Genomic DNA, 144,179 nt, shown 5'->3' with positions numbered 1-144,179 from the left:
TAAAGTAGTGGTAGGAAATGTGATTTCATAGCCATGTATTCATTGCATACTAAAAACGAATTTAATAAATGCAAGTATGATTTTTTTCCCTCCCATTCTGAGAGTATTTAGTAACATTTATATGCAAATATCTGGACATAAAAGGACTGTGGGCATTAAAAATGTGACTCAAAATTCATTTTCATATTTTTTGGGCTAAGGTCTACATAAACATTTGTTATGATAAGGTTGTAATAACTTCTAATGTACAGCAAAGTGATTCAGTTTTACATGTACACACATCCACTCTCTTTCAAATTCTTTTCCCACATAGATTATCACTGAATTTGGGCTAGAGTTCCCTGTGCTCTACAGCAGGTCCACACTGGCCAATCATTCATGTACCACCGGGTGCACCTGCCAACCCTAGACCCCCAGCCCATCCTCCCCACACACCTGTCTCCTTTGGTAACCATAAGTTCTTCAAGTCTGTGAGTCTGTTTCTGTTCTGCAAATAAGTTCATTGGTATCCCTTTTTAAAGATTCCACATATAAATGATAACATATGTTTGACTTTCACTGACTTAGTATAATAACTACAATCTTGCAAATCAACTATACCTCAATAAAACTTAAAAAAAAATTGTTATGAACTGAATGTTTCTGTCTGCCCCAAATTCATATGCTGAAGCCCTAACCTCCAATTTGATGGTATTAGGAGGAGGTGGTCTTTTGGGGGATAATTAGGGTTAGGTTAGGTCATGACTGTGAGGCCCCCAGGAGGGGGTTAGTAGCCTCATAAGGAGGGAGAGAGAGCTCTCCGTGCCATGGGGAGACATAGCAGGGAGGTGGCCGTCCACAAGCCGGGAAGAGAGCGCCCACCAGAACCTCACCATGCTGGTACTGTCATCTCAGATTTCAGCCTCCCGAACTGTGAGGAATCCGTTTCTGTAGTTTGAGCCACCCAGTCAATGGGATTTTGTTATGGCCTAAGCTGACTAGGACACATGTTACTAGAGGCTTTAATGAAAACACTACTTAATGGACTGGTTCGTGATTAGAGATGAGAGATTAACATGGGATTTAGAATTTTCTGTGGGCAGTGGATGGAGTTAATTGAAAAATTTACCTTGATTTAAAAACTGTGAGTTCCCTTTGTGGCTCAGTAGAAATGAACCCAGCTAGTATCCATGAGGACATGGGTTCGATCCCTGGCTTTATTCAGTGGGTTAAGGATCTGGTATTGCCTTGAGCTGTGGTATAGGTGGCAGACAAGGCTCAGATCCCACATTGCTGTGGCTGTGGCATAGGCTCTTATTTGCCCCCTAGCCTGAGAACATCCATATGCAGCAGGTATGGCCCTAAAAAACAAAACAAAACAAACCAAAAAACCCACCAAAAAAACCAATAAGTGGCAAGCAAGGATTCAGTTCATTAGCCCTTTGTAGACCCAGTCATGTCATTAGATGCTGCTGAGTTTCCCAACTCTGTGATTCCTAAGTCTACTGCCAGTGAGCCTCTGACATGCTTGGCAGATAGTTATTCTGCTTCAGGACCTGTGGGGTTCCCTGGTTTGTGCCTGGAGACTCAGTTTGCTTAGGTCCCGGGCTTTCCGCAGCATGGCAGAGGAGATACTTGTGGGAATGCGTCTGGAGGTATCACTGAATGCCCTGGTGCCTGAGCTTATGATCAGGTTACATCAGGAACGTTTGCCATGTTCCACCTACGTCATTGTGTCTCCTTGAAAAAATCTGTTTTCAGAATTGCAGGAAACGTAGTGGACCACGTTCCGTCCTCCAATCTGACAAAAGGGGGCTTGGCAAGGCATGAAAACATGAGCTTACTTCTTTTTTAGACTTTCCTATTGATGTATCTCTTACTTTAAATTTTTCCCTTGTCTTACACAATAGCCATGCTAGACGTAGTGAGCCAATTCTTGAAAAGAGATCTTCCTTGATGGAGGCGTTAGGTATGGTCTTCAAAACGTTCAGCAGACACTTTAACTACAAATTGTTCTCCAGAGGTGCAAATGGCCTGGGGTATTCCCTTGCCAGTTGCGTTGGAAGGATGCCTGAGAAATCGGATCATCTCTGCTTCCACGGAGCACCGGGGTCCAGGACACTGGCTTGCCCTCAGGTCTCCCAGGGAGTAGATAATGCCATGCACGTCTGCAGACCCACTTTTGTCTACCGACCTCTGGTTCTCTCAGCCCTCCTGTAATTTTATTAGAAGGGCTGAGAATGAGCCACCTCGACCTATTTAACATCGAGGGACTGGGAAGAGCTTATTACTCTTTGATTACACGTCTCCCTGGAGAGAGAACTACATTCTCAGAAGAAAACCTTGTTGTGTTGGAAGCTGATGACTCATTTATGGTTATGAATGCAATAATAGCTAACATTGATGGACACTCTGTGTTTTAAGTCTGAAATCCTTCTCCTCTGAACCCTAAAGGTTAGTTAGTCTTATGATCTCAATTTTATAGATGAAAGGGCTGAACAAGAGGGGCGAGGAAGCAAGCAGCCTGGGGCAGCTCCTAAATGGGGGCACTGGGCCTTCTGTGCCCCCATGTGGTGCACGTCCTATGCGATGCCTGTGGATGGCGTTGGGGTGCTCAGGGTCCTGAGTCCCCACATTTGCCCAAAGCACAGGGGATGGTGTCCCTGACACATTTCTACGTGGATGCTACAAGCTAGGTTATGCATGTTCTAATAATCCAGAATGATATTTCGGTCCCAGTTCAACCTAGGGGCATCTCCTTCTACGGGAAAGGCTCAGATTGTTCTTGTATTTCACATCCATTTTTATATAACCCTTGAATCACCAGCCTACACAAATCTGTAAGTGCTAATTATTTAAATTGTTCTGTACTCAGTGAGGATTACTGGTTAACCTTTCTGCTTATGTTATGCCTCGGATTTCTAGCATACCGCAAAAAACTCATTAATTCAATTAGGCAGTTCCCATTTCATCCTTGCTACCCTTTCAGAAGATCATCTTTCTAGGTGCTGAAAGATAACTTTCTCTTTGAAGGAAGGAACGAGTTACACATCCTCCTCCTTTGTAGCTTTGTTATGAAGAAATCATTGTTTTGTTAGTTATGCCTCCCGCTGAATCATTTTGATGCCTCTGTGCCTTGGTTTGACTCAGAGACCTGACAGCCTCATTAGCTCCCGATGGTCTGCTCCCTTGAATGGGTTACCATCAGCTCCCTGCTGGGATTCAAATCACTTTCATCCCTAAAAGCCTGTCTGGTACACGCAGAGCCTCCCGCAGAGCTCTGATTTTCAAAAACTCCTTTCATGGCCCGAGGGAGTGGCACACACAACAGTTAAAAAGACCCAAGCCGACTTTCCTGCCTTTGGCTTCCTCATGCTTTCCTTGTTTCCTTCGTTTTTTCTCCCTCCCCTCCTCGTTCTCCCTTCCGTCTCTCCCTCCTCCCTCCCTTTCCTTCTCTGCCCTCTTCTCTCTCCCTTTCTAATAACCATAGATGTTTTTGTGTCCAATTAGCCAACTGATAGTAGCTTAATAGTTGCCACTTTCAGGTGCCGTAGCCACAGCCAGCCCTGCTGACGTTTCTCCCCATCGAATGTTCACTTTTCTCCTCTGCCTCCTTCCTAACAGAACCCTGCTTTTGTTCCTGTGTTTCTCCTTCTCCGCACACGGGTTGGTGGTGGGGTGGTCTCTGGGGAAAGCTTTTTGTCAAGGCTGAGAAGTCTCGTTCCTATTCTTTTGAATGTTGCTCTGTCTGAAGCTCGGGCTAGAGAGGCTGTGGGTTGATTAGGTTTGTAGGAGGGAGAAGCCTGAAGATTCAGCTACCTTGCTGCAAAAGGCCGAGGGGAGAGATGGCAGTCCCTAGTCCTGGGTGTTGCTATTGAGCCACAGAACCAACCAGTCCTGGAGTCCTGATGCTTCGGAACTCTTCGTTATCCGAAGTTGAAAAATTCCTTTTTATTTAAACCCCTTTGAGTTGTGTTTCTGTCGCTGCTAGGGCAAGCCTAGAAGTGTGCCCCTGCCAGCCTGGACAATCCCATACTCCTTTGGAGTTCTGCTTCCCTCATCTGCATCTCCTTACAAGTTTGTTGGGATTATAAAGAAAATAATAGCAAACATGTACTGAGTCCTTATTATGCCCAGAGCTGTGCAAAACACTTGACGTGTTCTAATTATTTCACAGGCCCGCAAAGGCCTAGAATTGCGTCTTGCATCTAATAGATGAAGCAGAGTGGTTTTCCCGTGTTTCTTTCATTTATGTGTTTGGTGCCGGGGTGGGGGGAAGGGGCGCTGTTTGGCATGTTTTTGTTTTGTTTTTAAGAAGTAATAATGTAGAGAGAAGGGAGCTGTTAGGGGAGTCTCCTTAGCTTGCAAGAAATTGCAGCGAGCAATATTAGAAAACATGTAACTGGGATACAGTAACAAACTTTACAATTTGGGGTGGGTTGGGCATTAAGGCTGTGAAATAGGAGACTTAGTCTTTGAAGCTCTTGAAAACAAGACAAAGCAGATAGGACTGATGTGATAGTCACTGGGGGACCATTGGAAGTTTTGGACTCAGGAGATAACATGATAAAAGTATTAAGAGAAGGCAGGTAGAGTGAAGAGAAAAGACTGAAGTTGCCTAAATTGATGAGGAAGCTATTGCAATCTAATCTGGGTGATAAGTGATAAGTAATAAGATTATATTTCAGTCAACTCCCATTTGTTCAGGTTTTAAAAAGCAGAAAGCCCCAATTAAAATAGTGCATTGCATATTTCAGTGCAAGGACTATTGCTGTTCATAATAATTGCCTGAGAGAATTCAGGATAATTGAATGACTTCTCGATTACAGAGACAGATCAAGGGACGTTCAGTCCTGTTTTGAAATTATATTTTTAAAATTAGTCCTATTAGACCTACTGTATAGCTCAGGGTAATCTACTCAATACTGTGTAACAACCTCTCTGGGACAATAATCAAAAGATACGGATAGACATATATGTATAACTGAGTTACTTTGCTGTATAGCTGAAACTAACACAACTTTCTAACTCAACTATGCTCCAGTATAAATATTTAAATTTATTTAAACAATTTAAAAATTGATGTAAATAAATAATTTAAGATTAATTTAAAATTGAATTAATAGTTTAATAATAAACAAATTTATTTATAAAATTTATATATGTAATATAAGTAAAAAGTGGATGATTAAGACAGGAACTTTCCATTGCCTGTCTTTGTGAACAAATGGGCAGTATATAGAAATGGTCTCTATATTTGCTAGTTTGGAAAACCTCCTGGTAATTTACAGAACATTTTCATACTCTTTTTTTTTTTTTAAATAACTGAAATTGTGCAGAATATACTCTTTTTTATTTTATTTTTTGAAGTATAATTGATTTACAATGTTATGCCAATTTCTGCTGTACGGCAAAGTGACCCATCCGTAAATATATACTATGAGAAAAAGAATGTGTATATGCATACTTTTCTTTTTTAAGTAAAGATTTTTTTTTTCCTGAATGTATTTAGTGGATCGGGCTGTAAATATTCTTCTTCTCCACATTGGAGGAGAAAACAAGCCCATACATTTCCAGTTACATATTCGCCAGCTGGTGGCAAGTAGCATTGCGGAGAAGGAAAAATACCTAGAAAAAAAGCTATATGTGTCAGGTAACAACAGAGTGGTTTAAAAGAACAAGCCCTAGCAAATCATAGACTGAAAAGAGAGAAAAGACACAGGAAGGAGATAATGACATGCACACACCGGAACAGACCAAGAGCAAGGCTGGCAGCTCATTACAAGTGCAGACATAAAACCTCGAATGAATACAAGGTCAAAAACGGAGCTGTCACTTAGGACCTCAATTTCAGGAAACAAATCATAGGTGGCCTAGACGTCGTCAGGAAAGGTTATTTCTTGCCCTCTCATCAGATTTTTTTATTGTATTTTTCGATTGATTGTCTTGAATGTAGAAAATAACAGTAGGAAACCAGGCCAAATTACGGCCCCTGTATTTAAATATGAGTCTGACTCCACCATTTTGAACACTGTTAACCAGAACGTAAAGACTTGTGAAAACATCAGTGTTCCCCTCGCACACATGCCGTTATGTCCAGAGTTTAAAAAATTATGCAGAATTTAAATATATTTATATTTATATGAAAAGAAAACAAGGCACATACTCTTTTTTTCCCCTTCCTTCCTTTCTTATGTCTTTTTATAAGCAACTGCTACATTATATCCAGGTCTTTTGGATTCCCAGATTCTTTTTTCTTTTTCTTTTCTAGGGCTGCACCTGCAGCATGTGGAAGGTCGCAGGCTACAGGTTGAACTGGAGTTGCAGCTGTCCACCTGCACTACAGCCTCAGCAATGCCAGATCTGAGCCGCATCTGCAACGTGTGCCACAGCGTCTGTGACCTACACCACAGCTCACAGCAACACTGGACCCTTAACCCATTGAGCGAGGCCAGGGATCAAACCTGCATCCTCGTGGATACTAGTTGGGTTCTTAACCTGCTGATCCACAAGGGGAACTCCCTGGATTCCCAGATTTTTAGAGCGAGCGCTTCAAACTGCCAAGATACAGTTATAGTCCGTAACCATTTCCAGAAGACTTTGTTGTTTTAGAGCTGTCTTTTGTAATTCATTAACCCTAATTTGAAATAGCGGGGTGTAACGTTAACATTTGAAGCACGTTTTTGAAGGTGCTAGCCCATTGACCAACTAAATTTTACTCCACTCTGTAAATATTTATTAAGAGCCTTTTGCAGGGAACAAGATATTACTCTGTCATTTTGGAATTTATGGGGATGACAGGGAAGGGAGAGTCCCAGGGCAGATAAAACTGTATGTGTGTGGAGTTCCCGCTATGGCACAGTGGGTTAAGACACTGACTCCAGAGGCTCAGGTTGGTGCAGAGGCTGGGGTTTCATCCCTGGCCTGGTGCAGTGGCCTTGCTGCAGCTGTGGTATAGGTCACAGCTGTAGCTTGGAGTCAGCCCTTGGCCTGGAAACTTTCATATGCTGCAGATGCAGCCATTGAATATCCACCCCCCCCAAAAAAAAATCCAACAATAACAACGACAGAAAGAAACTGTATGTGTAAGAGATAAGAAAAAGTGCAGGCTTTCTCCAAACTGTAAACCTAGTTTGGGAGGAAGTTAGTGGATAAAGAGAGAAATGGGCAGACATGAGGTTGGGTAGGTAAAGAACTGCTTTTCTTTTACTTAATAGAAGGATGGTAAATAGATCTGCCACCAATACAGATTCTTAAGGCTATTTGACCAGAGTTGCCAGGAAGAAAAAAAAAAAAAAAGCCGGGGTGAATTTCTCTTGTTTTTCATTAGAGTAATGATCTGATTTCCTTTAGGCAAGACTCGATTTCTGTTGATCCCTGGGCTCAGGTGCTCTGCTCTGCTACCTGCTTCCATAGCCCGGTTCCCTTCCCAGCAGACTGAGAAGCTTCATACCCAGTTTCCAAGAGGAAAGGGATGATTCTCCAAGGAAAACACTTGGGGAAGAGAAGCCTTGCGTTCAAAAGAATGGATATACTTTCTCGATTGGAAGCATACTTATGCGCCTCAAGAGGCAAAGCAGAAATTCCCCAGAAGAGAATTCCAGAAGCTGGAGGAATGAAGCCTGAGCTCTTTCTCTCTGCGGGTAACCTCGTTAAGGTGCTCTCTGTGGAACAGACTCAGGGCTGACGTTTTGTTTTAAATCCTCTTCTTCCAGTGGCTTTCATTTCATTTCATGGTTCATTTAGGGCTTCCTGGCTTTGCTCACGGAGCTCCTTCAGGACAGTGTATTTGATGGAGCCAGAGTGAGCCAGTCTTCATCGCTCTGCAAACGCAGCTCAGCTCCTACGACAGGGAGTTGAGTTTCGGGTGCGCCTCAGAGGAGATGGTCTCAAGGACCCAGGAAGATGATCCTATGGTTCCTGCGTCCACAGCACCTTGGTTTGTGAGTCTGGTTTTAGGTGTTATCTCTAGGCTTGATAGAGATGGGGGATATGGAGTTGAGAGAGTTTTAAGACGCCCCCCAGTTCGAGTTCTGTTTGTGTGAATCACTAGCCACACGATCTTAGAAACAGTTTATCTACGTGTGATTCCTTAATTTTATTTCTTATTAATTAGCTCATTTTTTTGGTAGAGTATTGCTGATGTACAGTGTTGTGCCAATTTCTGCCACACAGCAAAGTGACCCAGTCATACATCATACATATATGTACACACACACACACACACACACACACATTATTTTTCTTGTGTCATCTTCCACTATGTTCTATCCCAAGAGACGGGATAGATATGGTTCCCTGTGCTGTACAGGAGGACCCGCTTGCTTAGCCGTTCGAAATGTAAGCGTTTGCATCTACCAACCCCAAAGTCCCAGTTCATCCCATTCCCTCCCCTCTCCGATTCCTTCATTTTAAAATGGGATCATTTTAAAAAATGAAATTGCTGCTTAGTCTAGCATTTATCATATTCTTGCTTATATTCTAAATGCTTGACACATAGCAGCTCATTTGATTTTCATAACAAACCGGGAGATGCGTGCTGTTTTTGGCTGCTCTGACATGAAGCATGCCGCCTCAGCGGGTTTAGGAAGAGGGAGGCAGAAACAAGTGTTGCCCTCACCCCTTATCGCTTCACGAAAAGTGCGCCCCCATTTGGCGTGAGAGGACTTAGCACGTGTGTGAGCCCTCACTTCCTAAGGCGGTTGGTGATGATGTCTGGGCCTGCTCTGTCCCCCTTAGGAGATGAAAAATCAGTTTCTGGAATAGACCCTGACGAGGGACTCTGGCTTCATTCTTTAAGGAATAAGTTTTTAAAGTAGGAAGGAGATGGAGTCCTGTCTTCACCGGGGAGAAGGATTCGTGTTGTTCTGGGGTGGTTTCATGGTAGCACACAGAGGTACTGATCTTGGGAATTGCTTGACTGTGTGGCCAGCATCCTCCCTCTGTGTGACAATCCCTTCTGTGGCTTGTCTACTGACTTTGAATGAGTAAAGAAAAAAAAATAATGTAATTTAGGATAGCTCAATAGAGATAAAAGGTCAGTTTCTTCAAATGGATGTGAAAATGGATAGAAAACGTCAAGAGGGCCTCAGCTTTCTCCACTGAACGAACTGGGACTGGCTACCTCCTGAGAAAAACAACCGGCACGAGTGATTTTACACAGCAGAAACTCACTTCTCTCCTCCACGTGGTCTGGCCTGGGCTCTCTCGGGCAGCTCTTCTCCAAACAGCGACCTGGGGCCTTTGGTTGCTCCTGTCTGTGGCTCTCACCCCCCCTAAGTCCTTGGAGGGAAGGATGCGGGGGTTGCACAGGAAACGTTCTGTGGGCCAAGCCTCCCACCATTGCCCTTGGGTTCCATCCCCCAGGTCTTGGTCACGTGGCGCATGTACCTCTAAGGGAGGCTGGGGACTGCAACCCAGCTGTGCCCAGGAGGAAACGAGAAATGGTTTGGGGGACAACTAGTTAGTCTGCCACAGGGAACTAGGCTATATAAGCAGGACACCCACGTTTGCTATTCACCTCCTGGGGTAGATCCTATCTTTGTCCCTAATGATTTATGCCATGCTTCCCTCTCAGGCATTAGACATCACTGCCAGTTCCTTGTAACTTGCAGCATACTCCCTGGCAGAAAGAATAGACTTCTTCTCTCCATTGACCCTGAACTTGGCGCCACTACTTGCTTTGGCCAATGAGACTCAAATTATACCAAGTTCTGGCAGAAGCCATCATGTGTTTGGCCCTTTCCTCTTTCTTTGTGCCATAAGAATAGAATGTCACGAACACAGCCAGCCCTTCAACCTGTGCCCTGGAAAGAAAGCCCCTGGAGAGCACAGCCAAATTGTGCTGGGCAGAGTTGCCAACCCACAGCTTCTGTCACATCACAGGAGTGAGAAATCAATGCCTGTGATCAAAAGCCACCGAGACTCTGGAGTGTTTGCTACAGACATCAGCAAGCCTGACTTAAAAATTCCTCATTAAGCATGTATGTAATTCCATTGTAGAGACGAGCATAAAAAAGTTGGCCCAGAGCTGATAAGGGAGAGATAGTAGCTGAAGTTCCTTTCTTTCTCAGAGCTGACCCTCGTGGTCCCCAGTAGTTTGTGTTGTATGATTTGAGGTGTGTACAAGGTCTTGCTGACTCTCCAAACATCCAGTCCGGTGGTCGCGTTGTTTTGCTACTGCTCCTTTACTTCTAACTGTCATGCAATTTCTAGCAAGAAGATCACTAAAGAGCTAGCAAAGAGACATGCTTAGGCACAAAGGGTCACTCAGAATAAATATACATGACTCCGAGGGAGCGAGGAGGCCTGAGATAGAGTCTTCCATTTACTTCATGGACATGCCAAACATGGATGGAAAGCGCTGGACACCTTGAAGTACTGAAGGTCGTGTTTTAAGCAAGTGGAACACGAAATCAGTCTGTTTTCCTGGAGGATGAGTAATCAGACATCTCGGGGGGATGGGTAGGACCAGGGCATCTTGGTGGAGCTCTGAGGACCTTGGGCAGGCAGTGACACTGGGTGGGCACTAGCTGAGGGGCACGTAGAAGACAGTTCGGGGGTCAAAAAATACTTTATCCGTAGTTAACCCTGTTTCTCATTGTTGGAAGTTTTAAAAAGTAGTTTGAATGTATACAGGGATAAAACATATGGTAAAATGCAGTAAATTCTTTGGCTCTTGGTCATGTAAATGAAATCATTACTGAAGATATGTATGAGATGTGTCGCAATTATTATTATTGAAAATCATAGGCTCCATGCTTGAGTATAAATTGATGTTTTACTGGGACTTCCATTTATTAAAATGATGGTGAATGGTGTGGTTACCTGTCCAGGTGTGGGTTTAGACGGGGTGTGAGGGCTCGGTGAGCAGTAGGCCATCCTAAAGGCAACACATTTGGTTTAAACGGGATGCTTTCCTAATGGGGGGGTGGGCTTAGCGTTTGGACTCTGGTGACGTGAGAGATGGGTTCTTTCAGAGGTTGCAAAGAATAGAAAATTGAACTGGCTTAAACAATAAAGGAAATCTGTTGATCACATCACTGTAAACACCAGAGGAGCCGGGTCAGGCTTGAGGCGTGGTTTAACACCGGCTTGGGCTCTGGTCCCCTGTGGTTGTCTCTGCCTTTTGTCATGTGTCAGACAGGCATCCTTCATGCTGATGTTACGTATGCCAGTGGCTATCAGGGCTACATGCTTCTCCATTCATATTCAGGGGCACAAAGGTGATGTCTGAAATCCTTGACCTTTACTCTGTTCCAACCTTAACCTGTCACTGAGTCCAGGGGAAACCCATCTTTTCCAGCTGGCTTTTGCTCATTTCTGAAGTGAACACTGTGATAAAATGACGGTCTTCCTTGACTTATATCATCCAAATGGCATGACTGCTACACAGTGGGAAGAGGGTAATTTCTCAAAGAAACATTGTTAGGAAGAGGCCAGAAGGGGATGGATTCTGGGCAAATGGATAAGCTTCCTGTGTGGTGGCACAGGCTCTGTTACCAACAAAAACTTCTGAGATGGCTTAAGGAGGTGGAACAACCCAGGGCTTCCATGTCACATGCATGAGCTTTCTGCCTGCACTCAACATCATATACTAGCAGGTGAACTTAGGATGCTCATGAACTTCAGTGCTCCTGTCTATGAAGAAGAAATAGTCTATATTCTTTGACTCCTGGACTTCAGTCTTTTCCAGATGCACCATTGACTAGAGTATAGAAAAACAGACCCTATATTAAATGCACGCAGCAGTTGTAAGAGGCTCCCCAGTTGCAGAAAGTACGAAGGATGTTTAACGAAGATGAATTTCAGATCTCGGGATATGGTAAAGCTTGGCACTGAACTTTGTTCTGAAGATTGGAGAACATGGCGTGTAAAAGACAAGAAAACACGTCATTATTGTCTGTCTTACTTGGGTTTGGTCAGTTGGTTTTGGTGAGGGCTTATCATCTTGGCTTTAGTCTCAATTTTTCCTCCCACTTGAAAATGCTCACACTTTAGGCAAATGCTTCTGTGTTTTCACTTAGAAAATGAGCAGTCTGGATTAGGTGATTTCTCATGTCTCTGGGGCCAGTTTTATAGCTGTGAGTGCTGGCACTGATCCACACTCCTAGAAAGAACAGGAAATTTAAGCAGCCTCTGAGATTTAGGGGGCAAGTGGCTGAGTGACTGGGTGAATGGCCTTTTCTCCCAAATGATGCCCGGTGCTGGCCCACAGATCTGTGAAGGCCAAGTCACCTCTGTCTGATTTGCAATATTGCTGGCATCAGGCAGCTCACCTTCTAACAAACCAACATGGAACCCTTCCAGTGCACCTGCCACTCTAATTTATACTTCAGAGGATGAGGCTGACCGCAGAGGCCGTGGAAATGATGAAATTTATTCCCAGGGTCTCTTTCAGAGAAGTAGGATTGTTGTGCAAGATTTTGAGTAGTCACCCTCTTTCCTGGAAGAGGCATATGTTGGCCATAAAACTAGTAAAATGAAAGTAGTTAACGTTTTGGAAACATCTGTAAATTATCCTCTAAACAATTTTTTTTTTCCTGGAGAAATGTAAGCTGAAAAATCTGTTTGTCAAAGACTGCTGTAAAGAGTCTGCCTTTCTCTTCATCACCAAAGGGAAGTGGTTGGAGGGCAAACCTCCACACCTTTTTCTAATCCTTTCCTCATTTTGCTCTGCTTAACATGGGTGGCTGTCCTCCAAAAATGAGATGACCCACTTTTTCTCCATCCCTTTCTTCCCCTCTCTTCCTTCCCCCCTCCTTTTCTCCCTCCTTTCATCTCTTCTTCCTTCCTTCCTCTCTTTAAATTTTTCTCTTTCTGCAATGAACCTTGTTTTCCCACCATGTAACTTTTGAGTAAATTGGGGACTTTGGGAAATGGAATTCATATTTTTAGGCCAATAATCTCTCCATAAGCATAATCAAGGAGTAATTTATCTAGGGTTATATGTGATACAGCTTCATAAGTGCCTACCCCTGAAGAGTTATCTCTTTTGGAGCGGGAGGAAATCTTCGCTCAAAATAACTCTATTGGGCCCTGTGCTAGGTAGGTATTTTCACAGACATTAACGTATTTCATAACAGTACTCTAAGATCGGTGGAATGAGCCATGATTCTGTTTGAAGAAGTGATGTTTTAGATGGGCTTATGAACGGTATGGCCAAATAAATCAAAGCCCATGATTATAAATATGCCTGTTTGGCTGCAAAGCTGATCACCTTTCTTCTTAATGCACTTTGGCAGTCGGAACTTCCGTCCTGTAAAATTCTGTGTGGATCATTGTTGGATATGAACTGGGTATTCACTGGACATTTACTCTGTGGCAGGCATTATACCCTCACTTATTTTGTTTAGTTTTCACCACACAGCCTTCCTGTTATGATCTTTAGTTTGGAGATGAGGAAACAGAGCTGGCAAGGATCCCACTTTCGATTCACCACCTCTCCCGATTGCAGCCAGAGGTGTTCCCCCTGCCTTTTTTAACCAAAGTGCAAATCTGATTATGCCATTCTCCTGGATGAAACCTCTCAAGAGCTTCCTCTTCCCACAGGTCCTGCATGGCCTGGCTCCTGCCTCTCCAGCCCCATCTTACTGCCCCCACCCTTGTTCCCTGCAGCCCCCCATTTGTCTCATGTTGGGCAACAACCCACCCCCCGACCCTCCTCACTGAATTAGCTCATGCTCATCCTTCAATCCTCACTATATTGATAGACAATATTCTACTTCCAACATGCGGTTAGGTTCAACTGCCTTTATTTCATAGCATTAATCACGTCGCATAACAGTGGCTTTATTTTCGTGATGTTTTGATGACTGCAAGATCCATGAAGACCACGGGCTATACTTGTTTGCATCATCGCCTCTGTGCCAAGTACCTTTTGGGGCACTCAGCAGGCATGTGATTCCGTGTGTGTTGAATGAATAAACAAACGACTGGGACTGAAAATAGTTTTCTTCTGACTCCGTAACTCTTATCATTAAGACTTGTTGATAGAAACACTTCAGTGTAGCAGGGTGATACCTAAAGTATTCAATATGTATATTTTTAATTTTCCTGAATGGAGTGATTTTCCTCCATTCGAGCAACCAGGATTCAGGCCATCCATGTCCCAGTTAAGGGAGGGGAAGGCTCTTTGGAGAAACTATAGACTCTGATGTTATACCATGGGCTGTTCATTTCTAAAGCCTACAGCCAGGTGTAAGAAAGGCAATACATGGGAAGAAGACTCTTGGCTGAATGAAATAGAAAGGAACCTCTAAATTAATGATAAAGGGAGGAAAGCTTGGCCACTAAATAGTGTGCGTTGTTCTCCGTTCACCTCCTTCCCCTTTGGAGAAGTGAGGAGCCTCTTCAGGTCATGGGGGCTGAGAAGAGGAGAGCATCAGCTTAAGCCTAAAGCACGGTTGCCTAGGCAATCGTGAGTATGGCAGGAAAAGCCCTGTGCAGGCACAGGAGGGGAGAGCAGACGAGAGAGGGGGCATGGCTAACTAGGCAGATGGGTCTGGATGCAGCCTTGGAGAGGACACTCCAGTGCAGGGTGAAGCGGTGCTCGCATGTTTTTCTATGTGCCCTGGGGAGGCAACAATGTGATGCTGATGGTCTGAGGAGGGCTCTCAGGTGTGGTGCAGGGATGCAGGCTGAGGTGCAGGTCCAGAGAGTGGACCGACCAGCCTCGGTGGAGTCCTGCAGGGGCGAGTGCGGACAGCCAAACGGCAGGTGTGGGGCTGAGCACAGCTCTGATGGAAGGAGCACACGTCGCAGGGATGACGGGCCAGGAGAGAGGGGAATGCAGTCGTGTATACACCCCATTGACCCCGTGCCACTCTCAGAAGGACAGGAAAGAGAAGATCTTAAGCATGGCTGAGCACAAACCTTTGGTTATAAAACAGCCAGATTTATCAGGATGAGACAAGAGAAAGTTTCCTTGTCTCAGGAGAAGTGAAGCCTGAAGCAGAAATTTAGTGCAATTACAAGAAAAAAATATTTATGTATATAATTTTGTCCACCTGAGCACCTTGTGCTTGGTGAGAAATTATACCTCCTGAAACTCTGCTGGGCTTTTCTTTTTCAAACATATTTGATAATAATTAAATGACAATGCATTTGAGGGTGTGTGAAATCAATGTGGCTAAAACAGACTCTGCCTTCCTCCAAATCTCAAAGGAAATATCCTTTGGTTCCCAGCATCAGTAAATCCTCTGGTGGTGATTGCTTTCTTCCATTATACCAATAAGACAATGGGAACTGCATAATTCACATGAAGCAAGTTATTCAGCGCCCCCCCCAAAGTAAATTGCCCAAAGAAAAGGAGAAACACTGCTTTTTAAAAATTATTTTTCCACATAACCTGGTATTATTGCCTTGAAGATAAACTGCCTCAAATTCCAATTTACCAAACCAAAGCACTCTAATAAAAGCAAGATCTGCCAGGTGGCCAGATTTAGCCTTTTCATTACCTTGAATCACTGGCAAATACAAAAATTTTCTAATATAGTAATATTTCATTTCACATTCTGTTCCAAACTGGAGAAAAGTGTAAGACCTCTACATTCAGTTTTGCCATTTGCACGGTTGTCCGTTTTGTTGTTTATCAGCGTTTTTTTTTTGTTTTTTTGGTTTGTTTGTTTTAAATGTTTCCTCCAAACATAGGTGACCTTTTAAGAGCACAGGCTGTGTTTTTCTGATATTTTGTTGAATGTTGTTTGAAAACATCTCCACGTTACGGGATGAGATGTTTTCTGAGGTAGTTTCAGAAACTAGACACATTATTTTCACGTCAGATAATAATTGCTTGATTTTCTCTCATCCAATTACTCTTCAACTTTGTATAATAAGCACACACTTTACAAGAAAATCATTCTCTGTCCCCTGTTTCGTCCTTTCTCATCAAGCGTCAGTCTCATTTTGCATTTTAGGGTTATTCTTCTGTTGTTCTTCTTTCCAGGGCGTTGGGGGCGAGAAATGGTGTAAAGTTGTTTTAATCAATACTAAAGCATTTGTTGTTTATTTTTTAGGGCTCTACCTATGGCATATGGAGGTTCCCAGGCTAGGGGTCGAATGGGAGCTGTAGCTGCCGGCCTACACCGCAGCCACAGCAACACCAGATCAAAGTCACATCTGCAACCTATACCACAGCTCATGGCAAAGCTGGATCCTTAACCCACTGAGGGAGGCCAGGGATGGAACCTGCATCCTCATGTATACTAGTCAGGTTTGTTGCCACTGAGCCACAATGGGGACTTCTGTTCTTTATTTTAACACTGATAGGGTAGGTTTTTTCTCCAGCTATCAGTGAGAAACATTGTTACCATTAATAAATAATAAAGGAACTTAGAGTTCAAAATCCAATAAGTATTCTTTACATAGTGCTGCTTTGGAGCCTGAGTTATTTGCTGGGAGAGCCTTGATTGATTAAGTTATAACAGGATAATTTCTAAATAGTTATGTACAGAGGCAGTGCCAGATTGGGGACCCTGTCTCTTAAAGATCGATCCAGATTTTTATTTCTTGTAAACTACTAAGGAAGCCCACTGCAGTGAAATCCAATTCCTTGTACTGTTGAGTTTTGTCTGGTTTTGGCCTCTGATGAAAGATCCATCGTCAAGATCAAGTGAGATATACTTAGGGGATTTTTTTTTAATTTTTAATTTTTCATATAATTGGCAGAACATGTTTATTTTCTGTTTAAAAATGCTTGGTTAAAGTAATTAGATAGACCGAATACTGATCCTCACCTTTCTCTTATTGAATTTAATAATTACTACAGTGGTTAAGATGTATTTTATAAATAATAGAAGGTATATGGAGGGAGCATCTCATGTGAGATTATAATCTAATACTGATTAAAGCCGAAAGTTAGATACAATCAAAGTTATGTGTGAAAATCCTTCATAGCTCAACTATATATTAGTCTAGACACGTTTTCTGCATTTTGGTCTCATGTGGCCATTGCCTGAATGTTCACCTAGAAATAAAACTGATGATGTAATCGGAATATATCCCAAATTAACCGTTACCTCCCCCTCCCCAAATCTGCCCCACTCAGCCTCCAAAAGGGAGTGACGGCAACTCCATTTCCTGTTGTCAGGTTGTTCAGATCAAAATGCTTGAGTCATCCTTGATTACTGGCTTTTTCTCAGGCTGCATATACTTAATCACGCACTTCCTATAATGATTTGAAAGATCTTGGCGGCTTCATCTTCAGGATAGATGTCACTTGGGCGCTCTCTTCACCACCTTAACTCTTAACACCCGGGTGGCATCGTCTCTTTTGGAAGTTACTGCAGTGACTCCAGTTGTTTTCCTGCTGCCCATCTTTCAAACCTTCACTCTGTACTCAACATTGTGGTTGGAAGGATTCTTCTAAAGCAAGTCAGGTCATGTCATTCCTCTGACGAAAAGTCTGCCGTGCCTCATTCATTCAAAGCAGCTTTGTAAAGAGCTGCAAAGTCCTATGTGACTTGTGACTTAGAAGATTAGAGGGGCAGCAGTCGGGGGAAAGGAGGACGCATCCTGTGGTCAGATCCTGAGAAACCCAGGATGGGAGAGAAGCAACTGTTAGCGCTAAAGAGAAGGTGATGCAGGGAGCGCCAGGTTGCAGCCAGGACAAGAAGGTGGGAGAAGCTGGACACATGCCCTGCCATGGAGTAGCGGTGACTGCCACCGTGAGGGTGGGTACAAACCCAGTGTCACCTCTGAAAGGAGGTGCTGCTGCTCTGTTCAGATGAAAAAGTGTAACTGGGTTTGAATTTGGTCGTGGAAGGAGGCATGCTGCTATTCCGAGGGGAGTAAGCTGGACGATGAAGATTCTTTAGAGGTGACAACTCACTCCCTTTGAAGTCCACACAGAGTGTGACATTTCACCAAGTAATGGTGGTCTCTTCAGGCTCTCGAAGGTATCTTTAGGAGCTGCTTGAAGCCTGTCGAGTTTCTGTTCCTTTATCATCTACACATTCAACTGGATCACCATACAAGACATACACCTGCTTTATATGAAATCACTCTGCCACCTCAGGACTTTGGAAAATGCCATCTTATTGGTAGATGTTACTATTCAAAGGGGAAATTTTTTTTTTTTTTCCTTTAGGGCCATACCTGTAGCACACGGAGGTTCCCAGGCCAGGGGCCAAATCAGAGCTACAGCTGCTGGCCTACACCACAGCCACAGCAACACGGGATCTGAGCTGTGTCTGTGACCTGCACCACAGCTCATGGACGTGCTGGATCCTTAACCCACTGAGCGAGACCACGGACCAAACCCACAACCTCATGGTCACTAGGCAGATTTGTTTCGCTTGTGCCACAACGGGAACTCTAAAGGAGAATTCTTGTACTGAGACTCTTGAGGGAAAATGCAGTCAAGAACTGTTTAAAAATAAAATTATATTTCTAGCTATGAGTAGGCTAAATACCCTGCATTGAACATGTATATTAGGACATTGATACTTTGGAAAAATCGTCTTTTTCTTTCCATGTTCTAATGAGTTTATGCATTAAAGAAAAATTACTTTCCTTTTCATGACCTCATCTGAAATCTGTTTTGTATAGAAACTAATGAACCCATGAATTTTCCATAAAGTATGGCACCAGGTTATTTAAAATTTATGGAGTCCTTGATTGTCCACTAGCCACAGGTCATTTTATATTAAAATCAATTAAAGGTTTCAATTAATAATGATCTAATATACCTTACAGATTGCATGTTGGCATTTCATGTATAGCAGTAAATCAAAAAAACTGTTCGATACTTGAAGGCTTGACGGCTAATCTAGGTAACTATGCAGGAAAAGTTTGTGAACATATTTCTCACAACTGTTGATACATATGCATATATATAACTCTTTATTCTGTTTGTGAACTGAGGTGGTTTTAAAATACTGAGACTTATTAAGCTCAAAACTGACAAAATTTTCATTGACCTTAAGTATCTAAAAATTATGTATATTATAATAAAATTATGCTTAATGAACCAGGCATTCCTACACATAGGTTTCTAACTTTAAAGATATAGTTCAGAGAGTAAAATATTATTTTTAGGGTCCATTTTTTGCTGTGAAAATAGGCCAAGCAGTAAGCAAAGTAATAAATGAGTATTGAAAGGCTCTTGAATGAATTTCGGGAGGTCCCTGTAGCAGAGATTGACACTAGAATAATCAGATCAGTGGGTCATCATCGTATCCTGGTAAACGCTCATTGCTCACAGTAGAGCCTGTCCTTTAAGCTGTTGGGTAACAACATTTGAGAGACTGATAATGATACTGCCAGGCTCCTCCATTGTTATCAGATGCCAGGTTTAGGTCATTTCATAGTCAGCAAAATGTGCAGTATTATATTTTTTTTTTCAAAAAATATGCCTGTTTCTGTGTTTGGAATTATTGAAAGCTAGAGATGAAATTATTGTACGAATTGCTCCAGGTAAAACAGTTCCTCTGTAGCTTTCTAATGATGGGTCAGGCAACATGCAGAATCCCTCCTCTGGTTTTGTGAAGGCATCACTAATCAATGCGGCAATCCTCTGTTGCCTTGACAGTGCGAGTCTTTCAGGCTTCCTGGCCCACTTGCAGTGAGCTGGGGCCCTTTGACGCATTTAGGCCATGAGATTGTAGGTGGAAGTGACATCAGTCACTTAGGTACCACCGCAGAGGAGGGCGCCACCCAAACCATCACTCCTCTCTTGTTCAGCACAGGTCAGAGGAGGATGTATGGTCTAGCTGTGCAGTTAAGGTTTGCTAGAATCGATCTCATCCGATTCACTCCATCTGTGCTTGGGTATGAGCATCTATCCTGGCGAATGCAAATGCAGTTTAGAATAATAGTAAAAATAAACGCTGGTCAGTGTCAACTGGTAAATCAAAATCACTTTGAGAACCTAGTGATAAACCGTCCACAGGGATCGGTTTATGCAAAGTCATGGGGTCATCAAGTGGCATGAGTACTGGCAAATTGGCCCTCTGCTGGGTGGGTGCGAACATACCCACTGTGAAGAAAGGGGAGGTGGTGGTAGCGATCACAGGGGTAGCCCCAAATCTGTAGCATTTAGGGAGTCACAGAGTGGTATTAATATGAGTTAATGGTTACTTGGCTGGACTGTATATGCTTATATTTGTAATAAAGGCAAGAGAACGTCCATCATGCAAACTCTTCCTTAAAGGGGACTAGGTGAATAAGAATCTCAAAATATAAGCCACTCCCCCGTCATGATCATGGTCTGCAGTCCAGTTCAGCCAGCTTTCTACACAAACGCTGACCCCTAAGTACAAAAGCTGATGACCCCATAGGGCACAGGGTTATATGTCTGTATAACTGTTCCTTTAAGAGCAATAGTTATCCACCTGAGCTGGACAGAGGAAATGTCCAGAGGGGTAAAAACATCCATGGTGCCCCAGCCATGCCCAGAACTCAATACATCAGAATTTCTGAGCAAGGACCTAGATACCCGCATTTTGCAAAGATACAGATGCTAAAATTTGTATCTTTGATCTACATGAAAAATTACTTTATTTCCACCTTAATAATAACCTCCTACTGGTTTTTGAGGACTGTAACCTCTTGTCATTTCAAATGACTGTTCTCTTGTCTGATGTACGTGTCTTTATGGAGAGTGTTATTTGAGAAGAAGAATGTAATAATACCTCTGGGGAAATCGCAGAAATTCCAGTTCCCTTAATGTTTCAAGGGCTGGATTGGTGTTTTCCCTGGTTTTGATCCATTAATATATTTCCTCACGGCCTTAGCTAGACAGGAAAAGTGCCATGTGGGAGCTGACATTCATATAAAATCACTACATGTGTTTGTTTGAAGGTAATTATTGAGGTAAACACAGTTGACATTATTCTAGTGTGCCAGGTGCAGGATATATGTGTGTACAAATGAGGGCGTCTTGGGAACAGCAGTACATCCTTGGTGTATTAAAAAGTTTGTAAAGAAAAATACTTGGTATTTACATACTGGAAGAAAAAAAATTTTTAAAAAGCTTTTGCATCATGATGAAGTCCTTGCAAAGCCTGAATTTGCCAGTGCAAGTGAATTCCATCTGTTACTTTTAAAGAAAAACTGGCTCCCTCTTTATATTTGGGAAGATATGGGGTGAAATAAATTCACATCCAGGTATACATCTGAATATTTATATCTGTTTACTGTCATGTCCATGTGCACATGCTAGTCTTTTTTTTCCTTCCTTTTTCTAACATATAGAGAGTGAAGGCTCTTCTTCCCCCTCCCAGCAGCCCTGGGGGCTGTTGCTTTCCTGTAATAAAGACTTTGCTTGATTGATGAAAAAAAATTAAAGTATAGTTGATTTACAATATTGTGTCAATTTGCTGTACAGCAAAGTGATTCAGTTATCCATATATATACATTCCCTTTCTTTTTTTTTAAATTTTTCCAATACATTATTTTTTTTTCCTACTGTACAGCATGGTGATCTAGTTACATATACATGTGTACATTCTTTTTTCTCACATTATCAGGCTCCATCATAAGGGACTAGACATAGTTCCCAGTGCTACACAGCAGGCTGTCATTGGTAATCCGTTCCAAAGGCAATAGTCTGCATCTATTGACCCACAGCTCACAATCCACCCCATTCCCTCCTGCTCCCCCTTGGCAACCACGAGTCTCTTCTCCAAGTCCATAATTTTCTTTTCTGTGGAAAGGTTCATTTGTGCTGTATATTAGATTCTAGACATAAGTGATATCATATGCTATTTTTCTTTCTGACATTTCACTCAGTATGAGAGTCTGTAGTTCCATCCATGTTGCTACAAATGGCCTTATTTTGTTCTTTTTTATGACTGAGTAGTATTCCATTGTGTATATATACCACATCTTCCTAATCCAATCATCTGTCTATGGACATTTGGGTTGTTTCCATGTCTTGGCTATTGTGTATAGAGCTGCAATGAACATTCCCTTTCTTATATTATCTTCCATCATGGTCCATCTTGGGACTGGATGTAGTTTCCTGTGCTGTATATTAGGGCCTCATTGCTTATCCATTCTACATGTCAGAGTTTGCATGTACTAACCCCAAACTCCAGTCCATCCTGCTCTGTCTCCTCTCTCTCAGCAAGTCTGTTCTCTATGTCTGTGGGACTGTTTTTTAGATAGGTTCATTTGTGCCATGTTTTCAATTCCACATCTAAGTGATATCATATTTTGTCTTTTTCTTTCTGAATGGAATATTCAGCCATAATGAGAATGAAATGATGCCATTTGCAGCAACATGGATTCAACTAGAGATTCTCATCCTAAGTGAAGGAAGTCACTTTTCTATAGCAGCCAATTTCAGTGCTGTGATAAGTTCTTATTTCGGAACCTTCCCTAAACAGGGAGTCTTTTCAGCTTTTAAACCCTAGACTTTGCAGCTTGATAGGCTGGCTTTGAAACCAGTCCTATCGCTCATGGGTAGGATGATTTGGGGAAATTTACTAACTATCCCCACGTCTCAATTTCTTACTCTGTAAATTCAAGGATGGCAGTAATGGTATTTACTTCCAAGGGTTATCATGGGCATAAATGAGACATTATATTTAGAGTGCGGAGAAGAGAGCTTGGCACATAGATAATGAGAAAACATATCTGCTGTTCTGGAACCATCTAAAACACAGGGCAAGTCATCAAGTCCCTAATGTACACACACAGCTTTCAGCTAAAAGCTGTGAAGCGAGGAGACCGCCTGCAGATGAAGAGAAGAGCTCACTTACCTCTGGGCCCAAAACACCCTTTGCTTTATGCACACGTTGATCCTGGAGCTTCGTGATTTTTGCTGTATGATTTTGCCTCGTGGTTTTCACGTGATCGGGAATGCCACCGAATGCTCTCTTGTGCTGTGCCCCAGGAAACGGCTGCTCTCCTGCCGCGTCCGTTTTTCAGCTGCTTCACTTGGGCACCTTGGTTGTTTCCAGTTGAGAATCAGTGACACTGGCTGGTGACCCTGGTTGTGCTATCGGGTTATTCTCCCCTGGCGTTCCATCTCTGCTCCCCTCTACTTCCAGGATTGCAGGGGGAGCAGTGAGTGTGCTCATTCATTTCGCCAGAAGCAGCTGTTCGTTCCATTCTCCGTGGTCGCCACATACTGAGGTCTGGACTGTGCGCTCCTGCAGATTTATCGACATGGATAATGGATGGAGACAAAAAGGCATCTGCCGTATACCTGTTCTCTCCCGCCTTTCACTCAAAATATGCCCCTTTTCAATATGCCCTTTTCCCCCCACATTTTAGAACATCTAAGGCAATGAGCAGAACTTTAAAATGTTGTTTTTTGAACTGATTAAAAATACATTTATGAGAAGTTTAACTAACACTAGAAGAACCACAATATGCTTGTAGGGGCAGTTTCTGGAAAACAATCCAACTAGGAGACTAGGTTTTTTTCTTCTTCTTTTATCATAGCCATTTAATGTACCGTCAGCTCTAAAGAGTCATCCCCTAATCTTGCCATTTGATACTAAGAGTTGGGATAATGCCGGCAGCTTTCACAGAATTATAGCTGGGCCATCTTTCTGCTAATGAAAATTTTCTATCAGCACTGAATTTAGAGTTTTAGTCAATCGGGAGGCATTCCCGTCGTGGCACAGTGGAAACAAATCCGACTAGGAACCATGAGGTTGTGGGTTCGATCCCTGTCCTCACTCAGGATCCGGCATTGCTGTGAACTGTGGTGTAGGTCAAAGACACAGCTTGGATCTGACATTGCTGTGGCTCTGGCATAGGCTGGCAGCAACAGCTCTGACTGGACCCCTAACCTGGGAACCTCCATATGCCGTGGGTGTGGCCCTAAAAGGACCAAAAAAAAAAAAAAAAAAGAATTTTAGTCAATTAGAGCTTCTTTTGTTACTTGCCCATAGAAAATAAAAGGAACACATCAAATATGAGATTAATTATGGCTAACCCAAGGTTGTTTCATTCAAACTCAATGAGAATTTCTCCTGCTGTGAAGTAAGACAGCAAGTTAAGGCAGTTTCTCAATGAGATGCTTTCGAAATAGTCAACATGGGAAAGAGAAATCAGAGTTGTTTTTAGCTGGAAAACTCTGTCATTTGGAATAGTTTTCATTCTCTGGTTTAACAAGAAAGGACTGTCCAGTGGGGGCATGAAAGGAACGCTGATGTCATCACATGTAAAAGCTGATGTTTTAATTTAGCTTGTGTCGTCTGTATCTTATAATCATGCTCCATGAACATTCTCCCAAGAATAGAGTCCTCAGATTACTTTTCATCTTATCATAAACACTATCCATCCCAGCTCAGAAAAAGTTTTCCTGTTTATCAGCTGCCTATGGAGGCTTGAAGGGCTGCAGAAAGGTTCAAGGGCCGGGCTATTTTTTGCTACCACCTGTGTTTGCTTATCATTTATTACTGTCAGCAAATAGGAGACTATGAAACAGGTAATGTATCATCTCCACGTGCCCTTCACATGTCTTCCTGCTGTGAGAGGCAGGGGCTGCCTTTGTTCTGGATGAGCTTCTCAGTATTTGTAGAGTTAGCCACCGTGGAAGCTCTTGGGAATAATAGGCAGGCGTGTCTAGTGGAATAAGATGACGGAGCGGAGTTCCTGCCGTGGCTCAGGAAGTTAAGAACCTGGCTAGCATCCAAGAGGATGGGGCTTTGATCCCTGGCCTCCCTAAGTGGGTTAAGGATCTGGCTGGCATTGCCATGAGCTGTGATGTAGGTTGCAGATGCGGCTCGGTCCCGCCTTGCTGTGGCTGAGGCGTAGGCCAGCAATTGCAACTCTGATTCCATGCCTAGCCCGGGATCTTCCATAGGCCACAGGTGGGGCCCTAAAAAGACAAAAAATAAAAAATAAAAAAATAAAAATAAATACTGGAGCAAAGGACAGGCGTTCTCACCAGTAGTGGTGAGGGGTTCCCTAACTTTGGTGTTCTGGAAACCACCCGCCACATCTGTAGCTGGCACCTGATCCCCTTCGTCTTGCTCTTGTGGGAATTTGAACTTGGGAAACTGGTGCGAATGCGCACGTTCTGGTTCCTGCTCTTGCAGTGATAAGCCGTCCTTTGTCTCTGATGGAGGAATCTCCTTGCTGACCAGCGGCCACGGACCTATAGCCGTCAACTCGCTAGCCTGGAGGCGACTAAGGTCTCAGATTCCTTCACCGTCCCCACCTTCAGCAAAGCTTCTGCTTGGATCTTCCAGGAGTCTTCAGTTCACATGGTCACTTGAGGCTTTGCCTTCAGAGTTGCCGGGACTTGGGATTCGCTGGCTCTTGGCCCCGAACCTCATTTGCTCGTCTGCAGAATGAGTACTGTTATACCTACCTTGTGGCCTATTTGGAGAACTGAAGGAGAGGATCCGTGTAGGAAAACGTTATGTCAAGCAGGGTGCTGCTTTGGGTTTTGAGTTATTCGTTCTGGAGCCCACACGAAGTTGTCTGGCGCCATGTGCTGGTGCTCACTGACGAGTTAGAAATAATTACAATAATCTGTTACCAAGAGGAGCTAAAGCATCCTTGTGAAGTTAGAAGATAGGGGCAGAATGTTTTGTCTTTCTGTTTCGGTTGAACAATGAAGACAAGGAAATGTTAAACTCATTTGTCCGTAGTGTCGCAGGATTTAGAGCTCAGAAATCTTAGGAAAAGTCACAGTTCATGCACAGAAATCCACGAATGTCTTTATCCACAAAACGGTATTTCCAGACTCTCTTTTTGACAAATTTGATCATGGAATGCTAGCTGTTCAGTTTTTTTCTAAAAACAACAAAAAAGAATACTGCTAGACACTTTTATATAGGAATATCTTCTTTCTGATGTCCACGCATAAATTTAAATGATCTGTAAACATTGAAAGTAGCACTCTGCCCTGGATGATATATTATAGTCCAGAATCTTGTGTCAAAAGTAGACTAAAACCCAATCAACTGACACCCCATATAGAGTTCATTCTCCCTGAATCTTTGCTCTGCCATAGTGAGCTGCCTGTTTTCAAAGGTTCAGGGGTGGGTGACGGGAGATAGGACAGTGGGTCCTGAAAGAAACCAAAACTCTAGGACTGTAGTTTATGTGACTTTCTCAGTGGATGCTGAGTTTATTTTCAGCAGTTCCTCGTCGTGGACCTCCTGTTCGTAGATAAGATCCCTCCCATGGAAAATAACTTTCCTGTATTTGCTCCAAGGTCCAGTTACCTTCACACCAAAGAGATGAGATCACATATTTTGCTTTCTCCCCCAGGGGCTTCTGAGAATTTACACAGTGAACCACCTCAAACCAGGTGTGTTAACTCTTTTCTCTCCAAACCCCAAAGGAGAAAAGTGAGAAACTCCCTTTCTCTAAACTTAGATGCGAAATTTCGAGCTCATCCTGGTGTCATCGTCAAAACTTCCCTCACCATTTCCTGTGTGTTATCTCATTTCATCATAGAAATAACCTGCCGAGACGGGGGGACTAGTCAACATCTAAATGAGGACATTGAACTTTCACGGAAGTAATCCTTTTCTTCCCCCAAGTTCACATATGTGTAATTGTGACAATCAAGATTTGAATCCAGGGGATCCCACTGTGGCTCGGTGGGCTAAGAACCTGACATAGTGTCCGAGAAGATGCAGGTTTGATCCAGACTCCTGGCCTCGCTCAGTGGATTAAGGATCTGGTGTTGCTGCAGCGTAGGTTGCAGATGCGGTTTGGATTCCACGTGGCTGTGGCTGTGGCTGTGCTGTAGACCTGCAGCTGCAACTCTGATTCGACACCTAGCCTGGGAACTTCCATATGCTGCAGGTGTGGCCATAGAATGAAGAAAAAAAATTCGAATCCAGATCTCCCTTCCCTTACACAGTTCAGGCACTTTCCAGGGACCACACTGATTCTTCTCAAACCTCAGCTCCTTTGACTCAGGTGTGGGTGACCCACTGGAACACTGCCCTTTCGAGGTCTGTCTTGGGGTGTTTGGGTTTCCGCCGAAGCAGCGACTGCCCTGCCAGAAACCTTCAACTAGCTTGCGGGGAGCAGGAACGAAACCTCTCAGATTCACCCGCGAGACCTTGCTTTGGTTGACTCTGAAATGCACTGAACGTGAGTCAGTCAGTAGAGAAGCACTTGAGATTCGGTCCACCTGCCTCACTTCATCCACCCTCTTCCTCCCCTGAACTGACTGCAGCGGCAGCGGTCCACACAGGGAGCCTGGAGAGTCTTGCAGTCAAGGGGATGGACAAGAGAACGGCTCTGGAGACCTGGGAGATCATGGACCCACGCTCATGTATTCCGACCAGACTCTAAACTCAGAATGCCGCCCCAGGGTGATGAGCTTCTCTTCGGGCAAGTGCCTTCCTCGGGCAGATGGGAAGGCCTCTTCCTCTTCAGGAATGCCTCTGCTTCCTTTCTCTTTTTCTCTCACCCAAGCACAGACAATAAAGCCTTTTATTGGTTTTGCATTATGTGTTGGACACTTTAGCTATTATGTTTTCTACGCCTTCATCTTTCCAGAAGTCATGGGCCTCCCTCTCCTCTCTTTTCTCTCCCTGTGTCTGTATACGGCACAGTTGTTGAGAACGAAGGCAGTAGGCGTGTGTGTTGTGTGGATCTGTGTGGTGGGGGGAGGTGTCGTAGGTGGAGGACACATGGCCGTTTACACGTTTTGAAAATCTGTGTTCTAGTGAAAGCATCTGAAAATGTAATTTGAGGGTTCTTGAAAACAGGGACTTGTTTTGCCAGTAGGTTGGAAGTGGTTCCACCAACATAGGAGGACTTTATTATTCGGCTTTCTTTTCGTTGTTCTGCTTTTTTAGGGTTGCACCCATGGCATATGGAGGTTCTCAGGCTAGGGGGCGAATGGGAGCTGCAGCTGCCGGCCTCCACCACAACCACTGCCTCACAGGACCCAAGGCGCATCTGTGACCTACATCACAGCTCACGGCAGCGCTGGATCCTGAACCCACATCCTCATGGATGCGAGTTGGGTTTGTTACTGCTGAGCCACAATGGGAACTCCCTGGCTTTCTTTTTGTAAACCACATAAAATAAATTGTTTGTGAAAGAGAAGTAATATGTTTATAAATAGGACATTTATACACTTAGTAGCCGCTTTATAGTGCATTTCCCACACATGACATGTAATTGATGACCAAGATTGTAGTTATTCTTTCTTTATTTAAAAAATTGTTTCTTTTAACAACAACAACAACAACAAAAAAGACAAAAGACAAAAAAAAAGGAGTTCCCATCGTGGCGCAGTGGTTAACGAATCCGACTAGGAACCATGAGGTTGTGGGTTCGGTCCCTGCCCTTGCTCAGTGGGTTGATGATCCGGCGTTGCCCTGAGCTGTGGTGTAGGTTGCAGACGCGGCTCGGATCCCGTGTTGCTATGGCTCTGGCGTAGGCCGGTGGCTACAGCTCCGATTCAACCCCTAGCCTGGGAATTTCCATATGCCGCGAGAGCGGCCCAAGAAATAGCAACAACAACAACAACAACAACAAAAAAAAAGACAAAAAAAATTGTTTCTTTTTTCTTCTTTCTTTTTATAGATGCATCTGCAGTATATGGAGGTGCCTAGGCTAGGGGTTGAAGCAGAGCTGTAGCTGCAAGCCTGTGCCACAGCCACAGAAATGGCAGATCCAAACTGCAACTGCACCCTCTGCAGCAGCTTGGAAAACACCAGATCCTTAACCCACGGAGCCAGGCCAGGGAATGAACCCATATCCTCATAGATACCATGTTGGGTTCCCAATCTGCTGAGCCACAATGGGAACTCACTGTATTTATTCTTTAAAATGCATGTTATTTATTATTACACCATTGCCTATTTAACAGTAATTCATATGAAGCAAATATAGTTAATACCACTGCAGAGCTATGACATCCTAAAACCAAGAATTGTAAGTTATTATACTTCTTATTTATGTATTATCGATTCGTCAACAATCAATTCCACAATTTGTTTATAGGATGATTCAGCCTTTGGTGTAGTTACCCAAGGGGCTGAGATCAACAGCTTTGAGTCATTCAACATCTTAGTCTTCTGGAAAACCACATGTGGAAAAGAAACAGGAATTTCCTTGCAGTTGGGTGTTTATTATTGAGACTTAATCAGGGTTAGAGCAGGAGCCTGCTTGCTATGAGTCATGGTTCCTGGATGCTTTTGTGTAAACCATTTCATGTCTCAGAGCTTAGTGTTCTTAACTGCAAAATATATTCCTTTCTTTTCTCTCTTCTTTTTACAACTGCACCTGCAGACTGGGGTTGAATCCAAGCTGCAACCGAGTCCAGCCCCACAGCCATGGCAACACTGGATCGCAGCCTCATCTGTGAACTGTGCCACAGCTTGTGGCAACACTGGATCCTTACCCCACTGAGCGAGGCCAGGGATCAAACCCACATCCTCACAGAGACTATATCGGGTCCTGAGCCCCCTGAGCCACAGCAGGAATTCCCGTTCCTTTCTTTAAAACGCTCACTTTGTTGGGTCACATGGAGGAATCAATGAGGTGACGCCTGGAATGTGGTTCCCCAGCCCTTCCAGAGGCTGGGTCCGTGCCCCCTTCAGATCTCAACCAAGAGGCAGCTTCTGTCAGATGTGCCCCTTTTGTCCGCTGTCCCACATCCCACCTGATCATTCCAGTCCAGGACCCTCATTCTCTGTCACACATCACACTGCTGCTTTTCTTCACAGCACTTACTCTCATCTGATATTCGCTTGCTTATTTTTTTGTCTTTGTGTTTGTTTTCTCTTTGCTCCCATCAAATGTAAATTTCATAATGCCAGGGAAGTTATGTTGCCTTCGCCATCCCCTAGGAGAGTAGCTAAAACAATGTGGGGCACATTGTAAGCATTCAGCAAACTTATAGAAGCAAAAAATGGGCATGAAAAAGGTTAAAATGTGTCAGCACATGCACGTTGGCTATTTGGATTTCATATTCAAAGGCCCTTCTGTTTTATCTCCATGTGTGTATTGCTTTTCATAGTAAGAGTAATTTCACCCTCCTTATAGGCTTTGTGAGTGTCAGACTTGGTTTTTTTGGTTTTTTGTTTTTCTCTTTTTATGGAAAGAAAAGCCAATACTATGGAAAGTATTGGCTGAATGAACCATGGTGAAGACACAATAAGCGTAGCTCTTCATTGCAGGAGCCAAGTTTGCAGCTTGTGAAAGGAAGTAACACAGGAATGACCCTGTTTTGAGCAGGCGCTGAGCTTGATAGGGAAACCATCCAATCACTAATGGGACTGAACAGGAGCAGATGAAGAGAGACAGCGCTGGCCCAAGAGACTGCATCTTTCGATCTTTTGGGCGGCAACGGGACACTTTGAGTATCCAGTGGTACCTGCGGTGACTTCCGCTGGTTCTAGGTGGTCTTTCATGGATGCCAGCCCTTTTGGTGAAAGCTCAAGTTCACCTGAGGAAAATGTACCTTTAAGAAGTTTCTTCAAGACAGCCACAGGACGAATATCATTTTGATGGCAGAGAGAATCCGCAGCAATGTCACCCGCTAAAAATAGATTTGCTTCAATGCCTGGGTCCAAAAGCCCATCCAGTACAGAAGGACACAGGAAAACAGTCTTTTGGCTTTGCTTTGAGAGGCTGGTCTGCTGACTGCCTGCCTCAGGGAGGGCGTAGACCCGGGTGTTCATATGTCAGCTCTAGAGTTAAAAAGCCACTCCTGGACCTTCATTAATGCCACGATCCGAATTCTAGAAGCTGCAGTTTCCTCCTCTGTACGATGAGGGCAGTGATGACAGCAGCCCTGCAGGGCTGCTTTGAGGGTTAGGTAAGCATTAACTGGGTGTCTCTGCATGCTTCCTAGAGGCAGTGCCCGACACGTGGCGCGTGACACACACACACACACACACATACACACACACATTACCTGTTATTTCAGTCTTCCTCTCTTACCAGTACCCACCGCCCGCACCCTTTGGCCAACCCCGCAAAGGAAGCGGACATCTGGCGGCTTCTGTGCGGGCTCCGTGCTTGTGCAGCTGTGGCTCTTTGAAGAAGCAGGTGTCTCCTGTTCTTTCTGAGCGCAGAGAAGTAGGCCTGGGCGTCGGCCTTGGATGGGGGTGAATAAATCACGTGGGGGGGGATCGCAGAAGGGAGCAGGGGCGTCTGCAGTTCCGCTCTGCGCCTGGGATGAGGACGCGCGGCTGGTTCTCTGTGCTGCTTTTCTCAGGAGAAAACGCGTGTTTTGGAAACAAACGCTTTGCTCTAAAGACTCACATTAAAAAAAAAATCTCATCTTTGGAGACATTCATGTGAGCAGAATATGAGAAAATGAACTTACGTCTCTTGGTTCTTAAAGACGTCCATTTTTATTGGAGGCCGAGCTTATTTTTTTTCTTCAGGGTATTGCATTAGCACTATCACTTTTACATAAGGAACTTGAAATGGCTCAGGTTTGTTAAACACTGCATTTACTCAGTTGAGGAAGTGTGTGTGTGTACACATATGTATATACACACACACATGCATATGCTCTCTGTTCTTTCAAAGTAGTTGTTAAAAGCAAGAGCGGGGACAGCATCGCTTGCTTTTACTATTTGTCCTGATTGATAAAGCCCTCTCATATTTGCCCAGGAAATATGAAGAAGGTCTGGGCTGTCGCTCAGGGTATTGCTTATTTATTGGCCTCAAGCACAAACACAGTACTATCTCTGCCTCAGCCAATCCCGAAAGCCGTCAAGGGTCTGCTCCCTGAGAAATGTGAATCCATTAGGCAAATAGGAGTTCCCATCGTGGTGCAGTGGTTAACAAATCCGACTAGGAACCATGAGGTTGTGGGTTCGATCCCTGGCCTTGCTCCGTGGGTTAGGGATCTGGCATTGCCAGGAGCTGTGGTGTAGGTTGCAGATGAGGCTGGGATCCCACGTTGCTGTGGCTCTGGCCTAGGCTGGCAGCAGCAGCTCCGATTAGACCCCTAGCCTGGGAACCCCCATATGCCACAGGAGCGGCCCTAGAAAAGGGAAAAAGACCAAAAAAAAAAATTAGGCAAATAAAGTTTTCACATTTAAAAAATAAATAGCGAAATGATTATGATTGGGGGAATGTCGAAAATTGTAGTTAGAAGTCTCATAAGCTTCAGAATTAATTCAGGTGTTCACTAATGTCCAGCATGCACCAGGTTCTTTCCTGGGGTGGAGCTCCGAGGATTAATAAACAAGGTACCTGCCCCTAAGGACACTCACAGTTGGGAGGTAGAGGAAATAGGGAAACAAAAGGCCCGTAGAATATTCGCAGGTAATTCTCATTCTCATCGTCCTATCCCTGTGTGTAGCCAGGTTTATCCAAGAGCCAGCTGTGTGATTCCCTGGGCAGATAAAGACTTGTGGGATCTTGTCTGCCAAAGCTGTTTTCAGCAACATATATATAGCTCTGAATTTTGCTTGAAAATTGCATATCCGTATATACATACCTATTGCTTTCCTTCAGGGCTTTGTGCTCTGGCATCTTAAGTTATCATTGGGTTTATGCCTGCAGAATATTCTGGTCCAAAATGCTCCCAGGTGTCTGGAGGTGACCTAGTCCCAGAAAACTGGTTGGGAGTTTTCCCTGCTTTCCAGCCAAAACTTGGTTGCTTCAGCTAAGCTTTTAATGAATTTTGCTTTAGATCAGCAGCACACTGATCTAAAGGTCTGTCCCGAAGTTGATATATTTTATGGCAACTCTACTGATGTAGCAAAAATTATTGATAAAACTATCTTTGTTCTGAAACTGTTTGAATTGTTACTTTTGCCAAATACAGATTACTTAGCTCCATGTTTGTCTATTTTTGTTTTTTTCTATTCTTTTCAATTAGTACATATTAATGACCTTGTTATTCTTGATTTAGCTCACAAGTTTAACTACTGTGGGATCATAACATGTTTTAATATGAAAGATAGAACTTCTCTTATGAATCATATTTTTCCAAAAGAAATTAAAGAAATCATTGCCTTTTATTTTTCAGGTTAATTCTAAGATATTTTGCCAATGAAGAGTTATAGCTATTAGAATTCTTTTAAATTTATAATTTAATTTGAAGACTACTGGATCTTAATAGTAATAACTTAATATTCCTCAAGTTCCTGGGAGTTGTTTGTATCTCTCAACAAAGTTTTAAAATTTTTTTAAATTTATTTTATTTTGGAGTACAGTTGATTTTGCAATTTCAAATTGGTACAGTTGTTGTACTAATTTCTGCTATACAGCAAAGTGACCCAGTCATACATATAGTTACATTCCTTTTCTCATACAATCTTCCATCATGTTCTATCCCAAGAGAATGGATAGAGTTCCCTGTGCTGTACAGCAGGACCTCATTGCTTAGCCATTCTCAATTTAGAAGTTTGCATCTATGAACCCCAAGCTCCCTCTCCATCCTAGCTCCCCCTCCCCCAGCTTCTCCCCTTTGGCAACCACAAGTCTGTTCTCTCTGTCTGTGAGTCTGTTTCTTCAACAAAGGTTTATGGCCTTCTTCAAATAGGATTTCACCTAAGCAGAATCTCGAAGATACTGGGACCAAACTGGAAAATGACTGGAATTATGAAGCCTGTGAACGCAGAGGGTCCATCTTGCCTTTTCAGCTGATGTTAATCTCACAATCGTAACATGTAATTTTGGAAAGTGGTTTCATTGCAACCATCTCATTTGATCCTCTCATCTATTGTAAAGAATGTAACTCCTATAATCCTGACTTGAACAGGTTTCCTCTGCCCAAGTTGCTCTCTATGCCCATAAACATATCCGTAAATCATGTATTTTCTTCGAAGTCCACTGAAAGTTACCCTCCTGCACAATGCTTCTTTTCCCCCTTTGGTTTTATTGAGAGAGAGTTGATATATGACATTGCATTAATTTAAAGTGTACACCATAATGAGTTGATGGATACATATGTTGCAAAATGATTTCCACAGTAAGTGTCCTTAACCCAGAACATTTCCTGACCTCCCAACCCACTCAGAGAATCACTCCTCTCTCCTCCGTGCCTTTACCCCAGTCTCTCATAGGGAGTATACACGTTGCATTGTGTGTTTGCAACCTCTGGGTCGCTATGGCCCCCAGTACCCCAGTGGCCTCATTGTTAATGTGCCTGGCTGCCTGGCCACGTGGCTGTGAGGCCGGAGAAACTGCAGTGCAGATGCATTTCCACGTGCACCCAGACCACCAAGGACCACCGTTCACTTAGTAATGACACTCACATTTCAGGCTTAGGATACCCGTCTCCCTTACTGGCTTTATCTCATATTTTATGTCAAACCTTTTACCATGTGAAAAAAAAATATGATAGTAAATGTCATCAATGCAAAAAAATCTTTCCTCAGATCCATCCTCCCGCTTCCTTCTCTCTTTCATGCTACTGTGCTAGGTATTTTTATATTTTCATAGGAGTACTTTGTGAAATCCAGATCTTTTTCTATATAGCTACAATCTTATCACTTTAAGATGATTAAAAGAGGTTTGAGGCTGCAAAATGTTTCCTTAAAAAGGCAGTGATATAGTGTTTTGTATTGTTAAATCCATGCAACATCTTTTAAAATATTTCTTATTGGAGAATAATCGACTTTCAAAGTTGTGTGAGTTTCAGGTATACAGCAAAGTAAATCAGTTCACATATATACATTCGTTTTCGGGTTCTTTTCCCACATAGGTTATTATGCAATATTAAGTAGATAATGCCGTGCTGTATAGTAGTAGTTGCCACCCATCTAATCTATTCCATGTATAGTAGTGTGTATATGTCAGCCCCAAACCCCTAATCCATTCCTCTCCAACCCATGTTTCCCCTCTTGGCAACCACAAATCTGATTTCAAAGTCTTTGAGTCTGCCTCTGCCCTTGGAAGTTCTTCTGTATCATTTTTCATTAGATTCCACATATTCTTGATCTAATATGATATTTGTCTGTCTCTGTCTGACTTCGTTCTGTCTGATAATTTCTAGGTCCATCCATGTTGCTGCAAATGGCATTACTTCCTTCTTTTTTTATGGCCAATATTCCATTATATGTAGGTACCACATGTTTTTTATCCATCCCTCTGTTGATGTACATTTAAGTTGCTTCTACGTCTTGGCTATTGCAAATAGCACAAAAATGAATATGGGGTGCCTGTATCTTTTTTGAATTATGGATTGCTGGATTGTATGATAGTTCTATTTTTAGTTTTTTAGGAAAACTCCATGCTGTTCTCCACAGTGGATGCACCAATTTACATTCCCACCAACAGGGTAGGAGAGTTCCCTTTTCTCCACACACTCTCCAGCAATTATTATCTCTAGACTTTTTGAGGATGTCCATTCTCACTTGTGTGAGGTGATACCTCCTTGTAGTTTTGACTTGCATTTCTCTAAAAGTTAGTGATGTTGAACATCTTTTCATGTGCTTTTTGACTATTTATTTGTCTTTGGAGAATGTCTGTTTAGATGTTCTGACCTTTAATTCATTGAGCTATTTGCATTTTTTTGGCATAAAGCCATATGATGTTTGTATATTTTGAAGATTAATCCTTTGCCCTTACCTTATAAAGATTTTCTCCCCCTCTGTGTGTTTTCATTTTATTTATGGTTTCCTTTGCTGTGCTAAAGTTTTTAAGTCCTATTTTTTATTTTTGTTTTTATTTTCATTACTTTAGGAGGTGGGTCAAAAAAGATACTGCTAAGATTTAAATCAAAAATTGTTCTGCCTGGAGTTCCCGACGTGGCGCAGTGGTTAATGAATCTGACTAGGAATCATGAGGTTGCAGGTTCAGTCCCTGGCCTTGCTCAATGGTTTAAGGATCCGGCATTGCCATGAGCCATGGTGTAGGTTGCAGATGTGGCTCAGATCCCCCGTTGCTGTGGCTCTGGCCTGGGCCGGTGGCTACAGCTCTGATTTGATCCCTAGCCTGGAAACCTCCATAAGCCACAGAAACGGCCCTAGAAAAGGCAAAAAGACCAAAAAAAAAAAATTGTTCTGCCTATGTTTTCCTCTAAGTTTTATAGTATCTGGACTTATGTTTAGATCTTTAATCCATCTTGAGTTTGTTTTTGTGTATGGTGTTAGAGAGTTTTCTAATTTCATTCTTTTACATGTAGTTATCCAGTTTTCCTAGAACCACTTATTAAAAAGACTGTCTTTTCTCCATTGTATATTCTTGCCTCTTCTGTCCTAGACCAGCTGACCAGAGGTGCATGTGCTTATTTCTGGGCTTTCTATGTTGTTTTACTCATCTGTATTTCTGTTTTTGTACCAGTATCATACTGTTTCGATGACTGTAGCTTTGTAGTAAAGTCTAAAGTCAGGGAGCCTCATTCCTTCAGCTCTGTTTTTCTTTCTCAAAGTTTCTTTGGCTATTCAGGGTCTTTTGTATTTCCACATAAATTAAAAATATTTTTGTTCTGGTTCTGTGAAAAATGCCATTTGTTATTTGATAGGGATTCCACTGAATCTGTGGACTGCCTTGGGTAGTGCAGTCATTTTGACAATATTGATTCTTTCAATCCAAGAGCATGGTGTATGTTTCCATCTGTTTTTGTCATTTTCTTTTTCCTTCATCAGTGTCTTATAATTATCAGCGTACATATATTTTGCCTCTTTAGGTAGTTTATTCCTAGGTATTTTATTCTTTTTTAGGTGATGGTAATAAGTGTTGTTTCCTTAATTTCTCTCTCTGACCTATCATTATTAGTGTATAGGAATTTATCATTTTTTCTGCGTATTAATTTTGTATCCTGTAATTATGCTGAATTTGTTGATAAGCTCTAGTAGTTTTCTGGTAGTATCTTTAGGTTTTTCTATGCATAGTATCATGTCATCTACATTGACAGTTTTGCCTCTTCTTTTCCAGTTTGGATTCCTTTTATTTCTTTTTCTTCTCCGATTTCCATAGCCAGGACTTCTAAAAGTATGTTGAATAAAAGTGGTAAGAGTGGACATCCCTGTCTGCTTCCTGATCTTAGTGGGAAAGCTTTTAGCTTTAAACCACTGAGAATGATGTTAACTGTGGATATGTCATATGTGGCCTTTAACATGTTGAGGTAGGTTTTCTCTATTCCCACTTTCTGGAGAGTTTTTATAAAAATATTTGATTGAATTTTGTCAAAAGCTTTTTCTGCATCCACTGAGATGATCATATGGTTTTTATTCCTCAATTTGTTCATGTGGTGTATTACATTGATCAATTTGTGGATATTGAAAAATTCTTGCATCCCTGGGATAAATCCCACTTGATCATGGTGTATGATCCTTTTAATGTGTTTTGGATTTGGTTTGATAACATTTTGCTGAGGATTTCTTCATCTCTATCCATCAATGATATTAGTCTGTAATTTTCTTTTTTCATGGTGTCTTTGTCTGGTTTTGGTATCAGAGTGATGGTGGCCTCATAGAATGAGCTTAGGAATGTTCCTTCCTCTGCAGTTTTTTGGGAAGAATAGGTGTTAATTCTTCTCTAAATGTTTGATAGAATTTGCCTGTGATGCTCATAAGTCTTGGATTTTTTTTTAAGTTTTTCAATCACATTTTCAATTTCAGAACTTGTGACTGGTCTATTCATATTTTCTATTTCTCAGTGGTTCAGTCTTAGGAGGTTGTACCTTTATAAGAATTTTTTCATTTCTTCTAAGGTTGTCCATTTTATTGGCATTAGTTGCTTGTAGTAGTCTCTTATAATCCTATGTATTTTTGTGATGTGCATTGTAATTTCTCCCTTTTCATTTCTAGTTTTATTAATTTGACCCTTCTCCTTATTATTGTTAATAAACCTGGCTAAGGCTTTGTCAATTTTGTGGATCTTTTCTCAGAACCAGATTTTAGTTTCATTGATCTTTTCTATTGTTTTCTTTGTCTCTAACTCATTAATTTCTGCTCTTTTTAATTTATTTCCTTCTACTCATGTTGGGTTTTTTTTTTGTTGTTGTTGTTGTTCTTTCTCTAGTCGCTTTAAGTATAAGGTTAGGCTATTTAATATGAGATTTTTCTTCTTTCCCGAGGTGGGATTATATTGCTATAAACTTCCTTCTTAGAACTGCTCTTGCTGTGTCCCATAGGTTTTGTATTGTTGTGTCTTTGCTGTCATTTTTATCTAGGTATTTTTTGATTTCTTCAGTGATCCATTGGTTGTTTAGTGGCATATTGTTTAGTCTTCACGTGTTTCTGTTTTTCTTTTGTAGTTCTTTTTCTTGCAGTTAATTTCTAGTCTCATAGTATTGTGGTCAGAAAAAAAATGCTTAACATGATTTCAACTTTCTTAAATTTACCAAGGCTTGATTTGTGGTCCAAGATGTGATCTATCCTAGAGAATATTCCATGTACACTTGAGAAGAAATTGTATTTTGCTGCTTTGGGATGAAATGTTCTATAAATATCAATTAAGTATCTTGGGTCTATTGTGTCATTTATTGTGTTTCTTTATTTCCTGCCTGAATGATATGCTCATTGCTCAAAGTAGGGTGTTAAATTCCCCCACTGTTGTGTTATTGTTGATTTTTCCTTTTATGGCTGTTAGTAGTTGCCTTATATGCTGAGGTGCTCCTATGTTGGGTGCATATATATTTACAATTTTTATATCTTCTTGGATTGATCCCTTGATCATTAGGTAGTGTCCTTCTTTGTCTCTTGTAACATTCTTTATTTTAAAGTATATTTTGTCTGATAGGAGTAGTGCTATCCCAAGTTTCTTTTGATTTCCAGTTGCATGGAATATCTTCCTCCATCCCCTCACTTTCAGTGTGTATGTATCCCTAGTCTGAAGTGAGTATCTTGTAGATAGTATATATATGAGTCTTCTTTTTGTATGCATTTAGCAAGTCTGTGTCTTTTAATTGAAGCTTTTAATCCATTTGCATTCAATGTGATTATGAATATGTATATAGTTATAGCTATTTTCTTAATTGATTTGGATTTGTTATTGTTGGGCTTTTTTCTTCCCTTCCTCTTTGTTCTCTTATGATTTGATGACTATCTTTAGTATTGTATTCAAATTGCTTTTTTTCTTTCTATAAGTGTGTCTATTGTAGTTTTTCGGTTTGCAGTTCCCATGAAGTTTTGATATAGAATTTTATACATGTACAAAATTGCTTTAAAATTGTTGGTATTTTAATTTCAGATGCTTTTAAAATATTCTTCATTCATTCTCTCCTCGTCTTATGATTCCTGGTTTTGAAATCATATTTCTGTGGATGATTTCCTACTTTTATTTTGTGTTTGCCTTTATTTGTGAGCTTTCCCATTTATAGTTTTATTGTTTCTGGTTGTGGCTTTTTTTTTTTTTCTTTTCAATCTCAAGAAATTTCTTTACCATTTGTTGTAAATCTGGTTTGGTGGTGCTGCATTCTTTTAGCTTTTGATTTCTCCATTGAGTCTGAATGAGAGCTTTTCTGGGTAGAGCATTCTTGGTTGAAGGTTCTTCCCTTTCATTACTTTAAATATACCTTGCCACCCCCTTCTGGCCTGTAAAGTTTCTGCTGAGAAAGCAGCTGATAATTTTATGGGGGTTCCCTTGCATGTTATTTTTCTCTTTTAATATACTTTTGTTTGTATTGAACTTTTGTCAGTTTAATATCTATCCTGCTGTGTTTCTCTTTGAGTTTCTCCTGTATGATGCTGTCTGTTTCCTCTCTTGATCGTTTCTTTTCTCATATTAGCGAAGTTTTTGGCTATAATCTCTTCAAATATTTTCTCGGATCTTTTCTCTCTCTCTTCTTTTTTTGGGACCCCTGTGAGGAAAAGATTAGTATGTTTGATGTTGTGCCAGAGATCTCTTAGACTGTCCTCATTTCTGTTTATTATTTTTTCTTCATTCTTTTCTGTGGCGGTAATTTGCACTACTCTGTCTTCCGCTTAATTCTAATTCCACTTAATTCTAATTCTAATTCTCTCTTCTGCCTCACTTACTCTGCTGTTGATTTCTTCTAGTGAAATTTTCATTTCAGATATAGTATTATTTATCTTAATTTGCTTGTTCTTTAAATATTCTAGCTCTTCATTAAACATTTCTTTTAACTCCTTGATCTGTGACTCCATTCTTTTTCTGAGCTCTTGGATCATCCTTACTTTCATCACCTGAAATTATTTTTCAGGTTGATTGCCTATTTCCTCTTCATTTAATTGTTTTTGTGGGGTTTTATCTTGTTCCTTTGTCTGAAACATATTTCTCTGTTGTTTAATTTTGTCTTACTTTCTGTGCTTGTGGTCTTCTTTCTTCAGGCTGCAGAGTTTGAGTTCCTCTTGTTTCTGGTGTCTGCCCTGTAGTGGGTAAAGTTGGCCCAGGGGCTTCTGCAGGCTTCCCAGTTGGAGTGACTGGTGCCTTCCAATCTTACCAGGGGCTGGTGGGTGGAGCTGAGCCTTCTTTATCTGGTGGTCAGGGCCATGTCAAGGGGTGTATTTAGAGGTGGCTCCTGGTTCAGGTCAACTTTAAGTGGCCTGTCACCTTTTTCCTTTAATGCCCTTGATAGGAGGTGTGCTTTGTGTTGTGGCGATCCAAGTCTGTGCTGGTTATTGAGCAGGGCCTCCAGTTTGCTCTGTGGCTGTCACTGCCCTGTAAGTAGAAGCCCCAAGATCTGCTTCTGCTCTGTGATTCTGATCTGCAGTGTGAGGTAGATGGGTTTGCAGCACTCCCACTGGGGAAGGAGCCAATGAGTGTTCCTCTGCTGGAGCTGTTCACCTGCGAGTGTGCTCTGTTGCGTTACCTTTTCCTCCATGTATGAGCTCACGGATTGCACTGTTGTGGTGCTGCTCTCGGTCCCACCTTAGCCGTGGGTATGTCTGTAACTGGCCCTGGTGTCTGGATCAGTGCAGGTCCAGAGGTCAAGACCCAGGATTTATTTCAGTATTGGTGCTCCTGAGACTGCTGTGAGATTTATGGAGGCTCAGACTCTGGCCTGGTCCAACCCCCGTGTGTACACATACCCACAGAACCCACAGCTGTTCATACCAGACCCATCTCAGATGCAGGAGCACTCATTGTCCCTTCAGCTGTTCCACCAGTTCTGAATTTATAAGGTCAGGAGGAGAGGAGTAAATCTGCAATCATGTAATTGATGGGAGAGATTTCAGTTCCTCCCCCTTAGTCACAGGGCTGTTTTTGTCACGGGTGTCTCTTGTCTCTTTCTTTGGAGTGTGCTAGCTGTTATCCCTTTGGCAGGCAGTGTGTAGATGTGGCAGCTGGTGCCTGTCCCTCAACTTCTCAGTAGTGGTAGTAGCTCCCGCACCCACCCCAAGCTGGGCCGTGACTAGGGAGATGGCAGTGGCTTACCTGACCCCTCCTGGGGCCTAGTGATGGCCAGCAGTTGGCACCTGGTCACAGACCCTTTGGTAGTGCCTGTGGGCCATGTGCACTCCTGGGGAAGCAAAGCCAGAGGGTGGCACCCAGTTGCAGGACACTCATTGGCAGCTGGAGCAGTGACAGGCCACATACACACTCTCAGGGATGCAGAGGCAAAGGGAGCGCCCAGTCACAAGAGCCTCAGCAGTGGCAGAGGGCACATGAGCACACAGAGAGTCAGGGGCAATGGACAATGCCCAGTCACCGACCCCTTGGGAGTAGGGGCGGCAAGTTGTAAGTGCCCCTGGGAAGGAGGTGGGGAGGGTTCAGTGCTCTGTCACAATCATGGGCCTTCCAGGGATGGTGGCAGCAATGGGCCTTGCACATTCTCGGGAAAGTAGGGGCAGTGAGTATTACCCGCTCATAGGACCCTCAGTGGGTACAGTGGTCTGAGAGCCCCATGCATGGAGAAAGATACTCCTCTGCTGGTCCTGCCAGTCTGCTCTGGCACTCTCCAACAATGGCCTCAGGCTTCTTCCCAGTCTCCTTTGGTTATGGCGCCCAACACCCTGGATCCCTCAGCTGGCCCCAGTCCTCTCCCCTGATCTGACTTCTGAAGCCCAGGCCTCAGCATCCAGCCCCTGCCTGCTTCAGTGTTCCAGCATCTCTGGCTGGGTGTGCTGGTTGGTGGCACCAACTGACTGTGCAGGTCTTTCTCCGGTTTGCTCTTCACAAACCAGTTGCTACAGTCTCCTCCAAGGCTCCAAAGCTCCCCATCTGTCTCGACGACTCTCTGCCAGTGAGGGCCCTTCCTGGTGTGTGGAAACCTTTCCTCTCTCACTGCTCTCTCCATCTGGATTGCTTTCTCTCTCTTCTTTTTTTCTTTTGGCCTACCCGGTTACAGGGATGCTTCCTTGCCCGTTTGGAGGTCTGAGATCTTCTGACAGCATTCAGTAGGTGTTCTGCAAAAATCGTTCCACATGGAGATGTATTTTTGATGTATTTGTCGGAGAAAGTGTGATTCATATCCTCCTCCTGCCATTTTGCCCCACATCTCTCCATCTTTTTTTTTAAATGATTTTTATTTTTTTCCATTGTAGTCAGTGTACAGTGTTCTGTCAATTATCTACTGTACAGCAAAGTGAGCCAGTCACACACACACACACACACACACACACACACACACATACACATTCTTTTTCGCACATTATCCTCCATCGTGCTCCATCACAAGTGACTGGTATATTTCCCAGTGCTTTACAGCAGGATCTCATTTCTTATCCACTCCAAATGGAATAGTTTGCATCTATTAATCCCAGACTCCCAGTCCATCCCACTCCTTCCACACTCCCCTCGGCAACTACAAGTGTGTTCTCCAAGTCCATGATTTTCTTTTCTGTGGAAAGGTTCATTTGTGCTGTATATTAGATTCCAAATGTAAGTGATACATGGTATTTGTCTTTCTCTTTCTGACTTACTTCACTTAGTATGAGAGTCTCTAGTTCCATTCATGTTGCTGCAAATGGCATTATTTTGTTCCTTTTTTATGGGTGAGTAGTATTCCACTGTGGACATATACCACATCGTCTTAATCCACTCATCTGTAGATGGACTTTTAGGCTTTTTCCATGTCTTGGCTATTGTGAATAGTGCTGCAGTGGTCCATGCAACATCTTAAATGCCCTGCACAGGATGTTTATATAGGTGCTAGTGGACATACATACAGACTTACAAGGCATATTTATTTCCATAACATTATTTCAAATGAACACTCAAATACTTTGATGGTGTGAACAGATAGATGCTTGTATCTTACAGTAAACAGTGGATAGACTGATTTCTTAGGGCTTTTGTTGGTCAGAATAAGCATGTTGCATTTTGAAGGCAGGAAGAACCATGATGAAGCATTGAAATAGTTTTGTGTAAACGTCCCCAGCTTCTGCGCAACTTGCAAAGAAAGGAGTGGTTCCCTTTTCATTCCAGAGGAAATATAAAGGGAAATTTACTGTAGTTTTCTTTTATAAGCATGATGAAGTAAAAATAATAAACACAGAGTCCTGACCTGTGGGGGACATCTGTGTCACTATTGTGTGTCCCAGTTTATTTTTTTTATTCTGCTATAACCTTCAATCAACACAGTTTCTTTCTTCTCTCTCCAATCAGAAGGAGGTCAGCATAAACATGCCTGTCAGGGATCTGACAGACCAGATTTATTGTGCAAGTTAGATTTTGGTGGAGTGTTCTCTCCTTACATTTTGCCCCAGGTGTTGGATATTTTTTCCTTTCTTGAAATCTATATATTTTCCTCTCCTGAAAGAATGCAAACATAAAACACACAGGTTATTCCAGGAACTTTGAGATATGGTGTATCAGCTAAAAAATTATGAGAATATTCTTCATTGCTTAGAGATTTATGGTGATAATGAAAGAAATAATATGGGAACAGTGAGACATTTGAGAGCTTAATGGATATATTAAAAATAAAACTCTTGCATATCCTTTATGTGAACTCTTGATTTTTTTTTTTCAAATGGAGCTCTGTCAGTGCAACAAAAGTCACATGAAAATTGGCGCATTTTTATATACAGGTCAAAAGAAAATATTGCTGTCTCTCCCCCACTTTTTTTTTAATAAATTATCAACAAGATAATTCAGGTTAATTATTTTTCTGACCTAAATCTTCTGGGAAATGACTTTAATTATCCAGTTAACCTTGTATGTGTACAAAGTTTAAGTAAGACACAAGACCAGAAGACTGTATTTTTTTAAAGTGTAAATTCAGTTAACCTGTTTATTAACATCATGTGATTAAAAATACAAAGGGAAATTATTTTTCAGTCTTACTGGAATGAACTCAGGGACTTTGCTGAAATCAGAGTCCAGGCACAGCTTTGCCCAGTGACCAGGCGGTCCCGAGACAGCTGATCAAGTGTGCCATGTTCCAGAACTGCCCTCTTACCCAATGGCAGAGCTTGGAGCCCAGTTGGGTGTAGTGATCAGTTTCCTGGGGTTGCTAGAACAACATACCACAAACTGGGTAGCTTAAAACAACAACAGAAATAAGTTCTCTCAGGAGTTCCCGTTGTGGCTCAGTCCTAATGAACCCAACTAGTATCCATGAGGTTGTGGGATCGTTCCCTGACCTTACTCAGTGAGTTAAAGATCTGGCATTTGGTTGTGAGCTGTGGTGTAGGTCACAGATGGGGCTCAGATCCTTCGTTGCTGTGGCTCTGGTGTAGGCTGGCAGCTGAAACTCCCATTTGACCCCTAGCCTGGCAACTTCCATATGCTGCAAGTGTGACTGTAAAAAGACCAAAAAGAAAAAAGAAAAAAAAAAGTAAAGAAGTAGATTCTCTTAGAGTTTTGGAGCCTGGAATTCCAAAATTCAGGTGTTGGCATAGCCGAGCTCCCTTGGACACTGGCTAAGACCCCTCCTGGCCTCTTCTTAGCCTCTGGCAGTTGCCACCAGTCCTTGGTATTTGTCACCTTGTGGCTCCAGTTTCCGTCTCTGTCATGCTCACCGTGAGCTTCTTATCTCCGTCTCTGCGTAGCTCTCTGCTTAGAAGGACACTTGCCGTGTTAGATTAAGTGGCTACCCTAATCTATATGGTCTCATCTGAACTGATTGCACCAAGAAACTTCTTTCCAAATAAGATCATGTTCTGAAGGACGGGGATTTAGGAGACAACTCGACCTATCGCACATGTTTCTGATGTGATCAGGGTGCTGGTCTGCCCACCAGGGCTGAATGCCACACAGGTCTCCACATTGATACACTGAAAGAGCATTTGTGGATTTTGTTTGTTTGCATGTTTCTTTTTCAGGGCCACACTGGAGGCACATGGGGGGTCCAGTCGGAGCTGCAGCTGCAGGCCTACACCACAGCCACAGCACTGCCAGATCTGAGCTACATCTGTGACCTACATCACAGCTCATGGCAACACCAGATCCTTAATCCACTGCGTGAGGCCAGGGATCGAGCTCGCATCCTCATAGATACTAGTCGAGCTCTTAACCTGCTGAGCCACAACAGGAACTCGCGAATGAGCGTTTGTGTGTCTCACTAATACCCACCGTCTCGGTGGCGTTGTTGAGCTGATTCTTCCCATCAGCCAGAGCTCCCCTCCCTCGGCTGCTCAGCAGCACTCCTGCTGTGTAGAACTGGTGATTACCCAAGTCATCAGAAATTGCTGGCGGCTGAAACAGTGAATGACCTCCTACTAGGACGGTTATGCCAAGGCTTATCTGGTGACACAAACCTGTGTAACTTTGTCCTCCTCCACTTTGGGGTTCTGTGGTCTTGTCTGTATTTTCCAAGGTCCTAACTTTTATTTTCTTTGCTAGTCGACTTTCCTGAGGGGACAGGATCCACCTGTATGCCTTCAATTACCACTTGTGTGCCTCGTTTCCATGTCTGTCCAAGAGCTTCCATCTCAACTGCCTACGGGAAACTACTGTGCGGAAGTACGCTGGGTACCTTCAATTTTTCATGTCTCAAACTGAGCACATATTTCTCTCAGAGGCAGAAATGTAGGTGTCATTCTAGATCCTACCTCTCTTTATACCCCCCATATTCAGTCAATAATTAAGACTCATGTATACATCTTTTTAAAGAGGTCTTATTTGAACCTTCCTAACCACTCCCAATTCCTGCCCAAGTTCAAGCCCGAAGTGTTTTTTCCTGGAATGATTGCAGTGCCTTCTCTTTAGGTCCTTTTATTTGAAGACACTTCCTGCTTTAATTAATCCTCCGTGTGATATCTAGGGTGTTTTTCTAAAATTATTTTTATCAAAATATAGTTGATTTAAAGTTTTAATTCCTGCTTATAGCACATTCAGTTGTACATATATATATATATATATATATATATATATATATTCTTTTTCATATTCTTTTCCCTTATGGTGTATCACTTGGTTTTGAGTATAGTTCCTTATGCTGTACAGTAGGGTCTTGTTGCTTATCCATGCTGTGTGTAATTATTTATGTCTGCTAATCCCAAACCCCCAATACATCCCTCCCCCAAGGGTCACTGTAATACAGGATTTCCAACATGTCTCTTTCTTGCTTAAAATCCATCACCACATAGCTAAATGATGATTTTTTTTTCATTTAATTTTTTTTATTTTTTTATGGCAGTACCCATGGCATAAGGAAGTTCTTGGGCCAGGGACTGAATCCAAGCCACAGCTCTAGTAATGCAGGATCCTTAACCCACCGTACTGGGCTGGGGATGGAACCTGTACCTCTGCCGTGATCTGAGCCACTTTGGTCAGATTCTTAACCCACTGCACCACAGTGGGAACTCCCTAATGATGCATTTTTAACCTCTTAATTCAGTTTCGGAGCTTGTGCAAAAAACTGGCTGTGTCTCCCGCATTGCTCCAGGCATGTTGAACTTGGAACTATTCCCTGGATGCAGTGCACAGTGTCCAGCTTTTATACCAGGCTCCTGATATTTGCTCTGCTAGGAATGCACTCCCACTATATCTCATTCTCATAACCTCTGAGCCATTTAAAGTTCTGTTCAAGGGAGTTCCTGTTGTGGCTCAGTGGGTTACGAGCTCAACTAGTATCCATGAGGACGTGAGTTCGATCCCTGGCCTCTCTCAGTGGGCTGCTGTGAGCTGTGGCATAGGTTGCAGATGCAGCTTTGACCCTGTGTTACTGAGGCTGTGGCCTGCAGCTGCGGCTCCAATTTGACGAGCTTAGGACTCTCCCTGTGCCACAGGTGTGGCCCTAAAAAAAAAAAAAAATTCTTTTCAAGTGCAGCTTCTTAAGGAAATTTTTGTAACTGAAAGAGACCCAAGACCATGCCTAAACATTTATTTATTTATCTATTTATTTATTTTTGCTTTTTGCTTTTTTTAGGGCCACACCCGTGGCATATGAACGTTGCCAGGCTAGGGGTTGAATTGGAGCCACAGCTTCTGGCCTTCACCACAGCCACAGCCACAGCCATAGCCATGCAGAATCTAAGCTGCATCTGTGAACTGCACCACAGCTCATAGCAGTGAGAGATCCTTAACCCCCTTGAGGCCAGGGATTGAATCTGCATCCTCACGGATACTAGTCAGGTTTGTTATTGCTGAGCCATGGCAGGAATTCCTGACCGAACACTTTTTTAGTGATCTGGATTATTTGAATTCAACTTTATTTTTATCACTTAACATAAAGATAAGGGTTCTCTCTCCATCCACAGGACAATTAATTGGAAAATTTACTTGCACGAATAGAGGTCTTCGGCCCCGCTATTTTTGCGTAGTTGTCTTGAAACCAAAGCACCTGTGGAGGTGGATTAATGCAGTCCTAGGATTAAGCTGGACTGAAGACTGTTCAGTCAGCGTTTCCACTGAGGAGCTATTAAAGCTCTTTGGCCTCAGAAATTATTACTTAGTGCGGGACGGTTTCATTTCCAATGGAGAAGTAACGTCCTGAATGGTAAACAGTGGGCTTGACGTAGGCGGTCTGGGAACTGAACGGAGAAGCACCTCATCAGTCATACATTTGGGGCTGTCAGAGTGACGGAGTTACCTGGGTGAACTCCAGCGTGATGAAAAAGCACCTGGTTATGTGGACTGTCTGACCTCTGTGTCATCCGTTGTACAAGAGTCTGATGGATTACTCGGAGACCGGCCTCAACTACCTGGAGAATGATCCATTTGCTGTCATGTCTAATCCTGTCCGTATTATAATGCGAGCCCTTGCTAAAACTGCCTTCATTTCCATTCTCCGTCACTGGGAAGCAAGGTCACTGTGAGTGGGGATACATGAAGGCTTTTCTCATCGTGTGAATAGGGGGATTCACGTTTAAACAGTGCGTTTAAAAAAATGAATCATTTAATTTAATCAGAGTATCTGCAGTTGAATGGTAGTACTTTTCTCAAGTAGAACTTCAAAAACCTTGTCACTGTAGCATTTTTATTACTGACTTTTATCACGGTTTTGAAAATAACTGATGTTTTTCCACCTGCATACATTTGACTTGTTCTTCTATCTTATTCTTGTGTTACATTCTAGGGAATGTGTTAATTTTTTTTAATTAAATGAATTTATCACATCTGTAGTTGTATAATGATCATAACAATCTGATTTCACAGGGTTTCCATCCCACAGCCCAAGCACATCCCCCCACGCCCCAAACTGTCTCCTCCGGAGACCATGAGTTTTTCAATGTCTGTGAGTCAGCATCTGTTCTGCAAAGAAGTTCTGTCTGTTGTTTCTTCAGATTCCACGTGTCAGTGAAAGCATTGGATGTTGGGGTCTCATTGTATGGCTGACTTCCCTTAGCATGATCATTTCTAGGTCCATCCATGTTGCTAAAAATGTCGGTATTTCGTTCTTTTTAATGGCTGAGTAATATTCCATTGTGTATATGTACCACATCTTCTGGATCCACTCCTCTGTCGATGGACATTTAGGTTGTTTCCATGTCTTGGTTATTGCAAATAGTGCTGCAGTGAACATCAGAGTACATGTGTCTTTGCGAGTCATGGTTTTCTCTGGGTAGATGCCCAGGAGTGGGATTGCTGGATCAAATGGGAGTTCTATTTTTAGTTTTCTGAGGAGTCTCCATACTGTTTTCCACAGTGGTTGCACCAGTTTACAATCCCACCAACAGTGTAGTAGGGTTCCTTTCTCTCCACACCTCTCCAGCACTTATTGTTTGTAGGTGTTATTTATTTTTAAGTAAATAAAATGGCTCCAACTCAACAGTAGATGATAGAGTAAGATGCATGTACTACACACTTTGCAAGCTACAGAATCTCTAAAAATAGACATTGGTCAATGACGATGGATGGAGTGACCATAAATGCTCATAATAAAGCCTCTGCCTTTTGAGGTCCCTAAGTACATACTTTTGCATACTTGTTTTAACAGTGGGAACCAAACACTGGACACTGGCAAGAAAAAGGCTAATAGTATTTAAGTGCTTTGGTTGCCAGATTTCTAAAACTAATTTACTCTCATGGATGGCGAATGAAATGTTGGGATTAACTAAAATTTCGTTTATATAATCCTGAAGTAAGAATTTCTTGCTGGGTATGTGAATGGCAGCAGTTCCTTTCAGAAATTCTTCGTGGTGGCAGGCATTTATAATGATTAAAGCATACAGGTATTTTATCTACCACAATCTATCTTCGGTTAGCTATTCCAGGCGTCAATTGTCCTACCAGGATACTTTAAAAGAGATCTGGTAGAGATATATCTAAGAATGATTCTGGTTACTCTAGATAACAAAAAGCCTCCAGAGTGAAGTGTAATCTTTCTTTAAAAGTTATCATACGTGGAACCCAAAAGTTCAAGAAGTTTATGCCAAGTGATGGATATGGTCAAAGTCAAGTGCACTTCAGTTATAAAATTAAAGAGGAGATACTGACAAATTCAAAATGCATGAATTCAAGAGTGGATTTAGAATGTGAATTAACAGGAGGACCACAATCTCTCACCTGTTCGTCAACTTCCCTGCTAAAATGCAGTTACCTTAATGATCCAGCACATTTTTTCTTTGATGTATATACCCTGCAAAATGCATGCACAGTGCAGTAAAAAGATTTGCTTAAGGGTTTCATGTCAACCCTACATTGACCGTGACCCCAATTCTCTCCAAAATATAATGAACCAGTAAACGGTGTTGTGCTCCCACCATGGAACACGCTACACTGTGAAGATGAGTCGCTTAAAGCTGCCGCAGCAACAGGGTTGATTTCATGTGTATACTTTCCAGCAAAAGAATCCTGACGAAATAATACAGGCTGAACCCTTCCATTTATATCAAGTCCCGATGACGGTAAACGTTAGAAGTCCCCGTAGGTCCCTTCAAGGAAGATGAAGGGGGCAATAATTGGGACGGATCACAAAGAGGCCTCCTGGAGGACTCTCTTTCTTGATCTGGGTGGTTTTACGTAGATTTATTCCCTTTCCGATAATTCCTGAGTGATTCGTCAACTTTTCTTTATCCATATTATACTTCAGTAAAAGTTTTTAAAGTTGGAATTTTTTAAAAAAGGAGATCCTTGCAAACCATCACCCTAACACGCAGAAAGCGCTATATTAATGTCAGGCACTCTGTCTATTTTAAGCAGATTCCTAATTTCTTATCATTACCTGCAGTCACCGTGCTGTACACTATAGCCACGTGACTATTTTATTTTATAAGTGGAAGTTTGTCCCTTCTGGCTTCCTTCATCCATTTCCTGTTATTTATTATTCTAATAAAAGTGCTGAAGAAAGAACTATAAAGGGCAGGGAAATAGATAATACAGAATGGTGTGGTGCAAACAGCTAGTGATTTCCAATCAGATGATTTGAGCTAGTTGCTGTGATTGAACTTTAATTTTCATGTCCTGTAGCTGGAATATAACTAACTAATTATATATAGTTAGTTGATACAAAACTAACTGGTATCTATCTATCTATCCATAAACACACACACACACACACACATATATGTATGCAGCGACAGCGTATATAAAAACACTTTGAAAGGCTTTTACCAAAAACTAATGTTTTTATCAACACTCTTGATACTTACTTGACATAGACATGTCCATTTGTGTCTCCATGAAGACAGGACAGCTGATTGGAAAGAATGATTTAGCCATGTCCTGGAAGACACCTTCCCAAAAGATGTGTTAAAATCCGGATAAGCAATGGCATCTTCTATTCTTTAACATTGGTCATGTGATTTTTTTTAAATAAGGAAGTATATCTGATGTGATTTGTTTCTGGTTCACAGAGTGTAATATTTTGGAAAGGGGCACAATGATACAGTATTTTTGAATGTCAGACCGTGTTCCCATTCAACCAGTTTAAGGGCTCATGGTACTGCACTTGTGCTGAGGTGCAGAATTGTAAACGACCTGGCCACTCTTCCCTTAAGAAGTCACAGCTTTTAGCAGTCAAACTCTTGAGAACTTGTTTGGGGAATGGACTGGGGCGGGGGCGGCCGGTGACAGATAGAGCAGGTCATCGGTAAGGAGAACACTTGTTGGCTATTGATACTGTGGAAATCAGGGGCAAAGGTCAAACCAGGAAGAGAGGTAAAATCAGGAAAGAAAAATAATTACGTCTCCCACCAAACAAGCAAAACATAAAACATTGCTATGGTGTTTGGAGTGTCCACCAAATATACCTCACCTCAGGGTTTAAGGCTCTATCCAGGGATCATAATAAGTCCCATTAGCTGGTTAGGAAAGACACCAAACACCATGCTGCTGCTGCTGCTTATTTTTTGAGAAAACCTCTGCTCAAGTGACAAGATGTCATGTGCAGTACTTAGCGAATATCAAAAACATCTTTTCCATGACCTCCTACCCATTCCTTGTACCCAGGGACCAATTTACGTTGTTGCGTAAAATTTCCAAAATGTTTTGAAAACCACCCTCCTTCAGAAGGGGATAAAAATGATTTAAGACTCTAAAATTTTGCATTACAACCTGATCAAGTCCATTGGGCATGACCTTTTAGATACAATGTGTAACCTGGTCAGGTACATTTTTATTATACACTGAGAATGCCAAGGTTATTAAGATGCCCTTATCTTGACTCATGAGACGTCTACCTGCCGATTTGCAGTTTGATGCACAAAAGACTTCTCAACCAAAACTAGAGAATAATGATGTCTTGTATTCAGCCCATAAAAAGAAACACTGAAAAACTGCCAGTCGATTGTCATTTCTGTAGAGACAATCATTGGGTGAACTGTCTTTGTTCCAGGGACGTTCAATTCAGTAAGACTCTGTATGTGTCTGTATGTGCATTGCTGTGAGTGACAGGAAGCAGGTGAGAGGTGAGAGAGTTGTTTTAAACTTTATTAATAATGAAGGTTCTCTTTCATAAAAAATAAAAGCAGTTCATTTATATTTTATGCAAAATATAGACACACGGTAGTGAAGTGGTAGAGCTAGCTTGTATCAGCTCAGGAAAATTGGCTCATACCAGCTATTAGGAAATGATGGTTAAATTTTCAGGAATTTTGTGAGCTAGTGTTTAAGCATAGCTATTATTAAAAATTAATAATAAATTTAGAATTAAATGAATTTTGTTAAAAACTAAAGGAATGCATGTTAAAAATCCATCACCTCCTAAATATTTTACCATATTTTAATATTCTTGAGGCTGTTGAGTTCCTTTACCTGTACTGTACCTGTGTGGAGGAGAAACTATTTTATCTAGTGTTCTTTTGTGCGTCTTTTCCCGACTCTGCATTCAGTGATATCAGCTTAATAGCTTGAAGCTGGCTCTGGGAGTATTTATACCTCAAAACTAGGCAAAAACTACCATCAAGTTTCCCCCTCAAAGCTTCAAAAGGCAGTTGTTAAACATTTGCCAGCACATCGGTGACCCCACACAAGGCTCACCTCTCCTTTCTTTCTTTTTCAAAGGGTAGAATCACAGCCTCATTAACATTCATTTTCTCTTAGTCCAAATTTGTCATTTCTCACCTTGTCGGACTTGAATGAAGCAGATGGCAAATCTGAGAACTAATTAATCACCGCTCTTGGAGTTGTATTTGAGTTTAAAGGCGCTAATGCAGGACACAGATGAAAGTGCTGTTTTCTGACTTGAACCCCAAACATGCAGAATTTACCTTGTCTAACGTCAAGGGTGTGGGGAAAGCAAATGAACCCAGCGTTGAAATGGGCATGCAAAGCCTGCTTATGGTTCTGTCACGGGAGAAGCCGCTTGTAGAGACGTGGATTCAATGACTACTCATCACAGGTAAATACTCATTCATTGAGTGTCCCTGGTGCTTTGTCACTGTGAGAACAAGTTGAGTCCCTCATCAATAAACGGGCATTTGAGGGCAAATACATACGTCTTACAATTCCTTGAATACACTCTATTGGTTTAAAGTACAGTGTATGAAAACCAACGTGGAGACATCATGCATACTGTGAAGCTTTGTTAGGCTATGACTAAGTGGCATGGTCTTCTTTGCATATATGAAACTCTTGGCAATTACTCCTTCGCAGTTATTGGGTCCAGATGGTTTGCATACTGAGGAACCAAGAAGAGTAGGCTTAGTGAGCTTAGAATCTTAACAGCACATCTCATAGAAAATATGAAAAAGGAATAAAATAGTATTTGAGAAGAAAAGAAGCTCTGTGATGTTAGATTAGCTGAGAAAAGTCTTTTAGGGAGTTATTCTTTTTTTTTTTTTTTTTTTTTTTGAGGGCTATTCTTGCGGCATATGGGAATTCCCAGGCTAGGGGTCAAAACGGAGCTGCAGCTGCTGGCCTACACCACAGCCACAGCAATGCAGGATCCTTAACCCACTGAACGAGGCCAGCGATCACACCCACGTCCTTGTGTATACTAGTTGGGTTTGTTCCTGCTGAGCCATGACAGGAACTCCTCTTTCCAGGAGTTAATCTTTAATTCTGCTGGGAAAGATAGTCTATGAAACGTTGGTGCCTCTGTATCCATAGAGATCAGAGATTGACAGCGTTTTTCCACAAAGGGCCAGAGAGTAAATATGTCAGCTTTTGCAGGGCATACAGCTCCTGTCCTAGGGGTCCAGCTTGGCTGCTATCATTTGGCTGAGGCAACTGGAGACAGGCTGTAAATGAATGAGGGTGCAGCTTTCCCATGTACTCTTTTTTTTTTTTTTAAAGATTTTTTAATTAACTTATTTTTTAGTAGAGTACAGTTGATTTACAGGGTTGAGTTAGTTTCTGCCATACGGCATAGTGCCCCAGTCATGCATACATATACATGTCACACACACATTGTTTTTCTCATAGTAGCTTCCATACCGCCCCAAGAGACTGGATGTGGTTCCCTGTGTTCTTGCTTGGACAAGATTTGGCTCACGGGGCTGTAGTTTGACAGACCTTTTTGGTCTACAGCGGCAGGGGTGTGGGGGTCACCCCACGCAGCTGAACGTTCTCCTCCAGCACCTGAGTCACTTGATTCAGAGTTCTAATCTGATCGCAGTAACTCAGGAGCTACCCAGTGTCACTCTGCTTCTATTATAAAGACCAATGTGGCCGGAAAAAAAAAAATACACGCTCATTGTTAGCCACCGATTAAGACCGTTACCTGGGTGTCTGCAGAACAGTTCCCTCAATTACCAGCACGCAGTCTTTGAGTGTGTGGTCGGCTCTGGATAACCCCAGTCTTCAGATGTGCGTTTCACGTTTACAGCCACCACGTCACATGGACCAGCCGTAAGATAACAAGAGACCTCAGGCAGAGGAAGTGCTGACTGCGCTGCTTTCAGGACCTTTGCTTTCAAACATGAGATTCTAAGGTTAAGTGGGGTAAAATTGTATAAACTGAAACCAGCATGAGTCAACAATACAGGGACAGGACCTCCTTTGCACTAAAAATAAGCAAGCAGAAGTAGCCACTGCTTCCAGGACAAGGATGGTGTGAACCAACTCAAGTAGCTTACTTACTGAGCGCGACAGGTGGTTTTACGTGTTAAATTTCACCATGACCGCGCCATGGGGTGCCCCAACCTTGGGCCCATTACTCCGGGCATTCCTATGAGGATGTTTTGGGATGAGATTAATGTTTCAGTTGGCAGACGAAGTACAGCCGTTTGCTCTCCACCTTGTGAGTGGGCCTCAGGCAATCAGTTGCAGACTTGGATAGAACAAAAGGTTGACCCTCCTCTGAGTAAGAGAAAATGGTCCTTGTTTGATGACCTTCCAAGTGGGAAGTTGGCTTTTTTCCTGCCTTTGGGTTTAACTGAAACCTTGGCTCTCCCTGCAACTCCATCCTGCTGGTCCTCCGACTAGAACTGTATTCCATTGGTTCTTCTGCATCTCAGGCCTTCGGTCTCAGGCTGGAAGGAAACTGCTTGCTTTTCTGGGTCTCCAACTTGCTGAGACTCACCCTGCCGGCCTTGGGACTTGTCACCATCCCTAGTCGCATGAGGCAATTCCTTATAAAGTTCCATCATTCCATCTAGATTAGTTGTTTCTCTGGAGAACCCTGACTAATTCAGACGAACGGTTTCCTCATTGGGACATTTCAAGAAGGTTGCCACGTTGCACCCCCCAATCCAAAACGTTTAGGTCGTAAATGCTGCCCAAAGGTAGCCAGTTCCCTTCTTTGCAAGACTCACCTTAATGTGATCCGGCCCAGGCCAAGCCACTCTAAGTGGTCCTCTGCCTTCCTGCTTGTGGACATGAGTCTAAGCTGATCATGCTGATATTCTTCCTGAGTGTCGCAGGTCTGGAAATCAGAGCTTTGCTCAAAGCCTGTTTTGGTGAAGGCCCCGAAAAGGTGGCAGTTGCAATTTACTGGACAGTAATTGGAATTGGTTACACATTCATCATTCAGGAAATAGTTACCATGCAGCCGGGCGCGTGCTCAGTGGCTGGGAATTCACTGGTCACAAGAGAAACACAGGCCTCACGTTCATGTCCCATGGAACTCAGATCCCTTGAAATCCCTTCCGCTGTAAAGATTCTGGTAGCGTAAAACCAGATTTGTGTCTCACCTCGCCCTGGCTTTCTTTCCACTCGTAGTTGACGGTTTCCCTTGAACATGTTTCTCTAGGAATTTGAAAATAAATAGCGATGAGCTCACACCTAGTAGCACTCGCTCGTCCTATGCCAAGAACGTCCGGAAACCATTCCTGAGTTCAGTGCTGTTAGGCGGTCTTTCCTAATCCATTCTTGAGCTTTCGCCCCCCTCACCCCATCTTTACCACACACTTAGGAAAGGCTGGAGGGATTTGCTTGGCTCATACACACCCTGGGGACTTGTGATTCTCAAAAGAACCCCTGGATTTCGGAGTTCCCGTCGTGGCGTGGTGGTTAATGAATCTGACTAGGAACCATGAGGTGGAGGGTTCGATCCCTGGCCTTGCTCAGTGGGTTAAGGGTCCGGCGTGGCCGTGAGCTGTGGTGTAGGTCACAGACATGGCTCGGATCCCATGTTGCTGTGGCTGTGGCATAGGCTGGTAGCTACAGCTCTGATTCGACCCCTAGCCTGGGAACCTCCATACGTTATGGGAGCGGCTCAAGAAAAGGCAAAAAGACAAAAAAACAAAACAAAACAAAACCCTGGATTTCGTGAGGGTCCTCAGGAAGGTGAAGGAGAACACTAAGAATCAGGCGGATGCTGACGTGAACCCCACTTGGGCTCCAGTTTACCATCATTCATGGGCACTTAATGTCTGGGAACATAAGCAAAATAATGGAAATTGCCCGTTAAGTCGATCGGTGGCTGGCGTTTGCTGTGTAAAGCAAAATAAAACAAAAGGAAAAAGCGAAAAAAAAAAAAAAGATTCACTCCTTTATTACCAACAAGGATCCAGTTTCACAGAGTTGCGTCTTATGAAAAAAGAAAGCTGACGTGTCATGATCAGAACTACTGTCTCCAGGCAAATTTCCTTCCCACATTTGCGCCACAAGACCCTCAGCAAGCAGAATGGGTCTTTTCCACGCATTTACAGAGACTCGGGAAGATGATGAAAAGCAGCATGTGTCAGGGCAGAGCAGGTGACTCGGTGGCACACCTGCTGCATTTATTAGAGAAATCAAGGCTGTGAAAATTTATGTCGCTGGGTTCGAAGCAATATACCAATTGCTGAGAGCTAACTTTTCCAAGCATCTCCTGTTTTTACACACGCGCGTCCAAATCCAGGGGGCATGTAACTGCTCAAGTGTGACTAATTGAGACTCTGCTTGGTCCTGCAGCAAGGCTAGTGGCCAACGCTATACCTAGTCCATTACTCAAGAGAGCAATTATTTCAATATATAATTTTTGCTGGGAAGCTCCTTTTTGTGGGGGGAGCACATCGATGTTGGGAATCCTTTTGAGGTAAGACCTGTTCTTTTCAGCTAAAGGTTAGCCTTGCTTCTGGGTCTGAAACGGTTGTGTACGGCAGCCTGGCTCACCTGTGCTAAAAACCAGTGCAGGGCGTTCCTCTTGATAGATTTAGCAGCTCCAACATAACCCAACGAATCCGGCTTCATTCTCTCCCCAAATGAGTGTAACTAATTAGGATAGCAAAAAATGCTACATTTTATTACCAGACTGTGTTAATGCAGTTGCTTTTGTTTGCCATTATTCCTCGATAAGATACAATACAGTCACCACATAGTGCGTGTAAACAACTATCCTCTCTGGGATAAAACTGGATTAATGACATATTTTGTGTTTATAGAAACAAACACCATTTAGCAGTCATTCCTCCTGAGACTTTCCTTAACCAGCAACCAGGTGCTTATTTCAGACCTGAAAGGAAAACATGGTTAATAACATTGAAAGGTTATTAGTGCAACAGGATACCTATCATCCTTGTGCGATGGAGAGAGCGGGTTCGTTTAAAATAATAATAAAGAAAATTTGCATATTTATATGAAGTGCAAGAGTGTTGGCTTTCTATCTCTCACAGTTTAGAGCTATTTTTAATTATGAATTCCCTTGCTGATTAGGATCCAACAAAGGATAAAAGAAAGTAGTCATTTCTAAATTGAAAATCCGAAGTGTTCTTTGTTAACCACATTTTGAACAGCAAGATAGGAAACATTCAGATAGCTGGCAAGAGGGCATTTTCGGCTTAATTAACTTTGACTTAAATGCCTTGGATGGATAGAGTCTCCCTTAATGCAAGCCACGCCTCCTGGGTGAATTTTAATCTGCATTTTGATCTGATTGGATTAAGCAGTATCCTTTAAAATGGACAGAGTAGAAAATGTCTCCTATTTATGTTCTTTTGCTCACACCCTTCTCATTTTTTCAATGAAAATGACTTCTTTTAATATGCAGCAGATTTAGAAGTGAGGGAGCAATGTTTAGCTTAGTGTACTAGGTTCTTCCTGATGCTATAACAGACCACCGCAGGTGCATCTTACAATTCCAGACGTCAGCCGTCTGACATAGAATTCACTGGACGAATATCAAGGCGTTGGTAGGACTGATTTCCTTCTGGAGGCTCCAGGAGAGAATCTATTTGTTTGCTTTCTCCAGGGTCTTAAGGCTGCCGGCATTCTGTGGCTTGCGGCACCGCCCCCCCCCCTTCGATGATAGAAGCTCCACCACTCAGACCTCTGCACCGAGTGTCAGATTTTCTGCCCTGCTTCTGACACGCATACCCAGCTATTGCAGGGATCCTAATGATTACATCAGATCCACCTGCATAATGCAGGCTAATCTTCCCATCCCAAGATCCTTTACTTAGCAAATTAGCTTAATAAATCATTTCGTTCTGAGGTAGGAAATTGACAGGCCCCAGGCTGAGCAGCTGCAATCCGTCTCCTGCTGACACTCAGAGCTAAGACACCAGCATGGGATCTAGAGCTTGATTAAGTGGAAGACAAAGCAACCACAGATCCCTCCTTGTGCTCCTGGGGGTTTCCCAACCCGGGCAGAGAAAGTCCTCAGTCAGGGAGGCGTCAAGGAGGGGGGAGCCACCAGCCCATAATATGTCCTGCCAGCACCCGTCCCCCCGTGCACCGCCAGAAACTTTTGCACTAGAATCCATCTTGGCTGAGAGATGCGTGCACCCACCAAGATGGACCTTGATCCAGAGCACATGTGGGCACGAGAAAAATGACTGGCCAGAAGACTGCCCCCATATGAGTGAGCCACCCCATAGGGCACAGCCCATTCTGCGACCTCATCCATAAGGTCCTCTACACAAACCGTGATTCTAGTAAACTTGATCTCTCGTTTGCAGGCTGGGTCCCTTTGCTTAACTCTTTCTTCAGCAAGGAAGACAAGGACTGGGGTCCACTTGCTACCGAGGTCAGTTCTGTGAACAGTAACGCATTCATAGGTATCTGGGGTTCGGACCTGGGCGTCTTTGAGAAGCTATTATCTGACCACTACACCCATTCAGTTATTTATTTAGTTCCTAGTTGCTCACTTTTCTGATGCTGTCTTTTTCCTTCTGAGTTTTGGTACTTTTTTTTTTTTTGCTTTCCGGAGCCACACCCGTGGCACATGGAGTTTCCCAGGCCAGGGGTCACATTGGAGCCACAGCTGCCAGCCTATGCCACAGCCACAGCCACGCAAAATCTGAGCCATGGCTGCAACCTACACCGCAGCTCAGGGCAATGCTGGATTCCTAACCCACTGAGTGAGGCCAGGGATCGAACCTGCAACTCCATGGTTACTAATCGGACTCGTTTCCGCTGCACCACAATGGCAACTCCTGTTTTTGAGTACTTTTGACAGAATGTGACATTTGTCGCATGTGGACTCTTGGTGGTTTTCTGGTGAATGTATCATTTCCAGTGGACAAAGAGTATTGTGATTCAGTCGGTTATCTGCTGCTTAATTTTGTATCATTCATTTGTGAGACTCATCTTTACTTACTGCCTTTTTGGTGCAAGACACCAAGTAAAAGGAAATGAATCAGTGATGACCCACATCGGATTCTTTAGAGGCAGATTGCTTCCGTCCTTTTAAATGATTGAAAATTAGTTCTAAGATACAGAATGTGAGGTCGACTAGGTACTACGCCTCCTGAGTTACTTTGGTTTCTGGAGTTACCCTGGTTAAAATGATAAAGGAAAGGTAACCTATGTAGATGTTAAAACTTTATTTCTTTTTAAAAAAGAAGAATTTTGTTACAAGCCTAAAATTAAAAAGAACTTCATTTAACATCTGCCGTGTGTTACTTATTTAACATCTGCAGTGTGTAACTCTTCAGCACCATCATTACTTTAGAATTCATTCTGAAAAATTGTGGTTTTGGGGGGGCAGGTCCATTGGGCAAATCCCTTGGGCGGTAAACCTGAGACGTTCTAACAGCAAAAACTCCTGATGAAATGGGGCCAAAAAGGATCAGTACTATATGGAAAGGGGGGGGGGTATCTTCTGTGAATAGATAAACACACGGCAGTTATTTTAATATCTCACAAGCCCCAGTTTTATGTTTCCTTTTATAGAGATAATTTTTAATATGCTTTGATGTGCTGTACAATGCAATAATGTTTTCCGAAGGGCTTAATGCATTCTGCAGTGTTCTATGTGTGTTGAATTTAATAAAGAGGAATTGATGAGAAATTTTAAATCTTAAAGGGGACTGCACAGCGGTTCTGTAGGAATTCTTTTGAGTTTCAATCCAATGTAGTAAACTGATTGAAGCTCCTTCTCTGATAAAACTGTGAAGCTCTGCACTTTGCTGTTCCTTTCAAGCATGCAGCTTTGTCTTCCAGTAACTCCACTAAAAGCTTCCAGTTCAATGAATGAACTTCTTTTACTTCGCTAAGAAAAGGTCAAATTCTGTTTTCCTCTCCAATCACCTCTCACCACTTACAAGGGCTATGACGCAGGGCGAGTTACTGAAAATCCTGTTTTACCCTGAGATGCTGCAGTTAGTGCTTTCAAGGTTCCTAATCAGAGTTGACACTTCCCTGTCCCCGCTGATTCTCTTACTGCTGAAATCATTTCCCCTTTATTCTGGATGTTTAAAGCAGCCTCAGAAAGACTTTCCCTCTGACTCCTCATGTGTATTTACATGTTACTCTCTGGGCACATATTTCAGTGGATGGATTTGAGGATTGCTGCTATTTGGTGAAATGGGAAAAAATGTGAAGTAACTTACTAGGAAAGAGCATAAGGGAATATAGTCGAAGATATACTCGGTACTTAATGGATTTAGAGGAAAAAAGTAATTTTTATAATGTTTTAAAATAGAGTCTGCATGGAAGATGATGCAGACAGCTAATGAGTCTTAGTTTTCACATTTACAAAGTTACATATGCATGGAGAGGATTGTTAGCTAATGGATACACAATGTATTGTGCATGCATGTGTGTAAATAAATGCAGCAGTTATAGATTGCCTTTCAAAGTAACTTCATTAGGGGTTAGATCAGGAGGAATATGAAATATTGGATGAGGTGGTGTTTCTGATCCTACTCTTTGAAAATGTTGATTGATACTTTTTCTGTTTTGTAATGTAGGCCGTAAGGACATCGATGATGCTAATTTAGGTGTTTTCTGAGTTTAAGATGCTTATTTGCAAACGATTTGAATATTCTTCAGCATAATTGGCATACAATTAAGTGTCTTTCAACCAATTGGTAGTGATTATTTAGTTTCAGCCATGATCATTGAATAGCCTCATGTTTGCTTTGAGGAGATAATCATATTTTTCAGCATAATAAACTCATAATTCTACTATTAGCCTTAGGGATTTAACAAGTGATACATATAAAGCAAGATTTAAAGCAGTAGCATTTGGAGTTCCTGCTGCGGTGTAGGGGAAGTGAGTCGGACTAGGAACCGTGAGATTGCAGGTTCGATCCCTGGCCTCGCTCAGTGGGTGAAGGATCCAGCGGTGTTGCTGTGAGCTGTGGTGTAGGTCGCAGGCGCTGCTCGGATCTGGTGTTGCTAGGGCTGTGGTGTAGGCTGGCAGCTACAGCTCCGATTGGACCCCTAGCCTGGGAACTTCCATATGCTGTGGGTGCAGCCCTAAAAAGACAAAAAAATAAAGTAAAACAATAACATTTAACGAAAGTCAACTCTAAATATAAAACATACGTAAACTTGTTATTAAATCTAAACCAAATTTTAGCAGAAAGACTTCTTTTTCTTTCTTTCTTTCTTTTTTTCTTTTCTTTTTTTTTTTTTAACAGTCCCAACTGCAACATATGGAAGTTCCTGGGTCCTGGGGCTAGGTGCCAAATCGAGTCGAAGCTGCAGGCATGTGCAGCCTCGGCAATATCGGATCTGAGCCATATATGCGATGTATGCCACAGTTGACATACAGCAGCACTGGATCCTTAACCCACCGAGCAGGGCCAGGGATCGAACCTGCATTTCATGGAGACTATGTCAGGTCCTTAACTCTCTGAGCCACAATGGGAACGCCAAGATTTTTCTATAACGCACTCCAAATGCTTGCCGTGGAACTGTGACTTTTCTGGGAGTAACTGTCTTGTTACGGGGATAAATTCTGCAGTTTCGGTCACAGGATGGTTTGTGTGCATGTGTGTGTGTGTTCCCTTTTTTTTGTTGTTGTTATTGAAGTGTAGTTGATTTGCAGAGTTATGTCAGTTTCTGCTGTACAGCATAGTGACCCGGTTACACACACACACACACACACACTCACTCTTTTTCTCCTATTGTCTTCCGTCATATTCTGTCCAAAGAGAGTGGACATAGTTGCCTAGGCTGTCCTTATTGTCTGTCCCTTCTGAATGTAACAGACTGCATCTACCAACCCCAAGCCCCCCCCCCCGCATCCCACTCCCTCCCCTTCCCCCTTGGCCGCCCAAGTCTGTTCTCTCTTCTGTGACCCTGCTTCTCTTTTGTGGTTGGGTTCGAGCCTCCATTTCCATGGGCCTGCCCTCCCTTTGTCTCTTCTCCTCAACGCACTGCAGAGAGGAACATTCGAAAGGGACTGAGGCGTGTACAAGATGTTGATCCACGGCCCTGCGTGGACACTCTGGCTGCCCGCCTGGGACTCGTCCTTAGCTTCCAAGCGTGGTAAGGACATCGGATGACAGGGACCCACGTCCTCACCATGCTCGACAGCTAAGGACGAGTCCCAGGCGGGCCTCCCTGTACCCAGTCTCCTAATGCTGGAGGTCTTCACACAAAATTTCCAGTCGCGATTGACGGAGGTTTTCCTGTGACAAGATTCATACGCGTGTATTGCTGTTATTCTAATGCAGTCTCATGGGGGTGATGTTATTTCATGGAGAAATTCCTGAGACTTCAAGTAGATGCTGCAATCTACTCCCTTCTGCTGACGTCATGAGGCCGGGCCTCTGCTGAGACACCTTTTCAGATGAAAACGGGGCTTAGGAATCCATTGCCAGGATCTTTAACTAATCGTGGCTATTTAGGTTTCTCCCAGTAGCAAAGAAGGAGTGGAATTTACAGCTGAGGATTTTGTTTTTTGTTTAGCTTTACCACAAGTGAGCTCACCTTGCGGTGGGACTCGTCTGAAGTTTGACCACGTCCAAGTAAGGGGTCTTTCTTAGTGATATCAGAATATTCTTCCAGCCTTTACTGTGTTTATAATTTCGGGATGGTGCTGGCCTGTATTATCACATGCTTGGCAGTAATTAATAACCAGTTGCCTGGCTTCCAGTTTTTCCTCTAATGCATCCTACACACTGCCGGCAGAACAGACCTTGCAAAAGATCTTATCTTGCTCCTTCCTTCTGAAAGTTGTTAGCAATTCCTGTGTGACTGTAGGAAACACTCACCAAAGACTCATTTTTATCTGCCTTTGGAAACTTTTGTTACTGAGTTCTCTCATATGTATTTTCTCTGCTTCAGTCCATTTTACTAAAAGGAAACCTAAGCAAAACAAACTGCCAACCAAGCAACCAACTGACCAACTAAACGACACACTAAAAAGGCATTTGGGCTTTATATCTTGGATCAGAATGACTTTTTCCTTTCTTCTTATGTAACCAAACATATTTCTCCTTTGAGGCCTCACTTAGCACTTTGACCTAAAGGAAAATGTACCAGATCTTTCCAGAACAGAGTCAGTGCTTCCTTGAGTGCATTACACTTTTGACTTGTATTGATCTCTTGACATCTTTTTTTTTTTTTTTGCATTTTTAGGGCCACACTGGTGGCATATGGAAGTTCCCAGGCTAGGGGTCGAATCGGAGCTGCATCTGCCTGCTACACCATAGCCACAGCTACACCAGATCCGAGCCACATCTGCGCCCTAGACCACAGCTCATAGCAACACCAGGTCCTTAACCCACTGAGCGAGGCCTGGGATTGAACCCTTGTCCTCCTGGATGCTAGTCGGGTTTGTTACTGCCAAGCCACAATAGGAACCCTGAAATCGCTTTTTTTAATAGCATTAAAATGTAAATAATTACACACTGCTTTATTTTAAACATTTTTATCTCTATGAAGACTTTTCTCTTTGTAGTTTCAGTTGTAATCTGACACTTCTGGTTTACTTGTTTATACGCTTATTCCTTTTATTCCCAATTCAGGATGTAGGGATTTGGGGGAACGAATCCATATGTACTTCTTTGTATTATTCTTAGTTCTTAACTTGTATCAGGAAAAAGGCATTTGGTAGGTATTTTCAATACAGGCTACAACTTAGGAAACTTCTGTTTTCATAGAATTAAAACTTTATTTTTTCTGATGCAAGAAAGAAAGTGGAAGGAAACAACTACAATTTTATTTTTTTTTTAGCACGCCACTGTGAAGTAAAACTGTGTGGCTAAGGAAATGCTAATAAGGATTTATATATCAGACCCTAAGATTCAAATACTCGTCCCGCATTGAGGTCTTATGATTTAAGATGCCATCCCTCAGGTTCTTAGCTACGAGATAACGGCACTGTGCTTAGCTTGGTGAAACCCAACCAAATCTAGGTCACCCGGGCTTTTGCTTTAAGGCCATTCAGCCCAGTGTCATATCCAATATAAGCAGAAACCTTTATACAAAGCACTGAAAAATACTGTGCATATCGCAAAGCTCTTTTAGAGACTCTGAGAAACGTCTTCAAGGTTCCTAGCAATAAGACACATACAAAACTTCCTAAAATTGTATCCCAACATATATTTCTTAGCGACACTTTTTTTTGGTCTTTTTAGGGCCGCACCTGTGGCATATGGAGGTTCCCAGGCTAGGGGTTGAATCGGAGCTGTAGCTGCTGACCTGTGCCACAGCCACACAGGATCCAAGCTGCGTCTGTGAGCCACAGCACATCTCACGGCAATGCTGGATCCTTAACCCACGGAGCGAGGCCGGGGCTCAAAGCTGCATCCTCGTGGACACCTCTCAGATGCGTTTCCACTGAGCCACAACGGGAACTCCAGCAACGTGTTCTAAAATGTCTCTTTCGATATCTGGATATTCTTACTCTCCAGGAGATTTTTGGTGTTTTTATTTTCTCTTCCTCTCATCTTTTTCTCTTAGCCCATTTTTATACATCATTTTAATCAGGAGCACAGATTCCCTGGAACAGAACCGTACAAAGAATTCTGCTGAGCAGCCGGGGGCAGGGAGAAGGCTGCGAAGGCCTATTCGTAAATATGTTCGCCCATGTCCTGCGTTCTTCCTCGTGGTCGAGGCTCGCTTTCCTCATGGTAGAGAGTCCGGGGAGCGAAGGTTAGGGAGGGTAGTAACTTCCCCAAGGCGGATGTTCCATTTCATATCGCTGCGTGAGCCACCCCAGAGCTTAGCGCTACACAATACCCATTTTAATACGATCCAGACTGCATGGCTGAGGAGTGTAGACAGTTGCAGCAGGGCCTGGATATTTGGGGCCTCAGCTGGGAAGGCATGGATGCCAGGGATGGAGGACGGATGTCTGGGCGAGAAACTTCTGGAGACACCTTCATTCACGTGGACGGTCGCGGACCGTGTGGTGGCGGGCCCTGCGCTGCTGTGTTGGCTGGAACGCTGGTGTGGCCCCCCCGCCCAGGAGCTCTCTTCCCATGCACGGTTCTTCCTCCCAGCCTGGGGGCTCGGTTCCCAGAACAAGCCCTCCAAGAAAGCAAGGCAGCAATATGTGCTATTTGTATGATCGAGCCAGAAGACCTGCAGGTGTTGCTTCGGCAGTGGTCTGCTGGTTGATGCAGTCCTGAAGGTCTGCTCAGGTTCAAGGGGAGGGACCTCTTCCACTAAGGAGATGAGGGGCGAGGTCCATCATATGAATGATGTGGGGGATGGGAGAGCCCGGTGCAGCCGTCTTTGGAAAAGTCCATTTGTCCAGAACACTGTAAACCAGCTATAATGGAAAAAAAATAAAGATCGTTTCATTAAAAAAAAAAAAAAAGGAAAAGGAAGTACACCCTTCCGCGATCCCAGAGGTAGTGGGCAGCTGAGTAGGATGTGCACCAAGTTTTTCTGCCTCAGCTTTGCTGTCACTTTAATCACTCTTCTGAAATCCATTCTTCAAGTGTAAGTAAAAATTCTGTCACCGTGTAGAGCTGTATTCATCTACTGTAGATATCAGTAAATACTGCAAAAGGAAAGGCATTTGCAAAAAAATGTTGGGTTATGCAAGAAAAAATGGTCAAAGACCCATTTTTAAGTGTACTGTTTTTCAAATAACAGTGGGGAAGACTTCATTTCCTTTCAAAACCACATCTTTCTAAAGTGAGTGTGGGGTTTGGCTTACATGGACTTACTCTGATATTTCTAAATGAAGTGTCAGATATAATTTAATGCTTGAAACATGAAGCAAGTCTGACTGCATTTAGAGTGTGACAGCTTGCTGTGTTTCTACTAAGCTATCTGTCCATGGGGATCAAATATTACGTTTAATGTGGAAGTCTATTAGGTGATATCTGTGGATATATGTACATACGGGTTATTGATTAAAAATAATAACCAGTGTTTATTTAGTGCATTCTATGCACCGTGTTCCTTCATGGTTTATCATTGCGAGCACTTTCACAATAACTGCGTGGGAATGATGCTACCAATATTTTATTTTGATAGATGGAGAAGCTTAGAAATGTGTTTTGATACGTGGTCTAAGGTCGTGCAGCCGGTCAAAGCAGTATAGTTATGCCATGTTTTATCCTGTTTCAATAATGTATGAAATATGACAGTCCCACTCACATTTCCATTGTCCAGACTCCAGTTCTCCCCAAGGTGGCACTTTCAGATGATGGAGGCGGGCCTGGCCTGCCTTGAGGGTCGGGGTGGTGCGTGTGCATCAGCCTCTCTGAGAAGTCAGGGAAGTTTAAGGAAAGCGTGGCATATGCAATTGCTTTTGTGACTCATAAAGATCCATGGGTTATCATTACCCACATTTGATAGATGAGGAGTGGCTTCAGAGCCAGAACGGAGCCATTTGTCACTTTCCTTTTGCTACAGGGAACCGTGCCTTTAAATACTTCCCTTCTTATCTGTTAGTGGTCCTCCCTGTAGGACAAACACATAGACATGCACGCAGGAGCACACACACACACACACACACACACACCCATTCAGAGTGAGGGTGAGAACTAGGTGGAAGGAAGGAAGACACTAAGTGTTTCCCTAACTATGATTTTCAGATTTAACAGAGTTTGTGCTCATGGAAGGTGGAAGTACATGCGTTGATGCTCTCCTCCAGGTCAGTCTGAATGCCAGCCTCTCTCCTACAGGCTCATGTGGCATTTGGTGAATCATGAGGTTTCATATAAGGATGGACCGAGCCAATCCTTTCTAAATTGACAATTTCTGAGAATAAACACAGACCCAGCTAAAGCCATGTGCAATGACAGAGTCAGGAGGTGGCCTGTGGAACGTGACTGCTGAAATGTAAGAAGCGGTTGGGAGTTCCCATGGTGGCTCAGTGGGTTAAGAACCCAACGAGTACGCGTGAGGATGTGGGTTTGATCCTTGGCCTCGCTCTGTGAGGTAAGGATCCGGCGTTGCTGCAAGCTGTGGTGTAAGTCGCAGATGTGGCTCAGATCTGGCATTGCTGTGGCTGTGGTGGAGGCGGGCAGCTGCCGTTCCGATGTGACCCCTAGCCTGAGAACTTCCATATTATCGTGGGTGTGGCCCTAAAAAGAAAAAAAAATTATATATGTAAAAATAAAATACATACATGGAATCCAAAAGGAGTTAGAGTTTCTTATTCTGCGTACCCAATGGCAAGCTTCCCCCCCATCTGCTTTTAGTTGGTAAGAATCCACTTCTTCTCCTGTGGGTGCTCTTTCTTGGTTCCAAAATCTCTTTCCGATGGTCTAGCCACTGGACTCTTGACTTGGACCGTCCATGAGCTAACTGATATGAGAGAATTGTTTTCAGAACCTCTCGACAATGAACATTTAGGTTGTATTTACAGGTTGGCCTGACAGCTCACCTCCTCCACGTCACTTGTAGACAACACTCTGATTTTTACAATTCTGAGCTTTTAACTCAGGATATCACCTGGCGATGCCCCCTGGAATGCTGCGTGCTGTTTGGACTGCCAGGTACCAAGAAAAACATGATAGCCCTGAAGAAAGTCCAGGGCAGGTAACCGGAAAAGGGAAGAAAAGGTTCTCCAAATAAGGACACACCAAGAGGATCAGAACTAAGTTTGGAAATAAAAATGTTAAAAATACAATGAAGAGAGGGATGCCTTCGAGGTCGAAACGTGAACAGGTAAATGGAATCCGTGTCAGGTTTCTGTATCAGTTAACACAGAATCAGCCTTAAGACGTGGAATGGTTAACATTTTTAAAGTTAAATCAAGACAAGTATAGTCATAAAAGTTGTTCAGAGGACGCCCATTGCATTCAGGGAATATTTCTAACTTTTGGAGGTTGCCATTAAGGTAGCTATACCCACAGCATCCGTCACAAAGCATCGCTTGCTGGCAGGTGGAAACCTGGGTGTATTGCCCCAGCCTGACACTGCTGGTGTTCTTACCTGCCTGGACTTTTCCTTAGTTCTCTGTGTGGGAACGTTTATAGATTGGCTGTAGTCATTTACTATCTCCAGTTCCTCTCTCGTAGCAGTTCTCATGAAGAAATGCATGACCCTGAGGTATATGGAACGATTGGCCAATAGGGACCTGCGGTACAGCACAGGGAACTCTACCCAGCATTTTGTGATAATCTATGTGGGAAGAGAATCTGAAAGAGAATGGGTGTGTGTACGTGTATAACTGAATCATGTTGCTGTGCAACAGAAATTATCACAACCTTGTAGATCAACCACACTTCACACTTCAATAAAACTTTTATCTGAAAAAAAGAGAAATGCATGAGATTTTATTATTGACACAAAGACCGGTCTTATTTTTTCAAAACCTCTTGAAGAAGATTATAGGCAAGCTCTACTGCTAATTTTAATAAATCCATCTAGCATATTTAATCTACATCCATATCTGTCTATACCCAATTCTCTCACTCTATCTCTATCTCTAATTTATTCATCTTCATGATGAGACCTATTTCTTTGAGTGGCGAGGTACGTTTTCTATGTTGTACAAGTGTCTTTATCCTGACCTGATTTTTCTGCATTCTTCCTTTTACGGATTCTGGTTTAAGAGACTGCAGTTTGGGGATACTTGACATAAGCTGCTGAATGTGCCAGCAAGGAGCTAATGATTCAGCAGAAGTGATGAAGCAAGGCCTGCCAGTTACTGTGCTTCACTTCATCTGTTGACCTTGAGCAAGTTCAGAGTCCTGAGCAGGTGCTTTATCCCTTAGCCATGCAGTTCCAAGGGCCCATTGCTACAACCTCATGTGCTCAGGTCCGCGTGGAAGTCCTTTGCATTCGTTTAGTGCTTAAGAATAATCAAGCTATGATCATGAGGAATGGCAAAGATATCAGAACCGTGGAACAGTTTTCAGAGTTTAAGACACAGAAACAGGCTAGTCTCCTCTCAGAGGAAAACCAATATATCGACAGGTAATCCATGTGGGAGAAATCAAATACTGAATCAAACTAAGTCCCATTGATTTTGTTAAAGCCTCCCTGGTAAGTGTCAGGGAAGAGAGTCACATGATGACAAAAGGGATGAAAGCGGGGACACGGCAGAAAATTATGCCCAGATCTCATGACAGGATATTACATGTGCTTCAGTCGCTCCTTATGTCTGAGACATAATTGAATGCTCTTTAATACGCCTTTCTTCCCCTAAGCAAGTTTCTTCCCCTGACCCAGTTACAGAACATTGGAAGGGCTGAGGAAGAGGGTGGTGAGTCTGAGATAGTAACAGGAAATTTAATTTACTTTGTGGATGTCCATGCCTATTTGAAGTCTTCAGGCACAATATTGATGGAGTTTTGCTTAACCTGATTCTTTATTTTAGCTTGAAAATAAAACTTGGTAGAAAGAACGAGTTCACTGGGCTGATTTTTTTTTTAATGTAAGGATAAGGATTAATCCGATCATCCTTAATTTGTAAAGTGCTCAAAAATAAACTGCACTTGTATGCTGTATCCACTGTTCAATTGAATACAAGTAAGCAGACATTACTGGGTTACAGTATTATCTGAGAGCTCTTGGGAAGTGCTCTGGCTTCTGTTGAAACCATAAAACCATAACCTTTGTCTCCCATTCCTCTTTTTTTTTTTTTTTTTTGCAGTTGAAATTCTCTGAATACATTAGTATCTATCTCTAATCTCCACATAGCTAGATGTGCATGAAACCTTAATATGATGAGTAGAATATAGCCTTCACATTGTTTTGGCTTGGAAAGAATTAAGCCATGCACAGAGGCTCAACCCAGCCTGAGAAAGCCTCAGAATTGTGCTGAAAAGTGAAAACTGACACTCAACTTGGCAGGAGTGGGGGTAGGAGGAAGTTCACCCAAGTTATTTGTTTTTAGGGAGGCAGGGTCATGTAGGTAGAACAGTTTGTTGTTATTATCATTATTATTGTTATTTTTCCCTTTTTAGGGCTGCATCTGTGCATATGGAAGTTCCCAGGCTAGGGGTTGAGTTGGAGCCACAGCTGTGGGCCTCCACCACAGCCACGGAAACATGGGGTCCGAGGCGCCTTTGCAACCTACACCACAGTTCATGGCAATGCCGGATCCTTAACCCAGTGAGCCAGGCCAGGGGTCGACCTGTATCCTCATGGATACTGATGGGGATTCTTTACCACTGAGCCAGACGGTGTGTTTCATATTGTAATGTGCCACCCTCCCCCGGAAATATGTGATTTGAATGCGGATCTTGCTCACATGCAGATTTTAATTCAATAGGTCTGAGATGAGACAGGAGTTGGTTTCTAATAAGCTCCCAGGTGAGGCCAGGGCAGCTGGTCTGAGCATCATGCATTGAGGAAAAAGGAGCTACAGAGGAAGCCAACTCTGCCAAGGCGGAGGTTCAGTCCTAGTTCTGTTTACCAGCCCATCTTCACCTCTCTGAGCTCCAGCTTGCTTACTTGTCCGGGTGAACCTATGACTTCATTAATTTTTAAAGCTTTAGTGAAGTATAGTTGATTTACAAAGTTGTGCTGTGTAGCAAGAAAGGGATTCGGTTACACATGTACGTACATCCATTCTTTCTCAGATTCTTTTCCTACGTAGATTATCAGGACATTGGGTCGTTAAACCTATTTAATAGGAACATTGTAAGCACACGCATGTTGGTAAAGCATTTTTATTTTATTTTTATGGGTTTTATTTTTTCCATTGTAGCTGATTTACAGTGTTCTGTCAGTTTCGACTGTACAGCAAAGTGACCCAGTCACATGTATATATATTCTTTTTCCAACCTTATCCTCCGTCATGCCCCATCACAAGTGACTTGATGTAGTTCCCTGCGCTGTACAGCAGGACCTCATTGGGTAAAGCATGTTTTTTTGCGTTACTACTATAAGCCATGCCAATAACTATAAGCCTGAAGCATATTTGAGACTAAATCTCATAAAGCATTATTATCATTACCTACTCTTTTTGGCAGTGGTAACCATTTTTTGATGATCGTTTATTGAATTGTAGCAGAAATAGGGGGGAAAAAAGTGCTCGGTAAGTTGGATGGAAACAATAATTGCAGTAATCACAGAGATTTATCCAGAACTGTTCTCAGAGCCCGGTCCTGCCCAGCAGCCTGAGCCTCACCTAGAAAATTGTAAGGAATATAAATTCGCAGACCCCATCCCAGACTTAATGAATCCGGGATGGCCCGGCCTCCTTTGACCCAACAAGCCCTTCAGGTGATGCTGAGGAACTGAGCGAGCCCCGCTGATGAAAAGCAGGAAACGACGCATCTAGGAAGGTCTGCGCTCGTGGACTTAGGAAACCATCCCTGGCCACGCTCTGGAGGTGACCCGATTCCATTCTCCGAGTCCAGCTCTACCCAATAATAAATAGTGCAGCTCAGAAGGTATTCACTTTGTGTTGCTAATGAAATAGCAGGATGTTAACTAATCATGAGCACAGGCAAGAAGTGCTAGTGGGGATGGATACAAGGGCAGAGGTTAATTAAAAAAAAAAGAATAGGGAAATTTTGTGGAGTCTGGGGATTAAGAAATTTATCCGGGAGTTCCCGTCGTGGCGCAGTGGTTAACGAATCCGACTAGGAACCATGAGGTTGCGGGTTCGGTCCCTGCCGTTGGTCAGTGGGTTAACGATCCAGCATTGCCGTGAGCTGTGGTGTAGGTCGCAGACGCGGCTCGGATCCAGCGTTGCTGTGGCTCTGGCGTAGGCCTGTGGCTACAGCTCCGATTGGACCCCTAGCCTGGGAACCTCCATATGCCGCAGGAGCGGCCCAAAGAAATAGCAAAAAGACAAAAAAAAGAAAAAAGAAAGAAATTTATCGGATTATCTGAATGGAGTCAGATCAGTGACAACCATCCAAAATACTAAGAAAAAAAAAAAGAAAGAGAGTAAGCAGAATTCCTGTTGTGGCTCAGAGGATTAAGGACCCAACATTGTCTCTGTGACGATGAAGGTTTGATTCCTGGCTGAGCCATGTGGGTTCAGGATCCAACACGGCCGCAAGCTGAGGCCGCGGGTCCAGGGTTGCCCTGGCTATTGCGTAAGCTGCATCTGTAGCTCTGATTCTACACCTAGCCCAGGAACTTCCATATGCTGTAGGTATGGCCATTAAAACAAACAGACAAAGAGAAATGGGCGCAATGTATCTTATGCCTTTGTATGTCTCTGTCTTAGGTACAGTAATGAGATAGAATTGTTACACTCCGTCAAAGAAAGCTTCAAAGAAGTTACCCAAATTTTCAACCTAGATTGGAATGTAGAGAATGATACAATTGAAAATACCCATAAATTCAGAGCCTTTTGTGAAGCAGGAGAAAAAAATAATGCTGAAAAGATTGCAGATAAGTATAGTCACTGGAAGGTTCAACTACTGATGCACCTGTAAATTTGAGTGTGTGATATCTGCATTTTAATCTCTCTCTCAGGCTCTTGAAATCTAAGTTTGTCACACACGGCTTTCACAAAGGCATCTCCTTATGTCTGTCTCTCTCCACCCACAAGGCATGACATTGAACATTTCTTAAAATAGAAAAGGAAAACCAGCTTTATGGAAGGTGAGGTAATGTCTCTTGGTTTCCGAACAAAATGTTTTGCATTTCAACAAGGTCTGAGATATCAGACTATCACTGTGCACTGGCAGTGATTTGAGATCAACTATGGAATCAAATATTTTAAAGTTCTCATATTTGGTTTGCATCAGGTCAGGGGAGAGGAGAGGAAGAGGGTGGAAGCGAGAGATGAGGAAGGGAGAGCCGCCTGTATGCTCTTTTCTATGTGTCCGCTGAGTTAGAAAATAATACTGTGTGTCTCTTTGTGAAATGAGTATCATAAGAATCAGGGCTCTGCTGGCTTGTGGCCTTGAGTGAGCAGACTGAGTGAGTGACCTGTAAGTCATGGAGATGCAGCTCAGACCTCGTCTCTGCAGGTGGGGGCATCTCATACCTGCTGGCCTCCTTCTGAGAAAGAATCACACCAGGGCTGTAAACCTGGTGCCCTCAGGGGCATTTCCCCCAGGGGATGGTCTGCCATTTTCCTTGGTGATTTTTTTTTCTTTTTTTTTTTTTGCCATTTCTTGGGCCGCTCCTGTGGCATATGGAGGTTCCCAGGCTAGGGGTCAAATCAGAGCTGTAGCCACCGGCCTACACCAGAGCCACAGCAACGTGGGATCCGAGCCGCGTCTGCAACCTACACCACAGCTCACGGCAATGCCAGGCAATGCCGGATCGTTAACCCACTGAGCAAGGGCAGGGACCGAACCCGAAACCTCATGGTTCCTAGTCGGATTTGTTAACCACCGCGCCACGACGGGAACTCCTTGGTCATGTTTTCTTGATGATGTGTTTCCTTTTTTTTTTTTTTTTTTGTAGAAAACTTACTTTTTAAATTATAGTTGATTTACAGAATTGTGTCAATTTCTGCTGTACAGCATAGTGACTAGTCACACAAATATTCATTTTCTTCGACTATCTTCCACCATGGTCTAGCCCAAGAGACTGGCTGTAGTTCCCTGTGCTGTACAGTAGGATCTCATTGCTTATCCATTCCAAAGGCGACAGTTTCCATCTATTAACCCCAAACTCCGGTCCATCCCTCGCTCTCCCCACTTGGCAACCACAACTCTGTTCTCCATGCCTATGAGTATGTTTTTGTGCTGTAGAGAGGTTCATTTGTGCCATATTTTAGATTCCACATGTAAATGACATCGTATGGTCTTTGTCTTTCTGTCTTACTTCACTTAGTATGAGACTCTCTAGTTGCATCCATGTTGGTGCAAGTGGCATTCTTTTCTTCTTTTTTATGGCTGAGTAGTATTCCATTGTACACACACACACACACACACACACACACACACACACACACGTCTTCTTAATCCATTCATTTGTTGATGGACATTTAGGCTGTTTCCATGTCTTGGCTATTGTGAATAGCGCTGCAGTGAACATAGGGGTGCATGTATCTTTTTGAATTGTAGTTTCGTCCAGGTATATGCCTAGGGAAAAAAGGAAAGATGAAGGAGCAGAGGCCTAATTATAAAATATCTGTCCCTAAACTACCCCCCCAGTCTTTCCCTAAGAATGAGGGGTTTTTTTTTGTTTTTTTTTTTTCCTTTTTCTGACTTCATGAAAAGGAGTCCTTTTCTCTTTGGCCAAATGAATGAGAATATCTCTCTTTTGATTGGATAGGAGATACTTGCCATGAATGAGGCTTTTTTTTTTTTTCCTTTTTTCCCACAAGGGTGTCTAAAATCTTGTTTTTATTCTGTAGAAAAACAAGTCCAAAAACTTATATACTTTATAAGTTTCACCTCAGTGCATCTATTAAGTTAATTTTATAGGTCAGAATTCGGTGTCCTCGTTCTCACCTTTAAATCGATTTCCAGTTATCCACTGGCATTCAGTATTAGTCAAATAAGTAAACAAATCAGTAAGTATTCACTGTTCTTTTCCCTTTTTATTTATTTATTTTGCTTTTTTGCTTTTGTGGGGCCACACCTGTGGCATATGGAAGTTCCCAGGCTAGGGATCTAATCAGAGCTGCAACTGCTAGCCTATGCCACAACCACAGCAACGTGGTGTCTGAACCACGTCTGCTGCCTCCACCACAGCTCACAGCAATGCCGGCTTAACCCACTGAGGGAGGCCAGGGATGGAACCTCTGTCCTCATGGAAATTAGTCAGGTTCGTAATCTGCTGAGCCACAGTGGAAACTCCGCACTGTTTCCTTAAGTGACGTTGTGGAGTCACTGGATAATGGGTCCCTTTTTAAATAGCAATTGGGTTAAACTTTGAAAAACTGAAAACCATATTATTTGGAGTTGGAATGTATATTATAATGAATATTTGTTGAACAAATGTGAATGAAACTGGATTCTATCTACCTTTTTACCAGTGAGGAAACGAAAGGGGATAACTGCTTTTCTAAAGGCTCTATATCTAGTTAGGCTGTTACTAGAACTCATTTTTGGAATATTTTTAATAGAGAACATTGCAAACATTTACCAAAGTAGAGGAGATAGAATAATGAATTTTTGTTCCCATCAATATCTTCAAGCTCGTTCTAGCCATCCCTTCAATATTGTTTCATCAACACCTGCCTCTACCCTCAGGTGTCCTCAGATTATTTTTATGCAACTCCCATAAATATTATCATTTCACTTATAACCATCTTAGTGTTCTAAATGTTGGAGACAAAATATCCTTAGCACCATTAATTAATAATTCCTTATTATCTTTTGATGTCCAGCCAGTGTTCACATTTTCTTGTTTATCTTAGACATTTTTTTAATACTTTGGACAGGAATTTAGTTCAGATTCATCCATACATTGCGATTAGTTTTATCTCTTAAGTATCTTATAATCTACACGTTCTCTCTCCCTGACCCCTCCCCCCACCTCCCTTTGTATTTTTTTTTTTTTCAGTTTTTGTACCTGAAGCTAGATCATTTGTCCCGTTTTCCTGAGTTCCAATTTTGCTGGTTGCTTAGAATACAACTTTCTAACAGAAAAATTGTCATTTAGAGCTATTTAACAACCACCACAAAAAAACCCTTTCACCTTGGGGTGAAAGACACATATGTATTGAAAAATGTTTCTATAATGTATACTTCTAAAGTTTGAAAAGTTGTGCCATCATATTTACTTCTATTTGAAAAAAAATTCAAAAATAGCCTCTCAAGTTTTACCACAGGATCCCTTGAATGACGTTATTAATTTTCCAATGTGTTTGTTTCTCCTTGATACTTGGATTAAAACCAACTTTTAATTAATGCAGGAAAAAAATACAAATCAGAACTGCGACAGGAACTTTCATAATGCCTAAGTGTTTCTTAACTGATTAGAGCAAATCCAAAGTAGTTATATTAATTTTTATAATTATTCAGTTTTTTCCCCAAAATTAACCATTCAGGATATGAGCCAAATGGATATGAAAGTTCTAGGTCTTCTAAGAACTTATATAATAAAACTCCCAGTGAGGCTGGTTGGTGACATTTCTGGGCACAGGAGCATTATCATTTGAACTTTCTGGTTTATGTAACCCACAGAGCTTCAGGTTTTATCTCTGTAGGCTTCTGAGGCTACTTATAGGGGTTTGTAATGGTAAGTTGGGGTCGACTCATGAATTTTCACTTTAGTGCATGAAAACAAAGAAACCAAAATATGTGTTAAAGACGTATGGAATTTAAACTACCAATCACACATAGCTAGAATTAGCTGATCCATCTAAATTGTCAGAATATCTGAATAATCGGTGTCACTGAAAATTTCTCTAAGAACAAATCTCTCCCTCATTAGAGATTTCTAGTCTTCATTTGCTCCTTTGCTGCCCTGACTTTCCTCTGGGTACTTTAATTGCCGCAGCTGTGAAAACACTGGCATCTTAAACAGAGCTGCCAGAGAGCCATGCAGGAAGCCCACATTTGATTTCTTTTCATTAGAAAGACTTAGGAGGGGATTCCCATCGTGGCACAGCAGAAACGAATCCAACTAGGAACCATGAGGTTGGGGCCTCGCTCGGTGGGTTAAGGATCCAGCGTTGTCGTGAGCTGCCGTGTAGGTTGCAGACGTGGCTGGGATCCTGCGTTGCTGTGACTGTGGTGGAGGCCGGCAGCTGTAGCTCTGATTAGACCCCTAGCCTGCGAACCTCCATATGCCTTGGTTGCAGCCCTGAAAAGCAACAAAGAAAGAAAGAAAACATAAAAGAAACACTTAGGAGGGAAGGCTGGGTGAAGGATATGTGCAGACAATCTTAAGCATACACTATTTTCAGTTTTTCTTTTATGGATATATGGATATATATAACTGATGTACTTTGTGGTATGCCTGAAACTAGCAACTCTGTAAGTCAACTCTACTCTGAAGAAACTTGTTAAAAATTAAAAGGTATTGCAAAAGGAAAAATATTTTACAAATTTGACGTTCATTAATTTCACTATGTATTACTGAAATTTCATGAAAACAGAAAATATGGGAGTTCCTGTTGTGGCTCAGCAGGTTAAAAACCCAACGTAGTGTCCATGAGGCTGTGGGTTCGATCCCAGGCCTTGCTCAGTGGGTTAGGCACTTGGCATTGCCACCAGCTCTGGTGTAGGTCACAGATGTGGCTCAGATTTGGTGTGGCTCTGGTTTTAGCATAGGCTTCAGCTGTAGCCAGGGAACTTTCATATGCCGCGGGTGTGGCCATAAAAAGAAAAAAAGATAAGAAAATACACAATCATGCATGCTTTCTTAGCCTACCCCAATTTAATGTTTAAAAAAAAAATCAGAAAGGAGGAACAATTGAAAGGCTTTCATTTGATGTTTTAACGGAATAAAAATGGTTATTTTGTCTTTTTCAAGGGTAAAACCATTTACCAGTTTTCGTCTCTAAAGGGATGTCTGTTTAATGGCTACCTTATATTGTCACAAAAATAAAATTAGTGTAAAATGGAAAAAGTTCAGTTATAAGATGAATTATTTATGAAAGGGGTAGAATAAAAAATTAAATTCTATGATTCCAGTAGTTATTATATCATGGCTTTGAAACCATCTAGAATGCTTGGAGATGAAATCTTAGTAGCCAAGAATTCCAGATGGTTGAGGATTTATACTTTAAGCTCGGAAGTTTTAACTGTTACTGTAACGATTTTGCATTTGTCACGTTCCTTTCTGAAGTTACTATTTAATCCTTTCCTGATGACTTTGCATTCTGAGTCTTGGACTGTCTTCAGTCCTAAATGCCTCAGTTGCATGCCTCATAAGACTTTCAGCGATATCTTACTCAATTAAAAAAAAGAATTGAATCTCCTTCAGTGGCTTTCTTCAGCCTCCAAGATCAAGTCCCCACTCCACCCTGTGACAGATGACACTCCGATGCCGGGCTTTGTGGACCTCTCCATCCGTACCTCTCACCAACATCCTCTGCCTTAGGTTCTTGTCAAACACACCCAGGCTTCCCTCACTTTTTCTGTCATATAAACTCTGGACATTGCCTGGAATATACCTTTCTCTGCTCCTGGCCTTGGTTCCGTCTTCATTATTTTTAAAATAATGAAGGATTGAAATAGGCAGGCTTTTCTCGGATGCTCCTGCTCTTCCTCCTTCCTTCAGGCCACCACAGACACTGGGATGCTGTGATCGCCTGGGATGCTGGATTTTAATTGACTGCTTGATTGTCGTCATACAGGATGGCAAATATTATGAGTATAGACCATTTTTCACTGTTTATCCAGCATCTTGCATGGTATCCTACACATAAGAACCAATCAGCAAATGGTGGCGGTTATTGAATGAATAATTAAGACATGACAATTATTGGAGCTTATCGAAGAATATAGAGTTGTATTACATCAAGTGTTGTGCTTTTAAAACTACGGGGTTTTTGTGTTACAGTCATTCTGGACTCTCCTTCTCTGTTTGATTGTCATTGGCTACCACATGATCCACTAGTGTATCTGGCTATGGCAGCTCTTATCCTTTCCTGATTGGATAATTTTCATATACTTTTAGTTTTCTTCCCAAGTGAGAATGTGAGAATATTCTGCTTGTGGCTGAACCATTTGCTTCCAAGTGCATTTATTAAATTCTGTTAAAAGAGCTGATTAAGTAAATGCTGTGACTAGTTTAATAGTACTGTTGGTTTGATATGTGTTCCTTGGATTCTTGGTTATCTCAGTCCAGTCAGTCATCTTTTCTGGGTTATTCAATAGTAGCTTCTGTTTCTTTTCTGGAACAAGCAAACTGCTATCAGGTACTATAAACATGAGCTTGCTAAAATAAGTTTAACCAGGTCCATTTCAATGTTAAGCGCGAAACAAAGCCAAGAAAAACTTTAACTTAAAATTCACAAGGGTAAAAATATTTAGCACCATCCTCTAACCCTGTTTATGGAAAGATGGATATGTAATGCTATGTTTTCTCACATGAATAGAATATTTTTATACGAAGAGTTGGAATGATGCTTATCTTTAGAGTTCCTAACAGCTAGTTTCTAAGTGAAGCCCTGTGAGGGCTATGTTACTCCTAGCTTATATATAGGAAAACTCGTACACAGGAAATGAAATATTTGTATTGACCCTCTCAATTTTGGCCATTTCAGGGGAAGTGCTATCTCTTCTTATTAACTGTTTCAAAGACAGTGATCATTTACCTCTTTCCCTGCCCCACCCTGTAGCCTCTTTTTAAAATTAAAATAGCATGTTATGGAGTTCCCATTGTGGCTCAGTGATAACAAACCCAACTAGTATCCACGAGGACGTGAGTTTAATCCCTGGCCTCGCTCAGTGGGTTGAGGATCTGGCATTGCTTTGAGCTGTGGTGTAGGTTTCAGATGTGGCTTGGATCTGGTGTTGCTGTGGCTGTGGCGTAGGCTGCCACTGCAGCTCCAATCTGACCCCTAGCGTGGGAACCTCCAAATGCTATGGGTGCAGCCCTAAAAAAAATCATGTGCCTTATCACACAATAAATAGATTTTAAGTATCACTTTCTTTGGGTGTCTTGTACCCTTGATGGGACAACTATGGGACTTAAATTCATCTTCTCAAACAGTTTTCTTGTTAAATACTCTCAGCAACACTCTCCGATGGACAAAGAGACAAGCACGTTGAGTGTTTCACCATGAGCATAAGGAGTGTGGGGAGAGCGCTCTATAACCTTGTTTTCCTGAACCTTGAAGAAATGTTAGGTATTAATTCCCTGTTTCAAATAAAGTATACCACGTGCATACACAGTGTTCCTGAGAGCTTCCTAATGAACTGAAAAACAAACAGTTTGAGGTGGGAAGAAATGCATTTCATCAGCCCCCTGCACAGCAATGATGTGCTGCAGCTTGTCAGACACACTTGATTCTGATTAAAATATTTCAACCTTTCTTGACAACAAAGTTGCACTTGTCGTTCGTGGAATCTCAGATCCCACCTCATTTGAATTGCATACGTCCATCATTAACATGCAGGCTCGCAAGGTACACAAGACAGGTCGAGAATTGCATTTCAGGGGTCATGACTGATAGAGCATATTCATCGTGTTTAAATGACCCAAAGGACAGAGGTGACAGGATTGATGTGATGACCTGGCTAAGGAGGCTTTAGGAACTTGTGGTTAAGGTAGACTCCTGCACAAATCTACTCCTTCTTGACGTCTCTCATGGTTGGGTTAATACACGTCACGATGATGGCGATGCTTAGAGAAAGAAGAAACTGTGTCTGTGGGGAAAAGCAGAGGCAATGCAGAGATGTCCGGATTAAGATTTCTGGGCTATAAAGAGGCAGATGAGGACAGCAAAACAAAGAAGGAGGGACAATTCCCAGCCCCCCTTGTGTGGCTGTTCCCACTGCAGGTCTGAAAATGTTGGTTTCTGGTTACAGTTTTGGAATGTGGAAGATCCTGCTAAAGAAAGGCCCTTCATGGCCGTGTATTTTTATCTGAAGAAGCCAAAGTACTTTCTCATTGGATTATTATCATGATAGTCAATGTTTGTTTATTGAAATACACCCTCCCACACACAAACATATACATATATATACACATATGTATACACCCTGATTTTTAGAATGGTTGTGAGGAGTTCTCCATTATTTTTAAATGACATATAATACGTTCATGGGAACTTTTAAAAACCCACCTCTCACAAGAGCCTCCCGTGAGCATATTCAGTTTAATTAATACCTCGATCTTTACGGGGAATATTCAATATTTTGAAGGTATATATTCTCCCTAAAGTGATGAAGCCTCTAATGTCAATATGATGTCAGTAACATTTCCAGATGGATTTTTTCCTGAAATCTACCAAAGGAAAAGTAAAGCCCAATTGGAAATTTCTTTGTGAAAATAGCAGGACAGTTCTGAAAAAGAGCAATGCAGGAAGAGAAGGTGTTTACCAGCTATTGTGTTGTCTTCTAAAGCTGCAGACCATTCGGTCCTGGCAGAGAGAGTGGCTCAGTTGAAGAGGGTAGGTTCCATGGACAGGTCACTGAGGATTTGTGTTCTGGAAGGTGGCGTTTCAATTTAGCAGAGGGAAGCTGGTCCATTCAGTAACTATTATGGGGATAAGAGTGGTTCATGCAGAGAAAATACAGATGGCTCTCAGTCCTTGCAAAGTGAGGCTTTTCCTTTTTACTTGTAGGATCCTATCCTCTTTCACTTTTGTATTCTGTTCGTGTTTTGTTTTTATAATAAAAATATCTTTAAAAAGCTGATGATCTCATAATCTGACTCCCGTTTGTTGGGTTAACACTACTTCACTCTGCTGTTACCATAGAAATGAGTGATTTGTTATTTGAGTTTCCTATTTTGCTCTCTGTAAACACCGACTATGTAGTTTTACCTGCACACTTTAAAGTTGATAACAGCAACCAAATGCCTTGCTTAGAAAATGAACTGTCAAGCAGATACTTTTAACGAAGGGTTTTAATTCCCCAGTTTCCTTAGGATCCATGCGTCTTGATGGCTTTTGGCTCTAAGTCTTTAATTTTCTAAAACTCAGCTTTCTCTTATGATGCAATGCCTGTGACCTTGCACATAGGCAGTGATGATTTCTGCTCACCATTTAATCCATAGGTTCCTTTTTTGAGCTGAGCTCCTCACAGCCTTGAAGCAGTTGTAAACATGGCATAGCTTCTGCCTCATTAAGATCTGGACACGGATGGCAGCATCTTGCAAACACTATGTGTTCATCTAATAATTATGAAATGAACTTGCATTGTCGATATTGTTATATGATCTCAGCTTGATACCTTGTAATTCTACCAGTAATTTTAACTGTATACATTTTATGCTTATAAAAATATGCTGTATTTTGTACATTATTTTTCTTTCCTATAGTATCCAAATTGGAGTGATTACTTCATTTCCAGAAGATTTAAGCTTAAGTATGCAGCATTATGTTAGAGAATAAATGTATAGAGTGTATCAAAGTGCTTTGTAACCAGAATACTGCCTAAGACAGACATATAGTTAATTTTTGTTGAATAAATCAATACATCTTTATATTTGTGGTTGGTGACCCATAAGTGAGTGAATAAATAATTAAGTACTTAATATTTTCACTGCTAAATATTGTATGCTGTTCGATAAAGAAAAAACATGGCCTTTATTTCAGGTCATGGCAAAAACCAAGTGTTTGAAAGTTTCAGTGAAGGATCATTTTTTTAAAAATATTACCCCATATAAACCATAGATGAATTATACATTTCTTTTCTTCTGTTTTTCCGTGTCATTAATTTAGTAGTGATTATGATGTATGCATATGTGAATGATTTAGTTCACGTATCAGATATACTTTTTGACTTTAAATGATTCTAGTTGAACCCTACTAGTTATAATCCTAGGCTATAAATACAAATGAAAAATAGTATGTACTAAGTAAAAAATAATAATTTCCCTAGAAATTCTAAAGCTATAATTGATCACTGAGGACTGAACGAGTCCAAGTAAACCTCAGATGAAGAATATGCAACTTCTAGGGAGAGGAGAAGGAATTCAAAACTTGGGAGCTTATAAGCAAAGCAAGATGAAGGATTTGACCTTCTTTTTTGCTCTTTTAACCTAAATCTCAAACCTGGTTGTGACTTCCACAATGTGGGAAAATATCAATTAATCGTATGGCACATAGAATAAATCAAGAGACACGGGCCCATATGCTGTTGGAGCCTCCTGCAGCAGGTGTCTGTCTGCCGACTTCTTATATCTTCACGTGGTGGAAAGAGTGAGCTAGCTCTCTTCTTGTAAAAACACTAACCCCACTCACAAGGACTTCAGCCTCATGACCTAGTCATGTCCCAGATTCCTCACCTCCGCACACCGTCACACTGGGGGTTAGATTTTCATGTATGAATCTCAGCCATTAACAGGGATGGGAGGAGGTGGTTCTTAAGGCAGCTGCACCCAGGATCCAGGACACATATCTGCATCTGCGCAGAGGCGACAACAGCAAGCATGTGAAGAGAGCCAGCTCAGGCCAATGTGACGTGACTAATGACTCCGCGTGGGGACCCAAAGGGCCTTTGAGAGCCCATTGAATCACAGCAGTGCTTTTTCTCCTCATGGACAGAGGATTGCACAGCAGACACAGGGTGAGTGGAGAAAACCCTGAGCGTCCCTTTCAAATGTGGTCCCTGTACTTTTTTTTTTTTTTTTTTTAATCCCAACACTCAAGAGCAGTGTCAGACAAGACCATCAGTAAAAATGGATCTCAGCGACAGTGAAGAAAAGAAAGGACCCTCCTTGAGGGAAGTGGGTCAGACCCTGAGGGAGGAGAAGCATCTAGTTTGAAGAAGCTACTTCCTGCCCAGGGGACTTTATTGCACCCCACGCCTTCTAATTCATTAGGAATCTTGCCTTAAAATTTCATCCACAGTAAAATACAAGGGAGGGAGGGCGGTGAGCATGAAAGAAAATATCATCTCTGTAGTTACCTTCTGGCTTGTGCTGGATACTGAAACCAAGAGGAGTATATGAAAAAAAAAAAAGTGATACTGTGAGATGGCAATAAAACATAACTAAAATGGAAAGATAAACAGCTCTGACTACATAGTCTAAAAAGGCGCCGTTCTTGGTAACCACGATGAGCTGTCGAAAGTGTGCTGGCATTTGTCAGTAATCCGTGGATGGGTCATTGAACAAGTCAGCGGGATTTCTGTCATGTGTGACACATCGATCAAGAAGACGCTGTAAGAAATTTGACAATTCCATGAAGACTGGATCAAGATTTTTAGATGTATTCTGTGGTACCACTGAATTATTTAAAATATTCTCAATATTTTTAATTTAAATTATTAGTGTTTTCCCCGGTAAACGAATTTATTTTTGTTTTGTTTGTTTTTTAAATTGAAGTACAGTTGGTTTACAATGTGGTAATTCAGGTTTACAACACAACGATTCAGGTTCTATATATTTATATATGTACGTATATAAATACATATGTGTTCTTTTTCTGATTCTTTTCCATTATAGGTTACTATAAGATATTGAATGTAGTTCCCTGTGCTATAGGGTAGGTCCTTCTTTTTACCTGTTTTCTGTATAGTGGTGTATATCTCTTAGTCCCAAACTCCTAATTTATCCCTCCTGCCCTTCCCTTTTGGTAATCATAAGTTTTTTTTCAATATTTGCCTGTTTTGATAATACATATATTTTATAAAGATACTTTCCCCTTTTAAAAGTAGGAAAGTGCCATTACACATCGCACACACACGTGTCTGTGTATGTGTATATATGTCTCTGTGTGTGTGTGATGTGTAATGGCCCTTTCCTACTTTTAAAAGGGGAAAGTATCTTTATAAAATATATGTATTATCAAAACATATATATATATATATATATACACACACACACACATATATATATATATATATACACACACACATATATGACTACAATGCAGTGGTTCTTGCACGTTCTCATTCTGCAGTAAAGTGGTACTATGCTGATATTTAGAACTGCTCCAGGGAAAAGTTAGTAATACAAAGAGATTTCCTGTGCTCATTTGGATTTACCCAGTAATAGAAAATTGAACCACTGTGAAATATCAGACAATTCACTGGATGATTTCATCACTAGAAGATTCCTCACGACAGCACTTTGCCCAATTCTTGGCTGATGTTTTTTTATTTCGGTGACTTTTGAGAAGGGAAATGAAGCAAATGCCTTTTTGGTGGTTGTGGACTAGAAAAGACAAGTCTCTGCACCAAATGAGATGAGCTTGAAAACTGGAGCATTCGGCCTAAGAAAAGTGCCAACCTTTTGGAACTCACACAACTTACCTTGGAGATTGCTCTTCAAGTCTGAGAGCATGTCAGCTCTACATGCTTCTACATGTCATGTCAGCGTCTACACAGTCATGGTAATTGGTTATTAATTACAATATAGAAAAACTTTCATTTATGCAGTTTTTTATTTTGCTTTTCATCAGTTCAGAACATAACTCTGAAAATCAGCAGATTTATATCCTTTGAGTACGATGATGACTGATGTTTACAAAATATCTCAAAGGTATCATACAAATCATTAATTTCTTTGTGTCCTCAAAGAAATATAAACCTGTATTTAAAATAATTGTGTAAAATATGCTTATTATGTTGATTTTTTATTTCAAAAATTATGGTTGTGACGTTTAACTAGAATTTCCCACTTCTTAACTATATCATATACTTTCTTGTACTGATTTGATCTACTATGTTTATATATTATCATGAGTTATTTTTAATCCAAAATTGTTATGTTCTTGTATATTGCTAACTAAAACAAAAAAAATGCAAGGCTTTCCACTCTGAAGAAAATAGAATCTGGTAATACCAGTGTAGATCTTATAATGAAATGAAAAAAATTATAAAGCCACTAAGAAAGTTATAGTACATAATGCTAGATGTGCTTAAATATACACACACACCTAAAAGGAATAGAAATATATCATATTCTATGATCGTTTGGGTTTCTATTGGCTATCTCTATGAAAATATCCTTTAATTATCTGAGGTAGCCCACTCCACATATTAAAATCTGGGCAGCAGTCATCAGGTCTGGTTTATTTGGTGTTATCTGGAGGATTTAAAAAAGACTTTATAAAGCTGACTGAAGGACTATACAGATCACATGAATTCACAACATAATCTGAAAACTATGCACAATTTCTCATACAATTAAATTAAACCCCATCATGTACCAGTGCATACAAATCATATTCAGCGAAGCTTTGCTATCCTTTCAGCCAATGTAAGCTAAGTTACACTTTGGAAACAGGCAGTCCTAAACTCTTAGCTGCTCGGACCCCCAAAGTGTATCGACTTCTTGTCTTCCTGGGTGACACAGTTGGGCCTCTCCTCTCCGTGTCATCTTCACTCGAGCCTCGGGCCGACGGAGTGGTTCTGGTTGGAGGATTTCTGGGCTCAAGGCAGTGGGGAAGAAAGAGAACACCATGAGATTTAAGGCTTAAGGTTTGGCTCAGATGTAACATACATCTCTGTGTCATGTATTTCATATTTCACATCTGGGCTCAATAGCACAGAGGCGAGTAATTCTCCCCAAGGGAGGGAGTCCATGGCAAACAAGCGAGAAACAGCAAATATTTGGAGCAATAATACATCCTCATGTAGATTGAAACTTCTGGTTCCTCCCCATGAAGGAGCTGATCAAAAGCCTTGGGTCAGGTGGGATTAACTATGATGCGAACGATCCTATTAATATGTGACTTTGGTTTATAAATCCCAGACTTTTACTAACTGGTCCGTAATGAATTTTTAAAATCATTTTCCTTGTTATTGCAGAAACCTTTCATATCCTATAACTTATGGCTGCTCCAAGTTTATTTTGCTCATCAAATGCTTCATAAGGACCCTTGTGTATTAATGAAGGTGACGGAATTTTTACACCCAGAAGCTCAGAGTTTAGGTGCGGAAATCGATAATTATCTTGACTATTGCGATGATAATGAAATGAAAAGATAGGTGAATTTCTCTGTGCAGTATTATTTCAAAAAATGGGAAGTGGGCTTTAGGTAGATGTTCTCACTTAATACAGCAGCGGTACCAACGTTACCTTTAGGTCGTTGTTTTTTCGTAATCACTGGTTGCGTGTGGTTAAGGGCCATGCCCAAGGTCCCATAACTGTTCAGTTCAAACCAGGTCGTCTTCTCTAGAGCCTAAGCTCCCTCACCACACTGTATGGCCCGTTCCTATTCTTATTTCTCTGAAAAGGTCTTACTCTCAGGCCACGTGGTCCCGAAGTTTCTGTCGACTCTGTTCAGCGTCAGGGCCATTGGCAAATGTTGAGGGCTATTTTCTCCCATCGTTCATAGGCTCAGAGTCTTCTGCTTCAAGGTCAAAGCCAAAATGCACATCCCAGTGGGGAAGAGATGGGAGATACAGCTCTTTCTGCACATCTGTAGTCAGCGTCCCCAGCAGGAGCAATTTGAGACTGTGTCACTATTATCTGCTTCAAACGGGACACACGTTCGATATGCTTACTCTAAAATGAAAAGGAATTTAAAACGTAGAGGGAGCAAGCAGATTTAAATACATACAGTGGTTGCAGATACCCTCACTTAAATTACTGAGCCTTACCTGCCTGAACATAAAGGTGTCCAAAATATTTCTCTTGTCAGATAGAGAGAAATCTACTTATCTATTTAGTAAAGCCGTTGTGCACATTAAAAAATAATCTTTATCAAGCTCCCATGATCTGAAAAATCTGGGCAGACCTGTGAAAAACTCAAAATGATGTTTTAAGAATTCTGAAGATTTGAGGACCGTAATTATTGTCTTAATTTATTTTTTCGAAAGATGGAGTCATTGGTTGCTCTGTAATGCACAAGTAACGACAAGGATTCAAGTTTTGCCTAAATAGAAGGAAGATAATATTTTTGTACACTAGAGCTTTTCTCCAAAAAAAAAAAAAAAAAGAAATGCATGCTTTTGGAGCTAGGGAAGGTTTTTTAATCACTATAGAATACAGGTAGAAACTAGGTGTCCACTTTGCAGAGATGTGTTCAGGGGACTGTAGCATTAGCTAAAAAAAACCCCAAGGGATGTTGGCGGTATTTGCTTGCACTCTCTTGAAGCAGGACTCCTATATCCTATGCCCTTGATATCTTAATGTAAATTTATTTATTTATTTGTCTTTTTGCCATTTCTTGGGCCTCTCCCGCGGCATATGGAGGTTCCCAGGCTGGGGTCCAATTGGAGCTGTAGCCGCTGGCCTACACCACAGCCACAGCAACACAGGATCCGAGCCACTTCTTCAACCTACACCACAGCTCAGGGCAATGCCGGATCCTTCACCCACTGAGCAAGGCCAGGGATCGAACCCGCAACCTCATGGTTCCCAGTCGGATTCGTTAACCACTACACCCCGACGGGAACTCCCCTAATGTAAATGTAACCAGTTGAAACTGGCAATGGCAGTTCGGTGAAGATCTCTTGGGGGTGACAGAGAAGAAAACGTGTCACCCATCACACAGCAAAAAACTTGATGAAATCTTCATTAGATGCTTTGTTCTTCCAGTACCATCCCTCAGTCTTTATCTGCCTGGGTATCTGCTACTCTCTACATTCCTGCCCATCCAGGCTTCCAGGTTTTCCTAGATTGGGTTCCTTTTCTCAATCCACTGCTAATAGAGATTCTCTTCAGATTTCTGTCTCCTCCTTTTAAAATCAGAGCCGTTGGCTCGTCCTTACTTCTCCAATATGTGCCCTTGGTCTCTTTGCCTCGCTGTGCCAACAAAGCACCCTCTGGCTGGCAGCCACACCTCTTCCTTGAATGCAATGGAGGTTGCATTCAAGGAAAAACAAATATATTTTTTCCTGTGACCTACATGCATACGTGCAAATATGTACACTTTGAGATCATAAAGTCTCCAAAAAATTTTAAAAAAAGAGTGAAAATGCCACTTGGATTGAAGAAAATTGCAAGGACATAAAATACATGATTTCTGAGGTCAATAAGCTTACATTTTTGCACTTAGATACCGTTTTTGGTAATTGAAACAAATAACGCAGGCTTGGAAGGATACCAGAAGCCTTGACCCTAAGCTCCTATTTTCCTGTTGTTGCAAATGTAACATGATACTTTTAAAAAATAAAATAATTACTTAAGATGTACCTTAGTCTTTACGTGCACTGTATCCCGAGTTCCTGGAAGTCACAAGAGGAACTGAGAAGGGGAAGACTGGATTTTGTCTTATTTCTATTTAGCACAGACTGACAGAATTCTGACTCCTGTCCTTCCTGTGTGGCAACAACATTTTTGTATTTTGGTAGTTGTCAGAGCTGCTGCTGTTTTCCTCCTCTTCTTTCCTTCCAAAGTCCTCACTGAAGGACAGTCTGAAAGGCCACAGAAAAATGAATCTGTAGGTAATTGATGCTTTAAGAATTCTGACCTGCTCAGGTGCATTTGTGAGACTCCTTTAGGAAAGAAAAACAAAAAAACAAAAACCTTCCAGGAATGAAGAGAAAATGAGATGTTTAGAGACGGGTATGTGAACTGGGTTCTAAGGGAAAAAGCAAATATAAAAGCTCCTGCCTTCCTTCTTGGTTCTTTGATGCTCTTTCATGGATAAACAAAACATCCCCGGGTTTACCTTATGATATTGAGTGAAATAGAAGCACATTTTTATAAACATACTTTTCTTTGAAATGCAGTGTCACTTAAAATTTAAAACATCTCTGCTTTAGATAAACTATTGAATTTATCCGCAATTTCTTTTAAATCTTAGACTTCTGCCAATTAGATGTTCTTCTACCTCAAGATTCATGAGGGAATATACAAAACAGTACCATAATGTAATTTTATTAAAATAGAAAAGTGTTCTGAACTTGGCAAAGTGGTAGAAACAAAAAAATAATAACCTGGCTCGTATTCAGCTTGGGTGCCCTCTTATTTCTTTCATATCGTGTGAAAATAAAAATACTAAAAAAATGTTAGAGATAATGTTCTAACTGTGAAAACTGTCAGATGATTCTAATGGAAGATATATAATCTCAATTGTTCAACAATTTTTTTTTTACTGTTATCTAGGCTTTATTGTTATGTTCAACAATTTTTTAGTTTATACCCAATTATATGTTTCTTGCCATCTTAAATATAGATTTATTTTCCATATAGGAGCTTATCTTCCCAGCCTTTAAAGCATTTTGAGAACATATGGTTTCATGAAACTCTCTTTGTCGATATGTCTAGAGTCGTCAGTAGTATAAAATAATCTGTTACCTTCGGATATTTCCATTTTCTCTTCCTAATGAGATGATAAATTATTTGGAATAAAATGAAACAATATCATAACATTTTCATTCTTTTCTGGACAGGGGTGAGCTATTAAATTATTAATTTGATGTGTCAACAATTTCTGTGAACTTCATAGAACTAGATGGGTTGATGTTGATGGTTAAATAAAAATCTTTTTTTTTTTTTTTTGTCTTTTTAGGGCCACACCTGCTGCGTATGGAAGTTCCCAGGCTAGAGATCTCATCGGAGCTATAGGCGCTGGCCTACACCGCAGCCACACTACCACGGGATCCGAGCCATTTCTGCGACCTACCCCTCAGCTCACGGCAACACTGGATCCTTAACCCACTGAGCAAGGCCAGGGCTTGAAGCTTTAAGAACATAAGGTGGAGTCTTTGACTTTTTAGTAAGGCTGTTACGGCAGCAGGGTTTTAGTAAGGGAAGGAATCCCAGTGCAGAGTCTGGGAACATCTTAGAAATTAGAGAAGAGATTTCGTCTATAATAAAGTGCCTATCATGCTAACGTTTGATGCTACCTTTATGGAATAGGTTCGCTACTTGTAGTCTTCTGTGCGTCAAATGAAAATAGGAAGAGTTACATGTGGACTTCGTGGTTAATTTCCTCACTAAAACATCCGTCTTCAGAACCTTTAGAGGTTGAAATATTTCCATACATTAGTTTTTCCATGCAGCTGGCGTTTAGTATTTAAGTAAGGCTGTCTAAAACTACTATACGTATTAAAATCTATTTCACACTTCCTAAGATTTTTAATTACTTCGTATTTTAGTGTATGTGGAACGTAGATGTTACAGACACTCCACTTTCATTTGCTACTTTGAGAGCTTTGAGATGCAGCTGTAGGTTGGATTGAGCCTCCATGTGCTGACCTGGTCTCGAGGCCAACTCTGGCTTTAACTCTTTCCAAGTGATTCTTTAACACAAACCATAGCAAAGCCTTGCTTGATGGACCAACACTGTTAGGTGAAATTATCGAGCACAATTCCATCTCAATGATAAAAATATTCCTTAGTAGACTGAATGAGTGCTTGACCCGTAACATGTGTTCAAGTAGAGGTTTATTGAATGAATGCATGGACAAATGCAAAGGTGACATGAGCCTCTTCTGCAGAAATACTGCAATCATGTTTCTTCCATGCCTTTTGCAAGTCATGTGTACATAGCCGTTTGGTTGTGATGACTGCTGCCATTGCCTTATACATGCGTTTTGCCTTTTAAGTATGAATCGCTCTGTGTTCGTATTTATACACTGCAGTACAGGCTGTTTAACTATTGGGCAGTAGTGCAGTTTATTTTGTCTTTCATTTATTCCCTCATTATTCACTCATCATCAAGGGTGAATTATTATCTATGTGGCGGAGGCTTTGCTAGGACGAGAACATGCAAACAGGACCTACTTTCAATAAATGAGAGATGTTCACACATAATTACGAATTAAAACCGTCTGGAACATGTTCCCTGGAAAACACAAGCACAGTTTTCTTTGGAGTATTAGCAAAAGGGTGACTTGGGGTCGCTGCCATGCTGAGGAAGCACAGACCTGGAATAAGCGGAAAAGTGAGAGTGAAGGAAATTATGAAGAATCGCTTTGAAGTTTGAGGACAGAGTAGGGATGTAAGAGGTTAGAAGGGGATGGAGAAACGCAGGACCCCAAGAGGATGGTGCAGAAAGGAACCAAGTAGAGACTGACCTCTTTCTATCACGACCTGACCTAGGGAGTTCAGGAGATTTTTGCCTCAGGCATCGCCGGGGAGAAGGAGGGGAACATTCTGGAGGGCACCAGATAGCTTCTCTCCTTCGAGTTTTATTCTATTTCTGTTTCTTCTAGCCAGTTACAAACTTTCATGAAATTTTAGTCTTTTAATAACAGTACATTCCAAAGAGGGTCTGCCCCCACCCCTCCTTCTTTCCCACGTAGGTTGACGTTCCTTTCTGCTTTTGGATGCACACCAGGTTTGGATGCACAAACACGGTGTGCATCCGTGTTTGGCAGGTGTGAGAAGCCAGGAGCAGCAAGTGTATGGATGGCGTGGGGCGGCTGTTTCGGATGCTCACCTGTTCAGTTTGCCTTTGCTTAAGTGAGCTACAGCATGTCCACAGCACCGAGAGTTCCCAGCACCATCTCACTTTTCTCTCTCGCTGTTTGCCCTCCTCCCTGCTGAAAACCTAGTGCATGGGGTTTACCCTACAGAGGGTATCTCTTCTCCAGCTGACTGTGGGCTTCTACAAGGTAAAGATCTTATGCTAGAAACATCATAAAATCTCAGCAAGGCTAAAAATTCCTGATGACATTAATGAGTATATGGATTAACATGTGAATACGTAGTGTTTATTTTCCAGGCCATGGAAGATTTTAGATTAGATCCTAGGCTTCTGATTTGTAGCTCACGGAGTTCGCATCCTGGCTCAGTGGAAACAGCTCTGACTAGTATCCATGAGGACACAGGTTCCATCCCTGGCCTTGCTCAGTGAGTTGAGGACCTGGCGTTGCTGCGAACTGTGGTGTAGGTCGCAGACTCGGTTCAGATCCACTGCTGTGGCTGTGGTGTAGGCCAACTCCAATTCGACCCTGGCCTGGGAACCTCCATATGTCCCGAGTGCAGCCCCAAAAACCAAAAACATTCTCAGCTTACATTTATTCTCATTCTAGCCATTTCATTTACTTACTATTCTTTTGAAATTCTTGCTTATTTATACATCTCTTAACGAGTGAAGCTATGTCTATGTATTCTTATATATCTAAAAAGCATTAATGTTCTTTTCTCTCAACTATTTATTCATGTCCTTCACACATTCTTTTAATTCTGCTTTTTTTTTTTTTTTTGCTTCTTCTCACTTTATGGCTCCCTTTATATATTAGGGAACTTTACCCTTTGCTATAAATATTTTCCCATGTTACCCTTAGTGTTTTGACTTTTCTCATGGAATTTTGCCATATGGAAGTTTTCAACCACTTTAATAAAATTGATTTTATCAGTCCTTTCTTTTGTGGCTTCTGCATTTTGAGGCATGATTATGTCATCTGTGGGCTCTTCAAAAGACAAGTATAAGAAATTACATCAATAAGGGAAGTTAAGCTCATTACTTCGGTTAGTTAACACAGTGGTGAAGGAGAATGCCAACTTGACAGAGTAAACTAGTATCTCAAAATGATGACATCAGGGCACATGTTTATAGGGTTTCAAGGCCTGAAAGCCTGGGTGTAAAGCAAGCCTCACAAGGGAAGGGTTAGTGATTGTACAAAATAGGACAGAATCGCTTTGAATTGGTGAGAAGAATGAGGCGAGGGTCTTGAAGGGAACCTTGATAAAGAAGCTGCTAATCTTGATGGGTAAGTTCAGTCTTCTCTCTAGCAGCTGTTATTTCCTGGAGAAAGCAGCTGAAATACCTTTGCTTGGTCCTAACATCATTTAGTACAGAAGCAATAAATTATATCCACGCCGTGTTGCGCAAAACAAGGATAAGGGACTGTATTAGCTTCACTTTTCAGTTATAAAGGAATTTGACCTTTTCTCTCATCTGACCTTTTATGACTTATGTCGATTTGTCTTCCATTGAACTCTTTGTTGTTTAGTGTTAAGGTACTTGATTCAGAGTCTGATCCAGCTTTGGGTTCCCGCAATTGCTGCTTTGGTTATCTCAGTACTGGTACTTAAGTAATTTGACGTTCCTCCAGTGATTTCGGGTGTTATTTCATTATATGTGTTGTCACGCATATTTGGTTCTAGTTCTGGACTTGTCTTTTTGTTTCGTTGAGGTGTTTACCTTTAGTCACCAGTACACTCTATAAATGATGGGGTCCAGGGGATGTTTTGAAGCTTGGTGGTGGTCAGACTCCCTCATTTTACTTCCTTATCAGAGAGGTTTCTGGATATTCCTATTTGCTTATTTTTCCGCAAGAACTTTAGAATCAGCTTTTTTTCCCCCCTTAAACTGATGTTTTCTCAGAAATTTTAGAATAAAACTAGAATATTTCTAATCAAATAGCAGTTTATATTTTTGTGGGAAATAGAAAAATTGAGTTCATTTAGAAATTAATGTAGAACAATTTGATTAACTTTTTAGTGTATCCTCACTTAGAGAATGGATACCCTTTTGATATTTTTATGTGTTTTGATATCTTTATGCAATCCTTGCATCATTCTTGAAAACTTTATTTTTGCTTGACGGTCATTTAATCTTGGCCCTGTCAATGAGAACTTTCCCTCCAGCTGTATCTATATATTCCAATTTATGATTAATTTTATTATTTAAAGCTATTAAACATTGTAAGTGGGTTCTTTCTATTTTTTATTTTCTTTTTAAAAATTTATTTAGTTTGGCTGTGCCTGTGACATGGGGAAGTTTCGAGGCCAGGAACTGAACCCGTGCCACAGCAGTGACCCAAGCTGCTGCAGTGACAATGCCATGTCCTTAACCCATTGCTCCACAAGAGAACTCCTAAAGCTATTAAATTTTATGTCAGTTATTTACCATACCGTGTCGCTAAAGACTCTCATTGCTTATGTAGTTTTTAAGTTTATGCCTTTGAATGTCAAAATGTGCAATTATTTCATCAACTGGTGTTAGTTTTACATGTTTTCAATTTTTATACGTTTGTTTTCTCAGCTAATTGAATTGACTAATGCCTTCAATACAGTGGTAACTAAGAATGGCAATAGTGGCTGCTCCCTTGTTCTTGATGCTGTGGGAATATGCCTCTAGAGTCTCCTCCTTAAGCATAACTCGGCTCTTCAGCAGAATATCAGTGTTGTATAATGTTATTTCCGTTTCAATGCCTAGGAACTCTACTAGGTCATGTCTTCAGGTAGAAGGTCTTAGGTCCATTTCCTCTGCTCTGTGTCGTCTTTAGTATTGCTGGATTCAAGCTTTCTTTTCTTTCATGGGACCACTTTTGAATTATAAATCATATATATATATTTTTTTCTTCTCTATGCTTGTGCTTTTTTGTGAATACAAACATGCATTGAATCCGTATGTATTTTATAGATGTCTTTTATATGTTCAATTTTTATATTTGCTTAATTTATTCACAATTATGAGCATTTTGTGCTTCCCGCAGTGTTTCCTCCTCTCTGTGCAAATTCCAGGTATTAAGTTTATTTCTGTGAGTTTCTGTGTTCTTTCTTCAAGGCCTTTTCTCTCAGGTCACATCTCCTCTTCTGTTATATTTGTTACCTCCACGCTGAGTTCCTGCCTGCTAGTTTTGTGGTTTCCGTTTATTGGCAGTTGCTATTTTTTTTTAATGGTGGAATGTATATTCACAAATTTTATCTGCTGTCTAATACGTTTTTTCTCGTCCATGTTTTTCCACTGTAGATAATTTAGCCACTCTTGTCTCTAGTTTTCTGTGATATCTTTGCGTTGAGTCTGTACCATGGCAGTATTATGGATTTGTGTGTTTGTAGTGTCTGTGTATTTAGTATGTGCGTGTGTGTCATGTGTGTATGTGTCTGTGTGTGTGGTCCATGTGTGGTCTGGTCTGGTGTGTGTCTGTGTGTGTGTGTGCAGTGTGTGCGGGGTATATGGGGTGTGGTTGTGGGATGTGTGTGGATGGGGTGATATGTGGGTGTGGGGGTGTGCACGCATGCACAGGTGAAGCTACAGCTCTTCTGCTTTCCTCTTCTGTTCAGAAGTACTACTCACATTCTTAACTTTCCTTGCTACAGCTCTTCTGCTTTCCTCTTCTGTTCAGAAGTTCTACTCACATTCTTAACTTTCCTTCTTCCTTCCTTAAAGACTGTAGCCCTCATTTCCCCAAGAAAACTCGTTTTCAAAAAGTGTGTTTTTGTTGTCACCTTTTGAAATCGTCCATCTGTGATGCCCTCGCCACTGCCCTGAACCTCTTTCCTCATGGATTCTGACCATTCTGAGATGTGTTATGCACAGTTTCCTAGATCTCGAAGTCTGAGGTTTAAGTCTGCCTGAAATTGGCATCTGTGGAACTTAAAAAAATCCCCTTCTAACGCTATACAGTATTCAAAAGAAGGAAAACATTTAAATTCCGATGATACCAGGTTTAGGTGAGCAATCCGAAGAGCCGTTTTCTAATTCTATGAGAAAAGGAGCTAGAAACTGGGTACGCATTACCAAGAGATGCTGCCAACACAGGATGGGTCAGGACTTGTAACTAGGTTACCAGCTACTGCGACAAAGGACATCTTTGTCGCTGTTAGTGCTTGTGCCGAGCGCGTGACGTGGCCCTCATTCCTTCTAGCTCTCTGCACACCCTTGGGCCACGTCCCTTGACTCATTTCCTATAGGAAGCGCAGTCTCTTCCTCCACCCTCGTCAGCCTTGGCCGGCCTTGTAACTTGCTTTGGCCAAGCGATTAGGGCAGAAGTCATACTACATACGGGAGTTCTAAGCCCAGGTCTCAAAAGCCTTCACGGCTTCTGCTCTGTCTGGTGGGATTCTGCCAGCACCATGTGCAGACTCCAGGCTGGCCTCTTAACTTGAGCACGGATTCCTGGATGAGGGCTCGGAGCCCTTTCGACTGTCCAGCTGCACTTGAGCTACGGAGAGATGATAGCCGCATGGATGGATGACCGCAGATGAGACGTGCAGAACACCTGACCAGTTGAGCCTCACCCACCTTGCCGACCCACGGAACCATGAACACATAAGATGGGCTGGTTTCCAGCCTATGTATTGTGGGGGCTTTGCTGTAGAGCAATAGAAAATGGATGCAGTAGTTCAGCATGTTTAATAAATATTTCACTATATCTATGCTATCCAATATCAGACATGGTATGAAAAAACCTCATGCATTATGACTATTTTAAATAATAGAGTCTGCTACATTATAGAATAAGGTTTTAGTGATGTGATGAAAATAAGCTCTTTGATACTACATAAAATGAAATTATTAATGGATTCAGAATTGCTTTATCTTAAATCAGAGATCCAGCATTCTAAATTATTGCTCACACTCCAGTCATTTGGTTGGACTCTGTGGCAATACATATAAATGTGTCACATATGTAATAATTTATCTACTACATTTTATAAACGTAAAAATATTCTAATAGAACAAATTTTATATTGACAGCTGGAGCACATAGTATATCCACTTTTTAACTTGCCTCTAGAAGGTTTTTCAGTCATTCCAAACAGCGAGGTCCGAAATCGACTTCTAGACAGAATGTCTTTGAACATGTGCAGAATCTATGGTGCGTAAAATAATCAGACAGTTTTGAGTTTCAGGGCAAAGATCAGCAAGTTCTGAAAAAGAAAGCCAACCTCATTTCTAACACCTCCACTTATTAATTAGGTTTTAAGTTAGGTTAATTTTCTTGTATTATTCCTTTTGAAAATGCCAATTGTTTCTTGATAACGTGCATAAAGTGAACTGCGATCGTCTTTAGTGTGTGTTTTGGGTGAGGTTCTGACACCACGTAATCATTACTTTCGTGAAGATCTAGGGCATTTCATTCACCTTAGAAGGTATCCCGTGTCCCTTCTCAGTTAATCTCAACCCCCGAGCCTTGACCTTAAGCCACCACGGATTTGTGTCCTATCACAGTTGATTATATCCTTGCCTTTCTTGGAATTCCATGGACATGGAATCGTATGCTAGTCTTTTACTCTTGGTGTCTGACTTCTTTCTCTTGGTATTTTAGACATTCCCTCGTGTTGTTTTGTGTATCAGTAGTCTGTTCCTTTTTATCGCTGAGAGAGTCCGTTGTATGGATATACCACCGGGTGTTTATCCGTTCACCCGTTGATGGGTAGTTGAATTTCTTCCAGCTTTTGATCACTATCAGTAAAATATGTATGGATATTTGTGTCTGAGCCTCTGTGGAGATAGGTTTTTCATTTCCTTTGGGTAAATACCTCAGTCATGGGAATGGCTGGTCAAACAGTAAGCACATATTTAACTTTTCTCTCTCTCTCTTTTTTTTTTTGTCTTTTGTCTTTTTATGACCACACCTGTGGCATATGGAAGTTCCCAGGCTAGGGGTTGAATCGGAGTTACAGCTGCCGGCCTACACCACAGCCACAGCAATGCCAGATCCAAGCCGTGTCTGTGACCTACACCACAGCTCACGGCAACCATGGATCCTCAACCCACTGAGCGAGGCCAGGGATGGAACCCACAACCTCGTGGTTCCTTGTCAGATTTGTTTCCGCTGCGCCATGACGGGCACTCCTGTATTTAACTTTTCAAGACACTGCCGTGCTGTTTTCCAAAGTGATTCTTCTCTTTTGCTGTTGCTTTAGTGTCACCAGCCACATGTGCATGTTCCTGCTGCTTTGCGTCCTTGCCAGCACTTGTCTGTCAGGCTCCTAAAGTTTAGCCTTCCTAGGGAGTGTAGTTTAATTTGCATTTCTCTGATGACTCGCAGTTTTGAACATCTTTTTATATCTTTCGGTTACTTTATCTTAGTTTCAAAGTTTCTGTTATAATGTTTTGCTCTTTTTTACTTGAGTGTCTTCCACTTATTGATTTGTAAGGATTTTAATTAAAAAATCTGTGGTGAGTACATATCCTTTGACTGATATCTATAGAGTACTTTCTCCCTGTCAGTGGCTTGCCTTTTGTTTTCTTAGCAGCGTATAAAAAGTGCTGACATTTTAAGTTTTGAAAATTCCAGGTAATTCATGTTTTTCTTTTACGGTTCATGCTTTTTTTGTCATGTGTGAAAATGTCTCTGGTTCCCCTCAAGATTGCCGGTTTTTTCTCTCATGTCTCTTCCGTTTTTTTTTTTTTTTTAAGATAGTTTTAACATGTCATTTATATCTGTGATCCATTTTAAGACAATTTTGGGTACTCTGTGTGGTAAAGGTCAAGATGCATTTATTTTTTCTGTATTTTTATGCAGTTTCTCTAGCACCATTTCTTTAAAAGCTCTCTTTCTACATTGAATTACCTTGTCTGCCTTGTTGCCATTAAATACATATATTATACATAATATATATGTATATAATATACGTGCATATTATATATGCGCAATATATATGTATACAATATGCATGCATATTATATATGTATATATATACACATATATATTACATACCTATATGTATATATAATGTATATATTTCTGCACTCACTATGAGCATTTTGCAAAGTAATAATCACCTTTATTTTACTTTTATTCTGATTACCTCTTAACACTTAACTAAAATTTGGTCACACTGACGAGCTAAGGGAGTGGATGACAGTCGGAAAGGAGGTATTGTAAAGACTGAAAGATGGTGGTGGGGCAGCCCCAGGAAGAAATGAGGTCATGGAGGAACACGCATGCCCTGAACCCTGGCCAGTGGGAAATGGGTATTCCATGAGGAAGGTTCGTTTTACTTCAATGGGCTCTCAATAAATATATATTTTAATTAAGCAATGAAAATTGATAGATGAATAAATTGGGAAGTGGAGTAGCAAATAAATATTTTCTCCTTATAAATTACTATTTATTCCAGATTTTTATTTTTTATTTTATTTATTTATTTAGTCTTTTTAGAGCCACACCCATGACATATGGAAGTTCCCAGGCTAGGGGTCCAGTTGGAGCTGCACCTGCCAGCCTATCCAACAGCCACAGAAACACGGGACCTGAGCTGCATCTGCAACCTACACCATAGCTCACTGCAACGCTGGATCCCTAACCCACTGAGCAAGGCCAGGGTTCGTACTCAGAACCTCATGGTTCCTAGTTGGATTCGTTAACCACTGAGCCATGTGGGAACTCCGAGACAGTTTTATTTCTTTCCCAATTTGGATTCCTTTTATTTACATCTCTTGCCTAATTGCCCTGTGAAGGATTTCCAGTAGTATGATGAATAAAAGTAGTGGGAGAGGGCATCCCTGTCTTGCTCCTTCTGATAGAGAAAAACTTTTCAGTGTTTAGCCATTGAGTATGTTGTTAATTGTGGGCTTGTCATATATGGCCTTTATTTTGTTGTGGTACATTTCCTTCAAACCCAGTTTGTTGAGAGTTTTTATCATTAAAGTATGTTGAATTTTGTCAAATGCTTTTTTTTGCATATATTGATATAATTAGATGATTCTTATGATTCATTTTTAAATGTTGTATATTACATTGTTTTTTAGGTATTGAACCGTCCTTGTGTTCCTGGAATAAATGTCACCTGATTGTGCTGTATTCATTGTATTGTTGGAGTGTTATTCTAATATGTTTCTGGATATTGTTTGCTAATATTTTGTTGATGTCTTTTGCCTCTATGTTCATCAGAGATACTGACCCATAATTTTCTTTTCTCCTTCCTGTCTCTCTTTCTTTCGTTCCTTCTTTCTTTCTTTCTGTAGCCTTGTCTGGCATTCTTCTTAGTGTAATCCTGGCCTCTTAAAATTAGTTTTGAAGTGTTCCCTCCTCTTCTATCTTTTAGAAGAGTTTGAGAAGGATTAGTGTTAATTCTTCTTTAAATGTTTGGTGGAATTAAACAGTGGAGCCATCTGGTTCTGGACTTTTGGTATTAATAGGTTTGGAGCTAGTGATTTTCGTCCCCTTACTTGATATCTGTTCATCTTTGCTACTTCTTCATGAGTAATACCAGCCGGTTGCCTGTTTGTAGGAATTTATCCACTCTTCTAGGTAATCCAGCATGGTGTAATGTAATTGTTTGTAGTAGTCTCTTAGGATTTTATGTATTTCTGCAGTATCATTTGTAATGTCTCCTCATTCATTTTAGATTTTATTTATTTGAATCCCCTCTTTCTTTCTTTTTTAGTTGGTCTGGCTAAAGGTTTATCGATTTTATTTATATTTTAAGAAAATCAGTTCTTAATTTTGTTGATCTTTTCTATTGTTTTTCTGGTCTCTATTTCATTTGAAAGATCCACTCAGATTTTTGTTGTTTATTTCCTTCTTCTAACTTTGGGCTTAGTTTTTTTTCCTAGTTCCTTAATAACTAACTTTATACAAGATGGTTATTTTTTAAATGAGATCTTTCTTATTTCTTAATGTAGGTTTTTATAGCTATAAACTTCCCTCTTAGAACTGCTTTTGCTCTATCCTTTCCTGTATACTTATATCAGACAAAACTGAGTTTAAGCCAAAGACTAACAAAAGATCAAAAGGTAATTATATAATGATTAAGGATATATAAGAGTTGTATATACAACATACAAAGGATATAACAATCGTAGATACTTTGCACCTAACATATGAGTACCTAAATATATAAAGAGAATATTAACAGTTCTGAGGGATGGAATAGACAGTGATATAATAATAGCAGGGGATTTCAGTACTCCACTTTCAGTAATAGATAGATTATCCAGATAGACAATCAAAATGCAAACACTGGGTTTAAACTTCGCATTCAAACTGATAGACTTAATAGACATGTAGAGAATATTTCCTCCAGCAATAGCAGAATATTATTTTTTTGAATGGCACATGGAATATTCTCTGGAATAGATCATATGTTATTCCACAAAGCAAGTTAATAATTTTAAAAATATTGAGATCATATCAGGAATCCTTTCTGAAGACAACTATAGGAAAGTATAAATCCATTGCTACAGAAAACTGGAAAATTAACGAATATGGAGAGATTAAACAAAAAATTCCTGAATAAGAAATGGATCCATGTAGAAATAAGAAAAAATTAAAAATCTTGAAATAGAAGAATGGAAATACAACATGTCAAAACTTGTGGAAGAATGTTCTGATCTGCAGATGCGGTATGTCTTAGTTGGGTGTTCAGTATTATCCTACTCAGGTTGCCTGATGTCAGTAAACATTTGAATTTCATGTCCCACTTCCCATGGTCTAATCTGTGGCCATCAAGTCATCTTCAGTTTATCTTTTGGCTTCCCGGAAGCATACGCATGTTGACAGTGTGCTAGCCAGAGGATAATGGTTTCTGCTTCTATTAGTCATACCTATTCTGAAAGTTATTAAGTGCCATTTTGATTTCCTATCTCAACCTCCAGCATATTTGGGTGCAGACTCTGCGTCCATGAATTTGATAGACAGCTGAGGAGATGAACATATCTGCAAGGGAGGCATGGCAGAAAGAAGTTCTTGTGAGTGAAAAATCATGGCATCGTGCCAGATGTGATTGAGTCGGACAGTGGGGGTTTCATGTGTGAAGGGACTCTGGGATCAGTAATGTTTGAAATTTTCCTCATTTGTATTTATGTTTTTCTAATTTATATTGCATTAATTTGTCTGCAAATTCTTCTGATTTTTCAATATGGAACCTCCTGAGGATATGCATTGGAAAGAAGGGAACGTAGTTTGTTCATCTATAGCAAAATGAAATTCAGCTACAGAAGAGCAGTGAGTTAGTTATAAATACAAGAAGCAGCCAAGAGAGTTGCTGTCTTTAATGTCCCCAAATCATTAAGTATCGATTTGCCAAGTAACCAAACAATAGGGTGAGTATTTTCTCATCTTCGATAAGATTGTCCAGTGCAACAAAGTACTGAATATATTGTTTTCATTGTTTCTATCTGAGCAGCAATTGCCTTTCAGGAACTAAGTTGAATAGAGAGTCACATAGAATTATTTTTTAGATCTCAGGTAACATTTATATTTTTCTTTAAAAAAATGTAGTTGCTTGTAAGAAAAACATTATGGTTACAACTGAATCACAGATGATGTTTTTCCTCAAGGGTGTCATTTGATGTGTGGAAAAAATATTAACTGACATTGGTGATAGTCCTTTGCCACCACCTGGCTCAAATGGGTATGCTTTAAACTTAGCTTTTGGAACTAGAGAGACATGGCTCTGAAAAATGATACCATCATCTTCAACAGGATAATCTCCAGTGACTTCTGATCATGATGGAGTCTGACAAAGTATTTCCAGCTAAACACTCTTTTTTGCGAAGTAATATAGTACAGAACTGCAGTATCATTCTCCCACAAAGAATGATTTAAGGTTCTAGTGAGTGTTTCCTCTGGACAGATTTAAAAGTTGTATATTTATAGTCAAATGAGATACACCCTTTACTCAGTTCAGAAAAAGAAGAGTGTATATATTCTCACTGCAGATGAATGTATTTTTTTTCTCGCTGCAGATGAAATCAGGAATTCTATCACAATAACGTAGAAACAGGATCATGTCATGGATTGTGAAAAGGTGTTTGATAAATGAGTGGAAGCATGAGCTTTCGCACCACCTCTGTAAAAATTAAATGTGGAATTTATTAGAGTGTGTCTAAACTAAACAGAGCACTAATTAAATTTGTAGTCCTTCATTTTGGTTTCAGAAAATAAGGGAATTACTGGTAGAGCATAGAATGTGGATTATTCATAGAACTGGAGCAAATCATTAGTTTTAGATAGAAGACATTCATGTTTAAAATAATGCTGGGATACTTAATGCAAACCATAATTCGTGAGCTGAAACATACAGCAAAAGAAACAAAATATTTATGTTAAGGCTGAAAGGTTGGAAATTGTATTTTGTGTTATGACTGTATTTTGTATTACTTACTTGGAGGAGGAAAAGTCCACCAAAAACTGGAATTAGAAAACAGATATTCTGTATGGAAAACATACATCAGTGATCGGAGAAGAGATTTAAGGGGAAAACTACTGCACCTTACAAAAAAACTCTGAAAAACTAAAGGAGAAGTGGTTGCCAAGGGATTTAAAAATTGTGTGCAACATCCAGAAAACTGAAGAAAATACATGAAACCTCTATTTGGTATATAGAACAACAGAGAGTACATGATTTTGACCCCGAGAGAAGAGAAATAAACACCAGGAAGCCTACACCCCATGGCTTTCTGTCCAGAGGAAGGGTCTGGGGTGCAGTGAAGGGAGGAGGACCCAGCCAGAGCAGCTGTGTCGCTGAATTGAGGGGAGAGAGTTCTGAGCTCAGGGAAGTCTGAGCAAGTGGAACTTGCCAGGCAGAGTGTTTGAGGTTTGGGAGTTACCTAGAGGGAGAGCTCTGAAACCCACTGAAATGAACGGGTTAAGTCTTCATGCAGAAGATGAAAAAAACTCCCCAAGGCCAAGCAAAGAACAACTGAGAAGCAGCCTTAACTCACAGGTGCCTGGGAGACGTGTGTGTTCCTACTGATCAGAGTCAGGAGGCCTTTTTACTCTCGTAGGCATTTGAAAGAGTCTTTCAAGGTCTCACACCTTAGAAGTGGGGCTAGGGAGTTCCCGTCGTGGCGCAGTGGTTAACGAATCCGACTAGGAACCATGAGGTTGCGGGTTCGGTCCCTGCCCTTGCTCAGTGGGTTAACGATCCGGCGTTGCCGTGAGCTGTGGTGTAGGTTGCAGACGCGGCTCGGATCCCGCGTTGCTGTGGCTCTGGCGTAGGCCGGTGGCTACAGCTCCGATGCAACCCCTAGCCTGGGAACCTCCATATGCCGCGGGAGCGGCCCAAGAAATAGCAACAACAACAACAACAACAATAACAACAACAAAAGAAAAAAAAAAAGAAGTGGGGCTAAACGTCCTATAGAGGAAGGGTGACTCTAGTACCACACTAACAAACCTTAAAAAAGAACCTTGAAAAGATGAAGCTGATCTGCCAAAACCTTAGTGTCTACTACACACAGAGTCGATTGGTAACAAAGACCAGTGTGTAGCTTGGGGAAATCTATTCAATACTCTGTGACAGCCTATATGGGAAAAGAGTCTGAGAAAGAATGGATATGTATAGTATATGAATGGCTGGTGCACTTGGCCGTGCACCTATACTAACACAACATTGTTAAGTCACCTATACGCCAATAAAAAATACATATTTATTTACATATGTATAATCTTATATATAAATTATATACGATACATAATTTTTTATTATACATATGTAGTTTTCTCAAATTAGATATTGAGAAACAATTGTATATTGTCAAAGGGAGACAGGATCTCTACTTCCAGGGTTGTTTGCTATTAAAACATCCTTGAAAAGACGGTACAAAACCAGGGACCATTTGTGACTTGCTCATAAGATGTGCAGAAATGTGAGACACCCGTGGAAAGTTGTGTCCCACAGTTATTTGCCATTGCTTCTCCGTCGTTTTTGCTGTTGGCAGATTTCCCCATGAGTGAGCCACTCTCTTGGCCATTCTGATGAATGTAACGGGCAGCGTCTGGGACCAAATGCACTCTGTTTATCTCATGGAGTGTTCAGTAAGGCCAATATCCACTTCAAGCAGCAGGATGAGGCCAAGACGCAGTTTTGACGTACATTGTGCCCCCAGCCAGCTAAAGAAGTCCCCATAACCCATCAAGGTCAACTTTAGGAAGCACTTTGAACAACCTATAGCCTGGAAAAAACATCAAAAGTTACATTAGAAATATTTGGAATTGAATGATAATGAGAATACAACATAAAAAAGCCATGTGATGCAGTTAAGTCAGTGTCTGGACAGAGATTTATAGCTTTAAATGCTTATGTTGGAAGATTACCTAAAATCAGGACTTAACCATCCACTTTAAAAAGTTGGAAAAAGAAATTAAACCCAAAATATGTAGGAAAAAGGAAAAAATAAAAAGGGAAATCAATGGAATAGAACACAAAAAATTGAGAAGAAGCAACAATGCTGGTTCTTGAAAAGATAATTAAAATTGATAATCCCATAGCTACTATGGGATAATCCCATAGCTATTATGGGAAAAAGAGAGATAACACAAATTATGACCATCAGACTAAAGGAAGGGATATTCCCATAAATTATATAGAACTTTAATGGAAAATAAAAGAATATTATGAGCAAATATATGCAATAAAATAGACAAATCAGATGAAAGAGACAAGCTTCTTGAGACAGAAAGATAACCAAGCTGACACAGGAAGAAAGAGAAAATCTTATTAGGCTTATATATTAGTTTGCTAGAACGGCCATAATAAGTTACCACAGATTGAGTAATGTAAATAATAGAAATTTATTTTCTCACAGTTTTGGAAGCTGGGAGTCTGAGATGAAGGTGTAGGCAGTATTGATTTCTTCTGAAGACTCTTTTTGCTGAATAGGTGGCTGTTTTTTCCCTCTCTGTCTTCCCTGGGTGTTTCATCTGTGTGTTTCTGTTTTAATCTCCTTTTTATATAAGGACACCAGTCTTATTTTTTAAATTATTTTTTAGGGCCACACCTGTGACATAATAGAAGTTCCGGGGCTAGGGGTCAAATCAGAGCTGCAGCTGTGGGCCTACACCATAGCTATGGCAACACTAGATCCCAGCTGCTTCTGTGACCACAGCTTGCCGCAACATGGGATCCAATCCTTAAACCACTGAGTGAGGCCAGGGATCGAACCCACATCGTCATGGACACTATCTCGGGTTCTTAACCTGCTGAGTCACAAGAAGAACTCTGGGAGTTCCCGTCGTGGCGCAGTGGTTAACGAATCCGACTAGGAACCATGAGGTTGCGGGTTCGGTCCCTGCCCTTGCTCAGTGGGTTAACGATCCGGGCGTTGCAGTGAGCTGTGGTGTGGGTCACAGACGTGGCTCAGATCCTGCATTGCTGTGGCTGTGGTATAGGCCAGCGGCTACAGCTCCAATTTGATCTCTAGCCTGGGAACCTTCATATGCTGCAGGTGTGGCCTTAGAAAAGGCAAAAAGACAAAAAAAAAAGGGAAACTCTGACACAAGTCGTATTAGATGAAATCTAAGAATCTCATTTTATTTTATTTTATTTTTTTATTTTTATTTTTTGTGTTGTTGTCGTTGCTATTTCTTGGGCCGCTCCCGCGGCATATGGAGGTTCCCAGGCTGGGGGTCAAAGTGGAGCTGTAGCCACCGGCCTACGCCAGAGCCACAGCAATGCGGGATCCAAGCCGCATCTGCAACCTACACCACAGCTCACGGCAACGCCGGATCCTTAACCCACTGAGCGAGGGCAGGGACCGAACCCGCAACCTCATGGCTCCCAGTTGGATTCGTTAACCACTGCACCAAGATGGGAACTCCTAAGAATCTCATTTTAACTTGACCTCTTTAAAGGTTCCATCTTCAAATGCCATCACATTCTGAGGAACTGGTAGTTAAAACCTTAACATGAATTTTGAGGGGATATGGTTTTAACTCATAACATCCTATACATTGAAGAAATCAAATTTGTAACAAAATTTCACAAGAAAGTATAGGTCCAGATGGTTTCATTCATGAATTTTATTACACATTAAAATAAAGAAATAGTATTAATCCTCCTCAAAAATGTGGAGAAAAATAGAAGGGGGAATGTGTTCCATCTTGTTTTAGAAGACTCCCATAACTCTAATACAAAACACAAAAACATTACCAAGAGAAGAGGAGATACAAAATCCTTAAAAATACCAAGTTGATTCCAGCAATATGTAAGCATGATAATCCATTATAACTAAATGAAGTTTATTCCAGTAAAGCAAGATTGTCTGTACATTTGAAAAGCAATGTAATTCACCCATTGAAAGAATAAAAAGAGGGAAAAAATCAGTCTTCCTAGAAAAAAATTAATTCATGATATAAGGAATTCTTATGAACTCAGAATAGGAGGAAACTTCATACTGATAGAGATAATCTTCAAATATCTTAAGTGAACATCATTTTCAGTGGTGAAAAGCTGAAAGAATTCCTGCTGAGATCAGGAACAAGACAAGGATGTCCACTCTTGCCACTACTCTTCAGCATAGTTCTGGAAGTCCTAGCCACGGCAATCAGAGAAGTAAAAGAGATAAAAGGAATCCAAATTGGAAAGGAAGAAGTAAAACTATCACTATTTGCAGATGACATGATACTATACCTAAAGAATCCTAAAGACTCTACCAGAAACCTCTTAGAGCTCATCCATGAATTTGGCAAAGTCGCAGGTTACAAAATTAATACACAGAAATCAACAGCATTTCTATACACTAACAATGAAAGGGCAGAAAGAGAAATTAGGGAAGTAATCCTGTTTACTATCGCATCCACAAGAATCAAATACCTAGGAGTAAACCTACCTAAAGAAACAAAAGACCTATACTCTGAAAACTACAACCCCTGATGAAAGAAATCAATGACACAATAGATGGAAAGATATACCATGCTTGTGGATTGGAAGAGTTAATATTATCAAAATGATTATACTACCAAAGGCAATCTACAGATTCAATGCAATCCCTATCAAATTACCAAGGACATTTTTCACAGAACTTGAACAAGATATTTTAAAGTTTGTTTGGAAGCACAAAAGACCCAGAATAGCCAAAGACATCCTGAAAAAGAAAAATGGAGCTGGAGGAATCAGGCACCCAGACTTCAGACTATATGACAAAGCAACAATCATCAAAACTGTATGGTACTGACACAAGAAGTATAGATCAGTGGGACAGGATAGAAAGCCCAGAATTAAACCCATGCACCTACAGCCAACTCATCTATGACAAAGGAGGCAAGAATATACAATGGAGAAAGGACAGCTTGTTCAATAAGTGGTGCTGGGAAAACTGGACAGCCACATGGAAAAGAATGAAATGAGAACACTCCCTAACACCAGACACAAAAATAAACTCCAAATGGATTAAAGACCTAGATATAAGACCAGACACTATCAAACTCCCAGAGGAAAACATAGGCCAAACACTCTCTAACATAAACGACAGCAACATATTCTCAGATCCACCTATCAGAGTATTGACAATAAAAAGAAAAATAAACAAATGGGACCTACTCAAACTTCAAAGTTTCTGCACAGCAAAGGAAACCCTAAACAACACAAAGAGACAACCCACAGAATGGGAGAAAATCTTTGCAAGTGAATCAACTGACAAGGGATCAGTCTCTAAAATTTATAAACAACTTCTGCAGCTCCATACCAAAAAAACAAACAAGCCTCTCATAAAATGGGCAGAACATCTAAACAGACAACTCTCCAAAGAAGACATACAGATGGCCAAAAAGCACATGAAAAAATGTTCAACGTCACTCATTATTAGAGAAATGCAAATCAAAACCACTCTGAGGTACCACCTTACACCAGCCAGAATGGCCACCATCCAAAAGTCTACAAACAGTAAGTGCTGGAGAGGGTGTGGAGAAAAAGGAACACCATTACACTGTTGGTGGAATTGTAAATTGGTGCAACCACTGTGGAAAGCAGTATGGAGATTCCTCAGAAAATGAAACATAGAACGACTCTTCAATCCATCAATCCCACTCCTGGGCATCTATCCAGAGAAAACCACGACTCACAAAGACACATGTACTCCAATGTTCATTGCAGCACTATTTACAATAGCCAAGACATGGAAACAACCTAAATGTCCATCACCAGAGGAGTGGATCAAGAAGAGGTGGTACATATACACAATGGAATATTATTCAGCCATTAAAAAGAACGAAATACCAGCATTTTTAGCAACATGGATGGACCTAGAAACTATCATGCTAAGTGAAGTCTGCCATACAATGAGACCCCAACATCCAATGCTTTCACTGACATGTGGAATCTGAAAAAAGGACAGACTGAACTTCTTTGCAGAACAGTTGCTGACTCACAGACATTGAAAAACTCATGGTCTCCGGAGGAGACAGTTTGGGGGGTGGGGGGATGTGCTTGGGGTGTGGGATGGAAATCCTGTGCAATCAGATTGTTATGATCATTATACAACTACAGGTATGTGATAAATTCATTTGAGTAATAAAAAAATGTGAAAAACAAACAAACAAAAAACAAAACAAAACAAAAGACTACGTTCTCTGTGATACAGGTTAAATTCTAAAAGAGGGAAAATTATGGTGATAGAATGTAGATCAGTATTTGCTTGCAGCCAGGATTGGGGAAAGGAAAGTTATAGCAAAGGAGCCTTAGGGGACTTCTGGGGGTGATGGGATTATTCTTTGTAGTGATGGTAGTTATAAGGATATAATCCTCAAAACACACTGAATTGTATATTTAAAACTGGTGCCCTTTAACTGTGTATAAATTGTGTCTACCTATAACTGACTTAAAAAAGACATAAAAAGAGTAAAAGAAGTGACACATATATAGTATGGAATACTACTCAGCCACATAAGGAGCGAAATAATGCCATTTGCAGCAACATGGATGGACCTAGAGGTGATCATACTAAGTGAAATAAATCAGAAAGAGGAAGACAAATATCCTATGATGTCACTTCTATGCAGAATCTAAAATACGGCCAAATGAACCTCTCTATAGAACACCAGACATAGAGAGCAACTTGCAGTTTGCCAAGGGAGCAGGGAAGGGAGTGGGATGGATGGGGCATTTGGGGTTGGTAGATGCAAGTAATACATTTAGAATGGATAAGCAATGAGGTCCTGCTGTACAGCACAGGGAACTATATCCAGTCTCCTGGGATGTACCATGATGGAAAATAATACTAAAAAAAAATCTGTGTGTGTGTGTGCGCAGCAGAAATTGGCACAACATTGTAAATCAACTATAATTAAAAACAGTAAAATGTATTTGGGGTTAAAATAATTCCCTTGCCTCGAACTATTCAAAACTGTTTATAGGTAGAATTCAACTTTTTCACTCACTTAAGGTTAGAGTTGGCCAAGATTTTATTTGGGTAAGGAAATACGAGAATAGGCCATGTGTCACTTTTGGTTGGAAAATTAAAGCCCATTTACTGCTTCCCCAAGCTCTCTTTTCCTCCCAATAATATTTGGGATGCTGCTTTCCTCATTAGCCCGATTTCTGAGGGATCCCAATGAGCAGAAGCTTCCTATTGAAGCGGGATATATAGGTAATCCTATTGAAGTGGTTTTAGGCTACTAAGATTTGGGGGTTTGTTTTTGTTTTGTTTTGTTTTGTTTTTTGGTTGTGTCTGTTTTTGTTAGTGTAGATGAAAAATAACCTACCTGGGTTGACACAATTTTTTCTTCCTTTTTTAACGGTGCCTGGCTTAATTATAGTCTTACTGTGTATATGAGCCCATAATTTCCTTAGGGAGTATGATCTATTTATATAGCTTTGACCATGATTTCTATTCTTAGATGTGCCTTTTGGCTTCTTTCTGTTCCAATACTATACCCTGTAATTCATAGATCCATTGAGGTGGATGAGACGTTGTCGTGAAAGCAGACTGCCGAGTCAGCCAGGTATATCTTCATAGCAACCAAGTGCTTCTGATGTACAGTTATATAAAGCAGGTAAATTCTCAGTGCCAAACATATGTGTATTCTTATAATGGAAACTGTTATATTCTACATGGATATACGCAAACAGTATTTTGGCCACTCAGAAATTTGGGGGGAATGTAATTATTATTTTTGAAAAGTTCATTTTTGAGATGTAAATTATATACAGTACAATTCACTCTTTTTAGGCGGATAGTTTTGACAAAAGATACAATTATACAGCCACCACTGCAATCATGATATGGATTTCTGTCACTCCCCAATCTTCCTTCTTTGTCTCCACCCACGCCTAGCCCCTGGCAACCTAAGCTCTGATTTCTGTCCCTAAAGCCTTGTCTTTTCAAGCATGCCTTATAAATGGATCCTATAGCATGTAGCCTCTTGTTGTTGACTGCTTCCCTTACTGTGATGCTTTTGAGTTGTATGCTTGTGGTTGTATGTATTATTAGTGCTTTATTCTTATTCCAGAATAATGTTCTATTGTATGGATGTACAACCAGTTTTCCATTCCGTAATTGATAAACAGAATTTTTAAAATTGTTGAACATTTTAAGGAACATTCATTTTAAAAAGTATTCATAGCTTCATTGGGATAATGTCAGGTCTAGATAAAGGACAATACAATCAATTTAAGATGGATAAGAACTCGATTTAAGAAAAATGTGCAGGATTTATGGTAGAATAACATGTTAAATTATAGTTTCCTTCCCAAGGACAAGAGTTACGGACGTCTTAATTGTTCAATGGCAGGAAAACACCATAGATGAGAGAATGGTCTCCCAAAGCAAGTTCCTTCAGTTCAAATCCCAGTTCTGCTACTGATCATTACTTAACCTTCTAAAGTTAATTATCTTTCCTCCTTTAATATTCTCAAGTTTAAAATAGACAGAATAACAATATACCATAGTGGGGCTTTGATGCACTGGATGAGTTAAAATTTATATAGACATTAGAACAATGCCTACTATCAGCTATTATTTTTGTTCTCTTACATTCCTGCAAATATGCATTTCAAACCAGTACCACTTCGCTCAAGCCTGCTGCTTCTGCAACACTACACAGCTGTTTGGGGCTACTCTTCATTAAATGGTCAGCCGATTAGTAAAGAGTAGCCTCAGTCACTGCAAATTTGTTTGCCCTTTGGAACTCTGCAAACGGGGTTCTGAGTGGATTTGGAGTTAGTTTATACCCTTTAAAAGACCACTCTTTTATGTATTCTAAACTAGAGACTGATTAATTTATTGAGTATTCCATACACACACAAAAATAGCAGTTTCAGATCTGACACTGTGGAAACCTCTTTTCAATCTGTTTTCTATAAAAAGCTTTCAGGTTTGGGGTGAGGTTTCACACTGGAGAGCACTGTTATTTTCTTCACAGTGTTGCGAGGCAAACTGCCAGGAACCATAGATTTTACTTTTATTAACTTTTTCTCAGTCTTTGATTCTGGGGAGACAAATTGTCATGGGCTAAGTTTAATTGGCTGAACATAAACTCTTGATAATCAATGTCCATGTGGAAGCTGAAACGTAAGAGCACCTGAGAGTCAGGCTGTGCTTCTGTCTCTTAATCAGATAGTGATTTCCAGTGACACAGAAAAAGGGATATGTGCTCTCTTTCCCTTTTTTTAGTAAGCCAATAACTTTTCTTAATTAATTAGACATTGTGATAGTGAACAGAAAAAAGGAGGATTCTCTTGTACCTGACCACTTGAGGAAGAGACGGGAAAATGACCGAGGCACAGATAAAGAGAATCAGGGAACATACTCACCTTTATTCATTGCACTTTGCTGCTGCTTGTAGAGTTGAGGAAAAAACACAACTCCACGTCTAGCTCAGAAGACTTCCCTAAAAGTCTGTTTCGCCACTGGGTAATGAGTTTCTTGTGGAGGTTCATCTCCAAGACATGTGATCATTCTAACAGATTTGGTATCTTCTTTAAGTCAAAGACAGTGATATGAAATAGTGATGCTTGCATGTCATTGTCAAGGAGGCATCCAGCCCTTCCTTAAGATGACAGTGTCATACAGAGGAAACTATAGTTGCCTTATAGAAATTGATGAAACCGTCATTTCCTCTTTCAAAACTACGCACCGGGTTGCAATTTTGGAAGTTAAAACCATGCCATCTCTTAGGTCCCTGAAAAGAAATATGATGTCTTTTTAAAGAAACCTCTGTTTCAGACCTGAGTGATGAACTCTCTTCAGAGCCAGCACACAATCCCGTCTACACCATATTGTGTGTATTTGATTTTCTCCATTGTAATTATCCTTTTTGTTTGAAATAAAGGATCAGGAACCTGAGCCCAGAAAAGGCGTTGGATTGAGTAGGGTTATCACTGTTCATAAGTGGGAGACTTCTCTCACTTCTATTGAAGTAAGAAATGGACCCTGCATTGAGGAAAATAGACAATCTTAAGGAGCCTGGCTACAAGTTTTCAAATATGACCCCTGGCCTATGTTTTCCTCTGGAGTTTTATAGTATGCATCCTTACCTTTAGGTCTTTAATCCATTTTGATTTGATTGTTGTGTCTGGTATTAGGAGTGGTCTGATTTCATTCTTTTATATGTAACTGTCCTGTTTTCCCAGCACCACTTATTGAAGGGGATGTCTTTTTCATATGTTCTTGCCTCCTTCGTCAAAGATTAATTAATCATAGGTGCATGGGTTTATTTTCGGGCTTTCTATACTGTTCCACTGATCTACATTTATGTTTTTGCACCCGTAACATACTGTTTTGATGACTGTAGCTTTGTAGTATAACCTGAAGTCAGAGATCCTAATTCCTCCAAATATATTTTTCTTTCTTAAGAGTGTTTTGGCTATTTGGGGTCTTTTGTGTTTCTACACAAATTTAAAATTTTTTGTTCTCGTTCTATGAAAAATACCCTTGCTAATTGGATAGGGTTTTCATTGAATAGGTAGTCTCAGGTAGTATAGTCATTTTGACAATACCGATTCTTCCAATTCAAGAACCAGTATATCTTTCCATCTATCATCTTCAATTGTGTTGTGTTCGATTTCTTTCATCAGCATCTTATAGTTTTCAGAGTACAAATATTTTACTCCCTTAGGTAGATTTATTCCTAGATATTTTATTCCTTTTGATGTGATATTAAATGGGATTGCTTCCTTAATTTCACTTTCTGATGTTTCAATATTAGTGTATAGAAATGCAACAGATTTCTGTGTATTAATTTTGTATCCTGCAATTTTACTGAATTATCTAGAATTTCTCTGATAGCATCTTTAGGATTTTATATGTATTGTATCATGTATCTGTGAAACAACCTAAATGTCCTTTGAAAGATGAATGGGCAAAGAAGATCATGGTATATTTATACAATGGAATATTACTCAGTCATTAAAAAGAGTCACATAATGCCCTTTGTAGCAACACGAGTGGATATAGAGATTTTCATACTAAGTGAAGTAAGCATGACAGAGAAAGATGAATATCATATGGTATGGATTTTTTGTGGAATCCAGAAGAGAATGATAGAAATGAAATTATGTACAAAGTGGAAACAAATCCACAGACATAGAAAACAAATCCATGGTTACCAATGGAGAAAGAAGGGGGAGGGATAAATTAGGAGTTTGGGATTAACATATAACACACTACTATATATAAAAGAGATAATCAAAATGACCTACTATACAGCACAGGGAACTATGTGTAATATTTTGTAATAACCTGTAGGGGAAAAGAATCTGAAAAAATGTATATGCATAACTGAATAACTTTTCTATACACTTGAAATTAATACAACATTGTAAATCAACTAAAATTCAATAAAAATAAAATTTTAAAAAGAATATATACATATATATAAATTCATAGAATTTATGTTCATGAAGTTTCTGAAAAAAAGTGGCTTGTGTTTTAACTCTTCACACAGCTCATCCTGTGGCACTCTTCTCTGCCTCTTGGCTGTTCTGAGGCTCCTGTGTCTTCTCAGGGTCTAGACTTTTAAGAAGAGCTGGTGTATCTGGGTCACCTTCCTGGAAAATGAGATTAGCAATTTGTGTACCCAGGTCCACAGTGCACTCAATTTTTTGTAGCCATTCTTACATAGCCATTTGTTCACCCCACAATCTTCCCTTACCCCATCTTACAAATCAAAGAATAGGAAACATGATCAAAACAATCTATAAATATTGGTGTCATATTTGAGATTCCAGATATAAGTGATATTGTATGGTATTTATTCATCTTCCTCTTTCTGACTTCACTTAGTATGAGAATCTCTAGTTGTATTCATGTCACTGCAAATGGCATTATTTTGGTTTTTTTTCTGGCTGAGTAATATTCCATTGTATACATGTACTACATCTTCTTAATCTGTTCACCTATTGATGGACATTTAGGTTGCTTCCATGTCTTGGCTATTGTGAAGAGTGTTACAGTGAACACAGGGGTGCATGAATCTTTTTGAATGAAAGTGTTGTCCAGATATATGACCAGGAGTGGGGTTGCTAAATCATATGAACAGACTCACAGACATAGAGAACAAACTTGTGATTGCCAAGGAGGAGTGGGGAGGGAGTGAGATGGATGGAAATTTGGGGCTGGTAGATGTAAACTATTGCATTTGGAATGGATAAACAATGCAGTCCTGTTATACAGCACAGGGAACTATATCCAGTTTCTTAGGATGGAACATGATGGAAGATAGTATGAGAAAAAGAATTTTGGGTAGGTGTATGACTGGGTCACTATGCTGTACGGCAGAAATGGACACAACACTTAAATCAACTATAGTTTAATTTAAAAAACCTGTAAAATCTGTGCAAGGAAATAATAATACAAACTATCTGATTGGTATAACAAATGACATTAAACTGTTACTGGTTTACTTTGAGTTGAGTGTCATTAACTGTCTCAAATAATTCTAAATTTATTGCATAATTTGTGCCTTGTGTATATATCCACCTTCCTGAAGACAGCTCTGGAAAGAATCTTGACAATGAGTTCTGAATTTCCATTGTTGCCCTTTTCCAAAACCTTTGCTACTTTCTTTTTTTTTGTTCTCTTTTGTGTCTTTTTTTTTTTTTTAAGAGCCACACCCCTGGCATATGGAGGTTTCCAGGCTAGATGTTTAATTGGAGCTGCAGCCACTGGCCTATGCCACAGCCACAGCAATGCAGGATCTGAGCCATGTCTTCGACTTATACCACCGCTCGTAGCAATGCCCAATCCTTGACCCACTGAGCAAATCCAGGGATCGAACCTGCATCCTCATGGATACTAGTCAGATTTGTTTCCAACTTTTGCTACTTTTAATTCAAATTCCTAAGATTCCATTTAGAATAAAAGTGCATGCTTTCTAGAGATAGGAAAGTCCTTCATTCCAAGAAGACCGATTCTATTTTAATCACTGTAACCATTCTTAATAACTATGTTCCACAGGGAAATAATGTAATACAGGTACAATAACAACAATAATGATGCCAAGTAACACAAGTTCCCAAGTGTCTCTCTCCAGTATCGCTATTGTGCCAAGACTGCACAAAACTACTCTGTCTTCATGGAGCCCCCTCCACATACCCCATTTTTTAAAAAAGCTGAGAATAATGTTTCCCTTGGAGGGAGTTCCCGTCGTGGCTCAGTGGTTAACAAAGCCGACTAGCATCCATGAGGACGCGGGTCTGATCCCTGGCCTCGCTCAGTGGGTTAAGGATCTGGCATTGCCGTGAACTGTGGTGTAGGTTGCAGACTCTGCTTGGATCCCCTGTTGCTGTGGCTGTGGCGTAGGCTGGCGGCATACAGCCTAGGAACCTCTGTATGCCGGGGGTGCAGCCCTAAAAAGGCAAAAAAAAAAAAAAAAAAAAGAAAAAGAAAAGAAAAAAATTTCCCTTGGAATATGAGTCACTTGTAACTGATTTCACCAAAGTACAGACCCAGTAGGTCCTTGATGACTGAGATAGTGTTTAAAAAATAGAGTATATTGTTTCCTGGGGTTGCCTAAAAAATTACCATGAATTGTCAGCTTAAAAAAATAGATATTTGTTCTTGTGGTTCCGGAGCCTAGAAGGCTTAAATCAGGGTGCTGGCGTGGTGGGTTCCTCCTGGATGCTCTAAAGGAGAAACACCTCTTGGCCCTTGCTTTGCTTCTGGGGCGTCCTGGCAATCTTCGATGTTCCTTGGCTTGTGGCTGCAGCAGAGCGATTTGTTCCTTTATGTTGGCATGGCCTTTGTCTGGAGTTTGTCCTTTCATGCCTTCCTCCCGTAACGACACCAGTCATTGGATGTGGGGCCCACTCTGATCCAGGATGCCCGTGACTTAACATGCTTAAGATCTGCAAAGATCTTATTTCCAAATAAGGTTACATGATCAAGGACGGGGGAGGACTTGCCCCTATTTGGGGGGACTAGATAATGCAAGACCTTACAGAGGGAATAGGCAAAAAGATGTCAAATAATTGAACACGGGTATCGGCCAAATTAGTTCCTTGTTATGGGATGAACTTAGACATTATGGTTCATCATTTAATTGGCCAAAATATAAATATCACTCTATTTATTTATTTATTTTTGGCCATGCCTCTCACATGTCAAAGTTCCAGGAACAGGGATTGAACCGGTGCCACAGCAGTGACCAAAGTTGCTGCAGTGACAATGCTGGATCCTTAACCTGCTGCACCACAAGAGAACTCCTAAATATCATTTTATAGATGATAGACAGTTGAATTAGAAATATTTTGTTCATGTCATTCTTAGTTACAATTTTCTAGGCACCGATGGCTTGAACTCAACAAAATGAGAGCAGAGGTAAAATGATTATTGCTTAATAAGATTCAAATTTTAGGAACAAAATTAATCTGAGTGTCAGAAATTAGGAGTTTTATAATTAGAGTTAAATACTTGTTTTTTTCTTAACTAAATACAGTCTTTTTCTCCAAGACACCTCATTACTCCGAGACTCCTTGATAGTAAGCGACCAAGACTCCCAGTTTGGTCTAGGATATTAGTTTCAATATCTAATATCAATAACTATATCAATATCAATAACTATATCTAATATCAATAACTATCACAATATCAACCTATTGTGATAGTTATTGCCAATATCATCTAATCAGATTTTTTAAGGTCCCAATATACGAATTCCCTTTAACACATGATAATCTGGCTGTATTTTCTCAATCTTTAAAGGAACTGCTTTAACACACAGCTAGATACGCTATTTACTTATTAGTTGCTGTGAGGGTTAAAATAACTGCTAAAGAAGATAGTTTAGTATTTCGGGAAACGTCATCACATATTAAAATAATTTATGGAAAACAATGGTACATCAGGTCACACTATTAAGATACCCTTTTTTCCCCCCAAAGAGACTTTCGTCAAAGATCTCATAGGAAGTAACGGTGTATAAAACTGGGTATTCCATGAAAGCTTTCTAGAGATTTTTTTTTTTTTCTTTGTGGCTGAGTTAGAGATCTGAGTGCTCTTTTCAAAGTTTGGCAAAAGCTAAAATTAATCTCTAAATCACTATATTTGAAGATTAATTTTAGTTTTTATTAAATTATTATTTTAGGAGTTCCCGTCACGGCTCAGTGGTTAACGAATCTGACTAGGAACCATGAGGTTGCAGGTTCAATTCCTGGCCTTACTCAGTGGGTTAAGGATCCGGTGTTGCCGTGAGCTGTGGTGTAGGTCGCAGATGCAGCTCAGGTCCCTGTGTTACCATGGCTGTGGCGTAGGCTGGTGGCTACAGCTCTGAAATATTCGCCTGTATTTGTAGGGACCATTGTCTTTGAAAAGCCTCTTGTCTGTCTGACACTTGTCCTTTGCAGCAGCTGCCCCCATCCCTCTTTTCTCATCCTCCCCAAATCATCCAGCTAATGTCTCCTCTTCTCTTTTCTGAGTCAGCACTTCTTCTGGAACATTCTGTTTACCCCTTTCCCCCTGGTCTCGGTTAAATGCATGTGCTCCAGTAATTACGGTGATCATGTAAATGCTTATCCCTCCCAGGACCCTTTGAGAGTCAGAGGGGGGCTAGCTGGAGGAGGCCTTGGGGAACAGGCCTAAATGGCTTTTCCCAGGCCACCTGGGGGTGCAGTTAGGCGATGGCATGTTTACTCTAGGGTAGCGCTATGGTTATTACCCTGCTTTCCCACAACACTGCTGGCTTCCTGCGGGTAGTGCTTGTGCCTTTTAATTCTGAGCCTCGGTGCCTGGCATTTCATCAATGCTTATTCAAATGAAATACAAATAAAATGAAATGAGTGAGTAAACACATATGAAAAGAAGGGGCTGGGATAGAGAAAATCCAAGGCTCTTTTAAAGTATAAAGGAACTTAACAGTCTCCTGCCTGGGAAAAGGCACCATTCAGCTTCCCTGTTGCAGGGAGTGAACTTGCCTATGCTGCCCTGGGTAATGCCCTTCCGGACTTACTTTGACCTTGGCATGGCGCTTCTCACACGGCTCCCGGCCAGTGACCAGCGGTAGGGATGCTACTGTCAGCTCCTTTCGGCAAGACGTTTTGTCAAATGTGTGTCAAATGTGTGCATTCACGTCGTTAACAGGCAACTGTGGCTTGAGGACTCCCCACACCTGGCACATCTCTGTCGCCTTGCGCTACCGATTCTTTCCACCACGTCTCCGTTCTCTCTTCTCTTTTCCTTCCCGAGGACCGGCTAGCTCCATGTCACACAGTCTGAGCTGTCTCCACTTGTTTTCTTTGTCCCTTTATCCACCACTGGTGTCTCTCCCATTGAAGTTCTTGCATATTATTTTAGGTTGAATAATGCTGCCCAAAGACGTCTACCTCCTGATCCTCCAGATCTGGAGATGTGTCACCGGACATGGCCCAAAGGACTTTGCAGGTGTGGTGAGATTAAGAACATGGGTTTGGAAGATTATCCTAGGTTATCCAGGAGGACCCAGTAGAGTCATAAGGGTCCTTGTAAGAGGAAGGAAGATGAGTGAGGAAGAGGGAGAAGGCAGTAGGACAGCAGAGTCGGAAGGAACAGAAGGAGACATCACAATGGAAGCAGAGTTTGGAAGAGACAGCCAGGTGCCCAGGAGTCTAGGCAGCCTCTAGGAACTGAAAAGGCAAGAACGAGGTGCCTCCAGACGGAAGACAGCCTTTTCTGATCTTAGCCAGAAAGATCCGTTTCAGAGTTTTGGCCTTAAGAATGGCAAGGTAATAAATGTACGTTGTTTTAAGCCACCGATTTTGTGGTAATCTATTACAGCAGCCTAGGAAACGGATGTGCGCATGCGCGCACGCACACACACACGCACACACACGCACCCCTTGCTTTATTTTGATATCTTCTTGGGGGTCTAAATGTTTAATATTCTAGTATCCAATGGAAAAAATATATAAATGATTACTTAAGAAATGATTCATAAGATTATCATTTTGTCATTTTTGTCCCTCTGGAAAGTCTTTCATTTTTCAAGAAATGAAAGCTCCAAGATGGAATGACGTTCCAGAAAGAAGATCCGCTCTACCGTCGAACGTCAGCCTGAATCGTTTAGACACGTTATGTACAACATCTGTGCTCAAGGAAAGACGTTTCAGAGTCATATGCATTGATAAAATCTGAAGACATCCTCCTAAACAGTGGATGATGCCAGCTAGAGGGAGAAAACCATGCTCTACATCGTTGTCGTGGGATATATGGTAGAGTTTTGCCTAAATTTATTGGACTGAAAAGGCTGAGCAAGTTCTCTGAAGGTTTTATCGTTCAGAAATGTACACGGACGAAGAGGATGTGAGGTTGTGGCTCCCAGCCGTTTAGCCTGTGTGCTTGCTGTGTGGACAGTACACCACTGAGCCCACCCTACAGTGCAGGTTTGTTCAAGCTCATGCTCTGACTCCCTCCGGGAACTCATGTAATATTGAAAACACTGTATTCTTCGCATCAATCTTCGTTATTAGCCAGACCCCCAATAGGGGGTCACTTACAGACCATAAGACTTGAAAATGCTAAGGCTTTCTTAGAGACTTAAAAACTGAATTTTCTGTTACATCCAAAACAAAGGCTGTAAAACATGGTATCTTCATGGCTTTCTTCTTTACATGAACCTGACGGCTCTTACCTTGTTACGGGCTCTGCCCAGGTTGCCTCTGTGCTTTTGTGCCCTTCTTATTCTGGTGGTCTGAATTGAATTAACTCATCATTTGTGACAACATTTGAGAATTTTGAATTGATGGAGATTAATAAGATTAGCCTTTTCTTTAAAAGGAAGAAAGAAACTCATGGAAAAGCCAGTATATACTGTTACAGTCAGGCCTTTGGTGAAGTGTTTTTGCTCAGTTTCTCATAAAACAGAATGCTACCATGGCAAGGTTTAATTTTCCAAATACCTTTTTTTCCTGTCATTTTCTCACTGAGTATGATTTAAATGTGCTGTAGCACCTGTGTATTCTGTCTCTCAAGAAGAATTAGGAGAAAGGTGCAATGGACAGATTAATTCAGCTCTATCCTAAAATATTATGTATTCATTCATTAATGTATTTGCTGGTTCAGTATTCACATTGTTTTAACCCCCTTTCTGAGAATGTATGTGTCCCGGATTTACACTTGGCACAGAGAAAAATAGTCGTAGTGATAGTTGGGAGGTAATAGTGCCACCCAACTATTTCCCCACCAAGGGAGAACTGTCCCGGTGAGTCAATCAGCTTTTGCAGAAAGAACTGCAGCAGCCTGAGAGGTGGGAAGAAACAGGCAGGAGAGTGGGGAAATTTGGACCAGCAGACAGGTCGGAAGAAGGTTTTTGGAGGAGTCTGTGCCTCCAGAGAAGCATGTGAGGGTAGGTGAGCAGGGCAGAGAGGGAAGGATGAGTTTGTCCACACGGCGGGAATGGAATACATCAGGTGATCAAACTCATGCTGCATTTGGCCGAGAGATTTGGCGTTGCCGTTGCTCTAAGTCAGGATGCTGCTAAGGCGGCGGTTAAGAGATGGGAACGCGGTGTCAGGCAGAAACCTCGTGCACTCAGGGCCACATGAAACTCCTTTCTTTACATTCTTGGCTCAAAACGTCTCTCCCGATGCCTGTTATTTCTGCTAAATTTCTTTCTCATCTCCCTAATTTTACTTTCTGTGTCTTCCTTTTTGATTTTTATGGAAGGTGATTTGATTTAGTCCGGATTTCATTCATGCTTTGGGACCCTTCCTGAGGGTGTGTCTTTTGAAGCTATTTTTGCTTTGGATTGTGATTGCTGCTTTGTTTCATTCTCCACGCTGCAGCATTGGCATTGCCCACTTGTGCATGTTCTCAGATCTGAAAATTCAGCTTGCATGCTTGCTCTTTTTTTTTCTTTTATTTTGTCTTTTCCAGGGTTGCACCCATGGCATGTGGAGATTCCCAGGCTAGGGGTCTAATCGGAGCTACTGGCCTATGCCACAGCCACAGCAACGTGGGATCCAAGCTGTGTCTGCGACCTCCACCACAGCTCACGGCAATGCTGGATCCTTAACCCACTGAGAAAGGCCAGGGATGGAACCTGCAACCTCATGGTTCCTAGTCAAATTTGTTAACCACTGAGCCACAAAGGGACCTCACGCTTCCTCTTAAAGAAAAGTTTTGAAGGTAGAGGGCTGCCTGGGCGGCTGGGTGTGCCATGTTTAAGTTTACTAAAGAACAAGATATGAGATTCTAATTTTAGAAAGATCACGCTGGCAGTTATGTTTGGGGGAGTCAGAAGTGATTGAGCTAGATTAGAGGAAAGGAATTCAGAAGCCAGAGCAGAAAGTGATTCAAGAAATAGGAAAAAGGAGTTCCTGTTGTGAGTCAGTGGGTTAAGATTGCGGCATAGTGTCCCTGAGGATGTGGGTTCAGTCCCTGGCCTTGTTCACTGGGTTAAGGATCTAGCGCTGCCACAAGCTGTGGCATAGGTCACAGATGCCACTCAGATCCCGTGTTGGCATGGCTGTGAAGCTGCAGCTCCAATTTGACCCCTAGCCCAGGAACTTCCATATGCTGCAGCTGCAGCCCTAAAAAGAAAAAAAAAAATTAAGAATGATAACAGCGCGAAATGTGAGGTAGGGGTGGATTTTAAGGTAGAACTCGTAAAACTGCTCACACATTAAATTTGAGCAGTTTTCTAGCTTGGGTGTCTGCCTGGATGCTGGTATGATTACTGAAGCTGGAAAACATGGATGGAAAAGCAGGTGTAGGAAGCAAGACGGTACCTTCCTTCTGTTGACTAGTGGACTTTTAATTACTGGAGATGTCTAGAGTGGAGCTGCATACGTGGTTCTAGAACTTAGTTCTAGACTCGGTCTGTGGATTGGCGTGTCATGATCCAGCAGATAACAGTAATGATTTGCATGATTAATACTCAGAGTTAAGGAGAGCCTGCAACAAGTACTGGGAACCAGGCACTGTTCTAACAGCTCTACACACACAAAGTCGAGATTATCTCACCTCTGTAAGGCAGGTCTCTTTTGTCATCTCTGTTTTACCAATGAGGCGACTTAGAGCGTTGAATTCACTTGTCCAAATCATAGGTAGATGCGGAAGGGCTGACCTTCAGCTCAGCCCGTTCTCTAGTCTCTTCATCATGACCCTACTCTGTCAGGAGAGAGGGGTCCAGGAGAAGCCTCGGAACATGACATCGAGGGAGAAGCACCGATGTTTGTGAATGGATGGAGAGAGAAGAAACGGTAAAGGACCCTGAGAAAGAGCAGGAAGTGAGCAGAGGGGAAGAAGGATGATTGCTTGAGAGCAACACACAGTCGTGTGTGCTCTAAGGACGGAGGGATCAGTAGTGCCAAATCCTGGAGGAGAGAAAGTAGGTTGAAACTGAAAAGTGTCTGTTGAAATCACCATTTAATGCTATGACCTCTGCCTGGGTTGTTCACAGACTTTTTCTTTTTTTTAATTTAAAGATTTTTATTTTTTTCCATTGGAGTTGGTTTACAGCATTCTGTCAGTTTTCTACTGTACAGCAGGGTGGCCCAGTCACACATACACATATACATTCTTTTTCTCACATTATCATGCTCCATTATAAATGACTAAACATAGTTCCCAGTGCTACACAGCAGGATCTCATTGCTTATCCCTTCCAAAGGCAATAGTTTGCATCTATTAACCCCAAATTCCCAGTCCATCCCACTTCCTCCCCCTCCTCCTTGGCAACCGCAAGTCTGTTTTCCATATCCATGACTTTCTTTTCTGTCGAAAGGTTCATTTCCGCTGTATATTAGATTCCAGGTATTAGTGATATCATATGGTATTTTTCTTTCTCTTTCTGACTTACTTCACTTGGTATGAGAGTCTCTGGTTCCATCCATGTTGCTGCAGATGGCGTTACTGTGTTCTTTTTTATGGCTGAGTAGTATTCCATTGTGTATATATACCACATCTTCTTAATCTATTTATCTGTTGATGGACATTTAGGTTGTTTTCCACGTCTTGGCTATTGGGAATAGTGCTGCAGTAAACATCCAGTAAACATCTTTTTCAAGGAAAAAGTAAACATCTTTTTCAAGGAAATTTTTGAAAGTTTTGTCTGGATACATGCCCAAGAGGGGGATTGCTGGGTCATACGGTAGTTCTATACATAGTTTTCCAAGGTATCTCCATACTGTTTTCCATAGTGGTTGTACCAATTTACATTCCTACCAACAAAGGGCTCCCTTTTCTCCACACCCCCTCCAGCATTTGTTATTTGTGGACTTCCTAATGATGGCCATTCTGGCCGGTGTGAGGTGGTATGTCATCGTAGTTTTGATTTGCATCTCTCTGATAATCAGGGATGTTTAGCATTTTTTTCATGTTTCACAGACTTTTTCTCATGATGAAAAATGATTATGTAAATACGTAGATAACACTGAATCTCCACATGAATGTGCTTTTACCATTGTGGGGGCAGTATTAGACTATTAAAAAGACGCAGGTTTTTCTTCTGCTGGGCGCTAGGTCGAGTTGTACTTCTCTGTTGTCTTTGAAACTAGATGAAGCCATAAGGCTTTCTTAGGATGATGAGATAGAAGTTGAAATGATTTCTGTCAGTTTGCACTTAAACACCTGTGCACATTTCATTGGTTCCCCTTTTCTGCCTTGTCGAGCTAGGAGCTGCTGGTAGCTTGGGCACTGAGTAACCTCAGCTGTGTCATCTGGCTGAGACGTGAGATGTGAGGCATGTGTTACGTCACTGTAATCCAGCCCATCATGGTGCATCAATGGAGCAATGGCATCTTCAGTTGGGCTGGGATTTTTTTTTAAAACCATATGGAGGACAGTATGGAGGTTCCTTAAAAAACTAAATATAAAACTGTCATATGCTCTATCAATCCCACTCCTGGGCATCTATCCAGAGAAAACCATAAATCAAAAAGATGCATGCAACCTGCATGTCCACAGACAAAGGAGTGGATAAAGAAGACGTGGTACATATGCACAGTGGGTATTAATTGGCCATAGAAAACAATGAAATCATGCCATTTGCAGCAACACAGATGGGCCTGTAGATTATCATACCGAGTGAAGTAAGTCAAAGGCAAATATTATGTGATCCCTCTTAGATGTGGAGTTTAATACAAGTGATACAAAAGGACTTATTTAAAAAACAGGAACAAATGCACGGATTTCAAAACCAATCTTATGGTTACCCTCAGTGAAACCAATGGGGGGGGGGAAGAATAAGAAGGGTGGGAATAACATTTACACACAACTGTGTGAAATCAATGATTTACGAGCACCTGCCGTATAGCACAGGCAATCTACTCAGCAGTTTCTAATGACCTATATGCGAAAAAAGAATGGACATGTTTCTATGTATGAGTCACTTTGCTGTACCCCTGAAATTCATACAACATTGTAAGTCAACTATACTCCAACACAATTAAAAAAAAAATCTTGGTAGTCATAATAGGCCTGCAAAGGAGAATGCATTATGGCAGAGAATGAGAGTATATATTATTATTCTGCTCTTGGGAATTCAAACACAAAATATGTGACTAATAAAAATACCCAAGGAATTAATTAAACACAAAAGTAAAATAGACATAGAGTCAAGGCTTCTTTTCACTCCAAGTTTATAAAATCAGGCATGTGGAGGGTTCGCACATATAGGATAAAACCATGGTAGCAAGCATTTTTAGAAAGCTGTGTTTACACCTTTAAAAATCCACAGTTTATAGTAAGATAAAAAAATCATTTCATTTTAATTTGAATGTCTGTTGATTGATAGGTAAAAACTTTTTGCTGTAATTACTACAATTATAGGAAATCGGAACAAATAAACAAAGCACGAAATATGCCTGTTTCCTTCTTCAGATTTATATGCACAGCTTTTACATCTATAAAACACTTTGAATGTATATTAGTTCAATTAATCAAGGGACATTTGAAGTGTTTTTTTTAAGAAATGAAAAAACTGAAGGTAGAAATTCACGTGTTCTCTAAAAGACATCATGATTATGTTACTGCAAATTAATACTAAAATAATTTTTCTCTGAAAAAATTTTGTGCTGCCTATAATAAATAAACTCAGTCTATCATTACAACACAACAGGGGAAAAGGGCATGTAATATCCTGTCATGTTGTAATGGAAATGTTGGTGTTTGTAATTAAGAAACTTAGGCAGATGGGACTTTAAAATGTAAGTTACATATAGTCCTGCTTTTTAGATAATTTCCTACTTTGTCGCTCTCTCCTCCCAACTTTATATTCTAGAATTTACTTTTTTTTTTTTTTTTTTGTCTTTGGCTTTTATCTTTTTAGAGCCGCACCTGTGGCATATGGAGGTTCCCAGGCTAGGGGTCTAATCGGAGTGGTAGCTGCTGGCCTACACCACAGCAATGCCAGATCTGAGCCACATCTTCAACTTACACCACAGCTCACGGCAACAACGCCGGATCCTTAACCACTAAGCAAGGCCAGGGATCGAACCCGAAACCTCATGGTTCCTCGACAGATTCGTTTCGGCTGCGCCACGATGGGAACTCGAAGAATGTACTTTTAATTAAGCATCTGTTATGAAGTCTGAGCAGCATCAATGTTTATCCGTTGCTTTTCATTTATTTATTTTTTGGCCGCACCTGCAGCTTGGGGAGTTCCCAGACCAGGGATCAAAGCTGTGCCACAGCTGGAACAAGATCCACAGCAGTGCTAAGGCTGGATGCTTAATCCGCTGAGCCACAAGGGAACTCGACTGTTTTTATCCCTCTCTCTCTATATATAATGTGATCTTGATTTTTCTAAATTCACATCTCTTTGAGAAGTCTCTTGACATTTTTCTCCCATGAAAATGTGGAAAACAGAGAGAGCGGGCAGCTGTGACGTGCGTGGTGGTGGAGAGAGTCCAGGCGATTGCTTAGGTGGCAGATCTCGATGATATGGGAGAAAAAATAAGTGCAAGCGTGGAATTTCTTTCAAGAGCACCTCTTTATGAATTCAGGTGAAGTTAAAGCTAAGGTTGGAGCAACCACATGGACAGGGAACCATATCTTGGGTCTACAGACAAGCAGATGATTAAAAAAAAAACAAAAACAAAGAACATGTGTACAGACAGGAGCCTCATGTTCTTGGGAGCCAGGCTGGTGGGTAGAGTGGCGGCTGCAGGGGAACAGGAAGAGAGAATAACTGCAAAGGAGAAGACGTGGGTTTATGCTAAAAATCATGGGGGTCCTTCAGGCATGGATTTGATTCTCATAAATTTGTTCTCAGTGGGACACATGTCAGGGAAGTGGTGCGTCCACTGATTCCTACCCGTTAGAGGAAAAGAGCTCCTTGCCAGTTAGAGACCATGTCTTATGCATCTATACATTTCTAATTCTTGGAACCCAAAGGGAGAAAATATAAGTTTGGTGGAAGTTCCCATCATGGCTCAGCGGTAACCAACCTGACCAGCATCCATGAGAATGCGGGTTCAATCCCTAGCCTGGGCTGTGGTGTAGGTGGCGGATGGAGCTTGGATCCTGCGTTGCTGTGGCTGTGGTGTAGGCTGGCAGCAGCAGCTCTGATTCAACCTCTAGCCAGGGAACTTCCATATGCTGTGGGTGCAGCCCTAAAAAGACACACACACACAAAAAAAGAAAAAAAGAAAAAAAAAGATGTTGTAACGTATCTACTTCGAGTGGCAACAGTGATGCCAAAGAAAAGGAGGAAAAAGGAAACTTTTAATAAAATGTATTGTTATCTAGGGCTGTCATATTAAGCAATAGCAAAACAAATGAAAAATAGCACATACCTAGTTAAATTGGAATTTCAAATAATTTTTTAGTATAGATGTTCCTCAGATGTTCCCTCCTTATTTCATCTGGCAAACCTAGTGAAAAAATAGTCTCTCTCCAAATACCACCTTGCGCCTACGCCTCTTTGCCTGAATTTACTGTTTTCTCTTCTCTAAACATTTTTCAATTAAAAGTGATTCATGGATTATAGCCATAACTTCAGGGTTGATTTTTGCCAATAAAAAAAGCCCCTGACATTTTATTCTCTTTTTTCCTCTCTGTCATAATCAAGTGTAGTAATACCTTGAGGGCTACTCTCATAGCAAATGATACAATCTGCACTTCTGAGGACGATGTAAATGGATGTTGCAATTTTTATGGAACCAGAATGGAGTTCCCTGAATGCAAACAGCAATATCAAAATAACATGCATCATAGTTTACATTCTCCTACCCAAGCTGACAAAGCGAAGGGATTTATGGCCACAGCTGTCATGCCGTTATTTAGGTATTTATTCGTCTTTTTTCCTCAAACCTAAGTACCTCCTCTCATTACTTTGATCATTTATCTTGAAAGCTGAAAGTGGTAGGACCACATTTTCCTGTGCCATAGTGGACACAGGGTTTTTCTGAATAGCACTTAGAAATGTGTATTCAATGTAGTATGTATGTATTACTTCTCTAATTTCTTTCCATGGGGTGAATTGGTTTATGGAGATTTAGACAACATTACTCTGAGTGTAACTGTGGGTAATGATGGAGTAAATAAAAAAACCAACTGCCTCAATAAATGTCTCGCTCCGACCATTTCTCATCAGTCAGCCTTTTACATCTTGACATGTCCTGAAAGCATTTTCCTTCACCCTCCCGTAGAGACGCACGGAAACAAGACATGTGCTCACGGTCTTCAATTTCAGGCATTTTAAATGTAATGATGCAGAATAGCTCCTGTGATTATTGCGTAACTAGAGTTTTATTATTTATTTTTGAAATTTTCATTTTTAAAAATGTTTTAGGAATTCCCGTCGTGGCGCAGTGGTTAACGAATCCGACTAGGAACCATGAGGTTGTGGGTTCGATCCCTGCCCTTGCTCAGTGGGTTAACGATCCGGCGTTGCCGTGAGCTGTGGTGTAGGTTGCAGACCCGGCTCGGATCCTGCGTTGCTGTGGCTCTGGCGTAGGCCGGTGGCTACGGCTCCGATTGGACCCCTAGCCTGGGAACCTCCATATGCCGCGGGAGCGGCCCAAGACCAAGAAATAGCAAAAAGACCAAAAAAAAAAAAAAGTTTTAATATTGTTTCCATTACAAGATGAAACTTGTGTTTTTATTTCTTTACTTCTTTATTTTGTCTTTTGTCTTTTTAGGGCTGCACCCACGGCATATGGAGGTTCCCAGGCTAGGGGTCCAATTGGAGCTGTAGCTGCCAGACTACACCACAGCCACAGCAACACCAGATCCGAGCCATGTCTGTGACCTACACCGTGGCTCACGGCAACGCCGGATCCTGAACCCACTGAGCAAGGTCAGGGATCAAACCTGCAACCTCATGGGTCCTCGCCGGGTTTGTTTCTGCTGCACCACAGTGGTTTTAGATGCTATCAAGATGTTATCATTTTCCAGGTTTTTTCTTTCTTTTTTTTCTTTTTTAAATCTTTTGAGGGCCATACCCGAGGCATATGGAAGTTCCCAGGGTAGGGGTGAAATCAGAGCTGGACCCCTCTGAGCACGATCAGGGATCGAACCCTCGTCCCCTTGGATACTAATCAGGTTCATTAATCACTGAGCCATGATGGGATCTCCTCCCGGTTTTATTCATTAAGAAAACTGGGCCGTAAGCGGTACTTCACCAAAATGAACAGTGGCTGAAGTGATTAGGGAACTAACACTCATTATTCCACAGAACAGAGAAGTCTGGAAAAGGTGGTTGGGGCACCAGCCCCAGGAACCTTCTCTGCTGCCATCACCACAGTACCAGCCTTTTCTTCTTAGGTTTATTGTTTCATGGTTGCAAGTTGGGTGCTACAGTTTTACCATCATACCTTCCTACTGTCAAGTTCAAAGGCCAGCTGCTGTGGGGTTGGAACGGCTTAAAAAACTCTCTCTTTGCGAGCCAAGACACATGTACTCTGATGTTCATTGCAGCACTATTTTCAATAGCCAAAACACGGAAACAACCTAAATGTCCATCGACAGAGGAGTGGATCCAGAAGATGTGGTATATATACACAATGGGAATATTACTCAGCCATTAAAGAGAACGAAATACCGGCATTTTTAGCAACATGGATGGACCTAGAAATGATCATGCTAAGGGAAGTCAGTCAGTCCATGAGACACCAACATCAAATGCTCTCACTGACACGTGGAATCTGAAGAAACGACAGACAGAACTTCTTCGCAGACCTGATACTGACTCACAAACATGGAAAAACTCACGGTCTCCGGAAGAGACAGTTTGGGGGGTTGGAGGAATGTGCTTGGGCTGTGGGATGGAAATCCTGTGAAATTGGATTGTGATGATCATTACACAACTACAGATGTGATAAATTCATTTGAGTAATAATAAAAAAAAAAACCCTCTCCCTTCTGTCTTAATCAGGGAGCATACGCTTTCCCACACGTTCTCCAGCAGCCTTCCCTTCCTGCCTGCACAAGAGCATCCCATGAGCTGGCTTAGATCCCTCCTCTGGGGAGTCCCGCCCTCGCAGTTCAGCGGGCTGCCTTAGGCGGCTTGTCCCATGGCCCATAGTCTCTCCTTCCCCATCACAGACGTCGGGAAAAGGAGACTGTGGTGGAAATTTTGGATTCTAAATGTTTCTGTAGTTCCTGTGCTCTGTGTCTGCATTGTTTTAGTTTCGAATGAGTGGAGAACGTGGGAGTGATGATACTGTTACAGGCTGAACTTGATTGCGTCCAGACTGTCTGTGTTATGCCACCAAAGTACGCCGAATCACAGTATTTCATACCATTTTATGCTTATGACATAAAATAGCTTATAAATTAGGACCCATGTCAAAACATAATGAATGGTTTTTAAAATTTTAAGTGAAAAGTTGAATTTTATGTTTACCATTTAAGATGCGACTGCCTTTCTTTTGCTGTGGTTTTCAATTTTTTTTTCTCCTTTTCATTAGACTTTATATTCTAGGATTGCATGATGTTGACGAGAGGAGAAATGAAAAAGAGGTGTCTTAAGCTAGGTATAGAGGAAGAAATGATTTCTGACAAATGTCTAGCAAGAATTCTTCTTTGCTGGGCCTTGGAAAAATACTCCTGTTACCATTATACTTATCTAATGAAATTTCGGTAACTGGCCCTTTAACATGATGCATCAGAGCTTTCAATTGGCCCAGCGACATTTCTAGGGAGCATTAGGGCAGGTGGTGTCCAGTGAGTACCAGGGCAGGAAACGTGGACATGGTGGAAAGAAAGTAAAAACTAGGGTAGGCAGGACCAAGTTAGAACAGGCGTGTAAACACAAATCCTAGGCATCATTTTAGGACCTAAGAGACAGTTATATAACGGGAGACAGAACAGCAGTCAAAACACATGGACAGACAGGAAAACTGAGTGATGTCTCCAGATTTTAGAACATCCGTGTAATTCTGATGCGAAGACTGTGGGTGGATGAGGAAGCTGAGAACTACCACTTTCTTCTCGGAGTGGATACTCAAATTCTGCAGGGTATAAGGGCAAGTTTTGTTCTCCAAGTATAAACTGAGATGAAATCTTAGAAAATTCGAAAGGAAAAGAAATGGTATCATCAAAGAAAAAACGTGGATGGGGCTTCCTTTCCCTCGTAGTTCTTTGTTTCCACCTCCTAGTTCTTTTGGGGTTTAAGAAAAAGAAACAGGAGTTCCCACTGTGGCTCAGTGGGTTAAGAACCTGACAGTATCTGTGAGGATGCAGGTTTGATCCCTGGCCTCACTCAGTGGGTTAAGGATCTGGCATTGCCACAAGCTCTAGAGGTTACAGATGTGGCCACCCCCCTCCAAAAAAAAAAAAAAAAAGAAAAGGAAAGAAAAAATAGAGTTGTAAGTAAAATTCTGAAGCATCGTTTTCCTCATTTTGAGAAGACTGATGGGAAAACAGCTTCTCATAGGATGTTCAAAGATTTAATTCTCTTGATCTCCTAATCAAGTAACTCAAATTTACAAAATTAATTAGCACTAATATTTGCTAACAACGCATTAAACATATAACATGGAACTATAGATTAGGTTTTCCTCTTAAATAAATAGCTTAATTTATTTGGATGAGTATTCTGGGCCTGATAATTTATTATGGACTTGGTGAAATAAGATCAGATCTCATGGCTTCCATTCTGAAGAAGCGTAAAATTCAGTGGATGAGGGAGTTACATTCAGGAAACAGGTCTCTGCTGACCTGGTAAGTTGTAAGGAACAAATCCCTACTTTTCTGAAGTTGTGTGCTCGGGTGGAGTCTTCCTCTGAAGGTTTTGTTCAGATGGTAAATCACACTCTTCTTGAAGACAAGGCAGAAGGTGATCAAATACATTCATCTTGGGAGTTCCTGTTGTGGCTCGGCGGTAAGGAATCTGATCAGCATCCATGAGGGTTCTGGTTCGATCCCTAGCTTTGCTCAGTGGGTTAAAGGATCGAGCCGTGCTGTGAGCTGTGGTGTAGGTTGAAGAAGCAGCTCAGTTCCCGCATTGCTGTGGCCGGCAGCCGCAGCTCCAGCTCCAGCTCAGCCTTTAGCCTGGGAACTTCCATGCCTTAAGTGTGGCCCTAAGAAGCAAAACAAACAAACATCTCTCAGGAATCATCTTGGGGCTTAATTTTGATGAACAACAAAAGAATGAGCAGAAAGGCAAAAGGGACATATTATCTGAAAATGTCTGGTAGCTAAAGGGTGGCTCCTGGGCTGGAATCGTGGCTACACATTTTAAGGTCGATTTTCCCCGTTCATCCATTGCCAGGCACTTAGACTGTTTCCATATTTTGACTATTAGGAATAATGCTGCAATGAACATGAGTGTGTATTTATCTCTTTGATATCCTGTTTTCATTTCCCTTGAGTGTATACCCAGAAGTGGAATCACTGGGTCATATGCTAGATTATTTTTTATATTTTTTGAGAAATTCCCACTGTGGCTCAATGAGATCTGCAATGTCTCTGCAGTACCAGGATGCAGGTTTGATCCCTGACCTGGCACAGTGGGTTAAAGGGTCTGGCATTGCCATAGCTGAGTTGTAGGTTGCAACTATGCCTTAGATCTGATCCCTGGCCTAGGATCTCTATAAGCCACATGGTTAAAAAAAAAAAAAAATTTTTTTTTTTTTGAGAAGCCTGCATACTGCATACTATGTTTTCCATAGTGGCTGCCCCAATTTACATTCCTGCTAATAATGTGCAAGGAGTGCCTTTTCTCCACTTCCTCATCAATATTTATCTCTTGTCTTCTTGGTGATAGCCATTGTAACATGTGTTATATGTAGACAATGGGATTTTACTCAGCTGTGAAAAAGAAGAAAATCCTATCCTTTGCAAGGACGTGGATTGAACTAGACATATGCTTAGTGAGGTAAATCAGAGAAAGACAAAAACCGTATGATGTCACTTATACATGGAATTAAGAAAACTAAGTTTCTAAAAACAGAAAGTAAAATGGGGATTATCAGGGGCCTGAGGATGGAGGGACAAGAGAGAGGTTGTTTAAGGGCACAGACGTGCAATGAGCAGTAGATAAGTCCTAGAAATCGAACTCACAGTACAGTCGGGGTAGATAATGCTGCTGTGTTATAATCATCAAACCTGCTGAGAGACGAGTCCTAATTATTCCAACCACAGAAATAAATGATAATTATGCGATGGGATGGAGGTGCTAACTACTACTGCAATGACAGTCATGTTCCAATATATAACTAGATTAAATCACCATGTTATATACCTTAAATGTATACAATGTTGTATGCCAAATATAATTTCCAAAAAAGGGGCAGTTTGATAGTGTTAGAAAAATGTGAGTAAGGATTAAAGAGAAGTCCTCAAAAATGCAATTTGGATAAATAAATCTCAAGCAAATTAGATGAGAAAGAAAAGGAGGTGGCATTTCATTGATGAAAGTGATTTAACTGAAGAAGGGATTTCTTTGAGGGGCGTGGCCGTGCAACGGTCACATTGTCTGGTCACATTTCAGTGGAGAAGGCGCTTACCATGGGTGGCCTTGTGCTCTCATATATGTGCTGAGGACGATGTCATTAAGATAAGGACTCGAAGGGAAGAGGCTTGAAAACTGCTAAAAATGATAAAACAACATTGTTTGTTTTCCACCAAGCAAAGGGGAGAAGGAAGACGAACATGGCCTGTGGCTCAATTGAGTCCCCTGCTCTGAACAACTGACGAGGAGAAACACAAGCCCTATGTTGTGCCGCCCACTGCTGTCTGTCGTGGAGCCTGATGGTCAAATTGTGAGGCCAAACTCTTGGGGGCGGTCAAACGGGAATTCTGTTGCAAGGGGATAATAACGCCCAGAGGCGCTCAGGAGAGACAGAGGACTCGGTGGTGCTTTATGTGGGTTCATTTCCTCTAATGGGCTGCTTTTATCACCAAGCACACAGTAAATGCATGAAGTTTGTGAACTGCTATCAGTTATTTTGGTGGAAGAGTGGTAAACAAAAGGAATTCCAGATTAGGGACGGACTGACACTTTTTTTTCTTTTTTTTTTTTAGCTTTTTAGATCTTTAGGGCCAAACCCACAGCATGTGGATGTCCCCAGGTTAGGGGTCCAGTTGGAGCTGTAGCCGCCAGCCTACACCAGAGCCACAGCAACAATCAGATCCAAGCTGCATCTGCAACCTACACCACAGCTCATGGCAACGCCAGATCCTTAACCCACTGATGGAGGCCGGGGACCGAACCCGCAACCTCATGGGTCCTGGTCGAGTTGTTTCCGTTGTGCCATGACGGGACCTCCAGAGGTGGACTGACATTTTTATTGGAACAAATATATGTGTAAATGTTCCATAGAGATTGGGTGAAATAAAGACATTATTTTTTTTCATTTTTAGAAATTTGATTGAAGCAGAGTTGAGTTACAATGTTGTATTAGTTTCAGGTGTATAGCAAAGTGAGTCTGTTACATGCATACACATATCCATTCTGTTTTGGATTCTTGCCCATATAGGTTATCACAGTATGTTGGGTAGGAACTCCCCATCATGGCTCAGCGGTAACAAATCCAGCTGATATCCCTGAAGCCATTGGGTCCATCCCTGGCCTTGCTCAGTGGGGTAAGGATCCAGTGTGGCTGTGGCTCTGGCACAGGTTGGTCGCTGTAGCTCCGATTCTACACCAGCCTGGGAACTTCCACATGCCACAGGTGTGTCCATTTAAAAAAAAAAAAAAAAAAAGGAATATTGGGTAGAGTTCCCTGTGCTCTATAGAAGGTCCCCCTTGACCAATCCTGGCACATCCATTAGTGTGCACGTGCCAATCCGACACTCTGAATGATCCTTCCTTCTCACCTTTCACTTGTGCAAAGAAGTCTGGATGTCAGGAAAGTTTAGATTTCCTAGTTTAAATGGCAGTTTTAAGTAGTCCCAACTACGCATCTCCCTCACTTCACAACTCTTAGTAAGTAACTCGAGGACTATATTAAAAGAGGGGACCCGGTATCAGTGCGCGGCTTTAATGGAACTTGTTATCCATAGGGCAGACCCTTTGAAATTCTTCAAAAACTGCTGCAAGCGAGTTCGGATCAGGGGAAGAGCAACCACAAATAATGCACCCTTGTGTGAAAGAAAAGCTCTCCTGGGAAAACACCCCAGAGTCAACCTAACCATTTTCCCCGGGTGAGAGGGCGGATAAGAGGGAAGATCAGAGAGTGGATAATTGGCGATTTCCGCCCAAGCCCCCCTCCTTAGGTCTTTGGATAAGGTGTCTGCTGATGGAGCCCACGGGCACCCCTGGCTCCGTGAAGTGGGGACGCTGCACATTGGCTCAAAAGGAAAACATCTATGTTTTTGCTACCTCCAGCTTTAGCTATTTTCTCGGACGACTGCATCTTCAAGTAGATTAGTTGAAACTGCAGTAATCTCTGTCTCCCCTTATTCTTTCGTCTGGGACTGCAATATTTGATCAGAGACCACGCGATCCCAGAAAGTATACTTGTGGTTTTTGTCTTTTTGTGGTATGAGACAACAAAACAAAAGCCTTAGTTTGTAAGATGAACAGTGTGAAAAGAAAGTGCTGAATGTGCAAATATATTGAACAATGCAAAATTTGAGGCAATTTTAAGAAATGAATTTGCTCTTTTTTATGAGAGTAAAAAGGAAACAGTGACGGGGTCAGATGTGGATACTGCGGGGAGGGGGGCTATTTTTTCCTATTTCAGCTGAGATTAAACAATCAAATTTAGAGTTCCCGCTGTGCCTCAGCAGGTTAAGCACCCGACCTTGTCTCTGTGATACTGTGGGTTCAATCCGTGGCCTGACTCCACGGGTTAAGGGTCTGATGTGGCTCTGGCTGTGGTGTAATCTGGCAGCTGCAGCTCAGATTTGCCCCCTGCCTTGGGAACTTCCATGTGCTGCAGGTGTGGCTGTAAAAACAAACAAACAAACAAACAAAAAAAACGGAAACAAATTTAAATTCTGATAATGTATAAGTGGATTGGAAAGTAGAAATGACCAAAACTAATCCCCGACTTTTTCCTTGGCTTGGTACTAGCTAGCGTCTGGTATGGTCTTGAATGAAGCTAAGTTCTCTTACTGTGTTTTCCACAGATAACTGCTGCAGGGATGGCATGTTTTCTAAGCTTAAGGGCTGGCACTGTGACCCTTGAGGGACCCTGTTTGGCTACTGAACCCTGAAGGAACCGCATCCATGCCGGTGTGGGCAGCCTGGGATACAGCGCTAAAACCTCCCAGTTCTCCCTGCATCTAGAGCCCCACAAAGAGCCGGTGGCAAGAGGATATCGGGGAGCCCAGTTTGGGGCTTTATTTCCGTCCTATTTCTTCTGCTCTTGTACCATCATTGCCTCTTCCATAGGTGGGCAGCAGGAAATGTGTTGTTCAGTTCACAGGTCTTTGCTTTGGGAGGAACCAAACGCCAGGATACAAGGCAGAAAGAAGCCTCCTCCCTGGTCCCGGTGTAGAGAATGCGATCTAGGACCTCAGGCCTGACAGTCACGCTGGGGCTCTTGGGAGCAGATAAACATGTTTTGCAAGTGGGAGGAATGCAGTTTGTGGTAAAGGGAAGATTATGGCAGTTTATTTATTTATCATGTGTGTGTGTGCGCGCGCGCACGCATGTGTGTGTGTGTGTTTCCTTTTTTGTCCACCCCCTCGGCATATGGAAGTTCCTGGGGCCAGGGATGGAATCTGAGCCACAGCTGTGACCTAGACCACAGCTATGGCAACAGCCCAATCCTTAACCCACTGTCCCAGCTGGGAATTGACCAGAGCTTCCACAGAGACAAGCAGGGTCATTAACCCACGGCCCCACGGTGGGAACGCCAGACTGCGGTGGTTTAAAGTAATAATAATAAACTGCCGTAGGCTGCCCGTGTGTGAAGAAGCAGGACGGCTTTAATGGTGTCGTTTTAAGAAAACCCTGGAAGCAAATGTTACAACAGACTGAAGGTGGTTTTTCAAGGATGGTGTGGGAAGCCTAAGTCCTTAGATGGGTGGGTTATTTTATTTTATTATGTCTTTCAGATTCTACAGGGGGTATCAGTATTGCTTGGGGAAAAGTCATTCTGATTTTAAATGTGAATTGATACCGACATGTTTACTATTTATCCTTAAAAAATAAAGATAACTGGACATTACCCGGTATCCCTCTCATTAAAACATGACCCCTGTGTCCCTTCCTCTTGATCTAGGTTGGGCTGGCATTACCAGTAACCTAAGGGGGAAGTGATACTGTGTCACTTCCAGGGCAGGTTTTGAGAGGACTGGAAGTTTCTGCTTTCTTCCTCCTGGGACCATGAGCAGCCATGTAAGAAACTGACTATCCTGGGAGTTCCCCTTGTGACTCAGTGGGTTAAGAACCTGACTAGTATCCACGAGGATGCAGGTTTGATCCTCGGCCTCGCTCAGTGGGTTAAGGATCCAGCGTTGCTGTGAGCTGTGGGGTAGGCTGGCAGCTATAGCTCTGATTCAGCACCTAGCCTGGGAACGTCCATATGCCACAGGTGATGCTGCGTGGGCTGAGCATGTGTGTCCTCCCAGAGTCATGTGTTTGTGCTGTAACCTCCCGTATGGCAGTGTTGGGAGGTGGGCTTGTGGGGGGTGCCTGGGTCTTGAGGACGGAGCTCTCCGGAATGGGATTAGTGCCCTATAAGCAGGGGCGGGAACAGATGATCTCTCTTTCCAGCACGTGAGGGTGCTCTAAGAAGGCACTTGTCTGCCAACCAGGAAGGGGGCTCCTGCCAGACACCTAATCTGCAGACACCTTGATCGTGGCCTTCCCAGCCTCCAGCTCGATGAGAAATGCATTTTTTTATGACCACACCCATGGCACATGGAAGTGCCCAGGCGAGGGGTTGAATCGGAGCTATAGCTGCTGGTCTATGCCACAGCAATGTGGGATCCGAGCTCACAGCAACGCTGGGATCAAACCTGCAACCTCATGGTTACTAGTCGGATGTGTTTCTGCTGCGCCACAACGGGGACTCCAGAGAAATACATCTTTATGCTGCCCAGCCTCCGGTATTTCGTTGCAGCAGCCTGACCTGAGACAAAGGCTCCGCACGATTTCTCACCTTCCCTCTTACTCCACCGTAACCACAGCCCTGTTTGAGCACAAACAGGATGGCTAAACCTGTGTTTATTAAATAAGCTGGAGCAACACTGGTGGTGTTCCCATTCTGATGTTTCAGAGGCAAGGTTTTCCCAGAAATCCCACATCCCGTAGGTTTTCTTAACCTCACCCTCTAACTGGAAGTGTGTGGGGTGGGCGGAGGGCTGTGTTTGCACAGTTCAGCCCCTTGTACCTCTCTTCATTTCGTATACACAGATGCCTGTAGGAGGCGTACGATTTGGCTTGCTTCTCTGGGGAAGTGGGGAGGACAGAGTTTGTTTCTCTAGTTAAGAATTCCCGTCCTGAGTTCTGAGTTGAAGCCTGCTGTGGAAACACAAATGAAGCACATCCTCCTTGGTCAGAGAACTGCTGTTTTGATCTCTGCTTTGTCTATGTGTGTGTCGCATTTGCTTCCCAGCTCTTGTGGAGCGAGAGCATTATTTGTGGGTGCCTTGAAACTTGGATCTAGGTGCCCACCTGGTAACTCTTTAAGTGTAAACAAACACGGGCATTCCCTGAGAAACTTTGGGTTGAGAAAAAGATGTGGACATCTCAGCTCGTTCAGTTATGTTCCCTCAGCAGTGCTGGTGGAATTTTAGCTTGTTAGGAGAAGGAGCTTATCAAGAAAATGGTTTTGTTTTTGTTTTGTGCAAGTTAGTTCAGAGTAGAACTATTTTTGCTACACCCTTAGGTGCTAAACTCCAGAGGGGATTGGTTAATTGGAAACTGGTTTGAGAGAAAGTGATATGGATAATGACAAGATCAAAGCTTTGGCCCATTGAAACCATCTTTGGAGAAGTTGGAGATGCTTAGCTTTGAGAGGGGCAGACCCATGGGGATTTGTGAATTTTCTTCTGATCCTGTGCGTTCATCACATGGAAGAAGAGTGGGCCTTGCGTAAGCACCTCCTGACTCTGTCTGCAAGTTTCAAGGAAGCAGATCTGGCTCAGTTTCTCATCTGTCATCACATGAGCCGGGTATCCTTGGGAGATGGTGAAAAACCTCCAGGGGCTTTAAAGCATCGATTGAGCAAATGTTTGTAAGTGACATTTTAGAGGACACTCACGTACCAGATGGCAACTAGGATAGCTCTAAAATTTCTTCCAACCTTGACTTTTTGATCGGTTAATTCTGTGATTTAGATTATATGATACAGTCTTGAGTGCTGTGGAAAGATAGGCATAGCACATAAAAGATAGTAGGCATTGCTAACGGAAGCCACCTGAACTACCCAAGCAGAGGCCCTCGGTTTGGCATGATCTTAGGCATCCACCCTGTCTAAGCCTCATCTCTGCACAGCAGAAACATGATTTTATCATTCCGCCAGTGTTGATCAGACTCAGGAAAGCTTCCACACTCTAATGAAGTTTACATGAGCTGATGTAATGAAACCAGAATGCCAATTTGTTCATTTACAATGAGAAATAAACCTGCTAATGGAATATATATTCAGTTCCTCTGGCTAATACATCTCCTTTTATGCACATTATATTACAATTCAAATTAAAATCAGACTGTTGTTTGATGAGCCTGGGATCAGAACAACATGGGATAATTCTAGGAATTTAATATTTGGTGCGGTCAAGCCAGCAGCACTTGATGCATCCTTCTGTGCAGTAGGGGTTATAGTACCACCTGGATATAGCAGGTCTACTTCAATTATTATTACCCTTTCCTTTGTTTTGCATTTAGTGGAACTATTTGTGCTTCTCTTTCAGCTATAATTTTTCCTAGGCTTCCTGGAATGAGCCTTTAACTTTCCTTAGTGGTTAAGGCTGTGGGAGAGTTTTAATTTAGGTTCCAACCCAACTGAGGTTTCTTGGGCAACTTGTTTAATTTCCCCATAGCTGTTGCCATATCTATAAAAAGCATAATAATAGTGCCTCTCAGTATTATTGAAATGATTTAGTATGTCTAAACAAGCTTTGAATAATACCTGGCACACATTCAGAATTCAAATGTTAGTTAATATTATTACTACATTAGCCACAGTTAAATGATTTTGTTCTGAGAGATGCTGGTTTTATTTAGGTTTATTTTGAAAACTTTTTTTTCCTGTTGATATTTTGATTTGATTTCCTATGATAAAATTATTGGCTTTAGTTCAGTGTTCTTGGAAGGTACTTCACTCACGCCTATACCAACACCAAGACTGCAAGTAGAGAAAGAAAACAATGTCACTGTAGGCAATGATTGCTCAAGGGAAAGTTCAAGATCAAATGAGTGTGGGAGGTGGGATCAGGATGGCCAAGCAGGAAGATCCTGAGCTCACCTCCTCCCATGAACCCACCAAAACTACAACTACCCAAAGAGCAATTATCTCTGAGAGTGAAGATGGCAGAATGGCACTTATACAACTAGGGCTATAAAGAAAAAAACACACCAGAATAGGTAGGAGGGGCAGAGACACAGTCATGACCTGCATCCCTGACACAGAGACATGGAGCAGGATGGGCTATGACAAACGTGGAGGTCATTCCTAAGACCTGAGGGACTTGAGCCCCTCCTCAGTCGCTCCAGCCCAGGGGACTTGCTCTGAGATGAAGATTGCATGTAACATCTGGCTTGGTTGGAAGGCTGAAGCCCAGGAGAGCAGGGTGTCAGTAAGAAACTGGAACTCTGCTCTTAAAGAGCTCTTCCACAAACTCACTTGCTCCGAGTCGCAGCATAGAAGCAGCAGCTTGAAAAGCACCTGAGCTTTATGTAAAGGAGATTCATTGACTAAGTTTAGGGTGAGTACCACAGGGGCAAGCATCCATTGGAAATTTCCTCAGGGACTGAGGCATGAGTAGGCACCATTTAAAAAAAAATTTCCTTCTATTCAGCTGTCTAGGAGTTGCCAGATGCCATTTCTAACAACTGGCATCTCCTTGCTAGCACAGTTTGCCCTGCCCTGGCATTCCCTGAACATTTTCCCAATCCAACACGCTTGCCTCAGCTGGCTTCCTCCAAAATGACCCCTGTACCACCACACACAATGGGTGGCCTTAGTTTGGACTGGTGCCTCCACAAAGTAGCTCCTGCACTGGGGCCCCATGTGCCCACCAGCATGCCTATAGCACTTGTGACTGAGCCTCACAGACAGCTGGACCAGGGGCCAGCCTGCCCTGTACTATGCCCATAGCAGTCATGGAAGGACCTCACAGCCAGATGGCCTGTGGGCCAGCCCCACCCGCCAGCAACCGTAGCACTGGCACAACAGGGGGGCATAAGCAGCCCACCCAGGGGCTAACACGAAGCTCCTAGTTCTGGTAATGAAAAGGGATTTCTCTTCTGAGCCCTGCAGTAAATTTCCTATGTAAGCCACTTCTTTAAGACCAGGAGATATCTTGAAGACATAGAAATAGACACAGAGAGTTAGGAAAATGGGGAGACAAAGGAATAAATTCCAAAGAAAAGAACAAGAAGAAACCTCAGTAAAAGACCTAAACAAAAGAGAGAGAAGTCATCAATCTCATAAAAAGTTCAAAGTGAAGCTTCTCAAAGTGAAAATGGATGAACACAGTGAGATCTTGAACTAAAAGAAAATGAAAAAGAATCAGTCATAGCTGAAGAATATAGTAACTGAAATAAAAATACAATAGGTGGAATCAATAGCAGCTTAGATGATGCCGACAAATGGCTCTGCAATCTGGAAACAGGAAAGTGGAAATCACCCAACTGTAACAGCACAAAGAAATAACTTTTTTATAAAGACAAGGATAGTTTAAGGAACCTCTGATGCAACATCGTCATAATAACGTTTGTGTTATAGGGTCCCAAAATGGAAAGAGAGGAAAAGATGGAACACTTGTTTGAAGAAATAGTGACTGAAAAATTCCCTAACCCAGTTCAGGAAACAGTTATTCAAGTTCAAGGCGCAAGGATAGTCTGAAACAAGTTGAACAAAAGAGACCCATACAGAGTTCCCGTCATGGCTCAGTGGTTAACGAATCTGACTAGGAACCAAGAGGTTGCGGGTTTGATCCCTGGCCTTGCTCAGTGGGTTAATGATCCGGCATTGCCATGAGCTGTGGTGTAGGTCGCAGATGCGGCTTGGATCTTGCATTGCTGTGGCTGTGGCGTAGGCTGGTGGCTACAGCTCCGATTAGACCCCTAGCCTGGGAACCTCCAGATGCCAAGGGAGTGGCCCAAGAAATGGCAAAAAGACAAAAAAAAAAACAAAACCCCACCCATACCAAGACATATTGTAAAATTCAAATGTCAAAATTAAAGAGAGAATCTAAAAGCCTGCAAGAAGAAAAAAACTGGTATGTATCACTGATTTTTTTTTTTTTTTTAGCAGAAACTTTACAGGCCAGAAGGGAGTGGCACATATATTCAAAGTGCTGAAAGAAAAGACTTACAACCAAGAATATTCTACCTAGTAAGGTTATCATTTGAAATTGAAAAAGAGATAAAGAATTTCCCAGACAAGAAAAAGCTAAAGGAGTTTATCACCATTAAAATGGCCTTACAAGAAATGTTGAACAGACTTTTAAAATATTTATGCAAACCAAAGGTATATACAGATTCAGTGCAATCACTATCAAAATACCAACAGTATTTTTTTCACAGAACTGGAACAAGTAATCCCAAAATTTGTATAAATCACAAAGACTCAAATAGCAAAAGCAATTTTAGGGAAGAGCAAAGTGGAAGGTATCACACTTTCTGATTTAAAACTCTATTAAAAAGCTATAGTAATGAAAACAGTATGTATGGCACAGGCACAAAAGCAGACACAGATCAACGAAACAGAACAGAGAACCCAGAAATAAACCCACACTTTCATATCAATTAATTTAGGACAAAGGAGCTAAGAATGTGCAGTGGGGAAAAGACAGCTTCTTCAATAAATGGTATTGGAAAAACTCTGGACATCTATATGCAAGAAAATGAAACGGGACTACTTTCTTATACCACATACAAAACAAACTTATAATGGATGGATTAAAGACTTAAATGTCAACCTAAAACCATAACATTTCTAGAAGAAAACATAAGCCTTATGTCCCTTGACATTAGTCTTAGCAATATTTTTTCTGGATCTCTCCCCTTAGCAGAAAACAAAAGCAAAAATAAGCCAATGGGACGACAACAGACTGAAAAGCTTTTTCATAGGCAAGGAAACCATGA

Source organism: Phacochoerus africanus, chromosome 12 (assembly GCF_016906955.1).
Source record: "Phacochoerus africanus isolate WHEZ1 chromosome 12, ROS_Pafr_v1, whole genome shotgun sequence".
Lineage (NCBI taxonomy): Eukaryota > Metazoa > Chordata > Mammalia > Artiodactyla > Suidae > Phacochoerus > Phacochoerus africanus.
Note: the sequence above shows the minus strand (reverse complement) of the source record.